The sequence below is a fragment of the Colletotrichum navitas genome (assembly GCF_030913465.1).
Source record: "Colletotrichum navitas strain CBS 125086 chromosome Unknown LY79scaffold_124, whole genome shotgun sequence".
Lineage (NCBI taxonomy): Eukaryota > Fungi > Ascomycota > Sordariomycetes > Glomerellales > Glomerellaceae > Colletotrichum > Colletotrichum navitas.
The window spans coordinates 1-102,071 of record NW_026850670.1 but is presented as its reverse complement, the minus strand read 5'-3'; the positions used below and the strand labels follow the sequence as shown (position 1 = coordinate 102,071).

The following is a 102,071-nucleotide window of genomic DNA, read 5'->3' as shown; positions in this document are numbered from 1 at the left end:
GACCTATTAAAGAAAATATTAGTGTTTAGTAAAGGCTTACTAATAGAAAGATAACTTACTATAGAATACTTCTTCTTATTAACTTAGTAAAGAATACACTTAGTAATATAATAGCTAGTAATATAGATAAGGCTAGTAATATTATAATATATACTAGAAAGGCAATAGATATAAAGAGTACTGCCTTTTAGATCCTTAAAACCTTTATAAAGATTATACTTTATCTTAATAACTATCTATATACAAGAAATAACTAATATCTTAGGTAATTAGTTAGCAAAGGCTTAGTAAAAGAAAGGGGAATATAAACAGGAAAATAAAGTTAAAGACAAGAAAAATAAAGCTTATAAGATATTATAATAGTAAAAAATTATAGATTTATAATAATAAAAATTTACTAAAAGGTTACTAAGTAAAAAAAAAGAAGAGGAAAAGTAAACAAGAAACTAGTAAAAGAAAACTTTTTACTTAGGTAACTACTAGGCAAAAAGAAAATAAGCTAGGCAACTAGCTATATTATATTTACCTTTATATAACTATTTTATCTAGTAAATTATAACCTAGTAACTATTTACTAACGTGTTACTAAATAAAATATAAAGTATACTTAACTAGATAATAATAATAAGGTTACTATATTCTAAAATAATAAGGCCCTTTAGTAGAAGTAATAAAAAGGGGTCTATAAGGTTATTCTAAATAAAAAAGAGGACTATAACTATATATTATTGTTGTTTTTTTAAAGGATGTTATATAATAACTTTAGGACAAAGTCTAAAGGGGAGGGGAGCAATTATAACAGGATTTATAGCAATAGCTATAGGTCTTAGCAATAGATCGCTAAGCCTCTAGTGCCTTACCCCACCATCTAGTTTTCTAGCAGCAAAGCCCCTATTGTCTAGGCTCTACAAGCTTAAGTCTTATAATACACTAATACTTACTATTAAGCCCTACCTAGTTAAGTGCCTATAGCTATTATCTTACACTAACTTAGTAAGGTTTAAGGAGAAGCTAGACCTTATAGTCTACCTTACTATATCTTTAATATTAGTAATAAAGCTAGAGGGGTTACTTATACTATAAGTAGTATATTAGAACTTTTTACTAAATAACTAGCTAAAAAAGGTATATATTACCTATGTTATTACCTAGTAGACAGAGGGTTAAAAAAAGGTAGTTAGATAGGTTAAAAAAGGGTAGTTAGATAAGTTAAAAAAGGGTAGTTAGATAGGTTAAATAGTTACTAGTTATTAATGTTTTTTTGCCTACTATAGTATATAAAAAAAAACTATACTTTTTTACTTTTTTACTAGCTACTATTACTATAACTCTTTTACTGTCTATTAGTAAATAATAACCTTACTTTACTCTTTATATAACTAGTTTACTTTACTTTTAATTATAATAATATTAATATCCTTAGGTATTTACCTTTATTAATCCTTTTTTTTATAATAATAAATAAGGAAGTTATATAAGCCTATTATTATAGGACAAGTGCCTTATATAGTAGATAGACAGGTAGGACATAGGATTACCCTGTCGGTATATGTCTAGGCATATGCCTAGGGGTATATATCCTATTGCCTATTTCCTCCTATAAGGAAGGGCAACCTTAATAGACGACCTACACTTATACCTAGCTCTTGTCCTGTGTTATTTATTTAGCTCCTTGTTATTACTTACCTTGTTTTACTGCTCTGCTGTTACACTTCACCTTTGCACTACATCACTTTACATCGCCTACTGCAGCCTTGCTCCTCCTGTTAGATCTACAACGGCTAACAGAAAGGCTATGTTACCTATAACTATATATATAATTTTTACTTAGGTAGTAATCTTATACTCTAGCGCCTACCTACTAAGGATCTACTACTTTCTTTTTAACTAGCTAAAAACCTACTTAACTATAATATAAAAGCAACTATAGTGTAAGTTATATAGCTCCTTTACTGTTTTAGGTAGTTAGCTAAAATTTCTCTAGTCTTATAGATAATAATATATTTAACTATAGGGAATTATAATACTGCTTTATTTACTAAACCTAGTATCTACAAGGAAATATTAACCCTCTAGGACACTAAATCCTCTGTTAAAGGTGTATATAAGTAGGCTTATATTATAGATTAATCTTTTAGCTCTAGTAAGTATATATAAGAAGCTCTTATTAAAGTAGACTACTATAAAGATATTTTATAATATAGTGCTTTTATAACTTTACTATATAAGTTATTTATTATTTAGTAAGTATATAAGTATTAAGGTCTTGTTAATAGTGCCTATATAACTAGTAAATTCTTTCTTTTTCTTGTTAGTTTTTACTTTAAGTAAGACTTTGCTTTCTAATAGCCCTCTTATATATACCTTATAAAGGATAATAAGGTATAGTATAACATTATTAAATACTACTAAAATAGTTAACTAGCTAATCTTAAAGAAGTAACTAGTAGTCTACTATAATACCTAAATTATAAAGATATAAAGATAAATAAGTACCTTCTACTTAACTATTAACTATTATAATAACTATAATAGTATATTATTTTATAGCTACTTTATAAGTATATAAAACTACCTTTTTTTAGAGGCAAAAGGGGTAAATAAGAGATAGGAGATAGGAGATAAAATATAAAGGTAGTATATTATTATAGATATAATAGAAGAGCTTATAGATCTAACTATCTAACTAGACCTAGGGATATAAGGGGATTACTTATACCTATATCTTAGGTATTCTAAGGATTTCTTTAGTATTCTAGGTTATTAAGTAGGTTATTAGGTAGGTTATTAGAATGCAGGGTATTGTTTTACCTGCAGTGGGGTATTGTTTTATCTGTTTACCTTATGTGACCTAGAACTATATTCTTAATTCCTTAGAGAAAGAGAAGGTCTTACTTAAAAGACCTATTCTTTATATATAAATATTATTGTTATATAGTATATATAGCTGTTTTCTAAGTAGTTATTCTTATATCTAGTGTATACAGTGTATATAGTATTATTAATACTGTATTATATATTCTACTTCTTTATTATATTATTATCTTATTTTTATGTATATAAGGTCTTTAAACCTTAATATCTAATACCCCCCCTTAAGGTATATATAATTTATTATATATAGCTTATCTATAAAAACCTTAATAGGAAAAATCAAGATAGCTATTTATTATTAAGTATATATACTTAAATATATACTTTACTAATCTCTTTAAAACCTTTATAAGTAGGAGAAAACAAGAGATAGTAACTTATTTATATATATATATTACTCTTCTTTATATATTATTATTATTATTATTATTATTATTATTATTATTATTTATATACTTATTTCTTATATTTTTATTTTCTTCTTGTTTATTATATTTAGGTATAGTATCTTTATCTATTATATTTATAGTATTTATTATATTATAAAATAAAACCTTTCCTAGAGGTTTAGTTAAAATATCTACTATATTATCTTTTGTATTTATATAATATAGATATACCTGTTTATTTATTATAGTATCTCTAGTAAAGTGATATTTTATATTTATATACTTAACTTTTTTATAGAATTCTGGATTTTCTACTAGCTTTTAAGCTGCTTTATTATCTATTAATATTCTAGGTTTATTTAAATCACTAAACCCTAGATTTATTCTTATATAGTTATAACTATTATATAAATATATAGCTTCTTTTATAGCCTTTGTTAAAGCCATATATTTAGCTTCACAGGTACTTAAAGCTACTGTTTTTTGTTTTATAGAATTCCAGCTAATAAGATTATAATATTTATAAGTATATATATAACCAGAGGTAGATCTTCTATTATTAAGATCTCCTGCCTAGTTAGAATTAGTATAACCTATTATATTAAAATTATTAATATTATTACAGTTATAATATATTCCTAGATTATTATATTTATTTAAATAACCCTATATTCTATTAAGGGCAATAAAATACTCTTTAGAAGGGTTACTTATATATCTAGAACAAGTTATAACAGGAAGAGTTATATCTATTCTTGTTTTTAGTGCTAAATATATTAAAGCACCTATTTCTTGCTAATATTTTAATATTTCTTCCTTAGTTGCTTGTCCTTTATTTTTATATAACTTTATATTATTATCTATAGGTGTATTATAAGGATATAAATCCCTTTTATTATATTTATTTAATATTTTATCTGTATATTTAGTTTAATGTATATATACGCTTTTATTCTTATAATCTATATATATTTTATTTCCTAGAAATATACTAGGTATTCCTATAGGCTTTATCTTTATATATTTAAGTAGTATATTATTAAATAAATTATCTATAACTTCTTTATTATTTCTAACTACTAATATATTATCTACGTGATAAGCTAGTATTATTTTATTATTATTTTTATTATATATAAATACTGCTTTATTATAAGGGGATATTTTAAAGCCTTCTTTTATAAATATATCTTTTAAGTGCTTATACTATAGTCTAGGACTTTGTTTTAAACTATATAAGGCCTTATTTAATTTATATATATATTCTTTATTATTATATAAAGGATTTTTATTATTAAAAACTAGTTTATTAGCTTCTTTATTATATATATATCTAGTAGGAATTATAGTATATATTTCTTTATTAATATTAGTATGTATAAAGGCATTAGTTATATTATATTATTGTATATACTAGTTATTAGCAACAGCTAATATTATTATATATCTATAGCTTTCTAGCCTACAAGTAGTACTAAAGGTTTCTAAATAATTAATACCTAAGTGTTAATTAAAGCCTTGTACTACCTATCTTGCCTTATATATTTTCTCTATTTTATTATTATTATTATCTGTTTTTTCTTTTATTTTATATACCTATCTTCCTTTAATAATGTTATTATTATTATTATTTTTTATAATAGTCTATGTATTATTATTTTCTAATTCTTTAATTTCTTTATTTATACCTTTATCTAGTTATCTTTATTATTATCTTCTAGAAATTGTTTAAAAGTAGAAGGTTTAGTTAATATATTAGAAGATAGTATATAAGATGCTTATCTTTAGCTCTATTTAAAGGAGCTAATATATTAATAGAAGGATAATCTTCTATAGTATTAAATAGATTACCTTCTTTATAGTCTATATAATCTTCTTTATTAATCTTAGGTATTTCTATTATTATATTATCTTTAGATATATTATTATTAGTATTAATATTATCTTTATTACTATTAAGGTCTTTATTTATATTATTATTTATTTCTAGACTTTCTTTATTATTATTATTATTAGTTATAAAGTTATTTTCTAGTATAGTAATATCTCTAGACTATATAGGTCTTTCTGTATTATATCCTATATTTTATAAGCATTATTTCCATAATTTATTATAACCCCTTATTAGCTCTTGAATCTAATTTTCTAATGTTAGGTCTTTATTTTTATAGTAGCATATACTTCCCTAACTCTTATATTAGATATATTAGGTTTTATTTTATATCTATTTTCATAGGGTGTTTTATAATCTATAAAAGAATATAAGGTTCTATTATATATATATATAGAGGCTAAGAAAGCCTCTCCCTATAAATATTTAGGCAGATTAGAATTATATAGTAAAGTCCTTATTTTATTAACTATATTTCTTATTATCTTTCTATTATACTATTAGGTTTATATTATAAGGAGGTCTTATATTATATATTATTCCTTTGTTATTATATATTACTTTTATTCTTTTATTATTAAATTCTTTCCTCTATCTGTATTAAATTCTCTTATTCTTTTATTATTAGTATTATTATTTACTAGATTCTTAAAGTTATTAAATATAGTATATATCTCTTTAGAATCTTTAGTTTTAGAAGATATCCCTAAGCAAATCTAGTATATATATTAATAAATATAATAAACTATCTATTCTTATTATATATTATAGGAGTTATAGGTCTACATAAATTAGAAGCTACTGCTTCTAGATATTCTAGTATAGGTCTATTATTATTACTTATCTTATTTACTTTATTTATAAATTTCCCTTTTAAACAGGCTTTATATATATTATTTATCTTAGGTATATATATATTATTATTATTATTATTATTACTATTTAATATAGTAGCTTTATTTAAGTAAGGTAATAAAGAGTAAGCTGTATATCTAAGTCTATTATGCTATAGTACAGCTAAATCTTTATCTTTATTAGATTTATTATTATTAGTAGTAGTATTAAGTATATTGTTATTATTATAGTTATTATTATAAGGTATATAGAAGTTAAAGTAATATAAACTATTAATCTTTCTTCCTATACTTAGTAGTTTATCTTCCTTTATATTATATAGTATAGGATTATTATTATAGAATATAGATGCTATATTTATTTTATCTAACTTATTCTAACTTAGAAGATTTAAGCCTAGTTATAGAATATAATAAACGTCTTTTATAGTATATATATTATTATTAATTAGGATATCTATATCTCCTTTATAGTTTACAGTTAGGGATTCTGCTTCTCCCCACCTTATATTTTCTTTAATAGTATTTATATTATATAAATATTTTATATTACTTATAGTATAAATAGTAGCAGCAGTATTAAGGCAAAAAGTAATATATTTATTATTCCTAGATATAATCTATTTTATTTCCCCTAGTTTCTCCTTTATTAAATTACCTAGGGTTATATTATTAGTATTATTATTATTATTATTATTATAAGTTATACTTATATTCTTAAAAGAATATTATTATAAGCAGTAAAGTTATAAGCAGGAGAGGTTTCTTCTCCTTTAGTAGAGGTTAGACTTATATCTAAGTCTATATCCTTAGAAATCATAGTATTAACTATTTTCTCTTCTTCTTTCTTATCTTTATTCTTATTTTTTACTAAACAAGTGCTTTATTAAGGTAAAAAAAAGCATAGTTATTCTCTATATAGTTAGTTTTCTTGTAGTTTTAATAGAAAAGACCTCTCTGCTTTTTCTATAGTTTTTTTGTTATTCTATTATTATTTTTTATTAAGTTTATTATAGTAGAACCTTTCTTCCTTTTATATTTATCTAGAAGGCTAGAAAATAGTATATCTAGAGTATAAGAATTAGGGTCCTTTTATAGGCTTTATATTATATTAGTTATAAAACCCTTATAAGTATTATTAAGGCTATTTAAAACCTAGGTAATTATAACCTTCTTAGATAGTTCTAGCTTATTATTAGCTAGATTATTAGTTAACTCCTTAACCTTAGCAAGGTATTCTTTAATAGTATTAAAATCCTCTAAAGAGGTATTAAAGAACTCTTTATAGGTTAAAAATTTATTAGTAAAACCCTTAAGTTTATATAAATTAGCTAGTTTTTTCTAAGCCTCTAGGGCTATAGAGGAGTCTTTTATAACCCTTAATAGCCTATTAAAGCAATATAGTTAGATATAGGCTAAAGCCTTATTATTATATTATTTATTCTCTTTAGTAAGTAGGTTTTAAAGGTTAATATTAATATCTTTAGAAATAAGAAAGGCTTAAATTCTAACTACCTAAGTAGTATAGTTAAGAGTACCCTTAAGGCAAAGAAGGTTTATCTTTAAATCTATTACTGTTAATATTACCTTTAGTAAAAGGCGTTAGTTAAATTAGTTAGGTTGTTAGGTTATTAAAGTAGCCTAAAAAGGCAGAGGCTATAGGTTTAATTCTTAAGAAAGTCGCTTTTTTAACCTCTTTCTAGGTCTTAAGAGCTAGGCTTATAACCTTTTAGAGGCAAAAGGAGTAAATAAGAGATAGGAGATAGGAGATAAGATATAAAGGTAGTATATTATTATAAATATAATAGAAGAGCTTATAGATCTAACTATCTAACTAGACCTAGGGATATAAGGGGATTACTTATACCTATATCTTAGGTATTCTAAGGATTTCTTTAGTATTCTAGGTTATTAAGTAGGTTATTAGGTAGGTTATTAGAATACAGGGTATTATTTTACCTATAGTAGGGTATTATTTTATCTATTTACCTTATATAACCTAGAACTATATTTTTAATTCCTTAGAGAAGGAGAAGGTCTTACTTAAAAGACCTATTCTTTATATATAAATATTATTATTATATAGTATATATAGCTGTTTTCTAAGTAGTTATTCTTATATCTAGTGTATACAGTGTATACAGTATTATTAATACTATATTATATATTCTACTTCTTTATTATATTATTATCTTATTTTTATATATATAAGGTCTTTAAACCTTAATATCTAATACCTTTTACTTATATAAAAGAAGTTATAGAAGTAATAATATAACCTATTAAGTAACTACTAGTAAAATTACTATACCTCTATTATACTACCTTTATTAACTACCTTTTTTTTAACTACTAGCTAGCTATAGCTAGATATATTTATAATAGTAGTAGTATTAGCTATAGTAACTGCTAATAGTTAGGTGTAATCTATTATAAAGTGCTACCTAAGGTTTTACTAAGTTAGATAACAGTTAGATATTATTATAGGCACCTTATAAAGGCCTTATAATAAAATAGGTAGCAGTAGGGCAGTTATCTAATATTTTTCCTCTTTTAGGCAATAGAAAAGTTATTTTTATTAAGGTATATATTAAAATAGCAAGGTTTCTTATAGATGAACTCTGCTAATAAAAAAGGGGCCTTTTTTGGCCTAGCGTAGCATTTATTTGGTTTCTGACTAATATTTCCCCTCACGTTATCCAAGTTGGCGCGTTATCCAACATTTCCGCCGTTGCCGATCAGGGCCTAGGACGCTGACACTGACATTAAGCTGTCGACACGACCTAGCTCTGATCGCCAACGGCGGCGAAGTTGGATAACAGCCCGTACCTCGAATAAGGAGTACTTACTGCTTATATAAGCGCATTAAGTTAAACCTTAGCTAGGCAAGATGTACCATACTATCCCTGTAACCCTAACCCTGATTTTTAAAAGTTAATAAAATACGTTTTTATTACACTTTTATAATATATAACCCTAACCCTTGCTTAGTCATCATTATATCCAAGTGTTGGATAGCTTATGAGCACCTCGTGAGGACCTCATAACGAAATGGGTGGCGGCAGGGCAGTTATCTGACATTTCCCCTCTTTTGGGCGGCAGAAAAGTCATTCTTATTGAGGTACGTGTTGAAATGGCAAGGTTTCTCATGGGCGAACTCTGCTGATGAAAAAGGGGCCTTTTTTGGCCTAGCGCTGCATTTATTCGGTTTCTGACTAATATTTCCCCTCACGTTATCCAAGTTGGCGCGTTATCCAACATTCCCACCGTTGCCGATCAGGGCCCTAGTCCCTCAGCCTGTCCGCCATTTCACCACACTTTTGCCGACGCGCACGGGTGCGGCGGGGTGAGGGGAGAGACCAGCTGTGCCAAGCAAGACTGAACGTGCCGAGCTTGGCTCCGAGCTCATGCAGAAAACGCTGGCTGCATACCAAGGTCCTTCCCTCTCCAGACTCCAGGGTTCCAGGAATAAATGTCTGACGAAAAGGCAACATGAGAAAGAACGTGTAGCATGCAAAACGGATAGAGATCGGGTTGGGTGACGACAGGCGCCCGTCCCTGGTCAAGCGCCTGGTTGGATGATGGTTGGGTCTCGTCATGCGCCGGCCACGACAACCTTAAAGAACTAATGTCAGAAATTTCAACAATAAATGTCCAGAGTTTTCTCACATATTCTCCCCTAATCATCCCGATCCTTGGCCGGGAGGTGGTGGGCCTGTGATGTGGGGTTACTTCCCCGAGGGGATTCTTTACCCGACACGAACAAGGATTTTATGGGCGTGAGATAAAAAAAAAAAAAACCACGAAGTAGGGCGTGACGGGATGTGGTGGTGTATGTACCGTGCCAAAGCATTGATCCCACAAACCCTATTAACGAAGGCCTAAGGAGCAAAAAAGGGAAGGAAAAAAAAAAAAAAAAAAAAAAAGCAACCTGCCCCGTTAATCGTGGAGCACGGAGCGTGGAGGAGACTGGAGTCTGGAGCAAAGCTGGAGAAGGAAAAAGAAGAGGGGGAAAAACCAAAATCTTGGATTCATCTTGGGGAAAAAGCGCCATAGAAGCGCCGAGGCAGATAACCCCAAACCAGAGCCAACTTACCTAGAGGGAGGTGCTGTGCAGTGCGGTTGGTGCAAGGTGCGGCGCCGCCTGTCTCTCTTCTCTCCGGCCACTTTCTCGTGGCGCTGATTGGCTGCAACGCCTCTCCCTTTCTTCTCCTTTCCTTTCCTGTTGTGGTGTAGTGTACCTTGCCCGTACCCGCACGAGGTATCTCATTCGTCCACTACACGCCCCCAATCCAACAAAAAAGAAAAGAAGAAAAAACATGCCACCCCTCCCCTGTGCACACTCTTGGTAAGGAATTGGCAATGTCTCAGTTTGGCTTGCGAGGAGCCTCCCACGTCCACATCGACGTCCTTCTTCCTACTTTAGGTCTTCAGTGCGTCCAGTCAGCAAAGCAAAGCAAAGCAAGCAACCTGCCTCCGACCAACACCCCATGACACTGCTACGTTGCTGACTGTCAGATACAACACTGGCTGGCTGCGGCTGAACAGAGACACGACGCGGTGTCTCTGGAGTGTTTTGACTGACCCACCGGTACCTACCTACCTAAACACCTAATCACCTAACCTAGGTACCTACCTACTACTAGGGAGGTTGACACAGCTACGCCACGATTATAGCAAGCGGCTTTCTTGCCGGGGCAAGTGCTCCCTGGCCGAACCCTCTCTCGCCACTTCTGTCCTCCGGCAAGATAGTGGTTCGGTGTTACCTAGGTAGGTAGCCGACGATTGTTTTCGAGCACATGTCTCAAAGTAAGTAGCCGATGGTTTCTGTCGTGTTGTTCGTGCTTTCCTTCGTCACGGGTGCACATTCGTCCGTCTGCACGGATTCGGATCCCCGTGTTCTGGGCACCGCTTGACGATTGACGCCCTATCACATTCATGAGCCGACCACCGCATGCCAATTGGCATGCAGCCTCGAATTGGTTTCCCTGTCTCTACTCTGTCACCCGTCCCTATCCGCCGCCGCCGCCGCCGCCGCCACACTTCACCAACACCCGCTTGTCTTTTTTTTTTTTTTTTTTTTTTTTTCTTTGGTTTCCTCTGCCGGTCCAGCCCATCTTCTAGCTTTGGACGCATTCCAAACGACTCGTCTAGATCGAACGATCAGAGGCGAAGTTGATTAGGACCATTCCAACCTTACCAAAAACTGCTAGATCTGCCACTTCGCTAGGCCCAACTATCCCAACCCGCGTACATCCTATTCGTCCCATCTCATCCCGCACTTGTTTGCCCTCTGCTTCCCCAACTCCCCCCATCCTATCCGGCCTTACCCCAAATTCTCCATCACTCCTCCCCCAATCCCCAGGCCTCGGCACGGCACCCTAATGGGACAATGCTCGGTGCTACTTGATGCGCTAACTGCCTCCAGATCCCTCTAGACGCATCGTTCTTCTCTGGTGTCCGTTGTGGATCTGGACACCCACCCCGTCTCTGCGACACTCTGACCAACCGCCTCGAGGCAATCGTGGGGTCTCCAAGTAACCCAGCATCTCCAGCTTTCTGCTGCTGGTATCCAATCACCTTGTGCCTCTATCAAGACCTGTACTTGCTCGTCTGATTCCTGGGAACTCTCGGGGCTCTGCGCTCTATCCTCATGTCGCACCATCCGCTGGCTACTCTAGGTCGCCTCGTAGCACCTGTCTGCCTGCCTTGGTCTGCGCTGCTGTTAATGAATTCCGACAACGGCCCCCAGTCTTCAAACTGACCGCGCGTCTGTTGTTGTCTGGGTGGGGTGTCTTCGAGCCATCCTGGTCAGGCATCCGTACCTGGTGCTTACCCTTGTCTTTGACGGCCGTGATATCGGCCCGTCTTTGATGACGGCCCCATTCAACCATACCCGAAAGCGCGACTCATCGTTCCATGCCCTCGGCTTTCCGCCGAGTTTGGGATTGGTGTCGATTTCCCCAGCGTTCGCCCACGCCCCCGTGATTGTCTCTAGTTCTCCTCTTTGTTCTTCCCCATGGGCAGCTGGTTAAAACCACCGCGTTTTCGCCGACTGCATGATCTGTGACGCATCGTCTCGTTTCCACTTTTACGAACAAGCGTACAGACCGTCAAACCAGTGACCCGACAGGCTGTCACCGCGCAGCCCGTCACTCCACGGGGTCTCCGGACACGGGCACGAAGCTGGTCTCCGCTCGGATGGATGCATTGGTCGTCTTTGCAGTGTCATCCTCACCCAATCTCCACTGTGGAGAGGTCATCAGTAAACACCCCCTGTCATCCGTGGTGGACCACTCCAATAACAAAATAAAGAGTAGACACCCGAACTCTTTGCTAAAGCTAATGGACCTCCACACCATATCTTCATCACGTGGTGGTGTCTTGCCTCGGACCGGACTCCAGGTTCGCCTGCCGTCTCTCACTTTCAGCGCATCAACCCCCAGCGAACAAGCCATCCATACCCAGGTCATTCAGGGTTCCCGAGCGCCGTCCCATATTTTGGTGTTGGCTGATTCTCATGGCATCCTGCACCATCGTAGGCAGTGGTGTAGTCTGCTTAGGTCCGAGCCCCGCGACCCGTGTCCGGCCACGCCGCCAACGGACCTCGGAGCTCGGAGTCGTCACTGTGTTGTCACCAAATTTCTCGCTAACCAAGCTGGTAAGTAAACCTGATCCATATGGACTGATGTTGACTCGATGATGGCCAACTCCGGATTCGGTTCTCAGAAGTCTCTAACCATTTGACTCCGATGCGGATGTGATTTCCATTGTCGCCTCCAATACATCCCGACCGTTGACTATCCGATGCGCAACCAGTCATGCCGTCCGCTTGCGGGGTCGAGGTTTCTCTTTGCCTCGTTGACCGGCTCGACAACTGAGACAGCGTCGATCTGGGGAAACCGCCATCAAACCGCTGCCATGCGCCAAGACGATTTGCCCGGTTCGACAGTGGACCAGAGCAAACAAGCTACTGAGGATCGTGCCAACCCGGCCCGGTAGTGGCTTGTCACCTGCCAACTGGAAACGAACGATCAGCCACCCGACTCTCGTCCCAGCCATCAATGGCCGTGTCCCCGGGACGTCGGTAATTTTCTGCATTCAAGGCGCGCGACGCGATTCATTGAGTCGACATCTGCCGGTCGCACAGGCCTCTGGTCCAACAAGTTTGGCTCCGTGATATTGCCTCCAAGTTGATTGTTGAAATGCAGGCCGCATAACCACCCAATTAGAAGAGGGACAAGAGGTAGTTGCGCGCCAGTGTGCGCATGACCAGGCCTCAAACAAACTCCTCGCATTTATACGCAAACATTCATTGCCCAGACGCTTGTCTATCAGTAGTCACGCGCTTCTCAGTTCGCTTGTGTTTTAGAGTGCGGGGTCGTCAATGTCCGGCCGTAGGGCAAATTCTCCTTGAACTTTTGAGACAGAAAAAGTCCCGTTTCTGTGGGGAGATTCTCGCTCTACACATACGCGCACACACACGGTGACATGCCAACCCCATGACAGGTCCTTGATTGAGTTTCTTGGTTTTACAAATGCGGACATTTCGATTGTCTGATATACGCCAGATCAGCGCCAAGTTCATCAATGACCATTTGCAGTGTCTAGAGGTTAATGGGGGCGAATGGGCCCGAGGTTTTGAATTAGCCCAGTCGCAGCTTAAGTTGCGACTCTGTCGTCCTTTGCCTTAACTTCAACCTGCTTGGCATATAGTCTCTTATGTCAGTACTATATTATGTACCATGGATAGAAGTAGAGAAGTGTATTTCCGAGACTTGGCCGCGAATAGAGGACGTTACTTTCAACTTCATGACAAAAAGCCGTGTTGGATGAGAAAGCATCGCAGTTCGGAAGGCCGAAAAGCTATGAGGAATTATGGAACATTTTCCCAGTCTTAATCATCAAACATAAGATGTAGAAAAAAAATATAAGCCATAACTTGCGTACCCGGTGTCTTCAGGCCGTTGGGCAACGGGGAGCTGACGCCTCTGTTGCAAACATGGGGATGGCCTGGCTCGGTATAGTTTCCTGAATCAACGTGAGACGCGGCGTGCTCCCTTCCAAAGTGCCGCACTGAGGCTCGTGACCTTCGGCGGGAGCTTTCGGGAGGTCTTGTCTGCCAAAGCGCAAGGCTGGCCAGCTGGAGAACATGTCGTGCTGCGGTGGCACACGACCGCTTGTGACACTAGGGGACGGGCAAGCTTATTCGGACGGCTTTTGGGTGAAGAACCTCTGTCAACAATCGCACATTGCGCCGACTCCGATTGATTTGCTATTTTGTTGAGTCCGTCTGCTAACGTCACTAGAAAGCAGGCCCAACCAGGTCAGCTCATCGGGTTAGATTGTTTAGTTATGCTTAGTTATGCGAAGCGCATAGACTAAATGAATAGCAACCGTCGAGCCGACCGTAGCCGTGACAACATCACAATGGATGGTGCCGTTTCGATGAGAGCTTATACTATTGTGCCGGTAGATACAGGAGCTTTCAAGAATTCTTGAAGCCAGAGACTGGATGGGCGGCGCTGAGTAAGTACAAGGAGATAGGCGGTCTAGGATGAACCCTCCACCACATGTTTTCCGCGACATCACCTGCGCAATGATCAAAGCCGCTCGGAGATTTCCTCGTCATGCAACGATTGAATGCAAAAGCTAAGTGGACGACACCGGCGACGGGTCGCATTTGCGAGATGTCTTGGAAACGTCACCTTTGCCCAATTTCGACGACGTTTCTCCACTTGCAGGGATGCTTCATTTTTTCTTCCTTGTTATTTTTCCACCTTCTTCTTTTTGCAAACTTCGCCTCGCGGTCCTTCGTGACTATCGAAGAGTATTTACCGTCTAAAATGCTTCCAGTTGTAGGCGTACCCTTTTGGAGTTTCTGAAGAGCACGATTCGGGTTGCACCCAGCCTCCGGGACAAGGCGCGGCAAGGGCATGGAACTAAAGGTACGGAAGGCCGCCCATGAGCGCGCCGAAGAAGAGCTCCAAAGGCTACTGAGGAGGCTCCTGTTCCTGTCGAGGGTGGGGCCGGGTACGTGACGAGCGGCCGTTGCCCTCCGTTTCCTCAGCTTGCCCTTGCTGGTCCGGTAGGACCGCCTTCAGATCTTTTAGGCATTTATCTCCTTCGAAGACCAGTCCTGGCCTATGGCCATGCTGCCGAATTGCTAGCATATATGTACTATACATGATACATCTAGGTAAAGCCTCAGCGACTGGGGGGTGCAGAAGTGGTCCTTGGTTCCATTGATCAGTCCCGGAACAGGATATTAGTCCTTTCCCAAGATCGCGGCGACCCTCCGGAAATAAGTCGGTCAGGGAACAGGCAGGCGATATTTTCCCCTCCGCCTATATTTAGTCGCCCGGCCATCCCGTGAACTTCGTATTATGGCTAATCTTACAGTCCACAAGTTACGATCACGGGCCGTAGATCGTCGACGCACGAGCTCGATACGCCAAGTTGATCATATCTGGTGGCAGGTGAGCGAGTTCGAACGGCCCCCTAATCCTTATTGAGAAGTGATCCGTGGCTTAGAGCAACGCATTCCCTCAGTTTCTGGGAAGATGGGCTATTGCCCCGGCCTTCAGGCTGATGGTCGCGGGCCTCGCATAAGTGGCGTAGGAGCTTCATGGGGTCTCTGATCGACTTAGTGTAGGCCATTAGCCATTCACGTCTAGCTCGGCGCTTCTTTATCCCTTAGGCAGTGGTTTCTGGGTGGTGTTTGGCGATAGTTAAGAAGCTTTGGCCAGCTTGATATAGAACTGTGGTTGCTCTGCGTTATCGGGTATTCTATACTGTATTAAGGTATTGAGATATGGCACAGGTCAGAGGTATTACGTATCAGGGTTTTACGTACCACCATTCATGGGGGTTTAGAGTGAGTATATCCATCAATAGAACTGTGGAAGACTCAGGGCCACGTCGAAGTGGAAAGCCAAAATGCCACGAGTTCTTGAATGGGTAGCAATTTCTTGGGCCAGACACACAATATGGTACAGGCGGCCATCATATCTTCCTACTGTATTATAAAATATAACTACCTGATGTGGATGAACAGCACTTACAGTCGCCATGTAACTCTGGACTTTGTTCGAAAGTTGGCTTGCTCTATCTAAAAAGCCCCCCATCCCTGTCTGTTTAATCCATGCTTGGCCCCAGCATTCCAAGTTTCATGCTGTAAACAAGTAGGAGGGATTATAACGTGGGTTCTAGGAATAGCACTTACACAGGTGTTTTGGAGAACGGGAGTCACCGTCATTAGACATGATGTACTAGCAAAACATATACATTTGCATAATTATGTCACCAGAAGAAATCTCGACAAATGGTAATTACAGTACATTAAGACGGCGCCCAGCCATGTTGGATGCCGGATTAAGTTTTGAATCGAATGATGCCCCATGAAGCACCATAGAACCAAACAAGCCATGTAGACAACACAAAGGAGACGGCTTACGCGGCGAGTGCGAAACCACCTGTTCGCTTCTGGAACAGGCCCTCTGGATCGACGGAAGCCCGAACACTTTCGGCAAACTGCTTCTTCTCGGGCTTCAACCTTCCCCAGTAGTCCTGCCGGAAGTACCCGTCATTCATGAACAACGGTCTGTAGACATCAGGGAGCGTGCCGTCCGCGATGAACCCATCCACCCGCGACTTCATCCCGCTGTATAGGTCGACCATCGTCTCATCGATCGCGTTGTTGTCTCTCTGGAGGAGATAAGAGTAGTCAAACTCGAAGATTATTCTATCAACGTCGTCATCCAGGTCCAGAAGGTCGCCGCCGTTCTCCCTGGCGACACGGGCCAAAGACTTCGGGATTGGCTGGAAGGCGATGGAGGCAACTACACCGGCCACGCCCGGCCTCGCGGCCGACGTGTTATACCAGTGGTCGTAGTACGAGCGCATGACCTTGGCCCCGGCGGCAGCGGGAGGCAGCGGCGTCGTTTCCGTGGCGATAGTGTACACACTGCCTCTGAGGACGAAGAGGTTGTTGGCCTTGAGGTAATCTGCGTACGACCTCGTCTTGCAGCTGTTGATCGCTGGCTTGGCATTGAGGAACGCGTCAAAGGTTCCGCTCGGAGGCTCCGGCCCGTCGTAGAATAGGAAAAGAACCCAGAGGTTGACGCCGTTGAGGAGAGTCAACTCCGAGGTGGCGATGATAGCAGCTTTGGGATCGGTGTAGTTCTCGGTGAAATCCCGAATGGCTGTCAGGATCTCGTCCGTCTTGTCACCGTTCGAGAAAATTAGGTTGCCGCCCCATATCTATTTGCTCTGGTCAGTAATCACGGAATTTTGCCGAACAGCACGATGAGCGCTTACCTGGCCGATAGGATGGGCTCGCAAAACATAGTTCGTAACGATGCCGAATGCATTGCCACCACCTTTGATGGCAGCGAGCAGGTCCGGATTCGAGGTATTGGACGCTGTGACGATCGTTCCATTGGCTAGCACCATTTCAACCGAGACTATGTTGTTCGCTGCCCAACCGTACTGGGTACTGAGAAAGCTGAGGCCGCCTAGACAACACCGTAAAGTCAGCTCACTTCCGATTCGAACCGGTTTGGAGCCTTTGCGAGACTTACCTCCAAGTAGATAACCCCCCACGCCTACGTTTCCCATGCGGCCACCCACAACGGTGACGCCGGTTCCGTCAAGGGCAGTGTGGACATCCTCCCATCTGTTTCCTGGCCCGACACTGACCGTATTGGTAGAATTGTCGTATACTACTTGGTTCAGCTTCTTGGTTGAGATCAAAGGGCCGTCTTTGACACTGGCGTAATAGTTGTTCGGGTTATGGCCGCCGGACTTCACCGCAAACTGCTCGTCGCTGTCTTGTAGTGTCTTGACTATTGAAGAAACCTCTTCCGCGCTCTTGGGGTAGAAGATGCAGCCCGGTTTGAGACTGCCGGCAGCAGTTGACCTACTCACTGTTCAGAAGAGTCGATAGTACTGAGATTGGATCCTTACTTACCAGTAGTCCAACTGTTCCAGGGAATATTCAATCCCAAACCGCTCGTGATGCTCAATGTTGGTAGATGCAGAAACCTGGTTGCATGTTGCTGATTTTGACTGGACGCAAGCCAGAAGGCTTAGCAACACGCATGCTGAAAGAGTGTGACGAATGAGCAAAGTCATGCTGGGTAACGAGTGTGGGTAACGAGTGTGTGACTGCAAGCTCACTTCATAGACGAGCGCAAACAGAAGGCCGGATTTCACGACTGTTAAATCATATTCCGATCACAGGCTTTCAGAGACGTTCAGATAAACGAGGCGTAGTCTGATAAGGTCCAGAGCGTAAAGGAGGGAAGACATGCTTAGGCGCGGCAGGGATATGCCTGTCAATACCCTGCAGGGTCCAGTGCTTATTATAATATAACATTGGAAGAAAAGTCACGATAGCGGGTCCGTGGTTCGACTCCATATTGGCTCAAATGCCACAGCCCCTTCGACGATTGGGAAAGGCAAAGATCCTCTCCCAGTTATCGCCTATTGCGACTCGCCAGAGGGGCACAAATTTAACAGTCTGCTAGACGATCAGGGAGTCTGGCAACATAACGATCTACTAGAAAACCGGTTTCATCCTTGGGAAGATTATTTTGCTAGGATCTGTACCACTTTCAACGCCAGTCACTGTATTGGAAATCAGAATTTTGCACACGTTCTGGCTTAGGAAGAGGGTGGATTGGGCAGTAGGAAATCAGTTAGAGGTTTGGCAGCCAGTGATCCAGCGGAGTTATGCATGCGTGACATTAACGGAGCAATCGACGGCAAGGGATAATAACCCGGGCAGGACACCTGGGCATTCACATAACTAAAAGTTGTAGCTCCTTCTCAAACAGGCGATTCCAGTTTCTATCGCGATGGTACTACTACTACATAGTTGGTATAGGCCATGGTCGCGGTAGTGCAATAGCGGCTCCGCTTCTGCAACCAAGCTATGAGCCAACATCTCTGCGAGCCATAGTGTGCTCCCTTATCCATTAAAACCAGATGTGGCTCAATTCAGGCGTTAGCCAAAGTGCCCAACAATAAACATAAGGCCTGGCTGGGTCAAGGGGTCAAAGCACACAGGCACGGTGGGCCTGGGGCACCTAAATCTCGGCGATTTTTTTGCGGGCAGGTTAAGCGCATTAGTCCTGCGAGAAGCTAAAAAGCCGTGGGATTGTTACGTGACGACAATATAGGTCGAGGTTGCACAGGGGTTATACGTCCATCACATTCACACCTTCCGACTTGGCTACGAAGTGGGAGCCTAAACAGGAATTTCGTCTGTAAACCGGCAAGCCACATATGCTATACTACACTTCAGTATACACCGTTGCTCCATTGTTGTGTTCCTGTCTTTGGACATTCATATGTCTCCGGCTGCTGTCATGCTAAGGCATATCACGAGGAAGTGATTATCTTTTGAGTGATCAGAATGACCCCCTGTCCATACTAGCTTGAATTAGGATTAGCGGGTAAGGAAGGTATGTGGGTCTAGGTCGTACTAAGCTGGTTCGGATAATGAGTATGGTATTCGTCCGAGCAGGTCCCGACTGCGTGGACTCCTTAATCTCAAGTTGAACCGCAGTTGATGAGACCTTGAGCGGCGGAAACCCTGGGCAAAGATGCATGATCAAACTTGGCAGCGCACTACACAATGTCACTATGGCAGTTGTTTTTGAATCTATCGTTCTTGAAGCACATACAATGGGGGGGCGGGCCTGTGAGAATCGCATTATGGCGATACCGAAGTTCCTCTTCAGGTTTCCTTATCTCCCGGTGTAGCGCGGTCAAGTAGTTGCCGTATACGGATCGCTTGCCGAGGCCAAGGACCAATAGAATGTGGTATGTTATCCCAATTATCCACTGTAGACTCTTCAATTTTGGTACCTGACTGCATGAAATTCGGTTGACGTACATTGTGGGGTTGCATTGCACGCGCACATGCTTGACTTATCTGGTCCAAGCTGCTGAGGACGCTACCGCGATTGCCCTCCGAGTCAGATATTGAGGTTCCGAGGTATGTATGAACCCGCCTGTGATCGGAGTTGGGACGGACGAGAGCACCCCGATCCTGCATTGATTGATAATGAGAGATTAAGCATGCCCCAACAACCGCTCGCAATATATGGCAATATCTAATCCACGCACAGTATAATAATATAACGACTAAGTGCTATATGAGATAATCTGTTCCTACGTCGCGCGATCGTTTGGTTGCGGTACTTCAGGGCCGAACTTTCCTCGGTTTCTTTTCGATTGTCAGGTCTTATGCTTCTGCATCTATACTCCCCAAGCTCACTGACGTGGGCTCCTTGTCGTATGCTCTGAATTGACAAGTTGGCGTCTTTGGAGGTTCTGCTTCTATCTCGATTCATTTGGCGAGAGCACTAAAGCTGGTGTGATTGGCATCACACACTAAATTCCCAACCGGATTATATAGCCGCTGATTGTTCTCCGCCCCGTTGTTGTTTGAACAGCATCGACCTGTTCTCCGACCTCGAGAAGATGCTCGTCACTTAGGGAGGCATTAAGAGTACAACATTTCTCAGATGGTGTACTATTGACAGACAAGTCGAAGATATGCAAACGCAAGTCTCAATGTAAGCCCAGAAAGATGCCTTGAGATGTTCGGCTAGTGAACGCTACATGTCATATTGATTGGAAATCTAATGGACATATATTTTGTTATAAGACATCGAGAATTTCTTGGTGCCGTAAGCACTCCCTGCATATTAGAATAAGCTAGCGATGCAAGATATCTTTTTTTCTAGTTTGTCAATGTGAGTTGGTGCCGAGGATCTTGCTTATCATAAAGGCCTTATCAGCCTGTTTTAGGGCAAATGCCTCCATGCTTCCTTCTGAGCCTACCTATTCAGCTGTCAAAGAAACATAGTGAGTTTGTCAAATGTTACTTGATGAATCTAGGAGTGTAGTTTGGGCCAAAAGATACACTTATCTCGGGACAATAAGCACGTTTATCTGAGCAGCGCATCGAAGATTTTCGACGTTTAGCCTCATGACGTGCTTCAATATGAATATTTATGTTGCAACAATGACCGCGCGGGGTACTTGTATAGTGCTATGGTGATGAATCAAGGGAGTTGTACAAGGGGGTTATATACGACTTGGCCACCATATACCGCAATAATTGTCAACCTTTTTCTTTTCTTTTTGAAAACAGTAGCATTATATTAGCTATGTATCCTAACCTTAATCAACTGAACAGCTTGCCATGACGTGCTTTTCGACATATGCGATTAAACCTTCAGTGTCGTACTCACAAGTACGTTAGAACGTTCAACCAGGATACTCCAGCGAACGGGCAACTAACCCCAGGTAGCAGACATATAACGACAGGTACCATCCTATTCTTCTAAGTCAAAGCTCGAAGATGATCCAAACACTTCTTTTGAACAGACATGACAACTTCTTGAGACGTCATATTGGTTGGCTTCTGGTATCGACGATCAGGCCATTGCGAGTTGTGGTACAGGCAGGCTTTGACAGCGATACTGGACGATGGCAGACAATGTATAACCCACAGATACATCTGAAAGTCAAATTCAAGGCTTTTAACACATTGGACGGCATTAAGACTGATGAGAGTTGCAAAAATGAAGCTCTTAAGATGACCTTGTTCCCAGAGGAGGTGACGCTATAGGGGCCTCAATGCTGGTAATATCTGTCTGCTTTCGACTTTTCGTTTGGGGTCTTGGCGTATGAGGGAAAACGGAAAGGTAGTTAAAACATGTTTTCTTTCTTCCTCATTGACAAAGTGCGCCCTTTGAGTCAACCTGCTCATATTGCTGGCCAATTCATCTGAAATAATATCCAAGAGGGTGAAAAGAGTGGTTGGGTATGACGGTTCAGAGAACGGGGCAACCCTTGAGCTTCTTTTGCCCCAAAATCTGGAAAGGTGCGCTCAAAGCCACAAGCTCAAAAGGACAACAGATCTGATGATCAGCCGAGATGATATCTCGGGGCTCCTCAATAAAGATCGCATCAAAATTACGCTGCTTGAAACAGATTGGGACGGAAGCTACTAGGATGCGAATAACAATGATCTTACTGACCGTGTCCGGGGTGCTGTGCTGGACCGTCGGCAGCCACCCGCTGCTGCTGTGGGAAAAAAAGCCCTAAGCGTGAGCTACAAACCAACCCCTCCGGTTTGTCATCATCGTATTATTTAACATGGCTGATATGAGCTCATTCTCAACATTCGCCAGCAGTCCGGCAGTATCAGTCTTCAGCCGTCCTTGTTCCACCGAATCTTCTCCCCAAACTAACAAATTCCAGCACCATTACTGTCGGATCAAGAAACTGAAAGTTGGCCCACTGTCGGAGTGATAGCATCTCCGATTGACATTTAAGGACAAAGAATGACGCCCAGCGCAGTGCCAAGAGAGAAGCCGAGCTGCGAAGCCTGTGTACGCAATTCAAACTCATATCACTACCGTAGGAGAATCCAACAATACCCTCTAACCCTCGCATGAGAAGTCCAGTGTTGCGCCCTTTTGCAGTAATATAACTACTTGATACTAGTTGATGTAGTTATCTCACCAGGGCCGATAATCGTCTGGCTCGGGTAGACAGTCTTTTTTCCCGAACTTCACCTAAAGTACGATATCGATGCAGCGTTTGCCGCAAGGGCAGCGGAGAACCGGAAAGGGGATTCACCACATCCTGCATTGACAGTTTCGACTCCTAGTGAAACTCATGGTGTCATTTCAAAAGTTGTGCCAGAAGAATAGGATGGATTCGATTGGCAAGAAGACCTTGAGAATTATCTCAAATGGGATGGCAGCACTCTCAGTCGGACCTAGAGGTGCAGGCTACTTGGACAGAAGGATCTCCATACAGGTCACTACATCTTTTGTAATGTGTTTTCTGACAACTCGTTGTCTACTCGCTGTTCCATCATTCTTGAAGTGATCCTTCTGTATGGCTATTTGGGTGGTTCAGGAACCGTTTGATTAGACCCTCCTCTGATGTATTCCCAAACCGCCACTATGGAATGGACAAGGTGCGTCTCTTTTTTGAAGCACTAGACCCGTCTCGTTGAACGAAGAAAGGTTGGCGCGAGAACAATGGCACAATTATTTTGATAAAACGTAACTTTGCGGGAAGAATGTATCTAGTAGAGCAACTGACGCACCGTGGGAACTACCGCAGCATTCTCAACTTCGTGCTTCTTCAAATTCTGTCCCAGAGGAGTCGTAATAGTTGACTTTCCAGGCCCCGGCACAGCGGTCACGCCACTGCGACCAAAATTCTCCGCAAGGGGCGAGATATTCTTTGGCCTGCCAGCAGACACTTGATGTGCTCACGTAGGATGGCTATTGTTTGTACCAAGTTTCCGTCCGTGATTGTAATTTCGTGACCATGCATATCCAACAAAAAGTGCAGCAAGAGTCAGTAAATCTGCTAGACATCAGTTCAGAAGCGGTGCCTACATGTCTTAACAAAAGATCCCCCGCTTGACCACGGCTAGAATTAGGATCCCAAAAGTGCTAGTCAGTCGGTCTTAAGCATTATACAAGTATAATATTGTTGCATGGTGAGTCTGCCATTCGGGCAACATACACCCGGGAAATGATAGGATTTTTCTTAACGGCCTTCCTGGTGTTTTCCGTGAACAGTGGGGCCAAGAACCAAACACTATTTGGAGAGGATCGGCGATGAGGGGGGAGTATGGCAGAAATGGCTCAGGATCTTGGACACGTAGACTACGATAGGACCTTGGTCCGCTATTAACTGGATAGATGGATCCCCAGATTGGCGCTAGATTGGAATCTTTCATTGGTCAGACTTCTGTTGTCCGGAAATAAGGTTACCAAACGACTGATACATCGTACCTCATTCGTCCAATGCCTCCGTTGAGATTCTCCATTCCCCATGGGGCAGAGTTACATGCTCGTTCCATTCTCCAAACGAGATCGTACACTATATGAATGCCCTATAGATTCTCCCCGGGGAATAAAATATTCCCCAGATCCCCCAGATCAAAAAACTCGCCGAATAAGCCGCAAGCGTGCTTAATTATCTACTCCACTCTCAACTATCAGGATGTCGGGTGACCACGCAGTCACCGAGCTAGGCGGCATGGCCCCAAAACAGAGCGTTTGGCGATACCTCCACGAAAATCCTTACATCTTTGGCCTTTCTGCGGTAAGTGCACTTCCTAATATTACTCTCAGATGAATACAAGAAGAGAAACACTGATTAGCATGGGCTTATGCAGTTTGCCAGCTTGGGTGGTTTTCTTTTCGGCTATGATCAGGGTGTTGTTTCCGGCGTGTTGACGATGGAGTCTTTCGCCGCCAGATTCCCCCGCATCGACACTGACAGCAGCTTTAAGGGCTGGTTTGTCTCTGCACTGCTTCTCTTTGCGTGGTTTGGGTCTTTGGTAAATGGCCCGATGGCCGACTTCCTTGGCAGAAAAGGCTCCATGCTATTGGCCGTTGCTATCTTCATCCTTGGATCTGCCTTCCAGACCGCCGCAAGCGACGTCCCACTGTTGTTTGCCGGTAAGTGAGGGAGAAATGGTGAGGTAACTCTGTGCCGTAGCTAATACAATAGCAGGTCGTGCCATTGCAGGCTTTGCCATTGGCATGTTGACAATGATTGTGCCCATGTACATATCAGAGCTGTCCACGCCCCATATCCGTGGCACTCTGGTCGTCATGCAGCAGCTCAGCATTACACTCGGCATTCTTGTCAGCTACTGGCTTGAGTATGGAACCCAGTACATTGGCGGACCTCGGTGTGATCCCGACATCCCGTACTCAGGCGGCACCCCGGAACTCCCCAAGTTCGACCCTTGGCACGATGTTGGTCCCAACGGGTGCACTGGTCAGTCTGATGCCTCGTGGCGTATTCCGTTCGGCCTCCAGATTGTTCCGGCTCTGATTTTGGGAATTGGCATGATGTTCTTCCCCGAGTCTCCGCGGTTCTTTCTCATGCGTCGTGAGGAGAACAAAGCCCTTGCCGCGTTGGCAAAGGTCCGCCGTGTTCACCCCGACACCGAATGTCTTCGCGCCGAGTACTTGGGTATCAAGGCCGAAGTACTCTTTGACGAATCAACCAACCGCGATAAATACCCCGGGAAGAAGGGAATCGCACTCTTCGCCGCGCAACATATCGCTCTGGTATCGTCTAGGCCTGACTTAAAGCGTCTAGCCATCGGATGCGGCGTCATGTTTTTTCAACAATTCATGGGCTGCAATGCTGTGATATATTATGCCCCGACAATGTTTTCTCAGCTTGGGCTCTCCGGAAAAACTTCAAGTCTTCTGGCGACGGGTGTGTACGGGATTGTGAACACGTTATCAACACTACCCGCCCTCTTCCTCATTGATAAAGTCGGGCGGCGCCCTCTTCTCTTGTGCGGCGCTGCCGGTACCTGTATCTCACTGGTAATCGTGGGTTCCATCATCGGAGGATATGGCGCCTCTATACAGTCGCACAAGTCCGCGGGCTGGGCCGGCATTGCCTTCATCTACATTTACGACATTAACTTTTCCTATTCGTTCGCGCCCATCGGCTGGGTCCTCCCATCGGAGATTTTCAATCTCGGCAACCGCTCGAAAGCCATGGCAATCACGACCAGTGCAACCTGGATGTGCAACTTCATCATCGGCCTTGTGACACCAGACATGCTCGAAACCATTGGCTTCGGCACCTATCTCTTCTTCGCCGCTTTTTGCGCCCTCGCCTTTGTCATGACGTACTTCTTCGTTCCCGAGACTCGTGGCAAGAGCCTAGAAGAGATGGACCTGGTGTTTGGCGACACGGCAGCCCATGCGGAGAAGGCAAGGCTTATGACGATTGCGGCTTCTGTGGGCCTCACTGACGTGCTGCCTGCCGAGAAGATTGAGCACAGCAAGGAGAATTATGAAACAGTAGAACACCGGTCTTGAAAACGTTCGAACGATGCGCAAGCTTTACACCAGCTTTGAACCAAGCCTGTATAGGACTTTGTATCGATTCATGAGTCAAACCCAAGTCAGGAAATGCGGTCTCGCCCTTGTCATGCAGCTACCTATCTTCAAAAAAGGGATCCGGTCAGGCTTGGCCAATCGGACACTTAATCAAGAAAATTCATTTATTTCTTCCCAGTGCATATACCTCACCTTACTGCTTTAGTTGCAGTTCTTAAGCAGCGTGGGGGAAATCCGGGGGACAAATTAGTAGTGGAGGTTCAACTGTCTGCGGAGTAAAGATTGGTCTGTCGTTGTTTAGAAAGCCAATCACTGCCATATGATGTAGTTCCCATTATCAAGTGAGTCGAAAGCGATCCCTACAGGCTCTGTTAGCAAAATGTGGTTGAATTAAGGGTTCGGGTAGCAGCTGCAGGGATCCTGACACTGAGATGGGCCGATGATGAGACGGATAAATGGGCCGAAGGCGTCAAAGCTCCGTAGCAAAATGATGGGTTTTAACAGACGGTAGAAAACCTGAAAGAGCCATCAAACCAACTCTACTCGTTAATCCCTCGAAATACATCTGTGCTGATGTCAAAGCTGATGCTGTTGCTAGATAAGAGCAACGCACCAGTCAGGGGCTTGTATGGTCTGACGATGTGTCGTTGCGGATCATGAATGAGGACCTCAAACATCTGCAGTAACATAACGTGCATGGTCTCGGCCCATCTAACAGAGAGACGTCATCCCATATCGACCCATAAACAGCTATCTATGAAACGCATGAATCTCAAGTGCCAGAACTGTGGCACCATGATGAGCTAGCCGCCCATGACGTCTAGGCCACATCCTGGATTAAAAGTTTGCCATTGCCGTCAATTTCTCGTCGCTTTCCCTCAAGTCTCTTCCGTCCATAATTGCAAACTACCGCTACATGCCTTCAAACCAGAAGCCAGCACCATGAGCCAGAAATCCGGTTCAAACGGCAGCCTAGGCAACTCCAGTAACCCTCGCCCGGGCCAGTCTCCCTTTCCTCCATCCAATGCATTAGTCCGACAAACAACGCAAGGCTCCCAGCGGAGCAAGGACACCCAGCAAAGCCAATCGTACTCGAGTTCATACAGCAACAACTTCAATCGTAACACTGCCAGGTACAGCACCGGAAGAACTGAAGAAAGCTCTCGTTATAGCCAAGAAAGCATAGACCCTCCCGATCGGTCACAATCGCCTCCGCTTCGGCGGAAACAAGGAGAGAACGACAACAGAAAGAACTGGGAAGAAAGCATATATGGGTTGTACGGAGACATCAAAACGCCCAGAGAACCGCCGCCACTGCCAATACCACCACCACAGCCTCAGCAAGAGCAGCCACGGCGCCGAAACCAAGAACCAGAACCAGAAGAGGACGAGGGAAATAATTCGTTTGATGAGGAAGTTCCACGGCGTACAATCCCGCAATCGGAACGGCAAAGACCCCGCTACAGCCGCCCCCGCCAGAGTTCCAGGCCGGAGCGACCGGAACCGAGGCGCCGAGCCTCCCGCCAAGATCGACAGCAAAACGAGCAGCAAGGAGAACAAAATGACGACGCCAACTATCGGCGCGTGCATGTCAACATTGATATCGGCGGTGGTGGTGAAGGGCGCTCGTGGTCCTGGAGTACTAATGGGCGTGGAGGACCCAATATCAACTTCGGAACTCCCTTCGCAGATACAGGTTTTCCGTTTGGCGGTCGGAATAACAACGGCGGCAGACTGCCTGTGAATATCCCTTTCGGTGGCGGACTTCCCATCAACCTCCCCTTTGGTTTGTAATAGAACAAGGCCAAGTCAACTTTTTGTACACCTGCATCATAATTATTGAGCGATATCAGCAAATATTAGGGAAGCTTACTTCATGATGACGTTAATGCGAGGCTCAGTCTGCTTCGCTAAGGAGTTTGTATCATCACTCAGGGCAAGAAGTCCTAAGAATGGTTTCCCCAAGTAACGTCATAATCAGCTTGAGCATCTTTTGTAAGCGTTAATGAAGGGTAAGGATCTCTACAATTGAACAACATGACGGAAATCGCTAAAGACCGTCTCTGCCCAGTCACCTCGATGGTTTGCGTCATCTTTCGTACATACTGCCAGAGACCCAATATGGGAAGAATTTTAGCCGAATTATGTACATACAAATGAGTTCATGGCCGTAGTGTATGCCTTAATTAAGGTTATTCCCATGATGAAGATCCCTCTACAGCTCCTTGGAGCTAAAGCTTGAAAGCTCGTGTTCTTCGACGCAGTCTTGAACGCTATATCGACCTCCTAAGCATCGTGCAAGCATAACAGCAAGTTGTTTTCACCCACCAAAACTCAATGCCCTTTCGAGCTCGTGCACTTACAGTAACGTACACGAGGTAAAAATCAAACTCGATCTCACTGATGACTAAGTTTCGGGTTCAGATAGTACTCCTCGCCTAGCAGTAGACAGTGTCGTCCACAAAGCCGGCGTACATGTCAACACAAGGCTGCTTTATTTAGCAATCTCACTCTCTGTGAAAGACTCTCGAGGACATTATCTCTCCCTTTTTTCGTTTTTCTTTTTTTCGTGGAGTCAACCAATCTGTTCATTTTAACTGTCAGTGATGAGTCAGGGCAGAGCAGCCCTGCCTACTTTTATTCATTATTGGATTCAGACAGTTGACAATGGCTGGAGTGCATTCTCTACATCGTTCGAACTGCTTGTCGCTATGATGCCGACTCGACCTGGACGATAATAAATCTCGTATCTTGAAGAAGTGCCGTTCGTGGATAAAGCTTCAACGGCATTCAGTGGTAGCAAGTGGAATCATGAGTACACAGGAGCAATTGTGTCTCCTCGGACCTCGTTTCTCTCTTCATAGATTCTCGAGGATCACCGAGTTTGATCCTTCCATATTACCTCCGCAATTGCTCCGATTCACATTCCTTCTGATGGACTCTTCGTTCTCTTCCATGAATAGTCGCCCTCTTGTAGAGAATCTGCTCGAAAAATCTGCTGAGACAAGAAACGCCGTTTTGTGACAATGTGGGCCGCCAAAAGGAGTTGTTCATCCGAGAACGAATCCAGCCACCGGGTGGCCTTGGATCCTTCATGTCCACTCTCCTTCCGACAAGACCTAATAAACACGCCCAGCCTACTGCGCGAACCAGAACCAATCAGACATTGACAGCTGTCTCAGCTCAATTCTCTTCAAGTCCGCGAATTATTTTTTCGTGGCTGCCTTACAAGGCATACTCACATAGAGGACCTATCCATCACGGGGAAGAGGCAGTGGAGGGAACCTCTCGGAGTCGGAGGAAAAGGTCCGTAGGCTATGGGGGCCTCTGAGAGCAGCACCGACGCTCTGGCGGGTCTACCGAATGTTAAACACATCAAAAAAGTAGACCATACTAATGAACTGCTGAAGTCGAGGCACAGCGTTGTGCGATTTGACACGGCTACGACTACATGCTAAGAATAGGCCTCATGAGACGGCGGGCGGACCCAAACCCCCGAAAAGGCATTATACCCTGAGAATCCTCATGTAGCAAGGGTCTACCTCCTTCATGGCAGGTCAGAGAAAAAGGTGTTGTAGTGGTGGGCTGTGTCGCGAACGGCAACGTAGAGATGACAGCTGGCGGTTGTAGCGCACCGGGACATTTGGTCCGGCACCGAGGCGAAGATCGTCGTTGTCGTCCCAAGTTTGATGAAGTCAAAGCTGTTCATACTGAACGCCTGATGAGACGGATTATCATATATCAGGTACTTGTCTAACCAGATGGGATAATGAGTTAAATTGTTCGTTTCGCGAAAATGTGCCTCTAGTTATGATTATTGACATTTCGTGAAATGGAAGGATCTACCTATCTAAAAGATTTTCTTAAGTCTATTGTCGCTGCTACTATCAAATCATCGATCAAAGCTTATATCTCAACGTAGCCTCAAGGTTATTATTGTTTTCAGCTACATGAACATGCAAATATGCTACTTTATATGATTTGAATCCGCATTGGATAAGTTCATAAATCATAATGAACAGAAGACCTGGTACAAATCAGTCTCCTTCGCCCATCCAAGAACATGCGGAATGGCCCACAGCTATGTTTGAGCAGTTACCTGAATTTTGTGGTGTTTTTTATTTGCCTCAGAAGAACCTTGGCTTCCTCTGTCTACCGTGTCTCCAAGCCCGCATCCTACAATCGGCCTACAACACTTGAGTGCTGGCAGACCCAGAGCATTACACAAAACTCATCCTACGGACATTCCCGAAACACTTGTAATGAAACAGAATATAACTCAGTGTTTGAAAGTGCTGTCGCTAATAAGTGGGGGGAAGACAGCAGCAGATAGAAGGCACAATAAGAGTGGCAGATGCGTATATAAGGGAGACAACTACGATCATGGTGAGCCAATTGAAAACTTGCATTGATACATCTTTTTGAGCCTTCTCTACGACGATAAAGGTTTGATATCATTCAGTCTTTGCGGCATATTGTTGCTTCAACACGTAATCATCAGACCAAATGACTCACTTGGTCAACGGCAATCCACCGTCAGAGGCCTGGCATATTCCACCGTCTTTGACGAGGTGACTCACCTACGCAGGCTACTGAGCGGCATCGGAAATCCATTTGCCGACCCGATTAAATAAAGTTGACAACTATCACGAGTCCACGACCTGATAGGTTCACAGCTAGACACCTCAATCTCACTGTCATCGCCGCCACGCCCTTGTAGATAGGGTTTCCACAATCTCCATCATGAGAAGCGATGACGGCGATGCTGTCACCATACATAGTAACGTGTCGTCGGACCTGCATCTCCCCGTCGCAGCACCGCCTCGAAGGTACGACACACATGCCCCTAGACACCACCTCGTAATCGTAACAACCGCGTCCGCAATGACGATTGCGGCCCACGGACTCGCCACGCAAGGATGCGGGACCGATACTAAGATACGAAATACGAGGCGGTCCCTCTCAATGTTGCACAAGTACACGATAACAAGGCGGGACTCATATGTGTACTCCTATGAAAGTAAAGCCATGACCAGAGAGATACGAAATTTCTATAAGTAGAGATGTGGAGAACGATGGGATCAAGGTCGAGACGGTTCTAGAGGGCCTAGAACAGGCTCGCATAGGAAGGGTCAGATGATATTGCCATGTAACCTTTTTCGGACCTCGGACTATGGGCTGGGATCTTGAGGTTATCTTGGCGGCAAAAAAAAAAAAAAACGTGACCATCGAGGCCGTGGCGTGGCTGGCGAGTCCATTAGCATGGTTCCTGTGATGCCGAGGTGCTAAGTGTCTATGCCACTATTCACAAGGGTCAGGCTGGGCTTAAACTCCACTGCTCCCGGAAGGCTCCGTTGTCGCATTGTATGGGATGTAAGGGGTACAAGACATGTAGAAAATACACACAAAGTACAAAAATTGGCGGTTTGATTGGTGTCGGAGGTGAGGCAGGTTCGTAAGTCCCACCCTGTCTAAGACCAGTCCAGTATAGGAATTCCTGAGCAAGCTAGACTCTGCCTAGCATTTGGATGTGGCAACCTATTTGATACGGTTGCAGTACATACCTAGTAGATTGGAGTTTCAGAGGAGTCGAAGAATGTAGGTTACCCATGCATGGCTTGAACCACTCGTCAGCAGTCTGTCGAGGGGTGAGATTGGACGAGGACAGGCGAACGATTCGCATCGTTAGTTGGTCGTCGAAACAAACTCACTACCCCTCCCCTGTGGCGAGTGTGAATTCTGCTCGGCCTGAGACTGCTGAACCACAGAGGTCACTTCGCATTCGCGGGCATGACGAACCCCGCGCGCGCCGTGGCCGACGTGGAAGTCAGTCCCCACACGACCCCCCTACGTCATGGAATCTTCGCGAAATTTCGCTGCAGCTCATGCCACCCTACTTCGTCCCGCAAAACAGCACTCGTCGAACAAACAAGAGGGTTGTATCAGAATTGGCGCCATTGATGAGAGACGGGCAATATCACATGTCGTCAATCATCCTGGGCCGGTTGCACGGCCGCCAGGCCACCCAAGTGGGGCCCTGCAGCACTCACTTGGGAATAGTCCGAATGCCCTCAAACCGTCGACCGCGGGAACCAACGCGGCCACTGTGCGTGGCAGCGGCAAGAGGGGAGGGGATTCGTAGGCGCAACATGGGGCCTGTCAAATTTTGCTGCCGTAAGTCACTCCAAAGGGTGAAACGATCGTCTGCCACCGCAGCCGCGTCTGGCCGATCTGACAGGGGCGCTTAGTTCTTGTCGTGCACGGCAAAAAGGGAAAAAAAAAAAAAAAAAAAAAAGCCATCGAGTCGTGCGCAGAGCCTGAAAGCATGTTGACCTGTGCAAGTCATTCGCATCTCGAGAAAGTAATGTTGCATCGGAGCCAGCTCCGCCATCCGATCCGAGCCGATGCCTGGCATGTTGAGAACCCTAGACCTAGTTTCCTGCTGGAGAGTACAACATAACGAAGAGGTTGCCGTCGGGTCGAGAACCTCTTGATCGGGCATCACTGGTCGAGACTTGGAGCGGCCATTGCCGTTGAATTGTCTCATTGTCGTGGCCGGACAGATAAGGTGGATGTTGATACGGGATTGAGAGCGTCGTATTCAAGCGTGGGCGCACCATTCACATTTTGTAGGCGGGGTTTCTCGTGAATTGGACCCTGAACAAACGAGGATATGGGTCGCAGTAAAACTACTTTTTCCCTATAGCACGACTCGGGCCGAGCGCCAGCTGGTTCTCCACCGACCTGGCCAGGTTGGGTTCGGCCAGAATCTGACAAAGATTGGCACCCAGCGCAAGCTGGGATGTCAAAAACTCAATCTCGTTGGGCGTCGACAGTGGATAGTCCGAAGCGTCGCAATGAGATGCGGGCACCCGCTGCAATGACGTGAGATGATTGTAGTGTATGAAGCGAATTGCATGCAGAGGTATTTCTCCAGGCTAGCAATGAACCAGAAGCTGGTTTATTTTCGTCTGACGGTCACGAAAGCGAGCGTGCTGTCACCTCAGACTTTGTGTTTCTGACCTATCCGTTCATTTGGGACCGCCGGAATCCCTTCCGACCTTGCTTGCTAAATCTGATTTGGTGTCCGTTTCAGAACAACCCAAGGCAATGATGTGCGCTAGACCCTTTATTTTCTTCTTCTTCTTTTTTACCACCTCCCCTGTATGGGGTCTGGATGGCTAACGCAAGGCGAACCTAGTGGGCAGCGTCAGCTATTCGCCACACAGACTTTTGGTGGTTCCATCCCCCACCACTCCCAGGGCCGCGATCGAGCTACTAAGTGAGGGCGGGTGGCTATCCGAGTGCGACAGTACTTGAGCAGACGTGGCTCGTCGACCTGCAGACGGTTCTGCATATTCGACGAGAGTTGATCGAGGCAGCGCGATCCCAGATGCGGGGTTATGGTCGGGGGGTTCGATGGCATACCTTCTGAACCAGGCTGTTGCTGCTGCATGGCTGCAATGACCACTTGGCGCCAGCTCTCTCAGGCGCAGCAGCTAGGACATGTTCGAATTGGTGGAGAGTGAAAGGGTCATTAGCATCTCTCGCACTTTGGCGTGAAGCCAGACTCCCATGAGGGTATTTCCATGATATTACGGTTCTTCTAGGAGTCTTCTACATGTATTGTGTTGAATATCATGCATCATGCTTATACCCCGTTTTTCCCCAACTGCGTTAGAGAATTATTATGTAGCTATGCGACCCGAAGAAGGACCGCCTTGGATACGTACCTCATTCCAGGGTCTTGCTTTTTGACATGGTTAGCCCAGGCATAGGTATGTCACTTTCTCGAAACGACCAGAAGCCCCGGATGCCGTGTGGACTAATGTCGGCGCCTCGTTCGATGTTGACGAGTCTTGTTCGCGTTCCAAGCGAGGGGCACATGGCAAGGCCCCTACTTTGGCAGGCAAAGTCAACAGACCCCAGTCATGGAATTGATCTCCTGGAAGCGGCGTCGGGCTGAATGAAGCTTATGGAACGATTGGACGCCGTCCAATCGTGGCCATTTGTGTGGTCTGATAACCATGGAAAATGTTGTCCTCATTAGCACTGATAGGAAAGCCCCTATGGCGGCAGCACCGTTTTCTAAAGAAGCCCATTCCTCCCCCCGAAAAGTGAGTCTATGACGTGTACTCTGTAGTTCGAGCGACAGTTCGGCCTGTGGCAGCAGCAGCAGCAGCAGGGGATCCCCTGACTAACAGTGTACTTACCAGCTCTAACCCGATACTTGTAGGCATCCCGAACATCCGCCCACGCTCCTGCTGCAGCTAACGACAGTACGGCCGGGGGGCGGAAAGTCCAGACCCCGACACGAACCTCGAGTTCCATGCGCGGTCTACCGCCTCAACAAGTCAGAATGAAGCTAAAGCCGGCGAAGAGAGAGGTGCCTGTTGTGAGGGCAGACAGGCCGACCGACCAACCCCGTCGAGCCGTTGGTCTAGTGTAAGGAAAAGCCTTCGTGCTATGTTAAAGCATGCAAGGAGAGCAAGGTAATAATGAATGAGGGAAGGGCCACGTGTAGGCACAGTAGATATCTACCTAGGCGGGGGGAGGGGGGGGAAAGTGTACGAGTACAGACGTACCCAGATTGGGCCGTTGCGTTTCCTTACCACCCATTGTACTTACCTGCTATGTTCTTGCTCGTTGGTGCCAACGGAAGGACGGGACAAGGACTGTGTTGAAATGGGGGGTTGCTTGAATGGTCGGGAACTACGGCTATAGTGAAGGGATTGTGGCTTAGTTCAGTGTTGCGCCTGTCTCTGTCTCGCCTGCCTCTAGGTATACGGATACTTGTTCTCGCCGTTGTGGGTTCCACTGAGAGAAGGAAAGAGAGAGACAAGAAAAAGGTGGGTCCCGCCGGGTAGCACCTCACAACGACGGAGACCAGCCAGTGCTCCATGCGGCCCCATAAGCGCTGCCTTGCCGCTCGGGCCTATCACAGGGGTGGCGAGGAGCTTTTGCTCCGGCAAGGCCCAGGAAACCCAGAACTGCTTGGGATGCTGGCTTGGAGACATGTCCCCATTCGACCCTTTTTTTTTTTTTTTTTCGCGTCTCCTTCTCTGCACTACTTTGTACTTACCTGACCCGGCCATGGGCCCGACCTGGGGATACCGATGGGGAATAAGGGTGCCACGCCCGGAAGCCGCATTGTACAGAGTACATTTTTCCTCATGGAGGGAGGGGGATTTACGGTGGAAGAAGGGGAAAAAAAAATTGAATGGGATATGGGACGCACCAAAATGTCTTTTCCCAGACAGACAAATCAAAATTGTCGAGCATGATTAGACTCTGCCTCGCCTCATCCGCTCCATTCCGCTGCCGCGTTGTTGCCCTGCCCTTCCTCTTCCATCGGTTATCCCTTTAACCTTTCTGCCCCTTCCCCCTTCTCTCTTCACTTCACAAGACAAATTCCCGCCCCTCGTCGCCTTCTTCCCGTTTCCTCCCCCCCCCTAAATCTTTCTTCCCGTCAAGCCTGCCGCCGCCGCAGCCTCTTCCAGATTCGCCCCTCCCCACCCTAGACTCACGTACGTACTCTACAGCGTCCCGTCTGCGCCGACCAACCAAAGAGAACCTCCGGCACCCTCGTCCAAAACGTTCTCTGTCGTCGTTAAAAACGCTCCGGCCTGGCAAGGGGTCCCTGCGGAACCCCCCCGTGTGGCAATCCCCTAGAACTTTGTCTCCTTATTGGATGAGAGACTCACACGTTGGGGGGCAGCAGCCACAGCTGCTGTTTATATCAGCCACACCTGGGCCGCCGGTTTGACGCCAACTCTCAACAGGCCCTGGTGGTTCCTCCGCCTACTGTCAGCTCCCAACGCTGCTTCGACCCGGAAGAAACATTTCCATGTTGCCCTCTTCAAGATCAACTTCCTCATCATCACTCTTCGCACGCTGTCCGAGAGGCTCAAACTCCCTTTCATTCGGCTTTCATGTGTGTTGAGCACAAAACTGTCTGCCCAGTCTGTCGAAGACTATACCTCGTCTATGTCGCATTTTGTCACGCATACCATCCTCCCCTTTTGGATTGCCCGCAGGGTCTTATAGTTCAGCCAATGCAGATGCTAGATGGTCGATGTCCCAGTCCTGTCTGTCCAAACAGCCGCATTGGGGGCTGCGCGGTCATCTAGACAGATGCCTCGGCGAGAGAAAAAGCTTGGCTCTAGGTCCCCAGAGATAGAACGGTAAATACTACAGCAACCAACAAGAAAAGAAGAAAAAAAAAAAGACCGTGTCGACTGACTCATTCATAGCTTCTGACCATTGTTGTCAACCTCTACCACCTGGTCGATGCCTTCGTATGGCGGAATGTCCACATTGTACTTTTCAGCAATGCCCGGCGATACGAATCTGCTCCCAAGGTCAGCCAACAGAATTTCCTTATACCTCGGGGAGGAGGATCATCTGGAATTCCAAGCCATCCATACCTTCCGCCGATGAAATGGCGCCCCTTGAAATGCTTAACCAACGGCTTGGGCGCCGTCAGGCTGACGAGTACTGCAGGTTGGAAAGAGCTGCCAGGGCCAGACGGAGGCGGGCCACCCTCGATGTCCCATGACGAAGGAGCGTCAACCGATGTCACAGGCAACTTTGTTTCTTCGAGTGCCCTGATCACTGCAGGGAACGGCTCGCGAACTTCGCCAGAGAAACTGAATCCTGATACCACAATGTTAGGCGCGAAATCACGAAACCAGCGGCAGTGGAAGCAAACCGAAGATGGCGTCTACGATATGATCCGTTGACTTGAGAGCCGCCGTGAAATCGTCGACAAATGGAACGTTCAGATCTACCAACTGCTGCGCCAGTCGCTAAAGAGGAAACGATCAGCGAAAAGCGTCGAGCCCACGCCAGTCCCCCGAATGGAAGGAAAAGGGGTTCATTGCAACATTTGCAACTGATATGCGCGAACCGAGACGCTACCGCTTTCTTGGGAGGATGACCATAGAGTTGTGCGCTTGCATAGCATGGCGTGGGAGGACGACACAAAGCATCAGCAATCTTTGGGGGTGATACAATGAAAACTTGAAGACGAGGAGTCGCTGATAGATATGGTATGTAATGCAAGCACTCCCCATGTATAATCGCGCCGAACGAATCGATCGAGATAGACAAGAGCAAATGAATCCTCACTCACTTGGTATAATTCGTTCTTGCTTCTCTTGGGGTAGTAAACAGTCGGATTGTAGCCATAGTGACGAAGATGCCGGGCGGCAACCAATCCGTCGCCCCCTGCAGCTAGGTGAGCTTTACGTTGTACTCTCGGCAGGGACCCAGGCCTACCGTTGTTTCCAGGTCCACAGGCAATCAGGACATTCACGCCCCGGCTAGGTGGGTGAACACGGTAGACTACATCAGATGTCAATTTCATCTGCCATGGCGCTCTGGGTCGACGTCAATAATACCGGCTTGAGAAACGGATAGACCGGCAAGTTCCATCAGCTGGTCAATAGAAAAGGCACCAGTACTCATCAAGTCCTTATCGAGGGCCGCAGCCGCCTTTGCACCAAGAGTCTACACCCAGCGATCAGTATTTTTTTGCCTTTTTCAGGTCCTCGGCAGCACTCACTCTGAGAGCCATATCGGAGGAAAGTTAGCTTCGTGATGACTTCGTTTGTGTTGATTTGGGATTGGCAGGTGACGTTAAGGTAATGAGTTGAAGTCTGCCGACCACTTCAGGAGAAGGGTGGAAGAAGACGGAAGGGACGTGCGACGGGCTGACATCACTCCGCATCCGAGTTTACAAGTGGCACGCACGGTCAGCGACGAACCACGCGACGGCAGGAACGGCCGCCGGCTCGGCAATCACTGAGAGGGGGCCCGCACGGTACATACAGTGCATGATGCCATACTGAATTTACAATGTATACTGTACCGTCAAGGCGGTTTGTTTTACCCTTACTCCCTAACTTTGGGGTCAGGTGACTACATTGATGATACCATTTTTTGCAGGCCACTATTCAGGATTACGCGAATTAATTATGCTACAGATATCCCTGGGTATATGAAAGACAATTGTTCAAACTCTTCAGGGCAGCAGCGCCAGGTTCGCGTAAGGGTATCTACCGGTAATCACTGAGACAGCGATTAGCCATCTTGCCCAAACCCCCATAGCATTGCTCACAAGACATGGGCAAAGAGGTACAAGCGGACAGAGACCTATCAGCGGACTGGGCTGTATGCATTTCGCCTTTATCTGATACGTGCATAGCATGTGCTTAAGCAAGTACTCCGTGTGCCTCTTCTAGATCCCTGGATAAGCTAAATGCCGACAGGCCATACTATACTTTGACTCCTCTTGAAAAGAGATCCTGGTCAGTCAGTATTTGCGGAGGTCCTACATCTTGGCGCTCAGAAGGTGAGGCCCGATAATCAAGATTAATTCAGTTGAAGCAAAACTAATTGCAATGGCCATGTACCTGAACCGAGAATGCGAGGGGAACGTCCGTCGATAAGATCAGTGTACCACGTGGAATTGATATAATTTACCTTTTCGGATAATATTTGATGTCACGATGCGATATAAGGCGTTAATTGCTGCCCGCAATTAACGGCGTCGTTTTTAGCGCGACCTTTGAGTTATTGATATATCGCAACGAAACGGGCAAGCTCGGGATCCTTGAGAGACCCAGCTATGGTAATATTCCACTGTCTTGGCGAACCAGGTCGAAACGAAGACGTCTTCGTGGATTGCCGCTGGAAGAAAGATTTGTAGCACCGATCACATAAAGTCCACTTCTTCAACCGCGTAATGATGCCCTTTGAAATCCTTGAAATCCACGTCTCTCGCGGGAAATGCAGTGGTATCAAGCATTGCCTCAACCATCCCGTTCTTCCCACCCCACGTGGACTCGACAAAGGCGCGTATCATGTCGGTGCCGTTCAGCAGCGTACTCGATGTCCAGAGCTTCCCATCATGAGCCCAGCGCGTCTCGACCCAGTTGACGACTGGCACCTTCTTCCTCATCAAAGTGACCATGGGACGAGGGCAGGTGGCCGTCTTGCCGGCGAGGATTCCCGCCTCCAGAAGGGGCATCATGCCACCGCAGATGGTGAGGAAGGCGCTGCACTCACCCCAGACCTTGCGGATGAAGGCAAGCTCAGCTTCGCTGGTCTTGTAATCGGCGTCATGGGCACCCATGAGAGCGATGTCAAGCGGGGGGCAAGACTCGAACGAATCCTGTTCGTTTTATCAACGTAGGCCCCGCGCTAACATCCCCGGGTCCCTTTTCTTCACTTACAGTGGGCTGAATCACGGCAGCGCTCCTCATCCTGGCGGGCTTGCCGTCCTCGGTAATCCAGTGTAGCTCTACGTCGAAAGCGTCTTTCCACATCTCCCTGGGGAAATTCAGCATCTGACACATAGCCTTGTCTGTCATAGCGAAGAACTCAAAGGGAGCGACGTCGAGCATTTCCGTGACACTGTAATTAGTTCAATTATCAGCAAACCTCATTGAAGGGGGGGTGGGTGGACATGGTCAGTCACAAACCCTTTGGTCAAAATGACGCCAGCACGAATTGCGCGGCCTGGTTCTCTAAGGTTGAAAGACATAGCTCTGGAGATCTTCTCTAAAATTGTCAAGTGATGGGAATGGTGAAGATGGCAGGAGCTGTTTGGATACCGGACTGTGATAGATCAGAGACGAGTCGTGTGGGCATCTGGGAAGGCGTATTTATAGCTCGGATCCAATGGTTGTCACGATAAGTACTATAGTAGCTACTTCTCTTGCAGGCCAACATTGTGGTTTGTCGTTGGCGCAGGCCCGCCTGTACAGCAACGTGCTGGGACGACACGACGGGAGTTAGATCCGAGTGGGTCCGGAACTTATGCCTAGCCCCGGCGTCAGCATGCACACGTCCACGGAAGCCCGACGAGCCGCGAGAGAGAAGATCCGAGCTTAGAGAACATCAAATGCCTTAGCTAGGCTTGGGAGGTCGAGCGCAGTCGCTCTGGGGTTATTGGTTTCCGGGGGTGAGCGGAATTTACGCGGACTCGGCGTCGACAACGAGGTCGCCTTTGGCCGACGCAGGCAGGAAACTGCAGGGACTATTAGCTTGGCGTATCTTGGATGCGCAAGAGCGAGCCACGATAGACGCAATCATCTAGCTGTTTATCAAGAATAAGGGCAATCTGCATGTCTCCGAATGTCCGCCTCTCTATAGGAACGAGGAATATCAAAAACCTAGCCGTTGACCGGCGAACACATAATAATCACCGCAAATCCGCCCGAACCTCCTCAACAAACTCGCCACACCCCTTACCTATTCTCATATAATAGAGCAAACCGTCTTCCGAAGGAGAGACCCCGTGCGACAGGCTTCGGTTCCTTCAATCCCGCGGCGGAGTCAAAACTCCCAAGAGACCATCTCGTTTCTGAATGACCCAAGTCCTCGTTGTCCTTCCCTTGCATACGGATTCTTAGCGCATCGGGGGCCTTCTTCTTCCGGTGCTCGGTGCGAGCAATGGCAGCGACAGCCATCAGCAGCAGAAGAGCGACGACAACGGCAACAGCCACGGTTGCACAGTTGTACCCCGACGGGCCTGCACTTTCGGGCTGTGTCTCTTCCGGAAGTGACGAGGTAGGCTGGAAAGATCAGGCTGGCGTTCTTAGAGGGTGAGTGGCACTGCATGGAAACATACGTTTGGAACTGGAGATGCCCGCTCGGAGAGGGGGTTATGACCGATATACATGGTTTAGGACGACCGGGACGTTGCTCTGGGGGGAACTGCGATGGGCTCGGTCATTAGAGGCCATGATAGAGTCCAAGGGGCTCTTCATATACGAAGCAACATGAGATGCAAATTTCGTTGAGCACTCGGCCGGGACTTCCGCAGATCGACCAGAGGAGGCGACACCCTCCAAAAAGCGCAGATGGGACATAGTCCGAGTCTGGCATAAGCAGCCGCAATATGACTTGCATACACAGGGCGTCACATCACCAACACAATAAGTTGTATTTCAGAAGATCTCGGCGAACCTGATCCCAGTAATACCCTCCGTTGCTTCCACTGCTTCTAGGAAGCAAACATTTGCTTATGGCCCAACAAGAGCAGTCGTCTGTCGGCTGCCATGTCTCGCCCAAACAGCCACAGATGGCATCGATCAGGCTGGATTGTAAGTGCCAAGACGAGGCATCGAATTAGACTCACAAGACTTGCAGTCAGTCCGGTCCGTGGTGTCACGACGCGTCCCACAAGTCTGGGCGGCCGCTCAGTTTCGGGATATCGAGTTTTGCTGTTGGAAGGCAAGGGGCGCCACCGACTGGTGGTGGGCCGCGTGGTAGATTCCATGAGCTAATCAGATTAGACCAGCTGGCGTGAAATCTCACTGCATTCTGAGCCAAGCATACGGCTAACGAGGCATAGGCTACATTGGGTACCCCCTCCACTCTTCTATAGGTCGTATAAGCATTCTTGGCAAGCACGTCGTTGTGTGGTGTTGCAACATGTCGTTTCGATCACGAAATGGCGACGGCTGTTCCGAATGGTGATCAGAAGATACGGATCTGCGCGCAAGAAAAAAGACAGAGCAGGGTGATTCCACCAACGAGAATGGTCAACATATGGCAATGCTGACATCAGATCAGTGAAGTTTCTGCCGCGGGTTGTTTCCCATAAGGCTGCCATCGAATTTGTGAGAAAACGACGCGCTGACCGCCTCACCTCCATGTAGCGGCCAGCCAGGCTGGATAAAGAGCAGCCTGGTTTGACCGTCTACGCGCGCAACGACGCGGCGGCGGTGAAGGAAGTCAGACATGCCGATGAAGTAATGGATGCATATATATCTAGGAGGTTGGCAAGACAGTGAACCAAGAAGAAATAAGAGCTCGCATGATCCGGCTAAGTCAAGTGAGCGACTAGATATAGGACGAGGAAAGAGCTGACGTTTATGACGTGGCTATTCTTGCCCTGCCAAATTATGAAATCAAGGCGAGCAAGAGCCCCGGTGCGCACCTACGCCGAAGCTCAACCGAGATTCCCGCGCGGCGGGACATGGCCCGTGCACCAGAACCCGCTCCGGGGCCCGTAAGTATGAGTAGGTAGGTAAACAACGTGGGAGCAAGACAAGCGTCTCGAGCCTCCCAACGAACAAAAACAAAGGTTCATCATCCTACAACCGACAGGAGACACACGTCGCGCACTTCTCAGCAAAACCCAACGAGACTCCCCGCCAAAGACGTCGACGGAGCAAAACCCCTCCCTCCCATCAACCACCATCCGCCCATCCGACCGGCCGACTGGCGGGGTTTTCTACCAGATCCCCACGATCGGGACGGGGACACACCATTGACCTACAAAAACACCCAAAGTAAACAAAGGACAGAAAAAAACAATAACAACAACAGCGGCTGCCACCGCGCAAACACGCACCACTTACCACGCACGACGACCACAACACGCATCGCGCATCACAAACCATAGACCATGGCCCAAAACGCCGCCACCTACGCAGACTGCGTCGCCTCCCTCCGCTCCTCCCTCAACTTCCTCGAGTCCTCCGTCGCGACCCTCGACGCCGGCGTCTCGGACCTCCCGCGGTTGTCCTCCGTCCTCCGCCCGACGCGCCACTTCGAGCTCATCCCGCAGCCGACCCTCGCCGCCGCCGAGGCCTCGCTCCGCGACGAGATCGGCCCCCAGATCGCCCTGCTCCTCGACCGCGCCGAGGCCCAGATCGCCCGTCGCGAGAGGCGCATCGAGACGCTGCAGGCCCGCTGCGAGCTGCTGCAGGGCCGGCTGGCGCAGCCCGAGGGGGACGACGGGTATGGCGGCGCGGGGAAGAAGGGTAAGAGCAAGGGCCTGGGTCGGGGTGCGGGGACCAAGAGGCCGCTGGGTGGAGAGAGCGCGTTGCGCGCGAGAGCTGTGCGGCAGCGGAGGGAAGGACTGGAGTACAGCGTCGAGAGGCTCGAGTTGGAGGTCCTGACCAAGGAGAGGGAGCTGAGGAAAAGGTTGGACAAGGCATGAGTGATGACTGCACACCGGTCGGGAGACGGGAGTCAAGGAATTGGCGCGAGACCGACCGAAGCTTTTGCTTGCGTCCGGACGAAGCAGAGGAGGGGCTTGGTGCTCCCACGGGAAGGAAAAATCGGCTATGGATGATTGTTATGATACCCAATGTAAGAGGGCGAGGACGTCGCCTTCACGAAACGAAACACGGCTCTGTAGACCAAGATTGAGTTCAAATGCGAGGCGGCAGTGAGTGAGTGACTTTGCCTTGATTGGAAACGTCAGGTTAGCGGAATAGGCGGCCGCATTGCTGGGTAGAAGGCTCGATGAGACTGTGTTCCCGGCACGGAGATCTCGCGTGACGGGGTTCTCCGAGGTCCTGTCTGGGGTTCAAGTCGGATATCGGACAATAGTCGAAATGGAAATTGGCATGAGTCGGCATAGCATCTTCGCCACGAGAATTCTGCAGAAATGGATTCAATAAACCTCTCGACCTCTGGGCGTTATGGAACCAGTAACAATCAGCCCTCACTCACGCGTTCACAATTGCCATGCCATTATGTAGCTCTTGAATATATGCAATACCATTTATAACACAGCGAGGGAACACCAGCATGCATGGGTATCCCACCTGCGAACTACCGTAGCTATCCGAATGACCAACCCGTTGCTCGTGAAAACCGTCCCAGAAAGAAAACGAAAAATAAAAAGTGGTAAAAAACACGCACAATCCCTTTGCTCGAGCGATAATGGCAACGCAAGCTAGCAGTAAAAGGGAGAAGGCCTGCGGGCGAGAGTGGGCGGGGAGAAGTTAGAACAACAGGTAGAAGAAAGAGGCCATTTCGGCGGATATACGTGCTGCCGCCCGTGGCTCGGAAAGGCGGCAATCGATTTTATCCCGGACAAGGGGCCCTAATGTGCTCCAGCAAGCAGTGAACGTCAAACCATTCCCGTGTCCCACAGGATCATTTGTTTTTGTTTTTTTTGCTCCCATCTCCAACAGCGAAATGATATTCATGAGCTTCATTATAACAGGATCAGGTAGTTGCTTGGTGCGATACCCGTCTCGCCCGTCTCCTTGCGCGCTTGCCACCACCGTCCGCTTACGTCGCTGACCTCCAAGATCTCATGCTTGGAAAAGGAAATCTCGTTCGCATCGTCGGGGTTGGCCTCGTAGCTGTAAATGGCCTTCGCGCGGTAAGGATACTCGGTGGGCGGCACTACCTCCTGGTCTTGGCCGGGAGCTTTCGTGGCTGGTGGCGTGGCGTTGAAAGCTGGCGCCACGATCGAGTTGCGAGCCTGGGTTGTGGAGATGCCCTGAACAGGAGACGGGTTCTCGAAGCCATTGAGCTGCGCCGAGGTGTACATCTGCGGAGGTTGCACCGAGGTCGAGGTTTCGGGTCGGCCGCCTCCGTACATCATCTGTCGACTATGGGACTCCTTCTGGAGGGCGAAGGAGTCGAGGTAGGCGCGCGGCTTTGCTGAAGGGGCGGAGCCGAAGTAGAAGATCCAGACAATCTGTGGCAGTCAGTATTGAAGTCGCTCTGTAAAGGAAAGAAAGCCAGGAAAATAAGGAATGAAAAAGAAAAAACGTACGGTAACCATAGCCATTAGAATGAAGCCAGCACCGGCAGCCTGGCGGGCTCCGTTGGCGGAGTAGATGAGGGAGTGGATGGTCAGCGAGTTCAGGGCTAATGCGGCCCCTAAGTATCCCGTGAGAGCGACGTGATAGGTTTGCGCTGTGTCGGAGGCAACAACGACGAAGACGCCAGCGATGACGAAGAACATGTAGACGACTGTCCACCATGCGAAAGGCGGAAACGAACCGGAGTCATTTGTAACCTGTGTCGTCGCGATGATGGAGCTGATGAATGCGATTACCCACGCAAGCTGGAGAACGGTCAGCATCAGGCAGGGGCAAGGGGCATGACGTTGTGCCGGCATCAACTTACCATGGAGATGGAGACCGTTGCCAGGGCAAAGGGGTCACCGATGATATTCCCCATATTGATACCCTTCCTCCCGTACTGAGCTCTTGACTGTTCCATTTTGCGCAATGATGGTGAGTGAAGGGAGCCGTAGGATGGCATAGAGAAAGACGTTGGGGTTTAGTCGCGTGAGAATCGGTTGCCTAGGGGCAAATGACGAGAGTCAGTCTCGATCGAAGTTCGGTTCCCCGAAAGATTGTCAAAAGCTGGACGATCGAGAAGGATTATTTGGCAAAGCGGACGAGAAGGAACGGTGCAAGATCCAACGGTGGATACGTAATGCAAATGCCGCGAAGGGGTTGTCGCGGCTGGAATGCGATTCCTCAGGGTACTGGGGAAAAAGGAGCGACTGGTGGTTGGTCCTGTCGGTAAATCTTGGAGGTACCGGGGGACGGATGTTGTAGTGGTTGTGACGGCTGTGTCGATTCAGCACGCGCAAGGTTGCGCTGTGTGGTGCGCTGATGGGTCTAGGTCGTAGCGCCCGAAATGATGAGAAGGGTTGAAATTCGGGAATCTCGAAGGCGAGTCAATCGTTTCAGAGGGTTGTCCAGCAAGGCGGCCTCTTTTCCAAGGAAAGAAAAAGGGTCAATCGGGAGACGGAATAGTGATGACGAAGCGAATCGAATACGGCGGCGGATTGGCTGGTGATACGGTGGAATAGAAAGGGAGAAAAGGGTCGGAACGTCGAAGTAGTGATGAACCGGAAGAAGAAAGGATGCAAATGTGGGAAGGAAAAAACAACAAGAGATGACAACGAATCGATGTTGAGTTGAAGGAGAGGAAGAGCGATGCGCGTCCACGAACAACAGACGACGGCGGTGGATGTTGTAGGAGCAGCCGACAGCCAAGGAAAGCTGTGGGAAGAGCAGGGAGAATGGGCGGGCGTTGGTCGTCTGTTGACGGCGTGAAATGAAGGTCAATGACTGGCAGGATGCCAAACAAGGAAGCGGGCGGCGCGGGAAAACGAGGCAGAGAGGTGAGCAGGGACCACGACAGAAGCAGAATAAGCCAGGCTCGCTGTTGGTGCAGCGGATGAGTGGGAGAAGGAGGCGCGGCGTGGCGTCGATATCGTGCTATGGCGTAGTTTCTAGCTCTGGGTTCTCTTTGCCAGCTCGCTCGAGAAATAGGTCAAGCTCGTGGGAGTGGAAGCGAGAGGCTTTTTTGGTGCTTGGCTTGGTGCAACTCAGGAACGTCTCTCGGGGTGGGTGCAGGAGGCAAACTAGGTAGTGGTGTAATCGTAGTCGGGGACCTCGACTAGTGGGAACTGAGTAGTGGATTGGGCCAGGTTTGCGTGGATCGCGCGTGTCGATGAGCACAGGTCCAATCCGCCCCTATTTTTTTGTTTTTTGTTGCAGCGGTTCCTGGTCGGACTCCGTCGCGCCCCGAGCGAGTGTGGGCTTTTGATGTGGTCTAGCGTAGTGTACGGATGGGGATATCTTGCTTGCTTTGCCGGATGACGATCTCGTGCCGTGTGCCCGTGCTTGGTGTGCTGGCGTACTGTACGGCTACGTGTATGAGAGCGTGGTCTCTCTCTCTCTCTCTCAATGGAACCGGGGCCGATTTTTTGATACCTTTATCCTCTTTCTTTCCCTCTTGCGCTGTGTGACTGTCTCTGCGCCAGCGGGCGGCAATTGGGAAAGCCGTTTGGTCGGGGAATGGGAATTGGAAGGGATGGGTAAGAGGAGTGAACAGTGGGGTGGGGAGAAAGGCATTAAAAGAGGACAACGCGAGAGGACCGGGACTGCAACTGTGACTGCGGCTGCAACTGCGACTAGGAAGACCGCCGATAAGATGCAAGGGCCACCAGCGGGTAAGGTGCTGGTTCGTACCTTGTAGGTAAGCTGCGCTGGGGGGGGGGCCTGTGGATCGCACACAGGCCCAGCCAGATCTCAGGCACATTAGTGGGATGAGGTCAAGCACCGATGGATCAATTGGGCTTATTTGCTACGAGCAGAAATCAAGGGATGTACTTGCTTGCACTCATTACACAGTGGATTGATTACCTATAGTACAGGACAGGTAGGTAGACTGAATAGTTATTACTGCTTTTTGGGCCATCCGACTGGCAATATAACCCATATCATGCCCCCTCCCCCCCTCCCCCATGCACTGCCAGGTGGTCCTATTGCCAATGATTCTCGACCAGGCAGCGCTTTATTGTCGGTCGTCGGCACCGCAGATGCACGCATGCATACATACCTACCTTCGTTCACACACCTCCAGTACTCCGTAGACGACCTGAGCCAACCGAACTGTGGCAATGGCAATGCGGAGAAACACTTCCCGTACACTGATACAACCTACCCTTTCTCTCTTGCTGCATGGCACAGTTTACTCTTTTCTTTTTGCACCGTGTGCACATCTGTGCCTCTAATATTCGTCCAGCAGCGGGCAGGAGCACAGGGCAAAAGTGGATAGCACCAAATAAGGCAGGGGCAAGACAGAGAGTACTTGCCCAGGACGAGCCGCCCGATAAACCTGTACCTACTTCGTCACAATTCCCCTCATTCGGGAGGGCTCTTCTGCCAAAAGCACCCGGTCCTCCTCTACCAACTTCCCCGGAAACTGTTGGTGCACCCCCCCTTCACTCCCCGTTCCCCCCTTCCCCCCTTGGCCCAGAAATCGAGGCTAAGGGGTTTGAGTTTTTTTCTTTTTCTTTTTTTTTCTTTCCCTTTTTCAGGTAGTTCCTCTTGGGATTCCTCCTCGCGTTCCTGCAGGGCATTTCCGCCTACGGAATTGATTGGACGATGGAGTAGCCCGCCTCCTCCCGCTATATCTGATGATTCGACAGACACCTACCTGCCCCTGATCCTTGTCCCCACCAGCGCGCAGTCCTCCTCCTCCCACCTTGAGGCGCTTCACTTGTGATGTCCGCGCCTTCGACCATGCCTCCCTTACCTGACCCGAGACCTGGCCATGTGTCGACGGGAGGGTCGAGGAGGGGCCGTAGATCCCGTTGTTGCGCCTTCTGTTCCACTGATGTCAGCCCGGATTCTTCTACAATCGCCTTGTCATCATGCGCGTAGGTATTCGGCCAGCCTGGCCCTCACACGAGCCATGGATGAGCGACTCATTAAATCCCACTTCGGCAATAGGGAGGATCCCAGCCAGTTCGAATCAGGAGTGTCTCGGGTCCATTCGAGTACATACACACCAGCGGCGTTCAAACAGTAAATGGTATGTATGATTGTGTGTGCATGTGCCTGTGTGCCACGCGGTTGTTGAACAAGCTCGTTTTGGATACTCCCCCAGGGCCTACCCTTTCACCATGTACCCGCAACAGCTGGTGAACGGCGTGTGATTTCAGCGGTCGACGACCGTCACTCTCAGCCTCTGCTAGAACGCGTCGTCTGGTAGACGAGCACCGGTGATGGCTGATACCGCTGTCACTCGCCGACGGGCTTCCGCCGCCCGCGTCCGCGTCCGCGTCCGGCGGCGCCTGCCGACGTGAAATGTTTCCCGTGTCATTGATGCACCCGGCCTTCCCGGACGAGGAAGTCAATGATCATCACAACTGATCTTCAGGCTTTGCTCTTTGCATGGGGCAAGGACGAACACATTGTCGACCCCATGGTGTTGGGATGACAGAGAAGGAGGATGGTGACGAGTGCTGAGCTGTGCGCTTGCAATGGGAGCAACGACCACCCTGGCAGCGAGAGAGCTTGTGATCTACCTAGCTCATCTGTCTGTGACGTGTGCTGTCTTATCAGCAGGCTTTGGCGAAAAAGCTGCAGACAGAGTTGATCGAACGAGAGGCTTTTCAGCAAGAACTTTCTGGCAAGAGTCAACGGTAGGCGGCGACGGCGGCATCTCTCCCGGCAACGAAGAATAATCGATGCCCTTGGAAACAAAGAAACGCCATGTTTTCCGGCACTCGGTTGGCGAGAGACACGGCCGACTAACCTTTTTTTTCTTTGGCAGGAGAGCAACCCCAGTGTCTGAGGTTTCGCGTCGTCTGGAACAAACTGCCGGCCGTACACGAGGCGTCTCCCCCCTCGGGTCTCTAGCCCAAACGGTTGCTATAGAAAGAGAAGCTAGATGTTCTCTTTCATGTAGCGACGACGATCAGCAGACTCGGCGGATGACTGGCAGCTAGGAGTGGGTTCACGCGAGCACAGGGCAAGTATCGAACGATACTTCAGTGAATACCACGGCGGGATGAATGGAGGCGCTTCCAATTAACACCCCGAGCCTGTGCGGCTGCAGATGTCAGGGAGTCATAGTCCAGTGCATTGCGTATGGGTAATGAGAACCCACAACTGAATCAAGCATGTATGCGAGTGCATGCAAAAGAGACCTTTGATTTTAAACCAGATTCACTCTGGCTACACACAAGGCAACGTGACGAGTTGCTAGCTCATTCCGCGTCGTCCTGATACAGGGGGGTCCTTCTGATCAACGCCCGCCCTACCCAGGTTCCTCTCTGTGCAGTGTTTCAGCGTCAGGCGCGCTTTCGCCGCAAGCGCGGGCATAGATCAATGTCCATCGTCCCGACATAGCCGGTCTCTGGGCATTGGGATTCAATCGTAGTGTCGACGTCTTTCTGCAACAAACCGCTCACTGATTCCGGATAACTCTCCATCTATCCGCTCACCCGTCTCTCGCCCGGCCTCAATCAGGGTTCTCGTCAGTGACGGGCTGACACCGACATCGACAGGCCTAGTGTGGATGCGCATGGGGATTGTCAACGCTGCCGTGATCGACTGGACCAATCCACCCCCTCCCCCACCGAGCGCAAAGTAGACACTCTTTTTGGTATGCAGAAACCACGGGCAGGGTTGACACCTTTACCTCCTGCACAGTACCGGAGCTACGTTTGGGCTCCAAGATGCAACGGGGGCGGCGACCGTCTGTGTCATTGACGACGACACCGGCGCCATGGTTTCCGTCGCTTTGGCTGCCCCCTCTCCTGCCATTCCCTGGTGGTCCCGGGGCACTTGGGGGGACTTGGGAGAGCGTGGAGAGATAGTGACTGCCGTGAGATGATCCTGACAGAAGCAAGCAGCAGGTATGTACCGGTATGCCTTTTTCGAGATAACAGAAAGCATAGGAGCATGTGAACATAAACGGAAACGTAGATACTTACTACCTATACCAGAGTATGAATCACACCTTCCTCAAAAGTCGTGTCTGAACAAAGCTTGGCAGGCGCACTGTGCAGCGCCTTGATAGTTTCCCACCAGCTGAAACCCTTGACAGCGTTCCGCAACCCCCTGCATGCTGTCGACGAGCATGTCTGTGCGAATTCGATGCCATCACTTTTCACTTCTGCAGCATCGGCAAAGTCTAGGACTGGCAAGCCTTCCTTCATGTGGCAGCCGTGACGACAAAGACCTCAAAAGACCTTCTCTCCCAGAAGCAGTCGGATTGTCCATAGGCTTTGGGTAAGGGGAGAGGAGGAGGAAGAAGAGGAGAAGAAGGAGGAACCGAGGTCCTGAATCAAGGAAACATCTACCTACGGATCCTGATCCGACAGTCTGGGCGCGAGGGGCCAGGACCCGACATCTACAATGAGTGCCGTGCTGGGATGGCCGTCTACCCGGTGAGATGGCTGCGACGCATACAGAGCACACGCATATCCATCCTCCTTCACGACGTCTTCCCGTCCCAACACGTGTGGTAGCCAGGACCCTGCCATCCTGTGGCTTTCCAGTACCGGTATCTCGCCATCCACTCCAATTTCCTCTCAGTCAGCCTTTGAGTAATGAAACGACTTCTGGGCCGTCTGGGCTCGACACTTGGACGCAACCTACATCATCCCTTTGAGTTCCGATGAGGCGAGGTGCGGCGAGAGCGAATCGGCCGTTCTTGCCTATTACGGTGCCACCTTCCAGCTGAGCCGTCGCCATCCGTGCCTCAGTCGTGTGCCACGGATGAAAACCCCTGGCCGGGCGAACTACACTCGACGATGGCACTGTATCCAAGAAGCCAAGCTTTCCCGGCTGGGTATATCAACCTTGTCCCAACCCCCGCGCCTCAATGTCACCGTCTGAGCTCGGTCTTAGCCTCCATCAAATCCTGACCTGGCGTGTTTTCCACTGACCGGGCCTCGTTGCGTGGCTCTGCATGTCTCTTTGAGAAGGCAGCTCGAGATATTCTCTCATATTGATGACTGCTTGCGGCTGCTCAAGAGCCAAGTTGCTAGCAAAATCTCGGCTTGGTTCTCCAACTTGCCAAGTTAATACACGGGCTTAAATCAACCCACGAACGTACCTAGTCGGGGTCAAAGCCTCATGAGATCAGAGAATCCCGCCATCTCGGCCCTCTAGCTAGGACAAACCTGCTTCTGAAACGCGGAGAGGCCAATCCCGTACCACTGCACAAGCCGCCTCGGCATTTTACCCTCCTCCTATCCTACCGTGGTTGCATCATGGTCAATTACTCTGATCCGATCATGCGCAAACTCCGAGGAAACTTCTTCGTCCTACGTCGCCGTTCGGGTGGCCGATGTACGACATTTCGAGCTTGCCCTTAACTCCTCGGACATGCTTCGGGAAGACGATGCAATGTGTGATCTGAACCTTCGACGCATAACTGCCAGAATTGCCGGCGAGCCCAGTGTGCGACGAACAGAATCTTTCGGTATTTAAGACGACAGGCAAGTCTGCTTCGCCGATTGGCCGTAGATGCATCGTCACTCTTTCTTGCCAATTGCTGACAATGCCGCCATGCTTGCCTCTGCCGATGTTGCTTTAGACGTATTTAATCGCCGCTTCTAATTTACATCCGGCAAGGCAAGCCATCTGTTTCATGGATGCTGGCAGAAGGTCTACTGCATGAGACGATGGGAGGTCGATAGCGGCCGGTTCCGAGATTATAACATACGTGCTATGCGCATGCGAGGCCCTGTTCGAAGAAACTGCTTAGAAGCGACGGTGGCATGCTGACACAGAAAGGGTCGTCGGCGTTCAAACGTGGAAACGCATCAAGGGGGTATCAAATCGCTGCCGCCTCGTCTTTCTTCTCCCGCTGTGCCCTCCGTACATGGCGTTCAACCCGCTCAACCCGGCCTTCGACCTCGGCAACGAACTCGGACGCGCCTAGGACACCTTGTTGATACCAGCTCTTAAGGACCTCCTCGCTTCGGGCGCGGAGCTCGGCCATTTCCGCCTCCTGGGCCATCTGTGTCGTTTCGATACCTCGCATCTTGGGCACGAGAGAGGCCAGGGCCGCGCTCTGTGACGATTCGGGGATCGGGCAGTCGTTCACAGAGGTCAGTGACGAGGCCGTGGCCGGGAAGGACGCCGCTGACGCGAGGACGGTTGCTTGAACTGCCTCTGGGGCAAGCTGGGTTGGAGGTTCGGAAGGCGGAGGGGGTTGGAACAGCGTTGGATGGGAGTTATCTGCAACGCCGTTAACAAGCCGCAGACATGAGGCACTGGCGCTTGGATCCTGCAAATACTTACATAGCCTCATCAGCTCGCCGTACACGCGGATACGGGACAAGAGGTGGTTGAAGCGACGTTCGAGTTCTTCCAGCGTCTCCACTACGGACTCTGTTTGGGGAGGTGATGACGCTGCGGTCGGGCCATACAAAAGGTGCTCGATTCGTAACAGCCGTGATTCAAGGAGTGACACCGTCGAGAGGGTCGTGTTGTCGAGGGAGTTGTCCATGGCGAACTGGGAAAGCTGCGCGTGACGTCGCGCGTCAAAGGCGTGATGAGACGCGGTGTGGACGATTTTTTTATTTAGTTTTTTGATGCACAGGACAAAATTTGATGTCTCCGTGTCGTGCCCAACACAATGATGCGTGCACTCTGGACTCAAGAACTCTGGCGCAACTAGTTCGCCGGAAAGATGTCACAGCTGAGAGGGCGGGATGGATGCGGTGAGTCGAGTGGATAAGTAGGTTAGCGTACCCAGCCGGTAAGGCTGAGGCGAGCTCTGAGTGGCTGAAGCTTGCAGCACCTGAAGACAAACCCTTTGATTCCCGACTGCCAGGCGACATGTGGCTCGTGACGGACCTATGCCACTAGTGCTCCCCTAGAAGCTCACTCCCTCGATGAGATAAGCACGTTCTCTTCATCCCTCCGTGCCAAGCCAGCCAGGCCTGAAATTGCTTGGTTGGGGGCGTCTCACTTTAACATATGTCCGTCTTAGCTTTTTTCAAATGACATCTGCGTACTTGCTCATTTAACTCTCACAAAAGTAAACTTTTTTCCATTGTGGGCAAACAAGGCGGGAATCATCTACCTAACTTGGAAACCCAGCAGGACAAGTGTTATGTAATTACAATAACCACGCCATGCCCAGATTGACAAAGCGTCGCCCGGGGACGACAGATCCCTCTCGCCCCAGCTGCTGGCGCTTCGATGTGGGCGTCTAATAATGTCTTTGTCATTCCACTGCACAAGCCCTGCTGGGCTGATGGGCATTCGGAATGTGCCCTCATGGCCAGGTGGACTGGACAATACTTCAGAACGGAAGGACTCTCTCTAGTCAAGTTCCAGTCGGGGAGCCCCGGTCTTGTTTTGTTATTGTTACCTAAAAAGCAAGGCGCTTCAGGTACATCTATTCCTCCGAGAAACACGCACATCATTCTCGTCTCCTCCCCGTCGCCTGCCCAGACTCCAAAGGCCTAGGTAGCAACCCCCGGCCTGTAACCAGGCTCTGTTACGCTACGTTCGCTCTGGCAAACTGGCCAATCCATAATCGACACCCTTTCTTAAACTTTCGTCTATTCAGCGGGAACCCCGACAGGACCGGTATATTTCTTTTCTCTCCATCCATACTAGGTTCCAAATCGACACCCGTTGTCATCCAGCTTGACGTGTGTCCTGCGTTGCGCATGTCGGCCACGACCTGCGACAGGGACGATCGTCGATACTTAAAGCGTACCGACTCGCCCCCCACGTCGTGACTCGTTATACACTCTGATGATTGACAGGCGAATATACCGGTATTAGCCACCCTGACATTTGCCTTTTATCCGCATTCCACCATCTGTCCAGTGCACTCCAGCCCGGCGGCGACACCATTTCCATTTTGCGCAGGTCTCACGCCCACGCCGCCTGCGCGCAAACGTCTAATTACTCAGTCGCTGCACCCCGACGGACCTGCGAGGTTTGTCCCCGTAGTGTCCCCGAAGGGTGGCAACCTCCTTTGCGATTTCGAAAGATTCACTCAAAATCACGTCACAACCTGCCTCGCCGCTTCCTCCAACAGTCGCGAGTCCAACGCCGCGCCTGTTCCGCCTGAAGTGTGGATTCCGATTCAAACACCCAAACGTCGGGAAGCCGAGCAAGACTGTCGTTTCTATCATCAGCAATACGAACCTCTTCCTCTACCAAACACCAAACCAGTCTTTACGTTGCCGCCTTGCTCGACCATCTAGTGGAGATTTCCCACCAATCATTGCGACTGTGTTCTGCAACGATTGGTTGCGCCTGTGGACACTTCATCCAAGTGACCCGATTCGGCTTTCTACTACTCTTTCTAGCCCCTCTTATCTGGCCTCCGCTTTTGCGCTTGCGCCTGCGATAACCACACGCGACCAACGACGACGACGACGACGACGACGACGACGACGACGACGACGACGACGCCTGACCGACTGACGACGACCGATCGCTGCGACCCAGAGCGGACTAATATGCAGAATTACTCAACCATTACTGATGGGAGCGCGAATTCGATTGCGTCTGGAAGCTCTGGCGAAATGTCAAGGTACGCCGACCCCACCAATACCTCCCCGCAGAGATACGGAGCAAGACGATGTCTTGGGGGGGAAAGATAGACGGAGAGCTTTGCTGACGAATGGCGTACAATACATAGACAGCGCCGAAGAAACGGAAAGGAAGGGGGAGGCCAGGCCTCAATGTCAAGCAGCGTAATCAATCTGCTCAATACCAGTACGTCCGACCCAAGAACTTCGAGAGCCTGCGTACCAGTGCGGCGTAGGCCAAGAGACTAACGAGCGTTGGCTACAGTTGTTGGCGCTGGAACGTTGGCAATGCCCTCCGTGATGTCGCACATGGGCTGCATGCTTGGTGTGCTGATGATTGTCTGGTCCGGTATTACGGCCGCCTTCGGCCTCTACCTGCAGTCACGTTGCGCGCGATACCTCGATCGAGGGACATCGTCCTTCTTCGCCATCTCCAAAATCACATATCCAAACGCCGCCATCCTATTTGACACTGCCATTGCGATCAAGTGTTTCGGTGTCGGAGTATCTTATATGATCATCATTGGCGATCTGATGCCCAAGGTCTTTATTGGCCTTTTCAGTGGTGCGGTGGCTAGCAATCCTTATCTGGGCGAACGGAACTTCTGGATCACTGCCTTCATGCTGGTTATTATTCCCCTGAGCTTCCTCAGAAAGCTGGATTCGCTCAAGTACACCAGTATTGTCGCTTTGGTTTCGATTGGGTATCTTGTTATCCTGGTCATCTACCACTTCGCGACCGACCGTCTCAAGGACATGAGCGAAATCAGAGTTGTCGAACCCGAGAGCACCATCGCGTTTCTCAGCACATTGCCCGTGGTTGTCTTTGCATACACCTGCCACCAGAACGTAAGTCGGGGGAAAGGGGGGCTTGCCTTGTCTAGTATTCTTTGCTAACTTCGGGGCCAGATGTTTTCCATCTTGAACGAAATCAAAGACAACTCTCCTGGGAGTATCATAGGGGTTGTGGGGTCGAGCATCGGCGGTGCCGCTTCAATCTACATCGTCGTTGCCATCACTGGCTACCTCACGTTCGGCAATAAGGTTGTAGGCAATATTGTCATGATGTGTAAGTGCATTGCATCCGTGTACTGGGCGCTGCTGACCCCTTTCAGATTCGACGACCGCCGCTTCGTACATCGCACAGCTGGCTATTGTGGTACTTGTCACCTTCTCCGTTCCGTTGCAGATTCATCCATGTCGCGCATCCGTCGATGCGATTCTCAAGTGGCGCCCGAACCGCAAATCAGGTGGCAACGCTCGCACCAGCTCGCCTGGTGGACACCCACTTCTCCCCTCTTCGGCTTCTGTCCGCTCCGACCACGGATCCAGCTCCTCCATGGGCGAGGCCCGATTCGCTATCCTGACTTCTGTTCTTCTCATTTTTTCTTATGTCACAGCACTCTCCGTCCACAGCCTGGAAAGAGTTTTGGCCTACGTTGGAAGCACTGGGTCAACTAGCATTAGCTTTATACTTCCAGGTCTTTTCTATTACAAGATTAGCGACCCTGACAGCATGCATCAGCAACGTCTCCACAAGGAGGATGACGACGCCGACCTTCCCTCGGACGAAGAGGATGCAGACCCTATGGTAACCAGCATCGCCAGTCTCGGCAGCGTCGCCAGCGTTGTTGCTAATCCGCGCCAATGGAACCGCAAATGGCGGTGGGACCTCGAGCACATTGAACAAGACGCCCTGCGCAAGATGGCCTTGGCTCTCGCCATTTACGGCGTGTGCGTCATGGTCGTTTGCCTGTTCCTCAACATCGTATTTCATGCATCTCATTGAACACGGAATTTTGCATTTCCCTCACCCTTCACGGAAAAGAAGAGTTTTAGAGATGCTCGTCTTCGAATGCGGTAGTACAGAACCGCTTATTACACGGCCACTAGCGATAGATACATTGCAATGTTAAAGGACCCCGTGGGAAGCGTTGCGCATTTTTGGAGTTGGATGGTTTGCTTCTGTTTTCTTGTGTCTTTGGGGCTTCACTCGAGTCTTCTATTTTGCATAACCCGTCATTAGCGTGGCGGTTGCATGTCCAAGGCGTTTGCTTAGTTTCTTGCTTTGACTTCTTTTTCCGTTCAGTTATCATGGTGCCGGTATACGAAGACTAAGTAAGGTCCTGGTGAAAAGTCGCTGCAGCCTTTACTAAACTTGTAGAATAAAAGAAGAAAAAAAGGCTCGAAACGGAGTGACATTTTGGTCCTTTACAGTCCTCTTTTCTTAGTATACAACCCGTGTGATACGCCCTTTAGCAGGTCAATGTGACATGTAATGGTGCTGCATCCACAGTTTTGGCCTCGTCTTTGGCCATCCATCCCATTTTCACATGCGAACTTCCCAATGGTCCGCACCAGTCGCCCGGTAATAGTACATTCGCTTGCCTCTGGGTTCTCTTCCCGTCTCTGTTGGCACAGGCCCGCCTATGGGAGAAGTCGTCCGCCGCGTTCCTGACGACACCCCTCGCGATTTGGAGTGATATGTGAACCCTAACCTTGCCGCTGGGCACACGGCAGCCCCTACCCAGTCATGTTGAATCCAATTCGTTTCATTATGTCTTAGTCGCGGGCGGGGCCCTGAGAGATTTCGCTGCTGTTTCCGTGTTGGCAGCCCCGTTTGGTTTGTATTTCGGCTCGAGGATTCCGACCTGCACGGAGGATATTGTTAGTGACGAGTTCAGTACTGAGTCCAGCTGACCGTCCCCCGTTCATCGTTGGAGCTTGAATTCTCCACGCAACGTTGATCCGCGTCCTATCGTCGTCCTCTACTTCACGGCCATCCCAGACAGATCGTAGGAAAGCGTGACAAGGGGCATGTCTCGTCATACCATTGACAGTAACCTCCACACGGTGTCGGTCGGCTGCGCCCCGACTCCGATCCAGTACCGAGCGCGGAGAGAGTCGAGGCGGATGTCCTTGTGCGGCTTGGTCGTGGCGTCGTAGGGGTCTCGCTTGGGAACGGGGTCGTAGGTGCCGATGACTTCGATGGGCTTGCTGTTGCGGGCGGTTCTGCGAGTCGAGGGCACGCGCGCATTAGCTTTCTTCACTTGATATGGCGCTTCGTCTTTTATTCTTCGCTGGCATCGTGTGCGTGCAGTACTGGTAGAGGGGCTTATGGGATCGGGCCGAAAGGGCGACTGGGAGCGTACCTGGCTTGCGAGACAACAATGTTGTAGAACGGCTGGTTGACGCGCCCGAAGCGGGCAAGACGTATGCGGACGACCATGTTTAAAATGCGAGAGGGGGATCCGGCGAGTTTGCTGATCGATGGAGTCTGGTGGTTCGAGGGTCGTGTCGCGATTCTAAAGCTGCTGTAGCTTCAATATGGTTACTTTCCCAATGGTCCAGGAATTTTTGGTCGGTGCGGGAGTTGTTCCGATACCGACTCGCTGTCCGGGTTCTCGGTCCCGCGCTAACTCCATTCCGACTCCAACTAGTGCAGTCTACCCCAATGGTGATGTCGGTGTGCAGGCACCTCGAGTTAATCACGTGGACCAGTAAGGCAAGTGGTACCGGTAATCGAAGAGCCTGGGATCCTGCCTAGTGTAGGGGGGGCAATGAAACAACGCAGAAGGCGGGGATGTTCCTGGGAAAGAGGGGCGGGATTCCTAATGTAGCTGATCTTACGTTGTGAGGCCCCTCACCGTACTGAGTAAGTACCAGTAGGTATCCTGGATTCTCCATCGTTGCACGACAAAGTTTCTGGGACCGTAGCCATGGCCGATCATCCAAAACAGGTGCAACAACAAGGCCAACCGTCAACCGCCGCACCGACCATCGAATCGGTCACACTACCAGCCGCCCCGGAGCCGGCGGCCGAGACAGAGCAGGCTCCGCAAGAGTCAGCGCCTTCGGACGCGCACTTCTCAGCGGGCAGTTTCTTCCCAATCGTCACCTCCCAAGCGTCCCAACACCCCAGCATCCTCGATTATCGCCGCGAAAATGGCCGCAGCTATCACCGTCTCAGCGATGGCAAGTACGCCCTGCCCAACGACGAACTGGAACAGGAACGCCTCGACATTGTCAACCATCTTTGGATGTTGACCTTCGACGGCAGGCTCTGCCTCTGTCCCAAAGTGGACGGTGCCAAAAGGGTCCTTGACATGGGCACCGGCACTGGCATCTGGGCCATGGACTATGCAGACGAACATCCTGGGGCGGAGGTCATCGGCGTAGACCTGAGTCCTATCCAACCCGCCTATGTGCCGGTTGACTGCATCTTTGAGGTTGATGACCTTGAGAAGGAGTGGATGTGGACGGAGCCCTTTGACTTCATATTCGCGAGGAACATGGTAGGCAGCTTCTCTGACTGGGAGGGTGTCATCGCCCAGGCCTTTGACAACCTGGAGCCCGGTGGCTACTTTGAGCTCCACGATAGCATCTACCCCTTGATCTGCGACGACGGGACTCTGACGGAGGAATCGCCGCTGATGAGGTGGACCCTCCTTATCGCCGAAGCTTGTGAAAGGAGGGGGCGTTCTGTAACGATCGGCAGCCAGTTCCCCCGCCTTCTAGAGGAGGCTGGCTTCGAGGACATCAAGGTCACCAATATCAAGTTCCCCGTGTCGCCCTGGCCCAAGGACCCCAAGCTGAGGCTCATGGGCGAGTGGACGCAGGCCTCGCTGCTTCCCGGCATAGAGGGTTTATCGCTCGCGCTCTTCACGCGCGTGCTCGGCTGGAGCGTGCTGGAGACCATCGTCTTCTGTGCGCAGGTCCGGGACCAGGTGAAGAACACGAAATATCACGGGTACTGGAAGGGGTTCGCCGTCCACGGACGAAAGCCGCTGGTCGAGAATAGGCACGACAGGAACTTGAGCTCAAACGGCATGGTTTCAACGCCGGACGGCGAATACCTTGTGCTATAATCTCCGAATCGAATTGGCGGCTGCCTCGTACTTTTCAGAAGCGTGAAAGTTCAGCTTAGACCGGCGAAGAGGTAACAAAGTATCTGTGTTCCACTGCATTGTAGCGTTGGGACTCCCCTTAGCATCATCTATCTATAGTGATGTGGGAGTATGAAATGGGGTGGAGACGATCTAATACCGTTTGGGGTGAACAGCGGCAACCAGGGCGAGGATGAGAAATGGGATGTCGCACTGAACGGTAAAAGTCTGCTGTCTACTAAGCGCTCATGACAGATTTGGATTGGAATGGCCATGCAGGACTGAACTGTACAAAAGTGGTGCTGGGTAGTGGATAAGGACAACAGGAGCACAACCTAGGACTGGTCGATGTTGTCAACTTTGCATGACTCGGCACTAGCTGGCTCGTCTCAACTGGACCTCTAGAATAATAAAGCCTTGGCCACTTATGAGGGCCACACTCTCCCGACCGGTCTAATATCTCCCCAATACGATACCAGCGATGCCGAAAAGCGGCGCGTCTCAGATTCTGCAAACATTGCCGTTTCTGTTCGAAAATGGGCAATCATTCTACATCTTCCGTAGGATCCACATACCGTACTATGCTGCTGACTCTCAAGTCTTGAGTCCTCCATCGCCGCGCCGCCGTCAGAGTCAACTACGACGTTTACAGCAAGAACGAGGCCACCGGTATTAGCATTTCCCAGCGAGCACTGGTCAGAACACGTTTGACCTCACCAAACATCTTGTTTTGAAGCACTTAACCCACGGGATTTGTGCTCTGACGGCTACACCGTTCTTCACGCCGATGCCAAAGAACCAATCTAGTCTGATGGTAGCAACGATTATGTCACGTAACAGAAAGACGCCGTCAGTTGTGGGCAGTAACTAGCTACTTATGTTCAATGTAATAAACTATCATTTCCAAGACGCTGGTCTTGGAGGTAAATATAGTTTTGCTTTCTAGCCTTGCAAGTCCCACTATAGTAACCAGCCTACTACTACTACCTTTACCCCCTCTTGCTTAGCTTAGTAAAGTTTGTCTACAACTTGTAGGAAAAATCGGATTTTATATGTTTTCTTGTTTTTAGCGTGTGCTAGATGATGAGGTTCTTCCCTAAAGTTGGATATAACCTATGCCTTGTTGCTTAGTTTAGCCTCCTTTGCTTCTATAAACAGCTAGTTAGGCATTACTAGATCAGCTCCTGCAAGCTCTACTAGCCTCTCTGGCTTATTGTTTTTAAACAAAGCAAGGTCTAGCTATTTAATATTATTATTAACCTTGTAACTTTATTACCCTGTCTTAATACCACCTGTCCCTAGCCTAACAGGGCTACTAGTGTTAGTTTATTATTCTAAGTACTTGTTTATACCTTAGTTTTCTAGCCTAATAGCCGCACTTAAGTAACTATTAACTGTTAGCAATCCAGCCTCGAGCTATTGCTTGTCTCTACTGTAAGCTTGTTAAGAACTAGATTACTGTGGCTAAGACTTAAGATATTAGCCTTACACCTAAACAGCTATAAATCAAGGGTTAGCTTATAAGGTAATCTGTAGTAGGACATTCTGACCTGTTAGCGTGTAGATTGTTCTGTCCAGCTGTTAAGTAGAAGGAGGGGTCTTAGGGTAAAGAAGACCCTTACCCTTTACCTTCCTCTAAAAGGGTCTTGTGCTTAGCGTTAGTACACACCTCTGAACTAAGGAAGAGGAATCTTTTTAAGAGAACTCGAATGTTTCAGGTGTGCACACCTGTATTCCTGTATTATTCTTAACCTGTCAGTAATTTCTATATAAAATTGTCACTGGCTCGCCTAGTGTGCAACGTAATATGGTCTTGGTTCTAGGGAGTACATCTAACTATATAGCAGTTGCAGCCGTTTTTCTACAATATAAGCGCCTGAATCAGCTCTTAATGCCGACGCTGTTTCTCCACAGCCACTTCTGTTAGTAGCAAGCCAACAAGCCAAATAAGCAAAAAGGAGAGACTTTGCAGGGAGTCAGTCCCCTGAAGAGCATTTGGCCTGGACGCGTTGCCAATTGTATGTGGCCCGCTTGATAACGCAAAGGTTGGAACAGGACGTTAAGCTGTTACCAAGCAGCATCCATGCACCATAAGATTGTCCCAGATATTCAAGAGTTGCTTTAGATGGTAGAGGAAGCCTAGACTAGATGGATGTGAACGCCAGAGATCTGACCCCGATTCTTGATTAGAGCACGTGACGAAAGAGGAATATGGCCCATATAGCGCTGTAAGATATAAAGTATTTTTGCCTAGCTCCGCAAAACGTAAAACAATTCCTTGTGCGTATCCTTGTAGCCAGTCCGCCTGCAGTGCAAACTAGGGACTATCTGATAATCAGGATCTATGGCCACGGTTATGTATTAACACTAGCTTTTTGAGAGCCGGCATGCATCATCCTAGCACAACACTGCAGACAACATTACTTCCACGACCAGTTTACCAGCATCTTAGCTCCAGGCCGTTCGCAAGGACAGAAACACTCCTCAAGGCCTTAAGCCACTCCCTCTTAATACGCGAGAGACGGAAGCCGGACCTTGTTCTCTCCTGCGAATCCAACACTCAAAAAGTCATATAGGACTGGCTCTATCCCGGCCTGCGCCGCTGCTGTTAACCACTCATGCAGACTGACAAGACTATACGTTGTCTTTAGACTATCCTGCTCCTCGAGATACGCCTTCAGTTGACCGAGAGGTAGTTTTTTGTTGTTACAATGATGCACAAACCTGACCATTGCTACACCCTTGGCGTAATCTGTATCAAGTGCGACATCAACAAGCTTACTTGACACTTGTTGCACCGGGACAAGATCAAGAGATCCTTCCATCTTTTCCTCAAGTGCAGGCACCTTGCCTAAGGCTCGTGAGGTGCTGAGGATAGCCGCCATCCAGTCTAGCTTGGGCGCACCCGCTCCGACGATGCTGGCCGGCCGATGAATCACCACGGGCAGACCGCGCTGGGTGCTGAGCCTCTCTAACACCTGTTCGGCCACCCACTTGCTGTCTTGGTATCCGTTCTTCGATTGCGGTTCGGGCATGCGGTCGCTTGCCGACTGCTCCAAAAGCGTCGGGGGTAGCGCATCCCGGTCGTTGACCGTCGGTATGAGAGCAACGCCGCCGGTGGACACGAAGTGAAGAGGGATAGATCGGACAAGTGCCATGCGGCAGAGCTCGATCGTAGACGAGACGTTGGACTGGCGCAGAGACTGGTACGTCTTGAGGAACGACACTTGGGCGCCGTTGTGGATGATCATGTCGGCACGCTTGCTGAGACTGTTGAAATCGGTCACCGAAAGCCCAAGGAGGGGCGAATCCAGGTTGCCGGCGTACTCGACCATCTTGTCGCTTTGCACCGGCACGCGGCGAGCCTGGTCGTCGGCGCCACGGATCGCGATGCAGTGCACCTCGCGAACCCGATCATCGGCAACAAGACGCTGCGCGATCGAGCTTCCCAGGAACCCGGTGGCACCCGTAAGCACCACGACCAGGCCGTTCGGCTTCTGGCGAGAAGAGACGCCATTCTGCGCCGAGGAAGCGGTGTTAATACCAGGTGAAATAGGACGTAATGCTTCTTTGCAAGCATCATCGACCTCCTTGCCCCAATCCATACGTGTAGGTTGGCCGTTTGAGTCAAGTGGGAGGTGGCTGTCGTTGGATGAGGCAAATAGGGCCGCCATCTCGGCCAGAGAGCTGTGTTGGAAGAGCTTAGGCAGCTGAATCTTGGCAGTCGAGAATTTTCTCTCCAGCAGGAACCGAAGCTCGATCAGGTTTCGGGAGTTGCCGCCGAGGTTGAAGAAGTCGGTTTTGGGGTCCCAAATGCCCGAGGCTTTCTCCCCCAGGACCTGCTCCCAGATCTCGGCAACTTGTCTTTCCAACTCGGACAAAGAGACACTTGAATCCTCGGCGCTTCGGTTCGATCGGTTCGACCGTTGCAGGTGGGAGGACGGTATGGGGTATTCGTCGATGGCGCGCCTGTCTATCTTGCCGTTGAGGTTGGTCGGGACTCCGTCGATGGGAATCCAGACCGAAGGGCGCATGTATGGCGGCAACGGAAGCTGTTGGCCGAGTTCATGTGTCGCCCATTCGAGACTCTCCTCGCTGGCGTCTCTGCGCATGACGACCAGGGCAACGAGGGTCTCGGCATCGGGACGCCACGACACGGCGGCGTTGCTGATGATGCCGTTGGAGCAGCGGACGATGGTGGCGGCAATCTCGTCAAGCTCTACCCGTTGGCCCCTGATCTTGACTTGGCTGTCTTGGCCAATGCGGCCAAGCACCGTCAAAGTGCCGTCTTCTGCGGACAAACGGCCAAGATCGCCTGTTCGGTAGACAGGGATGCCCGGGAGCAGGGCGCCTCCGCGAATGAGCTTCGAGTCGATGAACTGGCGCTCTGTCTCCTTAGGCCTGTTGTTGTATCCGCGACTGATGGAGTATGGCGAAGAAATGCAGATCTCACCAGGAAATCCAGCCGGCACAGGGTTCAGCTTCTCGTCCACAATTGTGAGGTTGTAGTTTGGTAATGCGCGAATGCTGTCTGAATCACTCATTACGTCCTCCTCCGTTTGGTAAGGCACCTGACCTCTGCCACAGGTTACGGATGCCTCTGTTGGACCATAGGCGTTCCAGAGCTTGAGGTCGGGAAGAGCCAGATCCCGGAATGCCCGGCGGAGTTGATGCGTGAGCTTTTCGCCTGCTGCATGAGCAGTCCGCCATTGACGACACTGTTTCAAATATTCGAAGCCATACTGATGCATCATGTGAAACTCTGAGGGGACGATACAGGTGTAAGTCACGCCCTCGGATAGCATCAGCTTGGACAGGTGCTTAGGATCACCTCGGCCGTATTGCCCAACGACAATCAGCTTGCCACCGCGGGTCAGGGCATCGAAGATTTGGCCCAGAGCGATGTCGAAGCCATGAGATGTTTGCTGAAGAACCACCTGACGCTCGCCTATAATGTCTTTGCACACGTAGACCTGATTCAGAAGACCTAGGTGTGTCACGCGGACGCCCTTTGGCATGCCAGTCGAACCACTTGTGTACAAAAGAACGGCATCGGCGTCCCTACTGCTCAGGTTCGGCGTCGGTACCGATGCGGAGGACGCCGTTGGTGCCATCAACTCTTCTAAGCGCAATGGCTCAAGCTCTGGATTCTCCGGACGGGCAGCTGCTATCAGATCTTCCGCGAGAACGCCGGTCGCATCGGAGTGAATGACGTGACGGGGCTTGCAATCAATAAGCATAGCCGCGAGCCTCTGTCGAGCATTGCGTGGATCAAGCGGCACCCAAACCAGGCCTTGCTGGAGAACGGCAAGAAGAGTGCAGATGGACCAAACGTCGGGAGTTAGCAGAACGGCAACCCTGGACCCCAGCTGAATCTTGCTGGCTTGGAGACCTCGACAGATCTGGTTGGTTGTCTTGACCATGTCGGAGTATGAGACCTCGTTGCCGTCATCGTCCTTGATGGCGATCGAATCTGGAAACTGTGCTGCGCTTCTTGCAACCTGGTCTATGACAGTACCCTCCCATTCGATATCGACTGGAGAGTGTCAGTATATGTGTGTCACGTGCTAGCTTTTGTTTGGGAAAGGAAAAGGAAACTTGCCTGTCGGCCCATGACCCAGAGCAGCAGCCTTGCGCATCTCGTGCGGATCAGCGAGCGAACAAGTGCTGACCCGGACAGACGAATCGTGCGCAAACGACTTCAACATGTGTGTGTACCACTTCATCAGCATCTTGGTATCGGCCGCGCTGTACATGTACCGTTGTGTGGTGAAGGACAGGATGCAGGCGCCACGAGGAGTATCTGAAACGTCGATCGCCAGGTCGTACGAGTTCTTTGAAGGCACCGCGCCGGTCCATTCGATGACCCCATCACCCAAGGGAGTGGTTGAGGGGATTCCAAGTCGGTAGTTGAATAGAACCTGGAACAGCGGATGATGAGTACTGTAGCGAGACACCTTGAGCTGATCCAGCAGCACCTCGAATGGAACACCGGCGTTGGATAGGGCCTTGAGGACGGAGTCCCGCGTGCGCTGGGCGACTTGGCTGAAGCTCTCGTCCTCCTGGAGCTTGGATCGTAGTGGCAACACGTTGACATAACTGCCCAGGGCCTGCGCGTCATCCGCATCCGGGCCTCGATTGGAATCGACGATGCCGATGTTAATGTCGTCGCTCGTACCAAGACAGCGTGCGAGAAGAGCATGGAAGACGGCAACGTAGAAGTGAAAAGGAGTGATACGGAGTTCGGAAGACTTGCTCCGGATCAGGGAGCATAGATCGGCCTCGATTCTCATGTCGAAGGTCTCAAGGTCATAGTCGGAAAGTGGTTTGCGGCTCCGAGTCTTTGCAAACGGAAGTAGAGGTATGGGACCTAGAGGGCGCTCGTGGACCTTCTTCCAGTAAGAGAGCTTCTCTGCCAATTTGTCCGGAACACATTTCTCCCTCATCTTGGTAGACACGTCGATGGCCTGTGGAGGGGGCATGCTGAGAGGGTGCCCGGCGTAGGCCATGGCCAGCTCAGTAAGGAACACGACTGTAGCTTGAGCGTCCATGACGATGTGGTGATGGACGAAGACGATGTACTGCAGGCCGGGCTGCATTGAGAGCACCACCACAAGCATCAGCTTTCCCCTTGTAATGTCGAAAACGTGCTGGCGCAGCCGTTGCACATGGGCCTCGACATCCGCTTCGTTGTCGATCTGTTTGTGCACAACCTGAATCTTAGAGTCGACGCCCACAGCCTGGACGGCTTGCTGAGTGCTGAGGTCAACAAAGTACGCGCTACGAAGTGCCTCGTGACGCCTGGCGACATGCTCCAGGGCGCCTTCAAACCGGGCAATGTTCAGGTGATGTGAATATCTCCCGTAAAACAAGACGTTTTGGCTGGATTTGTCGGTGAGATACTCATGGAGGAAATAGAGAGCCTCCTGGGAGTGAGACATGGGCCCCGTGCGCTCGTAGTTGTCGGCGTCCGAGGGGCTTGAGCAATCTTGAGCCGTCTGCTGAGCCGCATTGCCATCTGCCGATGGCCCAACGACAGACGGGGCGGTGGTGCTATTCGGAGAATCTGGGCTGTCAGGCCATGACTCGTTATTAGCTTCAACATCGGATGAGGCCTCGGAGCGTGAAGTAGAGGGCGACTCGTCACGCTCGGGGGTGATTTGCGGTGTATCGGGTCGCCGAGCTGCGGCCGGCTCCTCTGTGTTCTTATGGATCTCGGCCTTTGTAGAAGCCGACTCCTGTTTGCCGAGAGAGATGTTGAGTTTGGACTTCACCTCAAAGCTGATATCGGCAATGGTGGCATCGCTGAGAATTCTCAGGGTTGGCACGTCAACAGCAAGCTCCTTGAGGAACCACGAACGCAACTCTACTGCAACCAAGGAATCAATGCCCAGCGAGAGCAGTGCCGTCTTGGGGTCCATGGGAGAGCCAGTGTCGGCGAGCTGCAACACTGCACTGAGCTTGCGTGAGAAGGCCGTCTCAATCGTAGTCAGGACCTCCTCATCGCTCTTCGCATCGGCAATGTGCTGAGACACGTTCTTGTCTGGCTCGGAGCCGACACCTGTCGAGGTGGTGGCTTGGCTCTCGGAGGGCACGAAGTGAGAGAATCGCGGAAACCGCTTCCAGCTCGCCGTGTTGGACATGGCGAGACCTGTGTGCAGCTCCGGATGGAGGCCCTTGTCAGCCCGACCGGCTTCGATCGCCTCCGCCATGATGGTGTGGAACTCGGGCTCGGAGATTGACATGTATGCGGCAGCCTTCATTTGGGCTTCCAGAATCTCGCCTGCGTTGCGCCACATCCACCCGAAGCCGACAAGCATGGCGATGTCGATGACGGAAGCGGACACGCCGCGTGCTCTACGCTGAGATGCTAGGCTGGCCATGAACATGTTTGCGCCGGCATAGTTGGACTGTCCGGGGTTGCCGATCACGCGAGATAGAGACGAGAAGAGGATGAAGAACTCGAGAGGATCGGAGTAGAAGAGTTTGTCGAGATACTCGCTGCCGCGTACCTTGGGGTTCAGGGCGACATCAAAATCTTCCAAGGTCATGGCGCTGAAGGGCCTGTCTCGAAGCACCATGGCACCGTTCATGACACCGCCGACGGGTGGCATCGTCTCGACAATCTGCCGATGAACGTCGCGGAGCATTGTTTCATCGGTGATGTCGAGCGCAAACACTCGAACGTTGGCACCCTTGTTCGCCCAGTCGTTGAGAAAGCTTGGGTCGATGCTCGGCTTTCGACTGGAAATCGCCAGGTGTCGTGCGCCGTTGTCAATCATCCAGTTGCATAGACCGAGACCGAGCTCTCCCGTCAGACCCACGAGGAAGTATGTCTTGTCGTTGGAGAACAGGTTGCTGGTGTCAAGGGGCTTGACAACGGCCACGGCTTTCTCTACGCACTCCCAGTCGACCGTCTCCAGGGGCTCCGAGTTGTGAGGCGCTGTTGTGCGACTCGTGGGCAGCTTGTCAACTGGTATCGCAGAAGGGACGGTGCTGGTAGTAATGCTGGACTCGTTCGCCAGGGATTTGGCTGCGCCTTTGAGAACTTCTCGTACCTCCTCGAAGCTGAGCGACACTTTGAGATGGCCATGGCGGTTAGTCTGGCTAGTGAGGTGACAAACCTCGGCAGTATTGTCCAGATTGGAAGCTAACCGCTGATGAAATCCAGCGATTGCTTCCTCTCCGAGTGTCAGAAGACATAGAACATGCCTTGGAACCTGGGAACGAAGCTCTCGTTCTGTGATGAAAGGGCGGAGAACCCGAGCAGATCTGCCTCCTAGTCCATGTGATCGAGCGTTAAGAGTACTAGAGGCAGTCCAAAATAGATCAAGGCCATGAGCGGATGCTATTTCGAAAGCAATTCCAGCAACTGACGCCTCGGCAACGTGCAGCCAGACTGTGCCCTTGACCTTTGCCAGAGGCTTGACGAGACTTTCGCAAATGATACGAGCAAGAGCTGCCCGGAGCGATGCCTGGGGAGAGGAAAGATTGCTTGATGCTTGAGGAAGTGTTATGATGTTGTCGGATGAAACTCTGATAACGGAACAGTTGATGGGAGTCAAGGCGAGAACCGTTTGTCCCGACTCGAGGACCTTACCGAAAGAGACGAAATGCTGCTGGCCGTCTTTTGTGACCACTGGGAAGAGAGAGCACACCTGAACCCGTACTTCAACCCATTGGGAAGAGACATCACTGCCAGCCTCAACGATGGTGGAGGTCTGCTCTAGCCAGCAAACGCCACTGGGCGACTCCCTCCTCAACGTGACCGGTTGGCGCGAGGGATCTACTTCGCTTTGGACCGCGCGTCTTCCGGAGTTGATCCTTTGATTGGACGCCTCCTCGGGAAGGATTCTGGGGATGTACGTGTCGCCATTTTGAATCACAGTCTCTGTTTCACTGGTCCAGACCACATCTTCAAACTCCGGATCGTCCGTGTAAGGCATACGAAGCAGAACATTGGACAATAAAACTGCAGGCTTCTCCGTGGTTTCAAGGTCCAAGTCGACAAATTGGAGGTTCAAGTGCGTGAGCTCGTGCATCACTGACCGCCCAAGACCGACAATGATGCTGGCGTACGGGTCCTCAGCGCGGCACCCCTGAGTTGCCCATAGGATGTTCTTGGAATTGTTGAAGATGCTCTTGAGATTTTGGAACTTGGCGGGGTTCATGTTGCGGAAGGTTGCCTCGTGAAGGTCGACGAGCGAGACGACGGTGCTACCCAAAGGCAGAACACCATCAGCCAAGGCGGGGTCTTGAAGTCCTTGAGAGACAGTGACGGTGCTCGCGAACGGAGAGAGCAAGTCTTTCATCTCGTTCACGACTGCTGCGACTTCTGATGCACCGTCAGGACTGATGAGAGCCAGGTGATCGATCCTGGGAGCAAGTGGCTGGTTGGGCCCAACGAGCAGAGGGTCCCTTAGCGCCCGAACCCTGTCATCCAAAGCCTGGGTTGTGAAGACGGAGAAAGTGTATCGGTTCTCGTCCTCAAGATCACGACACTGGACGTCGACACCTGAGAAGCCTTGGCGGCGCAGAATGCCTTGCCACTCGTCGATGGAGACCGTTGGGTGGTTGATCCGTCCTTCTTCTTGACCGAGCCACCAACCCGGCAGTGCCGAAAAGATGGTCTGGATCCACAAGGCCTCACTCGTAATCTCCAACAGGATCATCCGGCCGCCAGGTCGAAGGAGCTCGTGGCAATTGGCGATGGTTTTCTCCAGGTGCTTGGTAGCATGGATCACGTTGGCGGCCATAATCACGTCGAACGAGTGCGCTTCAAAGCCCTGTTCCACCGGATCGCGCTCGATGTCCAGTGTTTTGAACATCATCTTGTGCGTATGGCTTGAGAAGGCGGAAGCGGCCTTTTCGAAGAAACCCGGTGAGATGTCCGTATAGGTGTAAGAGGCGAAGTTGGACTTGAGACATTTCAGGGCTGTGGTGGTGGTTCCTCCTGTTCCCGCACCAATCTCGAGGATGTTCATCTGCGGATAGCGATGGGCAAGCTGTCCGACGAGCTCGCCAACCTGGGTGTTGGCCGTCTGCCCGCCGATACAGTCCTTGTAAAGTCTGTTCAAGACATTGTCCTCCATGAGAATCTGCAACGGGGGGACGTTGCCACGCACAATGTCAGGGTACGCCTCTCCGATGGCGTGGACAGCGCGCAGACTGATTTCATCACCGAACTCTTCGCGCCAGCCCTGTACATCCTCTTCTCGGTCGTATACCCACTCTGTCTTGACTCTGGGATGCTGGCCGTTTTCGATGGAAGGTAGTAGCCGGTCGAACACCCATCCCAAGGAGGCTTTATAGTGCCAGGCCATGTCTTCTATCTCCGAATCCGAGATCTGCTCCCTCAGTCTCCTCAAGAAGAAGTATGAGGTTCTCTCCAAGACCTCGTACAGCCTTGAATCGTCATGGCTCGCTTTGATGATTCTGTTGTTCTCAATGCCGCAAGAGATGTCCTTTCTCCAGACCGTACGGGAGAAGAGTTTCCGATCCTTGTCCGGGCTTTGTGTCGTAAACGAGGTGCAGGTAAGGCCCTCAAGCTGACACTCAAGGCTACCAGCGGAGGAGTAGATGTCTACATCGGCACAAATGATCTTATCAGAGGCGTCACGCAAGATACAGTCAGCATTGAAATGCTTTTGCTGCTGTCGTTGCTTCTCGCGCCCTTTGGCCGGCATCATCCTGATGCGACGAATACTAGTCGGAAGGTAGGCAGTCCACATGCGTCCGTCGTTCGGGTAGCAGAATGCGGAGAATACGCCATGGAAAGATGTGTCCAGTACCGCAGGGTCGATGAGCAAGTGAGTTCGGTCATTCTGGGACATGGTAACGGTGGCGAAGCCCAGACGTCTAGATATGGAGTTTGCCAGAAAGTCCCCAGAATATTCAAGACCAATACCACTCACACTGGAGTAAAACTGGTCGAGATTCACGTCGGTAAGTGGAAGCCGCTGCTCACTTCTTAGCGGCTGCAGAGTTCCGGCCTCCTGGGCTGCTGCGTCCAGAGCACTACCAGCCGTACTACTCACGATGATGGTAGCCGACCCAGTGAAGTTGCAGTTGCTATGCTCATCGGCTCCAGCGTCCGCTTCGATGCTGAAGCAAGAAAACTCGGCGACGGTGGTTGTTGCATCTTGCTGGCGCGTATGGATCACAAAGGTGACCTCGGTGCCGGTGGAGGACTGTTCGGACAGCGTGATTGCTCGATGGATCTTCATGTCGTTCAGCTCAATCACCTTGGTCTTGTTGGGTTGATCTGGGATCAAGTACGACGCCGCTTCCACAGCCATGGATACGTAACCCGCTGCCGGGAAAAGGACCTGGTTTTGGAACTTGTGCCCACGGAGCCAGTCCATCTCGCTGACCCTCATGATCTTCCGCCATTGCACCTCTTGACGGTTGCCACTGACGGTGGGCAGACCAAGTAAGTCGTGTTCCGGTTCCCTGCGACCTCGCCACAGCTTGGATATTCGGGATTCCCACATGAGGGACTTGCTGTGATTCCATGGGAAGGTGGGCAGAGATTTGCAAACTCGAGGGTTAAAGGATGCGGGATTGGGCACGCAGGCTCGAGCAAATGCCTCAAAATCGGGCATAGGCTGGCTCTGGAAGTCAACTTGCACATGTTTCCATACAAAGCCCAGAGCCTCCGAGAAAGCGGCGAAATCGTCCTCGCCCCTCTTGAGCACACCGCTGTATGGCACCGCAACGCCGGCCAGGGTCTTGGTCAGATCGCTAGCCGGACCGCGCAGAGCTGGATGAGGGCCGACTTCGAGTACGAGATCAAGTCGTTGGCTTTCTTGAACAGCCCTATCCAGCGCCTGGGAAAACAAGACTGGTTTGACGAGATTGTCCACCCAGTATTGCCCAGCATAGCTCTCTGGCTCGTGTGTGTAGCGTCCAGCCGATCCGTGGACGCTTGAATACCAGACGCAGTCACCGCCGACGTCGGTCCGGAGGACTTTGATGTTGCAGGCGCGTAGTGATTCTAGGTAGGCCCCCGAGCAAGGCTTCATGTGATGAGAGTGATAGGCCTTGTCTACTTGAAGCGCACGTGCAAAGACTCCTTCAGCGTCAAGAACTTGTTTTGCCTCTAGTATGGCATCAGCGTCTCCTGAAACGGTGACGCTAGATCTGGCATTACTTGCAGCAACCGAGATGCGGCCACGGAACTGGGGACGCTGGCAGAATGTTTCTGCGTTCTGGAGAGACAACCCGATGGCCATCATTTTACCAGGTTGACCGGTTGGTGAAGAAGAGAGATGGGAATGCAACCCGCGGTAGTAGGCAATACGGATCGCATCTCGAGCAGTCAAGTATCCAGCGGCGTATGCAGCGGCAATCTCTCCAGAAGAGTGTCCAACGACTCCATGGAAAGAAATACCTGCCACCCTCAAGAGGTCAACGAGGGCGATCTGTACAGCTGTGCAGATGGGCTGCGCTATCTCCGCCTCCTTGACGCGAGAGCTCTCAGCAGGCGCAAACAGCTCAGAGCGGAGGGACCACGACGGGGCATCAGGGAGATCATCCAAGGACTCTTGAAGCTGACTGATGGACTTTCGGAAACAGGCTGACTGCCTATGAAGCTCCGAACCCATTCGTGGCCATTGTGCACCTTGACCAGTAAAAACACCCAGAATGCGAGCCGGGTACTTGTCAGTTACTCTTATGGCTTTGGAGGACTGTACCGAGAGAGCATTCGGATCCTTGCTGGCGGCGTCCAAACGTTCAATGAGCTGCTCTCTCTCGGTAGCAGCGACTGCAAATCGAACGGGGAAATGCTCACGTCGAACCTGTAAGGTCCAGGCCAGGTCTCGTAGATTGAAATCAGGCCCGGACTTAAGCGCCTGAGACAGGTTTGACACGGCAGCCAGAAGGCCCTCGTCAGAGCTTGCAGAAAGTGTGAACGGTCCCAATTGCTGCTGATTGCTGTGAGCCGCGACGTTCGAGACGACATTCGAATCCCTTCCATAGTCTGAGTTCCCCGAAGAAGGCCAGCTCTCGATAATGGCATGGGCGTTCGTTCCACCAAAACCGAACGAATTGATGCTGGCCCTCCGCGGCGTACCCTTCGGCAGCTCCGGCCATGATTGAAGGCTGGTTGGAACCTCGAGATGATCGTAGAATGGCTCGATTTTGGGGTTTAGACGGTTGAAATGAAGGTTTGGGGGGATCTGGCCATGCTGAACGGCCAAGGCGGCCTTGAGCAACCCGGCAAGTCCGGCTGCCCCCTCTAGATGTCCGATGACGGTCTTCACAGACCCGACATACAGGGTGTCTTGTGCCAGTTCCTGTCCTATGTTCTCGGGGAAGAATGCATCGCGAATCGCGCGGGCTTCTTTAGGATCGCCTGCTTGGGTGCCCGTCCCGTGTGCCTCGAAGTATTGACAGCGATCCTCGGTCTTTCTCCAGTCTAAGCCGCACTTGCTGTAAGTCGATCGAATAAGTGCGGCTTGGGCTTCGGCGCTTGGAACGGTAAGCCCTTCCGATCGACCGTCTTGGTTTACTCCCGTCTCTCTGATGATGCATTCGATGTGGTCGTTGTCCGCTATCGCCTGGCTGAGCCGCTTGATAATGACGGCCGCGAAGCCTTCGCCTCGAGCATAGCCATCTGCCTCATAGTCCCACATCCGGGAGCGTCCGGTCGGTGACAACATGGAGAGCTTTCCAGACATTAGTTACAATTATATCCTCAACTGGGGTGATATCCTGGGGGTGACTGACTTGGGACTCATAGATGTACTTCTCAGGCCCGAGAATTAGGTTGACTCCGGCCGCCACCGCCAAGTTGATCTCACCGCCTCTCAGCGCTTGCACGGCTTGATGCAGAGCAACCAAACTTGAAGAACAAGCAGTGTCGATGTTGACAGAGGGGCCTCGCCAGTCAAAAAAGTAAGACACGCGGTTGGCGATAATTGCTCTGCTCGATCCCGTGGCTGTGTACTGCGGGGCGCATTGGACGTCCTTGTTCAATATGTCGTAATAATCGTCCGTCATCTGACCGACATAGACGCCGGTGGGAGACCCTCGAAGGTCCGACATGGCATATCCAGCTGCCTCGATGCCTTCGTAGACCGTTTCGAGAAGAAGCCGTTGCTGGGGATCCATGCTTTCGGCTTCTTTGGGGTTGAGGTTGAAAAAGCCATAGTCGAATTCACCCACGTCTTCTTCTCGAACGTACGAGTGAGCGACGTTGGAAGTCTGATCGCCTCTGTTAGTACCTGTGTTTCAGAGGCAATTTATTGGCTGAACTCAGTGAGGAAAGAAATTAAAAAACCGCGAATGAGGAGCAGCCTGCCAGAAGGCCCAAAAGCGGTGAATCCAGGAGCGGCAGCAGAGGTGTAATAACCTGGCCACGGGCCACAGCAACTCTTCTGTATCTGCCTAACTTTGTGCTCTTGAAGAGAAAAGGCAGAACTCACGCCATGACGAACACTCTCAGGGTGGTGAAACGAATGCTGGTTGAACTTGGCGGAGGGAATCTCCTTTCGAAGGTCCGGGGGGTTACGCAAAATCTGCCAAAGCTTCGATGGAGAGTGCGCAGCGCCTGGGAAGCGACAACTGGTTCCCACAATCGCTACTGGCTCGGTCTTCCAGCTTTCTCTACGAGCCATAATTGGACGGGTAACCGAACTTTTGAAAAGTGTTTGATCTGGATTGGAAGCGGCTTGATAGAAGAGTGCCCTGGATGGAGTGGTATTCCTTCCTAGGGGATCGTCTCGATGCTGAGCAAACCCGAATGGAAGGTCAAGAGTTGTATATCAGTTCTTGAGTATTCGCTCCTCGTAATAGGGAGCAAGGAGTTGACTCTGATTTTTCATTGATATCAAGTGAAGCTACTTACACTTATCGCATCACCTAATATCAAGTTCATGGGTACGCAGTGCAGCTAGTTGCGGTGGGTTACAGGCAACGTTCACAGCAATACAAGCTCGTAGCTTGGCCAATGATGGGAATCTACAATGTAAGCTTCCCCTTGTCGCCTCGTACGCAAGTTGGACCGGCAGATTGCGCTCACTTGGTGGCGGCGGTGGCGGCTCGGTAGAGACACGGCGTAATCACCATTTACCCGTGCTAGAGGATATGCACCGAGGTCGGCATATTTCTGACTTCCTTCGCCCGGTGGTTTGATCGAATGTATCACGCCAAAGAAGCTGACAACCTCCGTAGCATAGTGCTTTTTGCATCTAAACATCTTTGAGTCCTTCTGCCAAATTTCGTTGATAGGAGAGGTGGGCGCGTGGTGATGTTGTTGTGAAGCTCGCCTAAATCGCAAGTTGTCCTTCCAAATATTCACCATCTCAATTCGTATCAGGGTTCCAGAAATGAGCGTTCGAAAGGCACTTGTCGGGAAAGGACCCGGCGAATACGAAATCATCCATGATGGCCCTATACCTGATCTCCAGACAGACCAGATGCTATGCAAAACCAACGCAGTAGCCCTGAACCCGGCGGATGCGAAGACTATCGACAGCTCCCCGTGCCCGGGGATCGGCGGCTACGATTTTTCCGGCACCGTTGTCAAGGTTGGAAGTTCTGTCACGCGGTTCAAGCCTGGTGATGATGTCTTTGGATTCGTACACGGTCTGAACTCGGACAATCACGATTCTGGTGCATTTGCAGACCACGTCGTTGCAACCGCCGACCTCTGCTGCAAGATGCCCTCATCAATTACATCCTACCAGGCATCCACAATGGCGCTGGCATTTGGAACGGTGGGCTACGCAATGTTCAAGCAGCTCGGACTCGCTATGCCTGGCACCGAAACCGGCGAGAGGCCGGAATATGTTCTTGTTGCCGGCGGCAACACAGCGTCTGGCAGGATGGCAATCCAGCTCCTGAAGCTGTAAGTAACCTATCCCCAGAGCTATTCTAAAATCTGTGGATCTCTAGCTGAAACTTCACTTAGATCCGGAATCGAACCAGTCGTCACTTGCAGCGTCAACGTCAGCGCCATCATGAAAGACCTCGGTGCTGCGAAAACTTTCGACTATCGATCCAGCACGTGCGGTCGAGAAATAAAGAATTTCACCCGCAACAAACTGGTGCATGCTCTAGACTGTGTCACTTCCGCCGATACCATGGCTTCTTGTTTCGAAGCCATCGGTGGCAAAGGGGGGAAATACATCGGACTTGAGGCCCCTCCGACTCATGTAAAGTACAGCCGACGAGACGTGGCCGTTGACTGGGTTCAGGCCCTGTCACTCTTTGGCAAACCTGTGAAGCTAGATGGCGTGTATGGCAGACCCGCCTCGCAGTCGGATCGTCAGTTCGCCGCTCAGCTGTATAGGGCGGCCGAAAGATGGACCCAGGAAGGTTTGGTACGGGGCCCTGAATTCCAACTTCGAGCAGGCGGATTAGAAGGTATCACTGAGGGGATTGATCAAGTTCGCAAGGGCAAGGTTCGAGGCTTTAAGTTAGTGTACCCGATAGCTTAGAATACTGCACAGACTAGCACTCTTGAATGAAATAGTAGTTGTCTCTTGAACATTGCCCAGCGTCGTGAACCTGTTTACAGCATTAAATGGACGTGAGCTAAATGCCAAGCACTGATAAACCAGATCTGATAAGTTTCTGCCAGATCTAATGATGGTACAGAGTAACCGTATTATGCACATGTCGTAAACTTGCATGTAGCCCCATGGCTCGACATTCTGGAATGTCAAGTCTGACTAACCGACATGGTTCAGCTCGCTCAGGATCATACCAGTGAGCATTTCTTTTCTAACCCAGCCAGAATCATCGCAGCCTCGACCGGAATTCACCGAAATTCAATAGTTTCTGACATGCGCCGCTTCCTTCGTCAGCCCCCATTTCCGATACCAGACACCAGGGCGCGACCTTCACACCCCTTCTTGATCCTGAACCCTGGCTCAACCCTGCGCCTCTTCCTCGATTCTGTTGCCTAGTTTTCATTCGGACCGGAACGCCTGGAATGTGATCAAGGCTGATCAAGCCCGCTTCCTACATACATATATAAAGAGGAGTGAACGTGCGTGTCATGTTGCTGATTTCTAGGCCAGGCCATTCTCTCTCTGGACCATCACCAAGTCTCACTTTCTGGGCGCATTTACATATAGAGCCGCGTTTTCTTTCACACAAACACCCTACCTCTCAAAATCACCAAAATGAGGCTTCCCTGCATCGCAAATGTTACCACCGTTGGTGTAAAGATGCTGCTGTTCGCACGACGCCGTCAAGATCTCACCCCCACTCAATTCCACGACTACTACGAGAACACACACATGCCTCTCCTCAAAAACCTCTCGGGAGACGTGTTTCCCTTATCCCACACCCGGTCTTATGTCATTCGTGATGAGCCCGACTTCTTGGCCAGAGTCGTGCTTGGCGAGCAGTCCGACTTTGTCTTCGATTCCATGGCCATTTTGACCTGGAGGGACGAGGCCCATTTCAACGCCACCTTTACGGTTTATGGAGACGAAAACGTTGGAAAGAAGATCAAGGAGGACGAAGAGAACTTCATCGAGTGGGGAAAGGCCGTTCTTGTTGCTTGAGCTCTGTCGGGTTTTTAGCTGATCCTTTATGCGCTTCCCATGGTTTTTCTTATAGAGTTAGATTCTTTGCCATACATCCAACCTTCGAGCCTCGCATACTGACAATATCGCCACCAATTATAAGCTTATATATACATTTTATTTCTCATAGCCTTGCATAGAGTGACGTGAACTAATCCCAGAGAAGGACAGTAGGGTTGCACTATATAACTTCTGCTGCTACTCCTAATACTACTGGTATTATTAATTTTGATAACATGGAGATAATCTGCGCATTCCATAGCATCTCGAATTCGATCCTCGATCGTGTCTTGTCCTTTCCCATCAATGGCCCATACTCCCCACCTTTAGAGGTGATAGATTCCCATTCTCCCTTTCCTTGACCTGCGAGAGATATGCTTCAGTCAGCGTTTGCCTGGTGTGTTTGGCGTTTCTATGTATGATTTCATCCGTACAGTCATTTGGTTAATTAGAAACTTGACCTGGTGCATCGTTCCCAATTTGAGATATGATATGACGTCCTTCTTCAAAAACCCAAGTATCTGAGTATTTTGGCGCAAACGCGTTCAATGAGAGCTTCCTCATGAGCAAGAGAAGCAAAACGCATTTTTCTTTAGTTAAAGATCTTTAATGTTATGATTCAATTTCTCGTTACGTCACTAGACAGCAATCGCTTCCCTTTCAGAGCTGAAAAATGTCGTTCAAACAGGCTGGTTTGCAATCGGAGGCCTTTGGATTCCAAAAACCTCATCCAGCCACGAGAAAACCTTCATTTGCAGCCGAGATACAGCCCCCACCTTGGCCTGTAGCGAGCCTTGCCCTGGCCCGACCGGATCCCACAATGTCAAGCCCTCCTCACTGCCTCTATACTCGGCAAGTTTCTGGTAGGTCAGGTGCGTCTCGAGGGTGTAAATTGTATCGCGGGCACCCATGACCAGTACGGGACACTTGATGTTGGCGCAGATAGGTTCTTCGCCCGGCGCCTCCAAGGAGATGCTTCCGAGCTTCCGCAACGCATCGATGCACGATTTGGTGCCGAAGACCATGCGCAGGTGACCAAATTCGAGCTTGTGCTGCATGTTGAAGCCAGATGCCCACTCCAGGACCGCATCGGCCTGGCCATCGGTCAAGTACTTGAGAAAGAACGGCGATCGCAGCCGGACCTGTGGCCCGAAGTCGTAGAACCCGTCACAGGAGATGCAGGCTTTGATTCGAGGGTCGGTGGCGCCGCGCAGGGCAAAGTAGGCGCCCATGGCCATGCCCATGATGCCGATTCGGTCGAGATCGATATTCCACTCGGGATGCTCATCGACTAGCTTCCAAAGGCTGTCGAGAACCGAAGAAACCACGACTTCCCAGTCCCTGCGGATCGGAGGCTGGCCAGGGCGGCGAAGGACAATGCCTTGTCCAGGTCCATCGAAGGTCATGACGGCGTAGCCTCGGGACGCGGATCCTGATGCGATGAAGAAGTAGAGTTCTTCCTGTGTTGAATCGAATCCGTTGAGAGCAAGGAGCAAGGGCACCTTCTCTCCGCGAGGCTTCCCTCCGGACTTTGGCGTAGGCAGGTACATGTATCCGGGCAGTTTGGTGTTTTCGTACGGAATCTCGAAAGTTTCGACGGTGTTGTCGAAGAGAGCGCACGCACTACGGAAGTTGGACACTGACTTTTCCATGATGCCCAGCAACCGAGTGTCATACGGGTTAACATGGAGCATACTATGCAACGCTCTGCAGTCAGTATCGTTCTCTCGCCTCTACCGGCTCGCGGCCGTCGAATGGCCGACGCGACATACTATTCACTTGCCCGTCTGTAATTGCACGCCCTCAAAAAAGCCCATCTTGCCGCTTCCCTGTCGCCAAGTTTGAGCGCGGTATCCGCCGCCTCCTCGGCGAAATCTGCCGCCTCCGCCCACGCTTGGTACCAGATTTCGGGATCGTTCTTCTTGATTTTGGAAGCCGCCTCGAGGCACTCACCCACGTCCGCGCCGTGGGTGGGAGCCATGGAGAGCACGCGGATGAATTCGAAGTTGAAGAACTCCCATGGCAGGATGTCCATCGTGATAGAAGGGATGGTGTGTTGCAGGCAAGGATTGCTATCTGTGTGTTCATGAGCGTGCTGAACAGTGTGTTAACTATCTATCCTCGTGTAAATGATTACATATTGCGCTTCTCAATTGATTTCAGCGGAAGCCTTCGCGTTGGCTTTTCTGACCTGCTGTTTGTCGGTCGACAACCACGGGTCGGCTCCTTTCGTCATAAACCGGGACGATATCGGTGGATAGCGTTCGGCATGATTACCTTGGGAAAACACCGGGCCGGCATAATAATTCTGGGCCTTCCGAATCGTGGACGGGCCGCGGCAACGCTAAAAGGACGGCTAGATGGCGCGATGCACTCCATGTTATGCGGCTTACATGCATCGGCGGTGTGGACCATCATGCCATACATGCTTATTATTACTCAATATAGTTTGGATCAGGAAGCGGTCCGCGCCTGCAGCCGCTCCAATAATATAGAGTTTATATTGGGTGGACTGTGGAATGGTACGCAAGGATTCGCCAAGCCAGGCTGAGCTGCATGTCTGCGGCAAATGGACAAATTCGGCGTAACCTCACGTAGGAGGTGGTCCATGTAATTTCGCACATTACGTACCATGTATTGTATCCCTGGCAAGCGAGAGGTACACGAGGCGCAGTTGACGGAGAATGGAAGGGCACGCGGTCGTATCTTATTATGCCACGATGCCGCCTAATCCCGGTTAAGCAAGGTGGCAAGCTACATCACCCTCCCGTGTCACGACGAGCCGGGAATCGAGTCATCTAGCCGCACTGTGATTCATTGACCCAAGAAGAAAGAGTCGAGTTCCAAGTTGAGCAAGCCATCGCTGCGTGGTGACGAAAAAGCATTATGGAAATATTCATGTTAGAAGGGTCTGTATGACTTGTGATGGTTAGGGGGGGGAAAAACAATCCATTCGATGTCTCTGCCCAAGTCTACTCGTGCTTTCAGCCCCTATAATTCTCAATCATGGTGGTTTTCATCTCAAGGCCTCCAGATACGACTCTGTCCACAAAGTCTGGGCCCAAAACCCCGGCTGTAAGACATCCGCCCTTGATGCCCTTTGGCAAGTTCCGTTCGTACAACAGCGTAGCGGCCGCTTGAGCCATAAGTAGAGCAGCCAATGGATACCCCCCGTTCGTGTATTTCAGTTCCACGAGGCAACCCTTACCCCGATTCTTGTCCACCGTGGGGTCAGCCTCGACGAAAGCTGCTGCAGTCAGGGGCGTGCTCTTGAGATCCTCCTCGGATGGTCCGGTGCCCAGCTCCCGCGCAGAACGCAACACGAGGTTCCGGAACCACTTGTACTGAACCAGGGTAAGCACTTTGAGCACAACAAAGTAGCGGACCATGTTGAGAATGGCGCCCCCGTACGAATCAGCCTTCTCGTACTCGTTATACTGGAAGTTGGGCCCCCAGCTACTATTAGGGCCGCCGAGAAGACCCCAAGATCTGAGGACGAGGCCCCGAGTTTGATCGCCAGCCGGAGAAGAGTATGTTAGTCTCCCGAGCAGCGCATTCTTGTGAATTCCTCGAACTGTCTGAAGGGTATTTGTGTAAGGTATCGGCGATAAGTACGATGGCTGTGCGGCTGCGGCGAGGGCCGCCGACCCTTCGCTTGCGAACGAGACCATTGTTCGGACTGTACCACCACTTACATCCGTCCTGCATGGTTGGTTAGCTTGCGAGCCAAGACGCTCATCGTTGTTGCTATACGCACTCGGGAAGATCAATCCGCATCGTCATGTTCCCCATCTGCGTTGACCACTTCTCCGAAATTTCGCGGCATGCGTGAATGGCGACAAAATCCATTATCGCTGACCTGAATCCGCAAGATTCAATGAGCTTCGTTGCGGCAAACGTCAGCTTGTCTCGATTTCACAATTTCAAGATTCCACCTACCGCAACGCCCTTTTCTTTGGCTTGCTCGTCGAATTTGTCGATCCAGTCGCGACAAATGGTGGGAACGGCGGCGCTGCCAATGGCGGTCAGATTGGCTTGGTCCAATGTGAGGCGAATAATAGTTCAAAGAGGGAAACAAACCAGTCCACGTAGTCGGTTCCCTGCTCAACACACGCCCGTACAACATTTTCTCCGTCGACGGCATAGAGAACGGTACTGATGCACACCTTGGCTCTGCCGATAACCTCTGCAAGCCTCTTGGTATCATCGGGCGTCACGATTTCGAGCTCTGGTCGGGGAGAATCAGCATTGACATCGGTCTCTCTATATCCGTTGACGGGACATAGTTACCTGGCTGCACCCTGTCCGGGTGTTCCTTTTTCAGCTTGGCCGCAACCTGCCCGAGGCGCTCTGCCGACCGGCCGGCGATTGCCCATCTGAGGTCCGTGGGGAATGTGGCAGCGATGTGGGAACATACTAGCCTACCCGTGTAGCCAGATCCTCCCACCACGACGACGCCGTATTTCCGGGAAGCTGAGTCGTCCGTGGTAGCCATATTGTGAATGTATGTGGATTCGGGGTCGATATCGATGAATCGCCACTGCCGTGGCAGCTTCAAATGAGGCCGGCCTTTTATGGTCAGCGCGTGGCGGAGATTTGGATGCAGGATGAAGGCCAAGTGAGGCACAGGGCGGAGATCAACATGCGGACTTTTGGTCCCAGGCGGACTTTTGGAGCCAGGCAGAATCAAGAACATTCGACATGGCCGAGGACGGCACGGATTGTTTGCCCTGCATGCCTAGCCCACTATGCGTGCAAGCGTGGTGCCATCTTTCAACGTGCATAAACCAGGCCAATGAGGGTGAGATGTATGTCAACTGTGCCTCCCTTGGACAGGCCAGTGGAGACTTCGGCGAGATTCCATGCACAAGGGGACATTGGCCGTCCCTCGCCTCCAATAGTTCCACCTCCCGGAGCCTTTTGTGTTTTCTTCCCGTGTTCTACTTAGCCGGACGACCGATCTGAGCTCGACGAGGAGAATGACCGTGTCTTGACCATCCGTTGAAAAGCTGTCCCTCTGTACAAAGAAATACGCAGCATTTAAAGCATTTTCACTCAAACTCGCAATATCAACCCTACGAAACTCGTGAGACTTTAACTTGACGAGCAAATGATTCTTCCGGGCAATTCGATTTCTATTCTATCTCATAAAGAGTCCTTGTTCCGAGTCAAGTCCCGGATAGCCTGTATATGAGCCTGTAGTTGCGGGTGTTTCCCATGAGTTCTGTGCATCATTGTTGATATCACACTGGCCGAGAAACCCGAAGGTGAGTCCGATGGTATCAAGAGGCTCTTAATCGAGCCTTCTGGGCTCAGATCCTCCGGACTTGATGTAGCGCCATCAGCGACCAGCGCAGTAGCGAGGAGCTGTCTCTGGGCGCGGTTCAGCTTTTCGAAGAGATAGTTGATTAACTCGACAGTCATGACGGCGCGTGCATCGGACATCCTGTGATCGTTCGCATTGCTGCTGCTGCTGCTGCCTCTGCTGCCGCCGCCGTTACTAGCTTGAGTATGGGTCTCAAGTTCGCTGTGAAGTGCGGAGCAGGCGTAGACGAATGCGCTGTAGACCTGCTCGCAGACTGAGACTGCGTGGAGCACTAGGCTGATCGACGTCCGCGAGCCGTGATCCACAACAGTTTGAGGGTCCTGTTGATCTCCGTCGCCGCCGGGCATTGAGCCCTCGTTCTGCTCCAGCCGTACTGTTGCCGCAATTCGCTCCAGAACCTTTAGCACCGATTGTGTCAATGCGAGTAGCTCATCTGTAGACGGAGTCCCGGCTTCTGTTATGACACGATACGCCCTGACGCTCAGTTCGGTTAACTCTCGCATATCCGTCTCCGTCGCATCCCTCATGTTGCTTGTGTTCTCTGATCTGGGGCTTTCGGCAGGCGAAGTCCGATCCGCTAAGAATTCCATCCCGTGATCTAGGTTAACATTAGGCTCAAGGGATGGCGTATTGACTGTATCTACCCCGTACTGCATCAACTGGTCCATTGCCTGGAACGAAGCCATCGACCTCGCGTCCAGCCAGAAGAGGTCGTTGGAAGGCCCCGAAGAGCTTTGCAGCATTACGTCAGGGCACGTCGGCGTGCGAACAGGCCACTTCTGAGTTGATCCATTGTTGCAAAAGTCTAGGCTCAAACTTGAGGTCGAGTTCGATCGCGCGTCTCTGGAGGCGCCATTCGTGGATAGTGAGTTGTTGATCGATGGGCGTCCGCTGCGTCGACGTCCTGTTCCTGTGTCAATCTTCCCAAGTGGTTTCAAATGCGTTACGCTGCGAGTAAAGGAAAAGCAACCAGCAGCATAGATATAGACATAATAAAGCGGCATGTAACCTACGGTTGTGTATACAACGAGCCCCGGCCTTCAAACAGCGCACGCAGCGGTTTGATGAACTGCGGGGATCCTTTTCGCATCGGACCTTGAGATCTCGACATCGATCACATGTTTGTCGGAGCGGCATGCCAGTGTCCGCATCGACGTCGGACATTGTGTAAATCTGCACTATCAACTTCTTGAGCCAAGTGTTAACAACACGGGCCGCATGCAATGAAGAGCGGATACCGCTGTTCAAAATACTACGAAGTGTCTCGGTCTGGTCCCGCACCAACCGTATTTAAGAGCTGAACTCAATCACACCTCTGTAGGTGGGCGGGTCTGGACAGGTATCTTCATGGAGTTTTCTTCCATTCTTGCAGCGGCTTGACAACCAAATGGCGTGCTGAGACTAGGAAGGTCACACACATTAGGTAGGCAGAAAGGCTCATGCCAGCGTAGAAACTTGACGAATGGAAACTATACAGGGCTACATATTGACCCCTGCACAGTGTCTGGCCAAGATATTATGTGGCAGCAAGTCGAATATGTAGCGCCAATCCGTCCCGTGTCCCGTAAGGCGTTACAGCCCCCGCACTAACATGCATGATAAGACTTACGCTAGACGGGAAAGGCTATGTATTTTTTCTTACCCTCGCTGCCTTGCTAAGCTGCACTAACGCTCATCCTGTCTTGTTGTGGCATCGCACAACGAAGCCTCGTTATCAGAACCAATTTATGAGTTCTTGGGGGCATCGACGATCTCCTTGTTTTCAATATAAACCCTTTCGTACCCAACCATAATCTCCCCCTTTGTGGAATCAATCCATTCAGCCTCTACCGCTCGACCAAGTGTCTGATACTCCGGATCGCTCGTAATTGACAGCATGTGCTTGAGATCACGAACCCAATAGGTCAGGACCGCGTGGGAGCTAATCACGGTCCAACCCGGGCGGACTTTGTCCACCGTCTCCGCGAGACCCGCCGAAACATCAGACGGGCAGAATGTCTGGGTGCCCCAGACTGTCAGCCAAAGTCACTAATGCAAGGGAGCCATGCCTGACAAGGCAGAGAGAGACAAGGGGTGGCTGGATGAATACTGACCACAGTGTACCTCATCACGCCGTGCTTCTTCACAAGCTCCGTCCAGGCGGGGTTAATGTTTTCGTGGAAGTGCTTCTCAAACTCTTCGTCCGTCTTACTAGGATCCTTGTAGTGCAAGGCCGAGACCTTGAGGACATCTCGAGAAGCCATTCTGGAAGAGGGGTGCTGGGACGTGAGCAAAGTCTTGTCCGATTAAGGGAAGAATAATCGTATGGTGGTGTGATTTACTATGTAGGATGACAAGAAAGGGATCACTGCCAGGGTGGCCCTAGGCGAGGCTTTGTATTTTTTCCTCCCCAACCCATGGCTCATGCGAGACGGCAGATCCTGTACCAGTCACTCTTGCAGAATCGTTATTTGACACGGAGACAACGGCGGGTTCCTATTCATCCGACTTGAAGGATTCGTACTCACACCAATAAGATCGGCTCGGTGTGTTGGCAATATTCCGCTGCTGCATCGCCGTAAGCATATGTACCTCGCTGCGAGGGTTCGGATGAAAGTCAGCCTCCTCTAAGCTGCGGCCCGCTGCGGAAGGCCGACGGGGAAAGAGCCGATCCCTCGAGAGAGGGAACATCGGTGAGATCTTGCACAAGAGTGAAAAGATGACTTTTCAAGCCTACCACGGCCAAATTGGGAAAAGATCAGAAGTCCCTCATTACTATGTAGAAACTACAGAAGAGCGTTTCAGGCAGTTTGTTGTTTGGTCACTGGAACCGGCTGCAATGAAAACAGTATAACATGAGTATCGCGAAGAAGTCAATATCTTATTAAATGTAAAATTACTCACATAATTACCTAAACTTCCAGCCTGTCTTCTTAATGTTAATGTCCGCTTCTCTATGTGATTGCTAGTCCTGGTCCGACGGCCGATCCTTGCGGTCATAATCATTCGACGGCGGAATCCGCATTTAACCCCCACGCTTGCAGAATCGGCATTTTATATAGAGCAAAGACTGGCTGCACTCGTGAGCTCATCGAAGGATTCGACTCCATTCTTCTGTTCTGTCCCTTACCAGCGCCAACAACTTGCCGGTACTACCATCATCGAGCTACTCCTGCTTCCAAAGACCAATAACTCGCCAAGTCTCAATCATGTCGCTACTCTATTTCGTACCTGTGGTCTCGTCTACTGTGACACTGTGGCTCGCAGTCGACCAGTACTTGTTTTTTGGAATCTTCCTGAACAAAAAGGTCGAGCCGAACACCAAAGACGTCCTCACACCTTACTGGAATAGGATGATCGAAACTGTCGTCCCTGCGATCATCGCGCCCCTCCTCGTCACTGTTGCCTCCACCACCGCCATCCTCAGCACCACTTCCGAGGAGCTCCTCCGCGGGAAGGGTTCCTTCTCGTGGTACATTGCCAGCACCGCCCTCGCCGCCTCGCACTTTGCCTTTGTGCCGATTATCCTGCCCAAGATCAGAAGCATACAGAATGGAGCGCTGACGCCAGGACTCAGACGTTGGATGCGTATCCACATTGTCCGCAGCGTGACTGTGGACCTTCTCGCGTGGATTACCTGCATTGTCGCCAGCGCCAAGACACTGTCGGTGTGATTGAAGTCGGGCGGTATTTCACCTCATTGGCGGGTGGTACGAGGTGCAGGGGACGGGCTTGGGGACGGGCTTGGGGATGGGTTTGTTGGGGGTCTTGAAGGGAGACAAAACTCTTGGCCTACATCGAACGTCCTATTACTGAGGCAATGTTGTCTCAATGTTGCAACATCGGCTGACAATTCGCGTATGGGTGTGATGGAATAGGCTATGCATACGGTAGTGGGTGTCGGGTGATTAAGTCGGCTATTTTGACGGCAGCAATCAAGTCTGTATTGTTGCGATCCCTCCTGCGTTGGCCAAGTGACATTATCCTGCTTGCGCCGCAGTTGTCCCATGATATGAGATAATATTCATAAATAAAGTGGAGGCCTTTGATACTGCTTTAGCATCAACTGAAGCCTCGTTAGCTAACGGGGTTCCCCAAACTCCGCCAAAATTCCCATTGATCTTATGTTGGCTGCCAAAGGGTACTGACCTCATAATAGTTTGTACGTTACACATCTTCAAATTCCCAGTCATCTGTTCACATGCTATTGGAGAGAGTTCTTCCTAATCTCCACAGAGCGGATCTCTCTATCCGGAAGATGATGTATACATGCAATGCGCACCTTGAGTGCTGGTGATAGCAGCAGCCATCAGTAAGCCAATAAGAGAATACGTTGAAAACTTTCTAAAGTCCCTAAAGACAGAGATCGAACGGAGCTTATTCAAGTATTTGGGTTCATTTCATAATTGATATCTGTAGCACCGAGGAATCATGCTCTTTTGGAATCTACAAGTCCTCTCGGGCTAGCCTTGGGGTCATCCCGTTGACTTTTCATTCGCCAATATAGTCTTGATAGATAATCTCATTAAAAAGCCACTTATTGTATCGAACCAAAGACTGCAAGATGCAAGAAGCCTGGTCACAAATAGATCATTAGAAAATATCATAAAGTAGATGACGCATGGGCTACAAATATGCGTCAAAGCTTTAAAACTGTGCCGTATCTTCGACATTCTTCACATCTTGTGTTAGCTGCGATTATGGTCTTATTCATTACTACTTTTTCTCGGCGTCTCTGGCTTACCACCGCTGAAATGATCATCTGTTTGCCGAGCCTTGGATCATCCTTCCCGCTGAAGCCACGTTGGTCGAGGTCAGCTGACAGAATCAATAACTCACAACTCTTTTTTTTTTAGAGCTTTTATTAATTGAAGGCATCGTGAGTTGTGTAATGCTACGGATACGTTCTTGCAATGGGGGCTTGTATGCTGCCTCATCTGCCATGTGCCGTGTACCATGTTCACAAAGCCCCACCATTAGATGCATATCATAGTTTCTTGCCTGTATCTGATACGTGAATACTGCCGTCTAGTCTAATAAGCCGACAACACTCCACTGTCACCAGCTTCCCCGCCGCTTCAGAACTAACAATTAATGAAAGGTGCATAAAGCTATGATGGACCTGTATGGGCACTGTCATAAAATGCTTGTCTCTTATATATAGAGCTCCGCCTTCCGCTCCGACAGAAGCACCTGCGTAGTAGGCCTCCGCCCCAAATCAACCCCACCTAATAGCAACTAGACACTGTTTGTCGCCATTATGCAACCGATCCGCTTGTGGATGGCCGGTAAGTTCTCGGCAGGCATAATTCGCCGAGGATCTCGTTCTTATCTGTTCTCTAGGTCCCAAGGAGTCGGCAGGTCCGAACCCATGGAAAGTATGCTAAACAGCTGCATCAAAGGGAACTTTGCTCAGTATCACGCTTCATTCAGGTCCTTTTTATTCTGGAAGAGCTGGGTCTTCCATATGAGCTCAAAGTAATACATATATCCACGGTCAAGTCACCCCCTTTGACCGACCTCAACCCCAATGGTCGAGTTCCGGGTACGTTTCATATACGCGTGACTATCCTGGGATATGTGAAGCTGATAAACACGTAGTGATTGAGGATCCCAACCGGGATCTCGTCCTTTGGGAATCGGGCGCTGTGATTACCTACCTGGTTCAAGAGTACGACAAGGACAAGAAGTTGACACATGCTGGGGGAAACGAGATCCATCATCAGAATCAATGGGTCTACTTCCAAACCAGTGGTCAAGGTCCTTACTTCGGTCAAGCAGCATGGTAAGTCCCGACCCCTGTACCGATTCTGTCTTAGCTCTTGTTCGAATGATTCCGTAGGTTTAAGATACACCATCCTGAGCGTATTCAATCTGCCATCGACCGGTACCTGAACGAGATTCATCGTGTCCTTGGAGTCTTGAATAAGGCGCTCGAGGGTAAGAAGTGGCTTGTCGGCGATAAGATGACGTTTGCCGATATGGCCTTCGTGCCCTACAATAGCCTTCTTCACCTCGCGTTTGGTTGTGAGCCAGATGAGTCTTTGAAGAACTATCCCAACGTCGAAGCCTGGCATAGACGCATGTTGTCGAGAGACTCGTGGAAGAAGATTATGGAGTTGAAGAACACCCTAGAGATCAATACGTAAGTTCTTGTTGTCAAATAGTGTCTACTGGAGACGAAATCGATGTGGGCATGAATTCAAGGCCATCACGTCTACATTGATCTGCAATACTTCAAGTCGCGGTGCCTACCCAAAAGCGGGGCCTACCCAAAAGCAGGGTCGCTGTTTTGGTCCAACATGCCAAAACCAACCCAAACTAGTACGAGAAAAGGCTCTGTGATTGCAAGGTGTCATTATCTCCATAGATGGCAACTATCAGATGCTTGACACTATCTAGGAAGAAGTCTTGGACGATCTGGTCAACGAGTAGAGCCCTCTGTTCAGCAACAGTAGTAGTCTAGGGGACCGTCGCAGTGCAGAGTCTCAGCAGAGCAGGTTGTTATTACCTTTTAGCAACCTAGTGCCTAATTTTCACAGGCTAGATGCAGAGCAGCGTCGTTTAGTGATAGAACCTGTGGTTATTATTAGTAGATGTCTCCTTAATTGTAGGTAAGTGTATAAGGACCTGGCAGAGACAAGTGTTTCCTAAGGGATTGCGGTTTTGCAGCAGCGTAACTTTATAGCTAGGGATGCAGTAGCCTAGAGACTTAGTGCTGGACAGATACCAGTAGGTTAGCAGATGCCCTGTCATTAGAGAAGCTGTAAGTAGGTTGCCTGGTTTGTTAGTCTGCTACGCTTGTACTAGAGTAATGCGTGTATATTGTCTTATAATAGCCCTTTAAGGGCGTTGTTAAACGTTGTCCCCAGGGGCCAGGTGACCAGCACGCATGGTTTTGTAGCAGGGTGTAGACAGAGAGTAAGTAATATAGAGGTAGTCTTAGAGAGAGTTAGGGTTAGCCTAACAGAGTGAGGTCAAATAATACAGTGTTGTAATCAATTTGTAGTCTAAGTGATACTTTAGTACTTTAGTTACTTAGTCGTAGCGTAAATAAATCAAGTTGTTACTAAAAAAAGAGATCCTTTTTCTTTTGAATGTTGTTCCCTAAATTGCCTTGGTAATACGTAAGCCTAATACCAACCCTTCTTTACCTAAAGTGATTGTCAAGTCCCGTGAACCCCCGGAGGGCCTTCCGAACTGTGGAAAGGGGTTGCAGGGCGGAGCCCTGTGACACCGCAGCGGAGCGGAGGTGTTCATGCTGTCATTGGAAGCACCACCGACAGTCATCGGTGGCCCAACCCACTTTTAATCGGCGTCATGGCCCCACATTCAATCGGTGGAGCGGAGCTGGCCCACTGTTAGTACATATTCAGTTCAGTAAATCTTTCTAAATCAGCGGTAGCGGTTATTCAAAAACTAGTACGTCCTTTGTTACTAGGCGATCAGGCATTAATAAGTTTCACTTATTTCCTCCAAGTTTAAAGCGATTCTACTTGCGTGTAAGTGCTTCATATAAATGGGCGAAAAAGGTTTTAGACAGGAAGCTACTGAGTAGACCAAAGGCTTTCTTTCACTATTCTCGTCTTGGATTGTTGACAACGTTTCCCAATATGCCGTGAGGGTGCCCCATGGCAACATACCACCAACGCCATTAAGATCCGAGAAGCGCAGTATACCAAACTATTTCGAGATACAACTGTAGTTCGAGCAAATACCCCAACCGAGAGCGCATCAAATTTCGGGCGATACGAAATAAGTCGAGGTTGCTTTTCCGCTCACTTCGAAACAGGGACTTTCACAACGCTGCGCAAGAAAGACAAGAAGCAAAACGAAGTGTATTTTCCCTAGCAGACAGCTGTCAACAACGGCCTGGTCGGGCTTGGTTGGCTCCAAGCTTCTCATCGAGAGAGGAACGAGGCTCAGTCAACGCCTTGTCGTGCCGTACATCCATTACACGGCCAAGTAAGCCAACTAAGTTCGGATGATGTGATCTGTGCTGAAATCGAGATACAAATATCAAGTCACCGTTATGGAGCTGGCGATAGCCTCTTATCGTTTCGACCACAGCCCCGGCAAATATCCTCCAGGTATTCCTGTTGCCCCCCATAACAACATGGACAGCACGAGTCGCCATCTTATCCATTTCGGCAACAAATATGACTCGTATCTAGTTCCCCCCTTTCGCCCCCGCAATAAATGACTATCATAGCCAGAGCAAGTTTTCGGTCAGAATGATTATTGCATGCAGAAGAATGCCAGGTTGGCACGAAAACAAGTTCTTATAGGATTACAGTGGCATTCATGCCGCAATATCGAGCCATGTCACAAGCAGGACGCCCATCGTACGAAACTATGACTGCTGAGACGGAAGGCCTTATGGCGGTCATACAAAACCCCAGCGCATAAGGCTTCGACGGAAAAGGACGTCTTGCTGATGTTCTATCACCTGTCAGATACTCAACCAATGGTTTGCAGAGACCATGTTCAATCCCACCAGATTCGAACAGAAGGGCGAGAAAGCAAATGGTCATATTATTGACGATGTCGTGACATATAAGCCATAATTGCGCAATGGTAACTACGGGTCCGCTCTTATCATCACAGATTATCAGACCTAATATCTTTAAGCAACCACATGACGTGAGCTTCGCTGGCCTGTAGTCATCTTATCCAACACGCAATAAGATATGTCGCTAGATATCATCAATCGACTGAACACATCGTACTGATATCCGTGACTCCGGTCCGGTTGTTCTCGAGTACCGCCAAATCGGGAATTAGTTAGGCGTCGGAACGCCATGGTCACACTCTTCAGCTTGCACACGTACAGGACTTTCCCCGATTTCGCTGTGTCATGCAATACGGCACACGTGTATAGTATACATGGATGGTTACGAAGCACACTGCGTATGTATACGGAAAATGGCCAATGACATGCTAACTCGCTTCGCGGATCAGTCAGCTACAAACCGTTCTCTGGCCAAAGGCTTCTATCAATTCTTGAGGTGGAACGACATGACGCGACAAGCCTGTCCGGAACTCCGCCGTCGGAACTCTTAAACCAGCGTGGCGGTGCCCACCAAAAAGGTGTCGAGCCTGGATTGGCACATTGGCAAATGACAAGCCCAACCAAGCTTATGGCCTAGCCACCTTGCCAGGGCTTGTTCCCACTGATCGGCGCCTTGGAGAACCATTCGCGCTGAAGCGAGCATTAGGTGCCCACCGGCTGTAGCCCTACTGCCAGGCACAGGCAGGTACGCGCAGTGTGGAGGGAAACCTGTATTTGAGAAACTGACAGGCCGACTCCATTCCATTACCACACCAGATCGCTGAGAGGGGAAACCCGGCGGGTGCGGCATGGGCGGGGGCGTCTCTTCAATGCAGGGCACCATACGACAGAGCTAAGGAAGCGAGGTACTTAAATTAGCCTGTCATGAAGAGTCCTAACAACGCTGGTCCTTGCTGCGCCGCGCATCCATACCGGAGTGTAGCATTCGTATCGTAGTGTTGATGGGTTATCGCGTTGTGGCAATTCCCTGACTATGTACGGAGTATCCGTAGACATTGGAAGATGATACTACCTTCTAGCGCCATTGCATGTCAACGTCGCTACCGCGATCAACGGTTGGAGCTTCTCATGATGGAAGTATGTGGCCCATCGCAACTGAGCTGAAAACTTTGTTAAGGGCCTGAATCCGTATTCTCGGCACTCCCGGCCGACGTCCTTATCTTTTACCAGATTCTGTGGAGGTTCATGGCTTCCTTCGCACGCATGCCCGAAGCAGCAAGTTATCGACGTCACAATTGGCAGGGAAGATATCAAAACAATGGGCTGGCTGGCTGGTGGTTCAGACTTCACAGCAATCTCAATTTCTCTACAGGGCGGGCGGGTTTCCATACGAGATGGGGGCGGTGGGGTGACACTAAGAAAAGGTGGACGAGGAACACTGGGTCTGACTCGCGAAGTGTAAAGACAGGGATTATTCACATATGGTCCGTTTATAAAGCTTGAGGGGCGACGCTCAATTTCCCCTTTCCATCCAACTCCTTTCAATTCATCAATCTTGGACGTTCGTTATAGTCACTCGCTCACACATCGCATTTTTATCTTAATACAAAACCTCAAAAAAAAAAAAAAAAAAGACACCACTTTACACTTAATTTTTCCACCAACAACCCGACAACATGTTCTCCAAGGCTACCATCGCTATCACCGGCCTTTTGGCTCTGGCCGAGGCCGTCAAGGTCACCAAGCCCGCCAAGGGTGACGACTGGGACCTCTCCGAGACCAACGAGATCGAATGGGAGACTGTCTCCAGCGACCCCAAGAGCTTCGAGATCATCGTCATTAACCAGTCCAGCTACCCTGGAGTTTCCCAGACTATCGCCAAGGTCAACGCTGCCGATGGCAAGTACGAGCTGAAGGACCTCAAGGTCGCCCCTGGTGACTCCTACCGCATCAACCTCGTCTCCACCGACCCCCAGAACTCCGGTATTCTCGCTCAGTCCGAGGAGTTCGCCCTGACCGGAAGTAAGTAGAGCTGCTATGGCCCTGCCCCTTGGGCTTTCAAATCACTGAATGCTAACTTGGGTTTGTGTTTTCAGGCGATGATGACAGCTCTTCTGCCTCTGCTTCCGCTACCGCCTCAGCCAGCGCCTCCGGCTCTGCCTCTGCCTCTGCCTCTGCCACTGCCACTGGTTCGTCTTCCGAATCTTCGGCCACTGGCTCCGCTACCAAGACCGCTTCTGGCCTGACTACTGTGACAGGGTCTGCCACCGCCACGGCCTCTGGCGTCGCCAGCTCTGGTAGCGCTACCGGCACCGCCACCGGTACCGCCGCCTCCGGCACCTCCTCCACCGCCCCCAACAGCGCTTCCGGCATCAAGTCCACCTTCGCCATCTTCGGCTCCGTTGCCGTTGCCGCCTACATGCTCTTCTAAGCAAGATGCGTACAGCACGATCTTGTTTTTCTGAAGTTTTGACCGATTATGATACCAACCGGCGACGAGAATCGGATGTAGCGACAACTGTCCAAGTGCATTGGACCTGGGAGTGGAGGAACATACCACAAAAAAAAAAGGGACGGGATGATGTCTAGCGTTGCCTTCACACGTTTTGAAATCATGTTTATAGACTAATGTCGAAGCTTTGCTACTGGACCCCCTCCATCTACAAAGCGCCTTCAACCACGCGTCACTAGTGAATGGGCGAGGAGCACTCGGCCGAAGGAACCCGGCAGGCGATGTTGGCGTGTACTAGGTTATGACCCCCCAAGTTTTTGTGCTTTTCAGGCCGCAACCTCAGCGCGGAGATGAGCAGTTCCATGCCGTTGGTTCCGAGTTACAAAAAGTCTTATGGCTATCTCCACTTTTGAGTGAACTCGTATTAATTATGGATACGAGATGGCGCACCCAATTCGAATCCCTTATGCTGCACAACCCTGCTGCTCCCCCCCCTGATCGCCCACCTCAACATGCAGCTTTGGCGTTTGCTGATCCCCCAATTGAGATTGATGACAGGGTTCATGCAGGGATGGGTACTCACTATCACCCACCACGTCTGGAAATTAGACCGGGTGGCGTTGCCGTCGGATGCGCAAACCACGACTGTAGCGTAGATCGTGATAATCGAATGTTATGGGCCTATCAATTTTCAAAAGGGATGCTGACCAGTCTCGTATCACCACGAAACCGAGGTAGGAAAACAGCGAACGGCCTCTACACTCTGGAACTTCTTTTACATTGAATTCTTAGCAACTTATGATACAGAAATATGCAATCGCGCAGCAGATAATTAGTATGCCAACTTACCTGAATGTCTGGGCTATAGAAACATTCTAGCGGATGCGCCTACAAGTGCGCCTTTGCTAAGAGAACTCGGGTTCTATTGGAGACGTCCTATTGGGTGGGTGCTGAAAGCTGCGATTCATTAAAGGAACAACTGGTCAGTTTGAGATGGCGCTGAGGAACCACTTGACTCGGCGGAGTAGCTCCTCAAGTTCAATTGAGACGTATTCTTAACCTGGCCGATGTGTTTATTTCTCATTCAATCGAGACTATGGATTGAGTTGACCACAACAATCTGCGGAGTCTTTCTGCGACACCGGCCCTTGTAATGCATATTATCCAGTAGAGCTTCCAAGTCGTGCTAGCCAGCTGCCCACGCTGAGAAATGTAATTCACACTAAAACTCATAGATAACCTGAGATTGCTGACCACGCACAGGTTATACCTTTTCAACAATACGAGAATTTAGGTTTTTTTGCGTAATGTTACAAATTTGACGAATATTTATGCTATGGACTGGTAAGACCTGGGTGGCCGAAGCGTGTTTTCTAACGAACTAATTGTATGTGGACCAATCAGCCTAAACGCGCTGCCGTTAAAAAGACAACGTTCGGGCTCTTTAGTCAGCCGGATGGCCCTTGACAAGTAATGAATCGTCTTCTTTGGACAAGCATGGCCTTACGTACCGGCATGTCCTGGTTCGACTCAGGCTGTAATGATGGGATGCTTCCTCGCCAAAAAGTCTCTCAGGTACACCCAGCAAACTAGTTATTCAAACACGATTGAAATAATGCTCTAAACTGAGTCGCAGTGGACATTCAAATGTCGTATTTAACTCTACTCGTTCATCCAAGGGCTTAACTCGGCTAACATGGAGCATCGCTTCCCTCGACCATCTTCCCAGGTATCACCATCTGCAATTTCAAAGACTGCCTGCAAAGGTGGGGAATCAAACTCACCGGGCATATGGCTAGTGATGTGTAAAGTAACCATGCCGTCAAAGGATGAATCATTCTCGACCAGTACACCGCCAGTCACATTTGCATTCAGCATGCTGGCTACTCCTTCTCCTCCTTCTTTCCACTGCGGCCAAAAGGCCGTGCTCGGGCCAGCAGTATCCCGCAAGGTCGGCGCCCCGTTCACAATGAAGTCGCCCCAAGCGGTCTGCAGCGCGCGTCTTAGGGACCTCGGAACGGTCGAGTTGGGGGTATCCACTGGCGCGAGGAGTACATCGTAACCAGACCCGGTGCCCACGTCGAAGCCATGGTAGGCGGGTGAAGCACTGAACTGGTAGCGCCATGCTCTGCCTCCAGCTTTGGTAGCGTATGCATCGGCGAGCCAGTGTGAAGGGCATACGAACGTAGCCTCGGCGTAGAAATTGTTAGCTACTTGTTGCCAGCCCACGGCGTAGTTGGACATGGTGGTGGCAAAGGGCGCGTTGCGGCCGTCTGTATCGAAGCCGGGGTCTGTGTTGTTCACGTCTTTCGAATTAGCCATGATGAAATCCTCGTACTTTTGCGTGTACAGGGCGAGGACTTCAGTCACGTTGGATGCGGTTAGCTTGGGGTAGTAGCTCGTCAGGAACTCGACAAAAGTCGCCTGAGACGTGATGTTCTGCCAAGTGAAATACGGGCCCTCATTTGCGACATTGCTGGTGAGCAGGCGGACGCCCTTGACGCTGTCTGGTCGCGAACCGAGATGCCTCGAGGCAATGTTTGTGAGGAGCTTCCCGTCAATGACGGGTCTCCATTCCCAATGGCCATATAATGAGCCCTGGGTACTCACCCAATCGCTGGCGTTTTGAAGCGTAATCGAGTCTACGTTCTGCATGCAAGCAAAGCGGGATGAAGTTTCGTTGGTCGAAGAACAGCCTACACGGTCCGCTAGGCTGTGGTAAGCCTTTGTAGGCCGGACGCCATCAAACTGGCTGTTTTTTATACGGTTACTCCACCAACGCCGAATTCTGCATGGCAAAGGGCATAAACATAACTCACGGTTGGGTGGTAAGGTATGGACTGCTTGCAATCACCCCATCAAAGAGACCTTCGGCTTCGTCCGTTGTGGCTAGTAGAAGGGTCGCCCCAGCACCAGCGGATTGCCCTGCAACAGTCACCTTGCTCGGATTGCCACCAAATTTACAAATGTGCTTCTGCACCCACTGGAGCGCGAGGAGCATGTCGTGTAACCCAGCATTGGCAACGCCGTTCGCCACGACATCGGCCGAAGACAGGAAGCCAAAAGCGCCGAGCCGATATTGGATCACAACAGCGAGGTATTTATTCTCGTTTGTCGCAATCTGCGTGGAAAAGTCGTAATTCGCCGCCGAGTCAAGGCCATATCCGCCTCCATGGATCCACACAACTACGGGAAGATCTTCGGCACCAGCTGGTGCGAAAACATTCAAGAAGAGACAGTCCTCGTCACCAAAGAAATCGAAGGTAGCAAGATTACTCTCTTCGGATGCTGTTTTGGGGTACTGCAAGGAGCGGCGGGACCATGGGCAGTGCGGTGGATCGGAAGTGGCGGATATGGTGGCTTTGTCGCTTGTATTGTTGTTCTTATTACTGGTGTTTTCTTCTGGTTCTTGAGGTAGCTGCCATCGAAGCTTCCCCGTTGGAGGAGCTGCGTAGCGGATTCTGATTGACTCCGAGATTAGATCATAGCCCAGCCTGGCTTTAGTCAAGTGAAATACGAAATACATACCCCCTAAATATATTGAGGTTCAACGTTGAGTTATATGTTCCTTGATACCGTGCATACGGTAGATCGACAGTAGGCCCATCTGTGTTGACTGCGACTGCTGGGAGCGGCAGAAGAGCAAGAAGATAGGACTGGAGCCGCATGACACCGGGCAACTCAGGGCGGCTATTCAAGAACGAAAAGATGGCAACCGTGAGCGACGACAGTGAATGGGGCACCAACCAGAAGGCGGAGTGATGGGAAAAGTGTCTGGCCAACGTAATGATGGCGGTTAAGTATTCCTGAGTCTGCAGTTTTCGTGTGAAACCTTTGATAGTGGACATGGGTTAAATTCGAAAACTTAATCGCGGGCAAAACCACCCAGTCGGGGCATTGCAAACCCAATTCTCACCTAATAATCCAGAAGCAGACTTTTGGCCATGTAACGGTCGCATTCAACCGTGAGAATTTACCTTCTTCCCTACCATGTGTGACGAGTCATAATGAAATAATTTAACGTAAACCACTTATCAATGCTACAACAGAGTGTGTGTGATGACGAAAACGGAACTGTAATTAGCAATGCGCAATTACAGCGTGTATCATGTCGTATACACACATATACCCTGTCTATAATTTTAACTCTAATCGTCGGGAGGCTGGCTGCAATTTACACATTCGACTAAATTAAGTTTTGTGAAAATATGTTCACTGAGAGTATCAAGCTGGATATGGCGAAAGAAATAGCGTTGGTCAACACAGAACGCAAAAGGCTAGGGCGAGGAAGACTCCTTGCTGCAACATCTTCATATCCAGGACTACGACATCTTGCTCCCCGTTCCCTACTGACCATCAAAAACCAAAAGACTTTGAACGTTGACTTTGCCGAAGCCGCGTCGGCGTAACAATTCCCGACCGCGATGGATAGGGAATTCTGCTACAGCAATAAAGTTGACACGTTCGACATCGACTCCAGCCTTAACCAGCAGCTGCAGAACCGCACACAGCGTTTTCCCCGTAGCAAGCACGTCGTCTACCACCACCACTGTCCCACCCCTGGGAACCACATGTCGGCTCATCTCGATGCTCTTTTCTCCTGAGCTGTTGGATACCGCAGATGAAATATGTGACGAGGGCTTGGTAACTGACACGGTGGGCGCAGGGAGCTTGCCTGCTTCCCGAACCAGCGCTAAGGGCACATTGACTTGGGAAGCCAACGCTGACGCAAAGACAAAGCTGCCGGCTTCGCAGCACGCCACAGCGTCAACTTTGTTCCAATCGCCCGTGAAGTGAGATCGCAGCAGTGACGTGCACAGTGCTAGCCCACCCGGCTGCTCGGCGATGTTGAGCACGTGGCGGAACTGAATACCTTGGCGCGGAAAGTCCGGTATTGTACGCACCATGCTAGCCAGTTGATGCAGGTTCTCGTGGAAGAAGGGAAGAAGGTGTTTTTCTGCAAACTTCTTAGCCGCCTCGTCTCCGGCTGTGTCGTTCTCGAAGATGAAGTTGGGACGGTGGCCTAAAACCAGAGGCTCTGTCCTGTCGTTGGTGTTGTTCTCGTTGTTGTTGTCCCCGTTATTGTCATCACCACTGTGGCACCAACGTCGAGCCCGCCGTGTCTCTTTGGTAGCCTGGACCTGGACCTCAAGCATTCTACATCCTGGCACCAGGTGCGATAATGATGCGATTGGAGCCTTGTCTCTCATCCCAGTGATAAGCAGCACGTCAACATCTACGGCGTCGTCCACCACATTCAAAAAGGTTTCTTCTGGAAGCCGTGGTCGTTGCCGCACCTGGTCTCGGAAAAATGCTGTCAACGCTGGCCGGTGTTGCTCCTTGTAGGCCCGGTCGCCAAATAGGCGACTTAGGTCGGCACCAGTAGCCGCCGCGTATTCCTGCTTAATCACATCGCTGATGCTGTAGACACGCGCTCGGAGGCGTTTATTGGTGCGTTCAATAAACAGGGAAGCCCAGACGTCGGCACAGAAGTCCTTTCCGGAGCAGCTGTCGCCTGTGACAAGAATGATAAGTTCCCGTTCCATCACCGCTTTCGGGAGCGGGCAAGTGTAAGCTAGAATATTGCGTGGGTCTGAGATGCGTTTGAGACGGGACAGGCGGGGCCGATTCGGTCCGAAAGCCCTGACCGCCAGTGGAGCGTCTCTCGGGTCCGGCCCGAGGTCAGCGCCGTAAGCTCCGGTGCTGAGGGGCAGCAAGTTTCCGGCGACATGATAGACCCACTGTACGGCAGCTCTGTTGGTATCAGTGCCATCTTGATCACGGGGCCAGACACCCGTGATTACGCAGGCGAAGTCCCAATCTCGACAGCCAAAAGCAGTAGCATTGTCCGCCACGCTGCCGACTGCCCCGCCACCTTGTAGTAAATGGAAATAGCAGAGTGGTGAGGGACGAGTCCCAATGGCCTCCACTAGAACATCTACAATGGATTCCTCCGAGATCCGCTTCAGAAACAAACATCGTTTGAACGAAGAGGTTTTACCGCCGCCGTGCCCACCGTGCATTCTAGTCATGTACATCTCGGTTTCGAACATCTCGATGCTGTTCACGCGCTTGGAATCGGCTTCCGGTCCCCAGAGTGTGGTAATGAGTTTGGAAATGGGCGTGGACACCGCAGATCCGAGTCCAGTCGTAAAGGACTCAAATATGGTAACGCCAAGGTGCAGCCGGCCTTGGTCGCAGTACAGATACGCATCTGCAGAACAGTTTCGGGGGATCTTACTGGCGACGAGTTCATCAAAGCTGCCGAGCCTGAGCTGCACCTCGCGAGCATCGCTTAAAGGAATAATCCAGTTCCTGGTCAGGAAAGTGGGAGCTGGGTAAGCCGCGAAAGTAACGCTGATTACAATGCCAAAGTTTGTCCCGGCGCCCTTTATAGCCCATAGCAGATCGGACTCGTTGTCAGGCCGCACGGCGTTGGCTGGTCGGTGTTGGCGTGGTACGTGGCCGACGCAGAGAACCCGGCCCGAGTCAACGCTGACTATGATGGCACCGACAACGGCGTCGCATGCGAGGCCGTACAGCCTAGCAAGGTGTCCGATGCCCCCTTGTAGCCACAGACCGGCCCCAACGCTAGGGCGGGCGCCCAAGGGCACTGTCATACCAGCTGCCATGGCCTTACAGACGATGTCGCCCGTCTTGCATCCGGCTTCAGCAACGACCAAACAACCGGAGTCAGAGCCGGAATCTCCAATCCCGTCCCCCGCCGAGAGAATGTGAATTTGGTCAAAGGCGCCCATGTCAACTGAGACGACGTTGGGCAAGAGACAATGGCCGCTATGACCTCCGCCAACAACAGTCAAGCAGAACCGGTGCTCCAGGGCCCATCGCACGCAATGCTGCACTTGTCGGATCTCCGTTGGCCTGACAATCGATGCGGGGCGGTTGAGGCGAGCCTCTCGGTTTCTGACAGTCTTGTTCCCTTTCACCACCGGCACCTGCGCCTCTAGTTCCGGCAACATTGTCGAATGCCGAGTAAATGTTGCCATGATGTCGGGTGAGCTAAACAAGAGATGTCCCTGGTGGCTGCCCCCTTCATGACGACCCAGTGCGCGACACACCTTGCGCCACTCGGTTCGTACATCCATATCCTGCATCGAAAACCCTGCAATGAAAGATGCAAAACAATCCAGGGCCTCGTCATCATTTGCCACTTGAACAACGCCGGTTGGGAAACAAGCCGTCTGATGGCACACCAAACCGTCAAAATGCAGGGTCCCGTCCCGCTGGAAAACCACAATCATTCCGACTTCTGGCTGCTGTACAAGCATCTCCAAGGCCTTTTCGATGAACTTGCGTTTCGGCTTCATTCCATACATGCTGTGGCAGAATAGGATGATGTTGAACCCATCTTCGCTATCGCTCGTGCTGGTATTGGTACCGTTCTTCACAGGACTTCCAAGAGTGAATGGAGCATGATAGATCTCGGGCGCGCTTTTCATACATGGCAGCGGAGGTTCCGTGTTCGATGTAGGGGAAAGCCAATTCTCCAATCTGGTGGCAAACAGGCCATTGGGCTCAAAAGCAGCGTATCTCCCGATTTTCTTTCTCAGACCAATAGGCAGATATCCGAGTACGCTCTTCTGCCCAGGTCCGACCTCTAGTACAGAAATCTGACCAATCGAGGTGAATGAAGTGAGCAGCTGGGATAATTGAGGGAAAATGAAGTCTTGATACGCTGTCCAGCCCGAGCCTCGGGTCAGAATATCGAAGCCGGCGCTGTACTGTATGTCTGTTAACGGCTGCCTTGAAGACGCATCGTCTAAGGCTTTCTGCCTCAGAGCTAATTTGAGGGAATCGAGGGTAATCATTCTGGCTTAGAAAAACAACGTCTGAATGGTAACAGTGAACCTCACAGGGTAGGGTGATAACGAAAGTAGATGTAGGCGGGTATTGGGATATTATCTCCGACTAGCTCGTTCCAGGCTCTTTATCTCCCGACCGGTTCTCTGTTAATAAAATAAAGTGACTGGTTACAGAAATCAGGGAATGTCTGGTATTGAATCTAGGCAGAGTATAGTAGCCTGTTTGGCCAGTGAGCTGTGTGTTGTGCAACCTCAGGGGCCGGGCTTGGCCACAAACTTGCTTCTGCCAGCCGATAAACTGCTCCAAAGCTGCCTTCACAAGCTTCAAACACACTGCAAGCTGCGCAGAAGAGGAGACATGGACCCATCTTGTCGAAATTGCGCATAAAGCTGGACCAACAGCTACGCTTTCTGGGCCGTGGTCACACTGGAGGATGTGATTGCGCCTGGCAAGCAGGCGCTTACAGCTTTCCCATTTCCGACATACTATGCTGTGTAACCGCACAGACGTTCATAGTT

General features: G+C 49.7%; 30 protein-coding genes across 30 annotated transcripts; 14 read left to right on the top strand and 16 right to left on the bottom strand.

Moving 5' to 3' along the window:
- The first annotated feature begins 12,126 nt into the window (after positions 1-12,126).
- Positions 12,127-12,752, top strand: LY79DRAFT_70132 (uncharacterized protein). Its single transcript, XM_060564923.1, has one exon. The coding sequence runs from the start codon at positions 12,210-12,212 to the stop codon at positions 12,675-12,677; it is 468 nt and encodes a 155-aa protein (XP_060407964.1). The 5' UTR covers positions 12,127-12,209; the 3' UTR covers positions 12,678-12,752.
- Positions 12,753-15,739: 2,987 nt separating this feature from the next.
- On the bottom strand, positions 15,740-18,234 carry LY79DRAFT_679440 (FAD binding domain-containing protein; the record flags this gene model as incomplete). Its single annotated transcript, XM_060564520.1, has 7 exons — positions 17,980-18,234; positions 17,591-17,928; positions 17,328-17,524; positions 16,465-17,270; positions 16,234-16,279; positions 16,073-16,119; positions 15,740-15,797 (listed from the first exon to the last, which is right to left on the bottom strand). The coding sequence occupies exons 1-7, from the start codon at positions 18,141-18,143 to the stop codon at positions 15,740-15,742; spliced, it is 1,656 nt and encodes a 551-aa protein (XP_060407963.1). The 5' UTR covers positions 18,144-18,234.
- Positions 18,235-23,942: 5,708 nt separating this feature from the next.
- On the top strand, positions 23,943-25,915 carry LY79DRAFT_663522 (general substrate transporter; the record flags this gene model as incomplete). Its single annotated transcript, XM_060562842.1, has 3 exons — positions 23,943-24,164; positions 24,238-24,523; positions 24,564-25,915. Exons 1-3 carry the CDS (start codon positions 24,063-24,065, stop codon positions 25,913-25,915), a joined length of 1,740 nt encoding a protein of 579 aa, XP_060407962.1. The 5' UTR covers positions 23,943-24,062.
- An 826-nt stretch (positions 25,916-26,741) lies between these two features.
- Positions 26,742-28,026, top strand: LY79DRAFT_571357 (uncharacterized protein). The gene has a single exon (XM_060559234.1). The coding sequence runs from the start codon at positions 26,750-26,752 to the stop codon at positions 27,728-27,730; it is 981 nt and encodes a 326-aa protein (XP_060407961.1). The 5' UTR covers positions 26,742-26,749; the 3' UTR covers positions 27,731-28,026.
- Positions 28,027-29,717: 1,691 nt separating this feature from the next.
- LY79DRAFT_571353 (uncharacterized protein) lies at positions 29,718-30,344 on the top strand. Its single transcript, XM_060559233.1, has one exon. The coding sequence runs from the start codon at positions 30,000-30,002 to the stop codon at positions 30,267-30,269; it is 270 nt and encodes an 89-aa protein (XP_060407960.1). The 5' UTR covers positions 29,718-29,999; the 3' UTR covers positions 30,270-30,344.
- Positions 30,345-31,372: 1,028 nt separating this feature from the next.
- On the top strand, positions 31,373-32,231 carry LY79DRAFT_571347 (uncharacterized protein). The gene has a single exon (XM_060559232.1). The coding sequence runs from the start codon at positions 31,546-31,548 to the stop codon at positions 32,182-32,184; it is 639 nt and encodes a 212-aa protein (XP_060407959.1). The 5' UTR covers positions 31,373-31,545; the 3' UTR covers positions 32,185-32,231.
- A 1,468-nt stretch (positions 32,232-33,699) lies between these two features.
- On the bottom strand, positions 33,700-35,101 carry LY79DRAFT_584532 (uncharacterized protein; the record flags this gene model as incomplete). Its single annotated transcript, XM_060560411.1, has 4 exons — positions 33,700-33,908; positions 34,150-34,274; positions 34,565-34,654; positions 35,019-35,101. 4 exons carry the CDS (start codon positions 35,099-35,101, stop codon positions 33,700-33,702), a joined length of 507 nt encoding a protein of 168 aa, XP_060407958.1.
- A 996-nt stretch (positions 35,102-36,097) lies between these two features.
- On the bottom strand, positions 36,098-37,657 carry LY79DRAFT_571328 (YjeF N-terminal domain-containing protein). The gene is made up of 4 exons (XM_060559231.1): positions 37,071-37,657; positions 36,648-36,744; positions 36,364-36,592; positions 36,098-36,286 (listed from the first exon to the last, which is right to left on the bottom strand). Exons 1-4 carry the CDS (start codon positions 37,302-37,304, stop codon positions 36,184-36,186), a joined length of 663 nt encoding a protein of 220 aa, XP_060407957.1. The 5' UTR covers positions 37,305-37,657; the 3' UTR covers positions 36,098-36,183.
- A 997-nt stretch (positions 37,658-38,654) lies between these two features.
- Positions 38,655-39,485, bottom strand: LY79DRAFT_674471 (class I glutamine amidotransferase-like protein; the record flags this gene model as incomplete). The annotated part of the gene is made up of 3 exons (XM_060564311.1): positions 38,655-39,113; positions 39,175-39,355; positions 39,424-39,485. The coding sequence occupies 3 exons, from the start codon at positions 39,483-39,485 to the stop codon at positions 38,655-38,657; spliced, it is 702 nt and encodes a 233-aa protein (XP_060407956.1).
- Positions 39,486-40,191: 706 nt separating this feature from the next.
- On the bottom strand, positions 40,192-40,413 carry LY79DRAFT_594730 (uncharacterized protein; the record flags this gene model as incomplete). The annotated part of the gene is made up of 1 exon (XM_060561723.1): positions 40,192-40,413. The coding sequence occupies one exon, from the start codon at positions 40,411-40,413 to the stop codon at positions 40,192-40,194; it is 222 nt and encodes a 73-aa protein (XP_060407955.1).
- Positions 40,414-42,359: 1,946 nt separating this feature from the next.
- On the top strand, positions 42,360-42,896 carry LY79DRAFT_594729 (DASH complex subunit Spc19; the record flags this gene model as incomplete). Its single annotated transcript, XM_060561722.1, has 1 exon — positions 42,360-42,896. One exon carries the CDS (start codon positions 42,360-42,362, stop codon positions 42,894-42,896), a length of 537 nt encoding a protein of 178 aa, XP_060407954.1.
- A 1,008-nt stretch (positions 42,897-43,904) lies between these two features.
- On the bottom strand, positions 43,905-44,926 carry LY79DRAFT_528175 (high osmolarity signaling protein SHO1; the record flags this gene model as incomplete). Its single annotated transcript, XM_060555998.1, has 3 exons — positions 43,905-44,396; positions 44,475-44,768; positions 44,831-44,926. The coding sequence occupies 3 exons, from the start codon at positions 44,924-44,926 to the stop codon at positions 43,905-43,907; spliced, it is 882 nt and encodes a 293-aa protein (XP_060407953.1).
- Positions 44,927-46,185: 1,259 nt separating this feature from the next.
- LY79DRAFT_69720 (uncharacterized protein) lies at positions 46,186-46,879 on the bottom strand. The gene has a single exon (XM_060564843.1). The coding sequence runs from the start codon at positions 46,763-46,765 to the stop codon at positions 46,277-46,279; it is 489 nt and encodes a 162-aa protein (XP_060407952.1). The 5' UTR covers positions 46,766-46,879; the 3' UTR covers positions 46,186-46,276.
- A 4,923-nt stretch (positions 46,880-51,802) lies between these two features.
- Positions 51,803-52,480, bottom strand: LY79DRAFT_674468 (uncharacterized protein; the record flags this gene model as incomplete). Its single annotated transcript, XM_060564310.1, has 2 exons — positions 51,803-52,209; positions 52,273-52,480. The coding sequence occupies 2 exons, from the start codon at positions 52,478-52,480 to the stop codon at positions 51,803-51,805; spliced, it is 615 nt and encodes a 204-aa protein (XP_060407951.1).
- A 1,050-nt stretch (positions 52,481-53,530) lies between these two features.
- Positions 53,531-54,329, top strand: LY79DRAFT_69607 (uncharacterized protein). Its single transcript, XM_060564830.1, has 2 exons — positions 53,531-53,700; positions 53,773-54,329. Exons 1-2 carry the CDS (start codon positions 53,655-53,657, stop codon positions 54,198-54,200), a joined length of 474 nt encoding a protein of 157 aa, XP_060407950.1. The 5' UTR covers positions 53,531-53,654; the 3' UTR covers positions 54,201-54,329.
- A 354-nt stretch (positions 54,330-54,683) lies between these two features.
- LY79DRAFT_594726 (transmembrane amino acid transporter) lies at positions 54,684-56,319 on the top strand (the record flags this gene model as incomplete). Its single annotated transcript, XM_060561721.1, has 4 exons — positions 54,684-54,717; positions 54,796-55,379; positions 55,440-55,599; positions 55,646-56,319. 4 exons carry the CDS (start codon positions 54,684-54,686, stop codon positions 56,317-56,319), a joined length of 1,452 nt encoding a protein of 483 aa, XP_060407949.1.
- Positions 56,320-57,085: 766 nt separating this feature from the next.
- On the bottom strand, positions 57,086-57,759 carry LY79DRAFT_528123 (ribosomal protein S16; the record flags this gene model as incomplete). Its single annotated transcript, XM_060555995.1, has 3 exons — positions 57,086-57,181; positions 57,362-57,542; positions 57,683-57,759. 3 exons carry the CDS (start codon positions 57,757-57,759, stop codon positions 57,086-57,088), a joined length of 354 nt encoding a protein of 117 aa, XP_060407948.1.
- Positions 57,760-58,249: 490 nt separating this feature from the next.
- On the top strand, positions 58,250-59,398 carry LY79DRAFT_674465 (methyltransferase domain-containing protein; the record flags this gene model as incomplete). Its single annotated transcript, XM_060564309.1, has 1 exon — positions 58,250-59,398. One exon carries the CDS (start codon positions 58,250-58,252, stop codon positions 59,396-59,398), a length of 1,149 nt encoding a protein of 382 aa, XP_060407947.1.
- A 5,156-nt stretch (positions 59,399-64,554) lies between these two features.
- Positions 64,555-74,216, bottom strand: LY79DRAFT_69508 (uncharacterized protein). The gene is made up of 3 exons (XM_060564808.1): positions 74,177-74,216; positions 73,649-74,125; positions 64,555-73,587 (listed from the first exon to the last, which is right to left on the bottom strand). The coding sequence occupies exons 2-3, from the start codon at positions 74,030-74,032 to the stop codon at positions 64,984-64,986; spliced, it is 8,988 nt and encodes a 2,995-aa protein (XP_060407946.1). The 5' UTR covers positions 74,033-74,125; positions 74,177-74,216; the 3' UTR covers positions 64,555-64,983.
- Positions 74,217-75,249: 1,033 nt separating this feature from the next.
- On the top strand, positions 75,250-76,362 carry LY79DRAFT_674463 (alcohol dehydrogenase GroES-like domain-containing protein; the record flags this gene model as incomplete). Its single annotated transcript, XM_060564308.1, has 2 exons — positions 75,250-75,770; positions 75,834-76,362. 2 exons carry the CDS (start codon positions 75,250-75,252, stop codon positions 76,360-76,362), a joined length of 1,050 nt encoding a protein of 349 aa, XP_060407945.1.
- Positions 76,363-77,052: 690 nt separating this feature from the next.
- LY79DRAFT_584522 (hype protein) lies at positions 77,053-77,439 on the top strand (the record flags this gene model as incomplete). The annotated part of the gene is made up of 1 exon (XM_060560410.1): positions 77,053-77,439. One exon carries the CDS (start codon positions 77,053-77,055, stop codon positions 77,437-77,439), a length of 387 nt encoding a protein of 128 aa, XP_060407944.1.
- A 701-nt stretch (positions 77,440-78,140) lies between these two features.
- Positions 78,141-79,495, bottom strand: LY79DRAFT_528149 (alpha/beta hydrolase; the record flags this gene model as incomplete). Its single annotated transcript, XM_060555997.1, has 2 exons — positions 78,141-79,155; positions 79,233-79,495. The coding sequence occupies 2 exons, from the start codon at positions 79,493-79,495 to the stop codon at positions 78,141-78,143; spliced, it is 1,278 nt and encodes a 425-aa protein (XP_060407943.1).
- Positions 79,496-80,444: 949 nt separating this feature from the next.
- On the bottom strand, positions 80,445-81,955 carry LY79DRAFT_594718 (Saccharopine dehydrogenase-domain-containing protein; the record flags this gene model as incomplete). The annotated part of the gene is made up of 5 exons (XM_060561720.1): positions 80,445-81,162; positions 81,218-81,342; positions 81,400-81,472; positions 81,541-81,688; positions 81,751-81,955. 5 exons carry the CDS (start codon positions 81,953-81,955, stop codon positions 80,445-80,447), a joined length of 1,269 nt encoding a protein of 422 aa, XP_060407942.1.
- A 650-nt stretch (positions 81,956-82,605) lies between these two features.
- LY79DRAFT_594717 (uncharacterized protein) lies at positions 82,606-83,472 on the bottom strand (the record flags this gene model as incomplete). The annotated part of the gene is made up of 1 exon (XM_060561719.1): positions 82,606-83,472. The coding sequence occupies one exon, from the start codon at positions 83,470-83,472 to the stop codon at positions 82,606-82,608; it is 867 nt and encodes a 288-aa protein (XP_060407941.1).
- Positions 83,473-84,511: 1,039 nt separating this feature from the next.
- Positions 84,512-85,029, bottom strand: LY79DRAFT_594716 (uncharacterized protein; the record flags this gene model as incomplete). The annotated part of the gene is made up of 2 exons (XM_060561718.1): positions 84,512-84,784; positions 84,880-85,029. 2 exons carry the CDS (start codon positions 85,027-85,029, stop codon positions 84,512-84,514), a joined length of 423 nt encoding a protein of 140 aa, XP_060407940.1.
- A 945-nt stretch (positions 85,030-85,974) lies between these two features.
- LY79DRAFT_594715 (uncharacterized protein) lies at positions 85,975-86,439 on the top strand (the record flags this gene model as incomplete). Its single annotated transcript, XM_060561717.1, has 1 exon — positions 85,975-86,439. One exon carries the CDS (start codon positions 85,975-85,977, stop codon positions 86,437-86,439), a length of 465 nt encoding a protein of 154 aa, XP_060407939.1.
- A 1,384-nt stretch (positions 86,440-87,823) lies between these two features.
- Positions 87,824-89,122, top strand: LY79DRAFT_67851 (glutathione S-transferase domain-containing protein). Its single transcript, XM_060564502.1, has 5 exons — positions 87,824-88,053; positions 88,109-88,143; positions 88,199-88,310; positions 88,367-88,550; positions 88,608-89,122. The coding sequence occupies exons 1-5, from the start codon at positions 88,026-88,028 to the stop codon at positions 88,912-88,914; spliced, it is 666 nt and encodes a 221-aa protein (XP_060407938.1). The 5' UTR covers positions 87,824-88,025; the 3' UTR covers positions 88,915-89,122.
- A 3,831-nt stretch (positions 89,123-92,953) lies between these two features.
- LY79DRAFT_528144 (uncharacterized protein) lies at positions 92,954-93,708 on the top strand (the record flags this gene model as incomplete). The annotated part of the gene is made up of 3 exons (XM_060555996.1): positions 92,954-93,299; positions 93,374-93,470; positions 93,579-93,708. 3 exons carry the CDS (start codon positions 92,954-92,956, stop codon positions 93,706-93,708), a joined length of 573 nt encoding a protein of 190 aa, XP_060407937.1.
- Positions 93,709-95,331: 1,623 nt separating this feature from the next.
- LY79DRAFT_571258 (carboxylesterase) lies at positions 95,332-97,263 on the bottom strand. The gene is made up of 2 exons (XM_060559229.1): positions 96,549-97,263; positions 95,332-96,481 (listed from the first exon to the last, which is right to left on the bottom strand). The coding sequence occupies exons 1-2, from the start codon at positions 97,253-97,255 to the stop codon at positions 95,392-95,394; spliced, it is 1,797 nt and encodes a 598-aa protein (XP_060407936.1). The 5' UTR covers positions 97,256-97,263; the 3' UTR covers positions 95,332-95,391.
- A 642-nt stretch (positions 97,264-97,905) lies between these two features.
- LY79DRAFT_571257 (phosphoribosyl transferase domain protein) lies at positions 97,906-102,043 on the bottom strand. The gene has a single exon (XM_060559228.1). The coding sequence runs from the start codon at positions 101,556-101,558 to the stop codon at positions 98,076-98,078; it is 3,483 nt and encodes a 1,160-aa protein (XP_060407935.1). The 5' UTR covers positions 101,559-102,043; the 3' UTR covers positions 97,906-98,075.
- Between the last annotated feature and the right edge of the window lie 28 nt (positions 102,044-102,071).

Excerpts from the sequence above, each read along its gene's own strand:
- LY79DRAFT_69720 (XM_060564843.1), bottom strand. The coding sequence starts at position 46,765 with ATGTGCCTGAGATCTGGCTGGGCCTGTGTGCGATCCACAGGCCCCCCC.
- LY79DRAFT_571328 (XM_060559231.1), bottom strand. The coding sequence starts at position 37,304 with ATGAAATTGACATCTGATGTAGTCTACCGTGTTCACCCACCTAGCCGG. Across the intron at positions 36,745-37,070 it reads GCAAGAACGAATTATACCAA|CGACTGGCGCAGCAGTTGGT; the intron begins GTGAGTGAGGAT and ends TTTCCTCTTTAG. Across the intron at positions 36,593-36,647 it reads TATCGTAGACGCCATCTTCG|GATTCAGTTTCTCTGGCGAA; the intron begins GTTTGCTTCCAC and ends TTGTGGTATCAG.
- LY79DRAFT_67851 (XM_060564502.1), top strand. The coding sequence starts at position 88,026 with ATGCAACCGATCCGCTTGTGGATGGCCG. Across the intron at positions 88,054-88,108 it reads GATCCGCTTGTGGATGGCCG|GTCCCAAGGAGTCGGCAGGT; the intron begins GTAAGTTCTCGG and ends TCTGTTCTCTAG. Across the intron at positions 88,311-88,366 it reads CCCCAATGGTCGAGTTCCGG|TGATTGAGGATCCCAACCGG; the intron begins GTACGTTTCATA and ends ATAAACACGTAG.
- LY79DRAFT_69607 (XM_060564830.1), top strand. The coding sequence starts at position 53,655 with ATGTCGGCCACGACCTGCGACAGGGACGATCGTCGATACTTAAAGC. Across the intron at positions 53,701-53,772 it reads CGATCGTCGATACTTAAAGC|CCACCCTGACATTTGCCTTT; the intron begins GTACCGACTCGC and ends TACCGGTATTAG.
- LY79DRAFT_69508 (XM_060564808.1), bottom strand. The coding sequence starts at position 74,032 with ATGGATCCCCAGCAACGGCTTCTTCTCGAAACGGTCTACGAAGGCATC. Across the intron at positions 73,588-73,648 it reads AGTACATCTATGAGTCCCAA|CTCTCCATGTTGTCACCGAC; the intron begins GTCAGTCACCCC and ends ATGTCTGGAAAG.
- LY79DRAFT_571353 (XM_060559233.1), top strand. The coding sequence starts at position 30,000 with ATGCGGAATGGCCCACAGCTATGTTTGAGCAGTTACCTGAATTTTGTG.
- LY79DRAFT_571357 (XM_060559234.1), top strand. The coding sequence starts at position 26,750 with ATGACGTCTAGGCCACATCCTGGATTAAAAGTTTGCCATTGCCGTCAA.
- LY79DRAFT_70132 (XM_060564923.1), top strand. The coding sequence starts at position 12,210 with ATGGATGCATTGGTCGTCTTTGCAGTGTCATCCTCACCCAATCTCCAC.
- LY79DRAFT_571347 (XM_060559232.1), top strand. The coding sequence starts at position 31,546 with ATGCATGGCTTGAACCACTCGTCAGCAGTCTGTCGAGGGGTGAGATTG.
- LY79DRAFT_571257 (XM_060559228.1), bottom strand. The coding sequence starts at position 101,558 with ATGATTACCCTCGATTCCCTCAAATTAGCTCTGAGGCAGAAAGCCTTA.
- LY79DRAFT_571258 (XM_060559229.1), bottom strand. The coding sequence starts at position 97,255 with ATGTATTTCGTATTTCACTTGACTAAAGCCAGGCTGGGCTATGATCTA. Across the intron at positions 96,482-96,548 it reads CCATACCTTACCACCCAACC|CCAGTTTGATGGCGTCCGGC; the intron begins GTGAGTTATGTT and ends TATAAAAAACAG.